At 41.2% G+C, this 142,504-nt stretch overlaps 4 protein-coding genes across 5 annotated transcripts; 2 read left to right on the forward strand and 2 right to left on the reverse strand.

The window, feature by feature from the left end:
• Window positions 1-1,947: 1,947 nt before the first annotated feature.
• CDO1 (cysteine dioxygenase type 1) lies at window positions 1,948-13,693 on the reverse strand. Its single transcript, XM_009562928.2, has 5 exons — window positions 13,489-13,693; window positions 9,495-9,572; window positions 7,449-7,606; window positions 4,809-4,978; window positions 1,948-2,705 (listed from the first exon to the last, which is right to left on the reverse strand). Exons 1-5 carry the CDS (start codon window positions 13,665-13,667, stop codon window positions 2,676-2,678), a joined length of 615 nt encoding a protein of 204 aa, XP_009561223.1. The 5' UTR covers window positions 13,668-13,693; the 3' UTR covers window positions 1,948-2,675.
• A 13,855-nt stretch (window positions 13,694-27,548) lies between these two features.
• Window positions 27,549-31,365, reverse strand: ATG12 (autophagy related 12). Its single transcript, XM_054053723.1, has 4 exons — window positions 31,131-31,365; window positions 30,279-30,415; window positions 28,385-28,447; window positions 27,549-28,011 (listed from the first exon to the last, which is right to left on the reverse strand). The coding sequence occupies exons 1-4, from the start codon at window positions 31,291-31,293 to the stop codon at window positions 27,952-27,954; spliced, it is 423 nt and encodes a 140-aa protein (XP_053909698.1). The 5' UTR covers window positions 31,294-31,365; the 3' UTR covers window positions 27,549-27,951.
• Window positions 31,366-31,669: 304 nt separating this feature from the next.
• On the forward strand, window positions 31,670-61,012 carry AP3S1 (adaptor related protein complex 3 subunit sigma 1). Of its 2 annotated transcripts, XM_054053722.1 has the most exons (7): window positions 31,670-31,897; window positions 37,456-37,547; window positions 40,010-40,121; window positions 44,959-45,030; window positions 49,462-49,569; window positions 52,547-52,588; window positions 58,819-58,957. In XM_054053722.1, the coding sequence occupies exons 1-6, from the start codon at window positions 31,829-31,831 to the stop codon at window positions 52,580-52,582; spliced, it is 489 nt and encodes a 162-aa protein (XP_053909697.1). In that variant the 5' UTR covers window positions 31,670-31,828; the 3' UTR covers window positions 52,583-52,588; window positions 58,819-58,957. The 2 variants fall into 2 exon arrangements, with proteins under 2 accessions (XP_053909697.1, XP_009561221.1); XM_009562926.2 differs by lacking the exon at window positions 52,547-52,588 and having other exon boundaries at window positions 31,693-31,897; window positions 58,819-61,012.
• Window positions 61,013-94,362: 33,350 nt separating this feature from the next.
• On the forward strand, window positions 94,363-136,940 carry LVRN (laeverin). The gene is made up of 20 exons (XM_054055443.1): window positions 94,363-94,952; window positions 104,964-105,106; window positions 106,311-106,450; window positions 109,275-109,401; window positions 111,584-111,738; window positions 114,212-114,325; window positions 116,642-116,785; window positions 117,087-117,152; window positions 117,289-117,354; window positions 118,391-118,560; window positions 120,268-120,344; window positions 122,466-122,605; window positions 124,104-124,159; window positions 126,089-126,242; window positions 127,098-127,192; window positions 127,708-127,815; window positions 131,375-131,545; window positions 133,852-133,992; window positions 135,188-135,263; window positions 136,717-136,940. Exons 1-20 carry the CDS (start codon window positions 94,363-94,365, stop codon window positions 136,861-136,863), a joined length of 2,880 nt encoding a protein of 959 aa, XP_053911418.1. The 3' UTR covers window positions 136,864-136,940.
• The last annotated feature ends 5,564 nt before the right edge of the window (window positions 136,941-142,504 follow it).

Raw genomic sequence — 142,504 nt, forward strand, 5'->3', positions numbered from 1 at the left:
CTAATAATGCATCACTTGTGCTTAGGAAGTAGCAAAAGTGCTGGTTGTGGCATGTGTTCAAAGGACTCTGCACCCAATTAATGATTTCTCTTGAGTTTTCCTGTATGTTTGAAAGGGTACCCCCTTATGTTTCTGGTATGGTAGGCATTAAGTACCTTGTTCTGAAACACTGAAATTCCTGTATTATTCTATGCAATGTAAGATATCATGTTTACCGTGGCCAAACAGTGTTTGGGACAACTTGGGTAGGTAATTTTTACCTTTTTCCTCCACCTCACTTGCTAGGCATGTGTGTGGCTTGCTGGAGCACTGCCTAAACTTCTGTATCAATGGATCGTGGTACAGCTGACTGCTGTTATTGCTGCTGTGCTTCTTGGCTGCCTGTCTGACATTTCCAACTAACCTGACTGAACCTGTGATTTACAAACTGTTGGGTTTGTCCTTTAATTTCACCTGGTAAGCAAAAGAGTGATAAATATGCTATATTTGAAGTTAGTTAAGTAAAGCTGCTCACGTCCTATGAGATGGGGAGGAAGACAAGAGGCAGTGAGTGTAAACTAAAACATAAGACATTTTCTTTAAACATAAGGCTTTTTTACTGTTAGGATGGTCAAACCCAAACCATTCTCTGATTCTATGAAACACTGGAAGACTTCGCCCAGATGGTCAAACCCAAACCATTCTCTGATTCTATGAAACACTGGAAGACTTCGCCCAGAGAGGCTGTGGTGCCTCCATCTTTGGAGATACTCAAAACCCCACTGGGCATGGCCCTGAGCTACCTGCTCTAGGTGCTCCTCCAAGAGCACGGTGGCTGGAGTGCCAGCCTTTGCTCATCTCTGATGCTGTGACACTTTCACCACTTGAGCCATACCAAATGAAGATGTTCAAGCCCAACATCTTGCTTGCCAAGAACTTTTCGGAAATTTGTTCACAGTAAATGAGAAAGAAACATTAAACTCTGGAGCATGCTGGAGTCCAGGAAAAGCACAGGAGATTCTTTATGCCTTTGCTGACTGTCATTGCTCCTCGTGCTTCTTCCAGTTTTAGCATGTTTCCTTGACCCCTCTTTGGCACAGCCTCCAGGTTCACCTTATGCAGACAATCCTCACCGATAATGCTTCTTCCCACTTTTTTACCTTTAGGTCTCCTTTATCTTTTCATTGTTTTTCTTTACTTCCATGCCCCCTTTTTTTGACAGGCTGAGAGAGTTGGGGTTGTTCAGCATGGAGAAAAGAAGGCTCCAGAGAGATGTTATAATGGCCTTCCAGTACTGAAAGGGGCTCCAGGAAAGCTGGGGAGGGACTTCATACAAGGGTTTGTGGTGACAGGATGAGGAGGAATGGCTTTAAACTGGAAGGAGGAAGATTTAGATTAGACATGAGGAAGAAAACCTTCATGATGAGGGCATTTGAACAGGTTGCCCAGGGAAGCTGTGGCTGCCCCATGCCTGGAGGTGTTCAAGGCCAGGTTGGATGGGGCCTTGGGCAGCTTAATCTAGTGGGAGGTGTCCCTGACCATGGCAGGGGTTTGGAGCTGGATGCTTTTGAAAGTCCTCATCTAAAAAGGATACCGTCATAACTTAAAGTTCTCCCTAAATAACAATCTCAACTTGTCTTACCTGTTAGCTTTATTAAATGACTGGGATAGCCTCAGTGTGGGCAGCTTTGCTGATTTTGTTATAATTAATTAGAGTTAAGATTTTCTGAGATGGTTCTCTCCTTGTAACCAAATCTGGGAGAAAAGCTAAGCATCAGTGAATGCAATGGCAGAATTCCCACCGACTTAATTGAGATCAGGATTCTTTGCATGTTTGAAATACTTTCAACTCTTTAAAGCCTTTCCTAATAGCATATGGGTTGGAAAAGACTTAGACGTTCAGGAGGAATGTGGATTTTTGTAAAGTGTGGTCAATACTTTAGTTACCAGTAGAAAAAGGCTGAAAACTTTGAAATCTGTGCACAAATCCAGTTTTATTTCAGTTACCTTCTTCAGTAGCTATACAGAATACTTTGGAAACTGGACATTAGCTGAATTAGTTATGATTAGTCCTATTAAAAACCCAAATCTGTGCCGAATCAGTTTAAAAAATCATTGTGCATGAAGCATTTCATTGCTCCTATTTAAAACAAGATCTGACAAAAGAAATTGTAAAAAATAAACAGTAAAAAATGCACAAAACTATTGAAATGGCCTACAGCATTAAAATAAAATAAAATAAAAAAGCTGCTGTTAATTGTATCTAGTGTACTACCCATAGGCACAAGTGACTGGAAGCTTAGAAATTTATATAATTATTAATTACATTGAGGGTATACATACATGTAGGCCTATTAAGTAGTATCAGATGATGTTTAAAACCCTTATTTCTGATATTCTTAGTGTTGTGTCAGAAGTGGAATTAAAAGGAGGCTAGAATCAGAAAACAAACTACTTAATTCTGATAGGAGCCTACGAAAAGGCATCTAACCTCTGAAGTAGTTTATGGCACTAGTTAGCTTAGTGTCTCATTATAGGCATTGGCTCGAGGAAACTGTGAGTGGCCTGGAAACTGCCCCAGGGTACTTTTATGTACAAAGTATAGAAATATAGAAGGCTGCTGGCCGTAGCCATACAGCTCTTCTGTCCCCATTTAAACATTCAGCAGGTCTTAGGCAAACGCGTGCTGGTGCTTCTCAGTTGTTCTCCTGTGGCACTGCAGTTGCCTGAAAGGGAAGAGGAAAGGTTGCTGTTTTAAGGAAAGAGACAGTCACCACTTACTCCATGTTCTCTGCATGGGATTTTATTCCTGATATAGCTCAGTATCTTAAAATACTTAGTGTATTTATATTCAGTACTCCTTGATAGAGTTTTATAGAGGGCACCGTGCAGCTGGCAAAATCACCTTGTCCGTTGGCTTTGCATGACCATGAGCAAGCCCCCGGGAAAAGGGGCGCTTTTTTTCTGCCCAATACTCTGCTCTGCTTCATTTTGGCAGAAACTGCTTGAAAGATGAACTTGAAAAGACAGGATGCAAAGTGAAACCACCTCCCCCAGCAAAATTCCTGGCAGCAGGAACTGATGTGCTGTGACATCCAAGACCAAATCAGTTTTCCCCTCAGAGAACTTTTCTATCGGAATTCTCATGATTTATACCAGAACTGTGAACTATGTAAACAGTTACTTCCACGGGCAAGTCTTTGGACATACTACATGGTATTTTAATTGTTAGACCTATGTAACTTATTATGTATTTATTGGAGATCTAATTAATTAAGACTTCATGGTGGCCAGAAGCCAGTAAAGATTTACCTGTAAGTTTTACCTGCACAAAAATTTAAAACAAAGAGGAAGCACTGCATGTGGTTTAGGTAGGCAGATCTTTCTCATGAGAGACACACAAGTATACTTTAAATAACTCTGTTGGTGTTTTTATCTTATATCTGTTTTCCAACATCATTTTGAGATCTAGTAAGCAGGAGAAATTTGATTTTCCAGTCAGCTTTCCAGAAACCTTCACTGAGACCAGAATGTTTTTGTAGCATGAAGTCATTTCAGGCAGCTGGATGGCCCAGACTTTCCACCACTTTCCCCCTTACTGGAATTCCATTTACAGGAATTCATGAAAGAGACTCAATGATTAAAATTTACTTCTCTCCTGTAAGCTAGATCCAGTTTCCCCACAAAAGGTACAAACATAGTTACAGATCAAGGATAGGAAAACAGTCCAAATCAAAACATCTAGTCTCGCTTGTTATCTTAGATACTTAAAACAGAAAGCAAGCAATTAAACACTGAATTCTTGCATGAATTTTGTTCAATATTTTTCTATGTTTATTTCCCTTTAAAATCTGGATTATGAATATGAGTTTACTTTCTCAAGGACTTTTCAGTCTCAGGAAGGTCAAAGTTTGTGTTTGAGCTGTTTAGTAAAGTAGTAATCACGTAATGTGACAAGCCTCAAAGAAATAATTTACGTAGTACATGTCAATAACATAACAAAAAAAACCCCTGACTGGATCTTACTAAAGGCTCACTCAGGAAGACTCATGGCCACTGAATTTTGACTCCAGCGAGAGGTTAAAATGTTCCATATCTAACAAAATCAGTCTTTGAAACTCTGCAGCTGAATATCAAGAATCTCTTTTCTCCCTTTATCAGTAGTTATGTTTCCCAGTGCATGGAAAAGTGCTCAAAGAAATCCTATTAAACTCTCACGCATGTCCTAGCTTGGTCTCCCGCAGCTGATCTTAAAATTCCTTTTCTATCCAAATAAAACCTCATGCCATTGCTCAAGAATGCAGACAACAGCCAATCAGCCTATTCTCACTCTCAGAGCAAATCTTTCTGTGTCAAAGTTTCAATTTTAAAGAATTAAATTAACTTCATTAAAGAATTCTTTACTTCACAGTAAGCTAGAAGTTTTAAAACAACTGACATGAAATGTGATGCTTTTTGGCAGAACAGTTTAGGCAGGAAATGTTACACATGACTGAAGTTGGCCAAATCAGTGTAGCTGCTCCACAGTTTTTCATTGACTGGGTTGTGTTTGCCATCATTTGCTGCCTAGACACACTTAGCTAGTAACAAAATTCTCATTAATTCTCTTCTCTTCTCAGAATGGATCTCCTGCTGATGAAGGGAAGGCAAGCTACGCCACACAAGGGAAGCGCAAATCAACAAACCGAGTAGTATTTGGAAACAGGCTTTAGCTGGTCCTTGATCAGGACGCTCAGGAAAAGCGGGGATGATGGATCTCCTGCCATCCTTGCAGGGGCTGAGGGCTCAGAGCCCAGAGGCAGGCAGGGAGCATGATCTCTTGTACTTACACAGGGAGTCCTTTCTCCAAACTGACTGTAGAAGGTCATTTTGACTTTGTGCTTGTGTCCAGTCCTCTGATCAAAGGTGTTACAGCTGTCGAAGGGTGGGCTGTACAAATGCAGGCTAACCGCAGACTCTGTGTGGCTTATGTTCTCCACACGGTGCAGGCCAATGGAGTCTACACCACCGAGGGCATGAAACAAGAGGTTGTGTTAGTGGGAAGATTTAATGAGATCTCAGACCCCTGACAAAATACTTCCTAAATGAAAACTCATGAGCAAACCAGTTAGGCATACCTGCACTTCTATGAGCAATAAGTGACTCAGCACAGGGAACTTGACTGCTGCTCTGTAGCTCAGATTCCTAAATGCACTGGGAATTCAAAATACCTTATTGCCTTCCACACTTCATGTAACTTCTGGATTATCTGCTGCAGGATAAAGGCCAATAGAAACCCAAAGAAACTTAAGGAAGGCCATGCTGTGAGTAATTTTCTAGCTATCATTCCCAAAGGACTTCAAGGTTATTTACTTTCCTAGAACATGCTGTTGTTACAGATGCTCCAGAAGTAGGAAAGTTTGCGTTTCTAAAAATTAGCAGGACATTTTACAGGAAAAAAGTTTTTGTATTGTTAATTCTCAGCCTGGTAACAAGGATATCAGTCACATTAAAGGTCAGCTACATGTATGTGTGGCATAGACTTATGGACAGAGATACAATTGTCTTACTGCAGGCATCTGTTTCCTAATTAATTCTTCCAATTTATTAGTTTGGAGAACAGGCTTTTCATTTGTCTGCTCTTTCAACTAACATGACAAATTAGTACTGACTGGCATACTTCCAAACTTAACTGAATAGTAAGCATAATTGAACACGTAATAAAACAAGGCGCTGTCTGTTGTGCGGTTACTAATGAAGTAATGGCACTTGCTGCAGTGGTGGAGTAGAAATCAAGAAGACAAATGGAGAAGAACCACATCCATGAAAAAAACCATTTCTGTTCTACACGAAAGTGAAGGTTTTTAGTTACTTAAAAGAGACCTTACGTTTAAATTTATGACCCTGCTGTAGAAACAACTCAGGCCTTTGTACTTGAATTCATGTATTCTATAATACCTAGACCTGTATTATGCAACATAGTCATGATATCCTATGAGAACCATGGGTACATTTTACTCTGACACATTTGGAATGTAAGCTGTCAGTGTTAATAACACGGTTCATGTAAATAGAGGACACGGGGAAAAACATCCTAGAATTGTGCTTATTTAATGGGAGACTCAAATAAACTCAGTTTAATGGTTTCTAACACTAAAAAAGCACGAGAGCAACCACGAAGCATGCAACAGAGACACAGTCACTCACTATTGAAGTAGTTAGGATAATCACCACACTGTCAGTGTTTTCATTCTATTTGTTTTGCCTGTTTCCTTTAAACCAAAGCATCTGTTATGAAACATGGCAGAGATCCAAACTGTCTCAGGGAGCTGGATACCAAATTTGTTTAAAACAACCAAGGAAGCTTTAGAGCAGAGGCACATAGGGTGTGATTGCTTGCATTGGAAAAAATCACATAGGTAGCAAAACCTGACTGGGTCTAAGAACTATTGTCCCTGGCATGGAAGCATCAGCAAGTGTGTCAAACTCCTCTTGCATTTCCCATCCTATGGATTTCTTGGTTTCACTCAGTGTGGCACATCTTCAACATAGGGCTGCAGAACACCAGCCTTTCTTCCCCAGTGCTCTCACCATGGCTTAGTCCATAACCCAACACGAAGCTCCCTCCAGCCGAGGAGCTCCCAAGCTCAGCCCCACAAGCTGTGCGCTCCAGTTTTCAACTCATGACATAAAAGGCAGATGGCCTCCTTCTCCGGCACTTTGTCTTCATTCGGCTGAACACTTTGCTGTTAAGCACGATGTGCAATGTATTTCATAGCATCGGAATACATTACACTCAGCTGTCCACTCCAGGATGGCCCCCAGTGTAGCACAAGATACTCATAGATACATGTAATGGCATTAATTTTGTTGTCTCTCAGCATCTACTCATTCCAGCCTTTTTTTTTGTGTAGATTGGGTAGACCTGAGCCTTTCAATTCTGCTGATGCTGCACTTCAGCCTTCTGTTGGACAAGAAGTGTTGCTGAGGATTGGGTTCTCTGCTCCTGGGTGGGCAATTTATTCCATAGACAGCTTTTACATTTTTGACCTAGGATTTCCGTGACTGAGCAAAAAGATTATTTCTTTGAAAAAAAAAAAAAAAAAACCAAACGAGGTGACTAAGCTATCTAAACTTTAGTTCCTTTATTTCTCATTAAACACTATTTAAGGTCTATGTTTAGAAGTAATTCCACATAGTCACTAGGGACACAGTGCTGAAGGCTGCTTGGTCTAGAGGAGACACCCAGCGTATTTAAGTATCGAGCAATTGCTGCAATGTCTTAAGTTTAAAAGGGCATGTTTTTGTTGTTTGCATTACTGAATCTAAATACAGGTTTGTGCAGAATCTAGAGAGATACATTCTTAAACTCTGCATAAAGCGGTTAGTATCATACTGTTAAAAGGTAGGAGACTAGAGAGCAGTTGAACTCTTCAGTTAGGAATAATACTCATGAATGGATAGTTGTCAAAACAGTCTTAATAGCTTACCGTTAATGTAGGCACACTGATTTTCCCTCAAAACGCGTTCCGATTTCTTAGTCATTTCACCATTCCCCTTTTTCTCAGGCCATTCAAACAGGGTCTCCTTTAGATTCCCCTGGAGGATCTTCATAAAGCAGTGTGAGTCAGTGTGATCATGGATGCTGCTATATATGTAAAAAGAAAAACCAAACTCAATGTGATGTACATATTTAATTTCAGGAGAGAAAATAGGACAGGTGCATTGCATCTGGACATAACCACTGCACAAAAGCCTTAGGAAAAAAAGATTCACAGAGAATAAGTAATGCCTACTGAAAACTGCTGCTTTAGAAATGTATTGGGATAAAGGTCCGGTACAGCGGGACCTGGAGAAGTTAGATATCGATTAACCTATGACTTTTCCATGGAGAAATAAAAAGGAAGTACGGCAGAGGGGGAGGACAGAAAAATTCTTCAGAACACAAGAACTCTTGTGGGCTAAGAAGCAAAACAATGCCTTCCACAGTGACTCCAGGCAGAAGCAGGTTTAAACGTGCAAGCATACCTGTTATTTGTAGGTACACCATGCTCACCCCCCCAAAAATGGGAGGAATGGGCTTCTGCTAAATTTCAATGGTTTCTTTACTGCTGTGGTGCATAGGCATTTGTAGAAGAAAAATGCCATACCTCTCCCTCTGATAGTACTAAGTACAACCATCTACAAGAAGCTGTTAATTTCGCTGATTTGGCAGAATGTGAACAAAGCAGTAAGATGTGATATGATTTGCTAAATCTGTCTCCTTTCTCCAACGCATTAATTTCCACATTTGGAGACACAAGAGTTAGCCGTGTAGCTTACTGTTACAGAAGTCAATGGGATTAGGACAATCGGAGAGTTCTCCACTCATTGGGTGTGAGGGAGAAGGGGGAATTTGACCCTCCTGGACGTCTTAATGAGATTCAATCAAACACTTGGCACTTGCACGTTACTCTCTTCAGTAAACAAATGTCAGCATTTCTTACTAACTGAGATGCCAGGATAACAGATCTTGCTTCAGGCACAGAGCAGTTCACAAATGCCACTTTGTCACGCTCCTTCCACAAGCCGTGAGAACAATCTGATCGTCCTCAAGTAGGAAGGAAAAGCAACTTGTGGTCTCAGTCTAGCTCTAGCAAATGCTTATCCAATTCAAACACAGTTTGACATAAATTACAGGCTTTGTAGAAATAGCCTGGAGTGAGTACAGGTGGTGGGCTTGGTTCCTATATCCCTCTGAGGATAGTGTCATGGAATCCCCTGGAGAATACAGTAAATGTTTGATTGCACGCTGCTAGAACAAAGAAAGAAACAGTTCTAACATCTCCTTACGTTTTCTATTTATAAATGAGAATTATCAGTCAAAACATGCATGTTTTGTTATTTCATATTTTTGTATTAGCCAACATTTTGTGAAAGGCCCTCCAAGGGACATATCCTGCCCTCACATTTCTGGGACTATACAACCCAGTGTACAGTCTGTGTACACAAGTCGAGGCCTCGTCAGCAGTGTGGTCCATTTTGAGCAAGGAGATGGGACGTGTGATCCTAAAGAAAGACAAATGCTCCTGGAAAGGGGCTCCCTCCTGGCAGCCTGCGGTGCTAACCCAAACTTACTTTTCTCATCTTGTCACAGAGGCAGGATTTAATCACTATGTGAGGACAAATACTATATAAACTTCACCAAGTTCTGCCCTCTGCAACCAGGAGTTGAGTGGGTCTGCTGTATGGGACAGGTTGGATAGAGTCTGTTCAATCTGTCCTGCCACCAGACCCGTTGTATCGCTGGGGCTAAAAACTTCCTCTGACAGAAGGGAAGCTTAGATTTGGTAGAAAACCAGCATTTTTAAAAGAATCTTGCGAAAGATAAAGCATATATTCAGGACCACTATGCCAACAAGAGCTCTACTCTGCTTAGTTCTCAGACATTTTCTGATAGCTCACCTATTACTGATTATCTGTGTCTTTTTATATGACAAAGAAAGATACAGCACCTTCATATCTGTTTGCTGAAACCATAGTCTTTGAATACAAACCTGCCATGACCTTCACCCCAGCACAAGATCATCAAGTTGAACTTTCCATTTCCACTGTCCACAAGATTTCTCGTATACCTGAAATATAAAGTATTTGCTTTATACTGTACTGATGTGCCTATAAGAGACAAAATTAAACAAACGAGTTTATGGAGGAAGGTTGTAACAGCGTGACCAGCAGGTCCATGGATGTTATTCTCCCCCTGTACCCGGCACTGGTGAGACCGCACCTCAAATCCTGTGTTCAGTTCTGGGGCCCTCACTACAAGAAGGATGTTGGGGCTCTGGAGTGTGTCCAGAGAAGAGCAACGAAGCTGGTGAGGGGGCTGGAGAACAAGCCTTACGAGGAGCGGCTGAAAGAGCTGGGGTTGTTTAGCCTGGAGAAGAGGAGGCTGAGGGGAGACCTTATTGCTCCCTGCAACTACCTGAAAGGAGGTTGTGGAGAGGAGGGAGCTGGCCTCTTCTCCCAAGTGACAGGGGACAGGACAAGGCCTCAAGCTGTGCCAGGGGAGGTTCAGGCTGGACATCAGAAAAACATTTTTCACAGGAAGGGTCACTGGGCACTGGCAGAGGCTGCCCAGGGAGGGGGTTGAGTCACTTTCCCCGCAGGTATTTAAAAGACGGGTGGATGAGATGCTCAGGGACATGGTTTACTGATTGATAGGAATGGTTGAACTCAATGATCCTGGAGGTCTTTTCCAACTTAGTGATTCTGTGATTCCACGATATAAAAATCTTTTCCCTTCTTTTTCTTGAAAGCCAAGTGTTACTTGGAAAAAAATAAAATTGTATTTAAGATTCATTTTGGTAAGATTGTATTAAATTGTATTTAAGATTCATTTCTTTTCCTGGGAAGAAAAAAATATGGACCTGTTTATATTTTATAATCATTTTGCTTTTGAATTACATAGATGCTAGGAGTTAGGGAACTGCGAGCCTGAGACTAATGGGGTAGACAGGATCAAATCAAAATAGTTACTGAATGAAGTCACTTCAGCAGCTGGCTTATAATTAGAAACAGAAGACTGCAATGAAACTAGAAAAATACATAGTTACATTCTTCTGCAGCTCCTTTTCAGTTATTCTTGGCTTTCCTTCTGTTACACACAGCTCATTCGTACAAAGCCAAAAAACCAAAGAAATAAGAAGTCAGGCTTTCCATACATGGTCCTACTCCTACTCTCTTCCTGAACATTCTATGTCTTGCACCGTAGCGTTCAGGTATGGATAAAACACCTGTGCTATAATTTCTGCCGTCATCTACTTCTAAACAAAGTTTATCAGAGCAAGATTTCTTAAAACAATTTTTCATGTGCTAACTTATTGGTGGTATAGAATAAACTTGTTCCTAGAGGCTTTCTATTGATACATGTGTTCTAGACTGTGATTTGTTCTCAGGGCTTGAAAACATCTTTAGTAGCAACAGCTTATGCTTGTTTCCCTGTACACTAGCTGCAAACAACTCATCTCATCCTATAGAAAAGTAGAGAGAAGGGAAAGGGACTGGGATTTTGCTCTATACTTTACTTTCCATAGTGGAGCTCTTCTGATCTGGGACTGATGCTTCTAGCTGTTACCGTGCCAGTAACACAGCTTTAGCTTTAGTCATGACTATTCACACTTTGCCAAATAAAGCAAATACTTATGTCGATGACAGGATGCCTCTCACCTAAGAGATGTCAGCAGAGGCACACAAAGTGCACTGATGTCAGCTGAAAGTTTTTAATTCATTTCCTCATAAGACCACTCTATGTAATCAAGATAGGATGCTAGTAACTAATTACTTCCAAAGCATAATGTGTATATCTCTATGGTGCTCCCCAGTGCTTCCACACTTTGTGTGTATATTAGGTAGACATATTTCTCCTGTGATGTCAGAATATAAGTGATCAATGCTGGCATTTGACTGAATTTTTCAAGTGCTGTTATTTCTGCACAGCAGATCTGACTCGCCAAAACAAAAAAACCAAAAAGGCTGCCATGCATAGTTCTAACCTTAGCACACTTTGTTTTTCTGATTCTTAGTTTCCTATGTTCTGTTACACAAATGCTGTGATTTGTTCTGAATGAAGGATAGTCAAGGCAAGGTAAAAGGAGGCTAAAACAAAATGCCAGGCTGGAGTGATTCTTTCACAATAGCAAGATAAAAAGTAAAAGTTTTGGAGTTTGGGTTGGTTTGTTTTTTTTTGTTTGGAAAGACCCAACATTATCTTTACTTTTTTTAAAAAAAAAAAAATAGTTGTACATACGTGTGCAAGAACGGTGATGATTTCAAGCAGACTTTTTAAGGTCTGAAAGAAGCTAAGACCAAGTACTCAAATAAAAAGTATTTATATTGAAATTTAAGACAGGGAAGCCACCAACGGCAGGAAAATATGAGTTGTTAGCAAAGCAGAAGTGGCTCAAAACCCTAACAGGCTTTTTCCTTCCTCCCTCCAAGAAGCAAAAAGCCTCGACCTGTAAGGAGTTGGAAGGGACTGAAGCAGGGGGGGGGGTCAGGTGTCTCTCGACCTATTGGGAAAGCCTTGACCCTGCACTACCCCAGAAGAGGATGGGCCTGATGAGTTGGAGTCAGATGGCTTCTGACCGACTGGGAAAGTCATGACCTGCACTGCTTGGATGGGACTGAAGCTTTGTGGGCAGACAGCTCCCAGCCTATTGGAAAAGCCTCAACCTGGATGGAATTGGATGGAATTGAAGCGTTGGTAGGTCAGATGTCTCCCAACCAACCAGGAAAGCCTGGACCTGCATGAGTTGGATGGAACTTAGGCAGACGGTTCCTGACCCACTGGGAAAGCCTCAACCTTGCATTACTCCAGAGGTGGATGAGGACGGTAAGTGGGAGTCAGGCGTCTCCCAGCTTACCAGGAAAGCCTCAGCCCATACAGAACTGTATAAGACTGAAGCGGTTCTCAATCCACCAGGAAAGCCTCAACCTGCATGAGCTGGACAGGACCAAAGCATGAGGGGCAGACGATTCCCAACCCACTGGGAATAACATGCATGGACTCCTCTAAAGACACCAAATCTGGTGGTCCTCCAGCTGCCAGTCCTGCATGTTGGTATCACCAAGGAGGGGAAGGGGGACACAGAATGGGTGGTGTCGGGCACCAGCCCGTAGGATGGCAGATGGAGAATCACTGTTACTGGATGCAGGGCATCCGCCTGCCCGTGCCGCCACTGGCATCACAGTCTGTGTATCCCCCCTTCTGCTCCACATCCCCCCATCATGGGGGAGGCTTTGCCCTTGGCCCCCCTTGTTTTGCTGTGCAGGGAGAGGGGTGAGGAGGTCCCTCCCTGCATCCCGGTGGTCCCCAGTCCCCATGCATAGTGATGGAGGGAGACTCCCCGTGATACAAGAAGTAGTTACTATTACAAAAAAAAAAAAAGTGGAACATTTTTTATTTAAGCTACAGTAGAGTTCAGTTTCATCTAAGTAATTGTGTTCTTTGAAAATTAGGCAGAATGTCCCTCTAATGTAATGGTGGTTTGTGGTTTTTTTTCAAATTGTGTTTTTGCAGGCACTGTTCATTCTGGGAGATAACATCTTGTGTTCGCTATAATCTGTACGGAACAGATGTCTTTTTCTATAATCACCTCTGTGTGCAGTGTGTCCCTGTCTGAAATGCAAGGTCAGGCAGAGCTGGAGCCAGCTCCAAATTAGCAAGAGATTTCACTGTTGTGGAGTTCATACACATTAACGTGGATTCAATTAAAATTAATATTAACATGTTACCGAATAACATTAAAATTAGTCCTTGGAAAGGAATGGAATATACATAAGGTTTCCCAGAAAATGCATACAGATGCCTGTAAGTGGGAAATAGATTCTGTCCCCAGCTCGGTCTCTCTGCACATGACCGATGGAAATCACTCTTTTGTGTTGCCCAGGACGGATAAAGGATGCTCGCTTCCTAAATCTCCGATATGAGTCTTAGGGAGAGTTTATTGGCTGTCATTTTCCGTCTCCCCCGCTCCCCGCGCTGCTCTGTACCTGTACTGGTCGAACTGGGCGTACTGCATCCACTCCTCGGGGTTGCTCTCGTACGACTCCATCAGCTCCTGGACCTCTTCCACGCTGACTTTCTCCTCGGAGAAGAGGCCGTGGAGGATGCGGATCAGCTCCTCCAGGCTGCGAGCCTTCCACGTCTCCGTCTGCACCGGCTGCTCCATCGCCGCTGCCCACCAAGTCGCCTCCTCCCCCTCCTCCGCCTTTTTATGCTCCAGAGGGAAAGCCTACCCACCGCCTGCGGGCGGTCCCTGCCGTCCCGCAGCCCCAGCCCCTCGCAGGGACCGGGCGGTGCGGGGAGAGGCACCGCGAGCCGGGGGAGGAGAGGGGAGCAGGGAAAGGGGGGATGCTGGGGAGAAGGGGGGCATGGGCAAAGAGGAGATGCCCGGGAGAAAATGGGGATACTGGGGGAGAAGGGGACCTGCTGAAAGTGGGGATGCTGTGGGGAAAGTGAGGATGCTGGGGGAAAGGGGGACATGGGGGAAAGTGGAGATGCTGGGAGAAAGGGGGGATGCTGGGGAAAAGGAGACATGGGGAAAGTGGGGGTGCTGGGGGAAAGGAGGGCGGGGAAAGGGGGGATGCTGGGGAGAAAGGGGGCGTTGGAAAAGGGGGCTGCTAAGGGGAAAAGGGGGGGTACTAATGGGAAAAGGGGGATGGGGAAAGGGGGGATGCTAGAGGGAAAGGGGACATGGTGGAAGTGAGGATGGTGGGGAAAAGGAGGCATGGGGGAAAGTGGGGATGCTGGGGAGAAATGGGACTTGGGGAAAGTAGGACATGGGGAAAGTGGGGATGCTAGGGGAAAGGGGCATGGGGAAAGTGGGGATGCTGCGGGGTAAAGGGGACAAGAGGGACAGTGGAGGTGTCGGGGGGAAAGAGGAAAATGAGGATGCTGGGGGAAAAGGGGACATGGGGTAAAGTGGGGATGCTGGGGAAAAGGGACATGAGGAAACGGGATGCTGGGGGAAAGGGGACATGGGGGACAGCAGTGGTGAGAGGGGAAAGGAGGGAAGTAGGGATGCTGGGGGAAAAGGGGACATGGGGTAAAGTGGGGATGCTGGAGGAAAGGGGACATGGGGGACAGTAGGGATGCTGGGGCAGGGAAGGAATAGAGGGGAAAAGAGCAAGTAGGATGCTGGAGTGGGAAAGGGGACATGGGGAAAGTGGGGATGCTGGTGGGGGAAATTGGGGACACATGGCAAAGTGGGGATGCTGGTAGGGGACATTGGGGATGTGGCAAAGTGGGCATGCTGGGCTACAGAGCTGGGAAAATGGGGGAATGGAGCAAGTGGTGCTGCTGGAAGGAAAAGCAGACATGCGGGAACGTGGGGATGCTGGGCAAAAAGGGGGCATGGGTAGAGTGGGGATGCTGGGGAAAAAGGGGACATTGGGTAAAGTGGAGATGCTGGGGGGCAGAGAGGGGAAAGGAGGGGCATTTAGCAAGTGGGGATGCTGAGTGGAGAAGGGAACATGGGGGAAAGTGGGGATGCAGGGGGGGCAGTAGGGGAAATGAGGTCATGGGGCACGTGAGGATTCAGGGACGAAAAGGGGGAAATGGGGACCCAGGGGGAAGTGGGGATTCTGGGAGGCAGAGGTCAGAATAGGGAAGACATGGCAGAAGGGGGAGCAGGGTGGGACAAAGGGCAAGGGTGTGGGGGGACACAGAGGGAAAGGAGGGATATGAGAGAGACATGAGAGACAGAAGACCATTTAGGGGGACAAGGGGGCACGGGGGGGGCATGAGGGACATGGGGATATTGGGGGGCACAGAGGAAGTACATGGGGGGACATGGGTCAGGGCTGTTGGGAGATACAGAGGGAAAGGGGGGACATGGGTAGGAAAGAAGGTCATGGAAAGGATGGAGGAAGGTGTGGGATATGGGGGAGAGGAGAAGGACATTTTGAGGGCACAAAGGGACACAAGGGAGCATGGAGAAAGTGGGGATACTGGGGGCACAGTGTGGGACGGGAAGGTTGCAGAGGGAAAGGGGGAGCATTGTGGTGGACATAGAGCAGCACTTGCTTTAAACCCACTGGGAGGCATGGAGGGAAAAGGGGAGGCATAGGGTAAAGTAGGGATGCTGGGGGACACAGAGGGAGAAAATGGGGAGGACATTGCAGGGACATGGGAGACAGGAGTAGGACATTAGAGGGGACAAGGGGACACAGTGGGGACATGGAGGCAAGTGGGGATACTGTGGGGCACAGAAGACGTACATGGGGGGACATGGGGCAGGGGTGTAGGGGGACAAAGAGGGAAAGGAGTGGGCATGGTGGGAAAGGAAGGCATGGGGAAGGACGGTGGATGTGAGGGGGAAGGGAAGCATGGGCAGTACACAGAGGGGACATGGGAGACAGGAGAAGGACATTTGAAGGGGACAAAGGTACAGAGGGAGGGCATGGAGGAAAGTGGGGATGCTGGGGGCACAAAGGGGGATAATGGGTAGGACACGGGAAGGGGGAACAGAGGGGAAGGGAGGGACTCAGAGGGAAAGAGCGGGATGTTGGCCAGAAGAGGACCATGGGAAATAAATGTGGGACATCGAGGGGACATAGGAGACAGAAGAAGGACATTTGGAGGGACACAGGGGATGCTCAGGGCAAGGGGCTTGTGGGGCTGGAGGCACGTGAGGAGAAGGGAATGGGGAACAGGGGGACAAGTGGAAGGAGTTTGCAGGGCTGGGGAGCTAGGGGAGGACATGGGGACACAGGGACAGGGGGACAGAGAGGATGTGGAGACAAGAGCATTTAGTTCTCCTGTATCCCCACAGGAAGGAAGGCAAAGCCAAAAAGTGGCTGTTCCACATCTCTCCCACAGCAGCCTCCATGCAGCTGTCCTCCCAGGCAAGCATCTCCTGTGTGCGCATCTCCATCCGTTAAGAGACTGATTCTTTTTGGCTGCCTTAAATCACCCGGTTTGGCTGCCTTAAATCCTGGTTGAGACTGCAGCACAGGCAGTGTCCTTCAATACCTTATCTCACTCTCGCAAGCAGTCCAGCTCTGCTTGCTGCCCAGAGAGGTCATGTTGCGATTTCACCAGTACAGAAAGCAGAGGTGGAATGATACCTTGGACCCCAGAGCCCTCCTAAGCCCCCAAACTCAGTTCCAGAATTTTCCGGGAAGAAGCACTACACAGCCCCACCAAAAGCTATAAACAGTAATGTGGAAGAGGGGCATTTGCGCAGCTTTGTAGAATAGCAACTTTGCTATTTTTCTTTTATTTCCTCTTTATCTCCCTATTTTCCTTCCTTTTTCCTCCCCCTCATTGTTTTTACCAGGGTTCTGTAAACCGACACTTTTCCTATTCCCTAGGATTTTGCCTGCGAGAATAAGTATCTTTTAGATCAATCATTAGTGTTATTTTATACCTCAAACAGCGGAATGGGGGGGGGGGGGGAAGGGGGGGCGTCCCTACATTTGCAGGGGGGACCCAGGGCTCAGATTGGGCTGCAACAATCTCCTTTGATGAGGTCTGTGGCTTACAAAGCATGGCCCACCACTGCCTCCATGGATGGAAGATGATTCCAGGCAGAAAACGTGCAGTAAAGATCTACTAATTTAAGGCTGGTCTTAAAAAAAAAAAAAAAAATCTATATGCTCTATTTAAAAGAGAAAAAACACACTGGTATTTAATCCACGTGGAAAATTACATCAATGCAGCCCACCCTTTGAAAGTGCTGTTCCTTGAAAATCAAGTGCTCTGCAGTCACATTTAGGGCTGCTGTGACCATTCGCACTTATGTAATGCCTAGAAATGTAGTGAATGGTACAAAGGAGAGCAGGTTAAGATGACAGAGTATTCCTCGCTCTGTTGAATCTATTTACTGGCTGCAGAGCAAGTAGATGTCATGCCAACTGTCTTCATTTCCAGTTCAGCTGTGGACAGGACGCTTATTAGTCATGAATTCTGGCAATGGAATTCACTATAGGTCACAGAATTGTTTAAAAAAATTCATTTGCTAATAGATTTGTTGAGACTGGAAAACACCTCCGAGCTCATCCAGTCTGATCATCAATACAACAGTATCGTGCCTACTAAACCATGTTCTAAAATGCCATATCTACACATTTTTTTAACACCTCTAGGGACGGTGACTCTACCACTTTCCCAGGCAGCCTCTTCCAACGTTTCACCTCTCTTTCAGTAAAGAATTCTTTCCTAATATCCAATCTAAGCCTCCCCTGGAAGAACTTGAGGCCATTTCCTCTCATCCTATCACTTGTTGCTTGGTACAATTAACATTTTTCTTCATAAAGCCTTCAGCTGTTTATGTCTTCTTCACGACTGTGGGGCTGGAAGTAAGCAGACTGGTAGTGTGGTATGTTGTAGCTCTGAAGATAAAAAGTGTTCAAAGTACTGCCAGTTTGCTCTTTCCCTTAGAGACAGTTATGTTGAGGGATTTTTATCGTGTCTGCTTCTTCATTCTTCCTGACCTGTGCATCAAGTAGGTGGGAGAAAAAGAAGCACCATTAATATAGTAGCTACGATTTGAGGGGCTGGATGAACTTCTGGCTGAACTGCTGTCAGGAATACATTCCTATAGATTTAAACGAGGCTGGGATCTAGCTCATTGGATCGAACTACAAAGGAATGCACTGGACAGGTACATTGTCAGGCTTCAGTTCAGAACCTGTCCTGGCACATGGAAAGGAGATCCAACCTTATCTCTACTTCTTTAAAAAAGTTGTACTTGTGTGTGTGAGAGAGAAAACTGTGATGATTTCAAGTGGACTTTTTAAAGTCCAAAAGAACCTAAGACCATCATGAATCTCTGTAATGCAATACGGATACCCTGGCACTGGTGTCAACAGCTGTGGTGGGGTGGTTGTTCAAAATGTGCATCCATTACCCAGTGTGCAACAAGGCAATAACTACAACACAGAGAGACATTGTTTTATTCGGGTTTGTACGAATTCTGGGTGCTTGGAGGTTTTCCTCAAATCAAAGCACACCCCAAGAGGTTTGTCACCTTAATTTATACACAAAGTTACACAAATACATATATCATTCATCAAGCATGTAATCACAGATTTACATGTAATTACAATAAATTCCAAGACATTCCTTGCAACTTCTGCACATGCTCCAAGGGAGTCTTTAGGAGTGCTGGGTGGTCATCAGACCAGAAATTACCTGCGAAGTTCACCCATAGGTCAACTCCTCTCAATCTCCTCCCAGTTATTGGTAGTATCTCTAAACTATTGGTTTGGAACTTCTTAATTTAATTAAGTTCCCAGTCCCCTATTCAAAAGTCATGCTAATAAATTGCACTTCTATTTAACATACAGCTGAGCAAACTTCAGTGCGTGCCACGAAAATCCCAAAAGATAATCATTAACTGGGACCCATCTTGTGCAAGTGTCCTGTATGATGATCTTAAGATATTAAAAATACCATGGGCTTTTACCAGCATGGTAAAATCCGGTCTTCCTGGGAGGAACACAGGTAGTGAACAAACACTTCACTTCCCTTGGCAAGTGAAGAATAAGGCACAGTTAAGAACAAGTGCCTTATTGCTTAATGAAATTTCCCTCAGGTCCGTTCTACCTATTGGTTGGTGTCAAAAGATTATATGGGCAAGTAACGTTTATATTAGTATTTTCTTAAGTATTCCCACATGGGCAGCATTAAAACTGCTGTAGGGTGCACAAAGTTAAAAATTGTCACCCTATGCCATTTATTTCAAAGGCAGAATTCACATTATTATAGAGGTTATCAGAAACTCTGCCCAAAGGAATAAAATATCTGACAAGAGTAAGTTGTTGTAAGGATCACCAAAATGGGTTGTGAAATGAACAGTGAGAAAAGCTTTCAATTTTTTTTTTAGTCTGATATTTCCAGGATCTAATTGAAATTATTTTTCAGCACTTGGAATCTCTCTCTTATTTTTACACCTATATGTGTGGTGATATTCTCCTATTTCAAGCCAGAATAAAATTGAACTATGCTTCTACTGTTAAACCCAGAAATCTCAGAACTTTTGGTCCATTGCCACAATGTTGATAGGATCATTAATGATACCATTAAATACTGCTAGTAAAAGCAAAAGGACATTTTATACTTTGCTCTGCTACAACTAAGGGATCAGGCTGAATCTACTTATTGCACTCTCAAACTGCTGTTGTTTATTATAGTTCACCTTTATTGCTGTACCCATTTGACAAAGTTTCCATCTTGATTACCAAAAACTTAAATTTCTCTACCCGCAATATGAGATTTAATATTTTTATTTGCTCCTACTCAAAAGTGTTCACACAGTTTCTCATTTTGAACCTTTAAACATTACTTGTTGATCCTGAAAACTTTATAGAAGTTGGTCACTTGATTGCATGAAAATCACCAGGAACAATATCTACATCTCTCCACCTTGTGTTTTTGCTAACGCCCCGTTGACAGACATGTCACAAGGATTTGAGCACATACAGCAGCGAAATTATTGTAGCCTCAGCCACTGAGGATATCTGTCACTGAGAATTTAAAAATAAGAAGAGAGCACTGTAATTCTTACAGCATGGAACAGTCTTCACATTCTCAGTTGTGTTTTGTATAAAGCAATGTCAAGCATCTTCTCAAATTTCTTTTTATTTCTGAAAATCATATTTTTATACCCCTGCAGAAATTAAGTATTGCTCATAGTTCTCAGTTATTCTATTAGTTTAGACTAATACTCAGTGTGTGGGAGGCTTTACTCGAACAAGTGTTAAGGGATGTTGTAACTTTCAATTTTATAGCAAAAAGCTTAGGTCCCTTTGAAGACTGATTACCTAAAGCTTGTTTGAAAAATAAACCCGAAGTTGAGGCAATGGCACAGAGATTTACATCTAGGTATCTTACAAAGCTGGATGCAACACTGCAGCTGGTGTTCTGTTCCTCAGGAGCCAGACTGCACATCAGTAATGGTAACATAGACAGTCACACATCAATAAAGTTTAAAAAAATACATAAACAGTCATTTTTTTCATTTGCTATACCAACATGCCTCACAAATTAGTTCTCATCTTGACTTTGGGTAGCATGAGTTTGGTCAGTCCTTGGCTTTTCCTGATTAGCAAGTACGTAGTGCTATATTCCCATTAACTGCAATTCTGGAAGAATTATATTTGCTAGTTCCTGTAATTAGGGTCTCATATCTTGTATTTCTGATAAATGGGCTATTGAGCTTTGATTAATGATGACACACCTTGGTGTTTCTTGGAGGAAATACATAACCACATTTGGTTCTCTTGAATCTGTACCATGCTGTGACAACTGTAGGGTGACACATGGGTACTTCATACTTACGTGTTCCAATACCACTGTCCCTACAGTGAATATATATTCTTGGGACTACAGAGAAAGAGCAAGCACATAGCTTTGGGGACAAACCATAAAGGTCTACGGTCTTTTCATATATTTCACATTATGCAGCCCTTGTGAAAAACACAGCACGTCAGAGGATTCATACAGAAAGTGAATCATTTTTGCATTCTTCATGACACACCTTCCTTGAAAGGCAGAGGGAAAAACCAATAAACCATTCCTGCTGATACCCTGACAGTTAAAACCTTGTCTTGGAAAACAGGAGTTTGGGCTTTAACTACAGAAACACTGCTTTACAGACAAAACCACCCAATTATTATCCAAATGACAGGTGTAAGCACTTCAAGCAATCATTGGACCTGAGGTCTAACTCCAAGAAAGTCATAACAGCTGAAGCTCCTAAGCAGGTATTGGCACCACATCTCCTCTGGGGGTGCAGCTCACAGGGTTACCACCTGACTTATTGAGGAAAATCTTTGATTAAGATTGATAGAGCTAATGAACTCTACTATTAGACAAAATGCACCATGTATTCACCCTGAGTATGTAGCTTGGGACTGAAGGTTTTGTGATGTTTCTTGTCATTCCAAATAAAAATTGTGTGCAAGTTAAAAATGGGATGGATCCAAGCTGTCTGAATCTTCAGACTGCTGCAGCAAACAACTACACCGTGTCTCTTGGGTCTGTTACCCCAGAGAAATAATAGCACTTAACCACACTGATGTGCTTATATCTCCTCTTCCAGATACGATGACTTTCAGCCCCTTACCCAATGGTATTAAGCCTCCGTTCACCTAAGCCTCTTATGCTTGCAGACAGGACCTTTCTAAGACAAAATCTGGATCTGAAGGAATAGAGCAAGTTGTGGGGCTATATGACTCAATGGCAATAACTCTTAAGAGAAGAAAATATTTCGATTCAGATGAAAGGTTAGTAATCTGCACTAAGGAGAGTCACCTCACTGAAATACAATATTGGGTTGTGTAATCCCAAAGCATTACAGAAGGGTTACTGCCTCTTCCTTTGAAATTTGTATGGTTTAAGGACTGCATTCTGCACCTGAAAGTCAGACGTGCCTCAGTCTATGGTGCCTAGAGTTCTGCCCTTTTTCCCATGAAGATCTTTGAACTCTTGGAAGGATACCAACAGCACAGAAGAGAGCTTTCGGGTTATAATCAGGAGGAGACATAAGCAAATGTTTGTTGCCAACGTCATTCAGATTGCTATTTGCAAGCAATGAACCATCTGAAGCAGCAGTTCCCAATCTCTGATCTGGAAGACGAAGCTAAATGATTATGGAGTTCGACACCCAAGTGGCATGGCTCCTTCTGGGGCTGTGGAACTGCACTGCAGCTACTCCTCAGTCATAGAGCCTGGGAAGTGACATTGATTCCTCAGCACACAACAGATTTTGCATGAGAATCTCCCGCTTGCATAGTGATTCACAGAAAAAAGGCCTGAGAACAAACAGTGTTAAACATAGAATCATAGAATGATTTGGGTTGGAAGGGACCTTAAAGTCCATCCAGTTCCAACCTGCCTACCATGGGCAGGGACACCTCCCACCAGACCAGGATGCTCAAAGCCCCATCCAGCCTGGCCTTGTACACCTCCAGGGAGGTGGCATCCCCTGGGCAACCTGGGCCAGTGTCTCACCACTCTCATCGTGAAGAATTTCTTCCTAATGTCTAACCTAAATCTTTCCCCTTCCAATTTAAGGCCATTCCCTCTTACCCCATCACTCCATGCCCTTGTAAAAAGCCCCTCCCCAGTTTTCCCATAGTCCCTTCAGGCACTGGAAGGCTCCTCTAAGGTCTCCCCAGAACCTTCTTTGCAGTGAAACATCATCAGACTGTATAACACAGTAATCAGAGTGAAATGAGGCCATCACATACTAAGTCATACTACACACTGAAAACACTAACTGCTAAACAGTGTTTGTGGAAGAAAATAAACTGCACTGGAAAGCTGTGAGGCACTGAATGACACAGCACAGAAAGGACTCTTAGTTTGATTCACTTTTGGTGGTGGTTAGTACACTATGCATGTGCTCTAATATAAAATATTGACATTCTGTGAGAAAAAACACCTTAAAATAAGCTTACATTTCTTGCAATTCATGCTATTTACATAAGAAAACTGAAGTGCTGGCTAGTCTTCTCTGCACTGACAATATTTACTGTGCAGTTTTCTGTTTGGAGTCCTTCTCTTCTTTGCAGTTTCCCGTCTCAGAGCTGAAGAGCTCTTAATGTGTTCTAGTTCCCAAGAGCTACTACGGTTATTAGTTCTGCTACCAAACTGGGTTTAAGGGTGAGACATATTTGCCTGCTTTAACGTGATGTATTGATTTTTGCAATTGGAAAATGTAACCTGAATCTCTCCTCTTCTTTAATGCTAAAGCCTTCCATGCAATTATATTTTAACACTACATTTGCTTAGTCCAATTTATATATGCGTTTCAAAATACATACATAAAAATAAATAATTTTCATGTGGAAATAACCTGTGAGAAGATACAAAGCAACGGCATCTGAAACTCCTGAACTTTTTCCTAAATCTTACTAATTAATGTCTCTCGTCTACTTCTAACAAGAAAAGGTACAAATGAATTGAGATGTATAGGTCATACTTCCTCGTCAAATGTAATATCCTTCCTTAACAAAAAATGTTGCAGAATGTAGCTATTCGTAGGCATTTAGAGCAAGCACATGTGTGATGATTGCAAGAGGGAAAGCTGAAGAACCATTTAAAAGAAGTTCTGAGATTGCTTCTTAAGTTCAGAGGGAGACAGCGTTTGATTCTTCTCCATGTGCATACAAGTGATCAAATCTCATCTGAAGCTGGGGCTGTATTTAGTACCAACTAAATATCTCAAGGACTGTCCTTTAGCACAGACATCAACCTGCAACGAACAGTTTGCAAACACATTATTTACCTTTTAAACTCCAGAACAGGCTAGTCACATCTGAGGTGCCCACCAGAAATGTAGCTTGGTAAGTCCTGAACTACGGACAGACCAAAATCTGTGCTAGCAACTGTTCCACCAACTGTACAGATGAATAAGCTAAACTGCCCCAGGGAATTTTCAGGTATTACTGAGCCTGTTGACACAGATGTAGCTTTCAACATACTTATTTTGGACTCTCTTTAGTCAACAGCGTGATTCATTCAACCCTTCTTAATCACCAGTTTTATGATGAAACAACCTCTAAATGGGTTTTTGTATCCCTAGGTGTTTTAGCATCAAGTCAAAAGTTTTCTGACTAAAATATAGTGAGGTGCACCTGATGTGTCATGGCTATTGAAGCAAGTGCAAAGCAGGGAAAATAAAAATATGTAGAACTTTATGATGTTTAGCGCTGGAAGCCTATTAAATATTTTTTTTCCTCTATTTTGTCCCATCTCCAAAAGCCTGTGCCACTAAGTGCAGAATTTGATCCGCAAAATGAACACAAACAGCAGCAATGGATAAACAGAAGCTGGTCTAGAACTGACATGTTTTTAGAATGGATGTGTCATTCCACCCCACCACCTTAATTTTCCTGTAGATCAGTACATTCAGGATTATGTTGCGGGGATAATACTAACGCATCTTTTGTTAATATCTTAGCAGTAATTCTTCAAGACTTTAAAGTACAATGACGTTTGCTTAATATGCGCATAGGCAACACGACCATGGATTTTATCATTTCACTCTCAAGGTAACTTCAGTTTCACTTATCTCCTTCAAGTTTTCCAAGCACTTTTAAGACTAGTTCAAGCTACAAATTAGAATTTTATCATTAATGCTGGTCTCTACAGCATTATCTGAATAATAATTCAGATAAATAATGCCTTCCAGTTTAAAGGGTTTGAACATGGTGATTGTTACTCGGAGATAGGATAACTGAATTTTGCATAGCATTATGTTTTAGTATCAGGATGTGATGAAGTACTAAATCTTTCAAAACATATTTAAATAATTTTCCTTTAAAATACTTCTCTTTATTTCTCAATCTTTAAAAAATTGTTTATCCACTGATATTTGCCAATTTGCCTACTCTGTTAATTCAATTACATAAAATCAAGTGAATGAAACAATATTACAAATATTGGTAGCTTAATACCTAGCAGCTTTGGGTGGAACACGATACTGTTCTAAGTAAGTATTCGCTTTGTTTTGTACTACTCTCACAGGCTCACTCAGAAGATCCACCCTTACTTTCCTTATCCTTTTTCCTCTCACTATGGCAACTGAAGGCACTTAGACAGTGAACACTTTTGCTCAAGGCACACTGAATACAGAGAACATACTTCATATTCTACTTAAGCTTCTAATGCTTACACTTGACTGGAAGTAATCTTTTTAAAATGATAAATACATTTTGAAGCATTTCGGAATCACCTATATAAGATTTTAGGCGCTGTAACTGTCACTTTTTGTGATATCTTTTGCAAGCTTTCTTTCGCAAATTCTAACCAATGTGCTGATGATAATTTATTTGTTCACCTGATAGATCATCTGCTTGGCATGTTTGCAGTCTAGTCTGTTATTTAAAAATAAGCTCAAGGAAAATATTCCGCCACTTCAAACTGTCACACCCCCACTCAAGATAGAGAGAGGGCCCATGGTCTTTAAGGAGCTACAACAGACAAACAAGCACCAACTACCTCCTTGATGCAAAAAGATAGGAAACTACAGGGAAAAGTGGCAAAAGAGAGGGCTCTTTCTGTGAAAAAGCATGGAAGCTACGAAGGGAAATTAGTAAAATTGGAACTGGCAGCCATTAAAAGGAAAGAAACAGAATGAAGGCAGACACTTAGTGCATTGGGGAAAAACAGAAAGCAAGAGCAGGATCAGGTGAGTAGTCACTGGACACTGGTAAACTAGAGGCCAAGAAACAATTAGTTGGGTTTGGAGAAAAGAGAAGAGCAGGAAAATGCTCAAGCAGACAGTAATAAATAAACATTGTCCAAGGAACAAGCTGAGTAAGGCAGTGAAGCTCAAAAATGCATGTGATGAATAGAAGAAACCCGAATCATTACTGTAGGTTTTACCTTACTGGACTATTGCCTTTGAAGGGATTGAGGCAAACCGTTTCTACTTTGATTTGGTTTTTATCCGCTCCAGAGGATAAAAGTTACCTATAGATTCAACATGTAGGACAACCTTCCATCATGAGCTGGCAATACACGACCTACAGTCCTCCTTCACCTCAAGACTTTAGTGGATTTTTATTTGTTCTTTTTCAAAAAAAAACCAAACCAACCCAAAATACAACCCCACAAAAAACACACACAGAGACCAACCTTCTTGCATCAGTTTTGAAGAGCACATTTGGAGTGTATCGACAGTTTCATTTGTCAAGATCAAATAAGGTGAGAGGCACCAGTAGAACATTCTTTGAAAAGAGTCAGACTACTAGCTTATCTTAGGTAAACACACTGCCACACGGGAGAACAAACTATTTATATTTGTAAGCCTGGCAATAGGACACTATGAAGACTGAAAAAAAAAAAATAGGAAAAACTATGCAAATACTTTTGCCCTTGTGTACCCTCTAGTGGCTGCACGAGGCCATCCCGGCATCACAGCAGCGCACAGGCAACTTCCTCGAGAAGATAGAATCAGAACACTTAACTCTGCAATGGTTTTCTTTAACAGGCAAAGATTCACAAGATCAGAGATCTGAGCAGGCAGAAGTATGGATCATTTGAAGCGTTTAAGCTTACCAATTCTGCCTTGCTAGCTTAATCCAGTGAGTTCAGGTTTTTCACATGAAAAAGGTGTAAAATATATAAAGCTCTTCACCTAGCAAGCATTCAGGGCATGTGCCTGTGCAATATACGATAAGCAGGCTGTATGCAAACTGCAGCAACATCAATAAGTTAAGCTGAGTATTAGTTCTACAGAAGCTCTCCAAGGGTGGAAACTATCCGAGACACAGGTTGTGGAGACCACATAAGAGCTATTTATACACAGAACAGCAATAAATGGCTCAAGTATTGTACAAGTGTGCTTTAAACTAGAACAGGTTGTTTTGCCTGTGTACACTTAAGAAGTGGATTACGTCAGGGATCAAAACTGTCATCCAGCATAAAAACACTCTGCAGGCAAACAGCTAACGTTTAATTTAGTTCAGCTTAAATAAACAGAAAAGATTGTACAACAGATATGGAAAATAAACCCCCCTCCAATCAAATAAATAAAAGCAAAGGTCCGTACCCTCATGAAGGCAGCAAGTCCCCCCAAGATGAAAAAAAAATATCCCCATTACATTATGACTCGGCAAAATGACATAAACTGCAGTCTATTTTCCTGATGGAACATGCAGCTGGAGAACACATACAGTAGGCTTTTAGCACTTCATGCCTACTTCTTCAGTCACTGAAGATGCAACAGCCACCTGTATCATTCATCTGATGATGTCAGTCATTAAACAGTGCCAGGAGAAATACCTTGGCAACTGCTAAAGCATCCAGCCTCCAGCAAATCACTACACAATTTGGGACAGAGGAAAGTATTTCTGAGGCCTATCATTCTGCTGAGCCATATAAATGAGGGACTTGGACTATAAATACGATGAAGGCACAGAGTGAAGTAATTAGATTAAACATCAATATCTACATATGAATTATAAGGAAAAAAAAAATCAAAACACTGTCTTGAAATGCCATGAGATAACGCAGGTTCAAAATGAAGACTTCACAAAGAACAGAATGCACGAAAGAGAAGTATAACATGTAAGAAGTAAGCTGAATCCCAGGCTACATGTACAATAAACACTTCTTTTAATATATGGGAACTTTTATCTCCAGTACAGCATGTAGAGCAACAGAGCTGTCCAGTCCTCTAGACAACTACGAAATGGTTTCCCCTCATATACAGTGATTGAGACCACAGCAGTAAAAAAAATCTCGTTCTGCTGTACAGATGGCAGATACTGATTTTTTTTTTCTGTACCTCAGCTGCACATCATGAAAAAGCTACATCACCAGATAGCCTAGGTAGCTCTTCTTTTATGCTATTCATCTGGGTAATTTTAACAAATGTACAGTTATAAGCAGAAATGCAAAAATCCTTCTTTTTGTGTGTTTGCAGGTTAATTTTAAGAAAGTTAGACCCTTTCCATTTTTGAAGACAACACCTAAACAACTGTATTGCTTCTCATTCATCCCCACGCCTGGGTTTTGCAATAATGCAATACCAGCTTGCCATCGCTTCCAAAACACTGCAAGAAAAAACAAACAAAACAATAACTGGGAGATTATTCATGGGCTAACATATACACGAAGCAAAACAAATAAGAAAGCCCCCCAAGAGATAACTGTATTATCAAACACTGTTAATGATAACAAAGCTCTCCATCACAATGGGAGGAATGACAATATACTGGAATTAAAGAAGGAATGCACTTCCACAAGTTGTATGAAGCCATGCCTCTTCAAATCACATTCATACAGATCTGTGAATAACAATTATGTCACATTAAATACAAAACAATAGCAGCACCACTAGGGGCAGTAACAGACTTCAAAAGCCAGAACTGTACTGACAAATTCTGCTTTAGGACATTTGAAAACGCTATTTAAGACTGAAGTCACCTCATAGAGGGTTCCAACTTCTTGGTCTGGAGATGGAGCAAAAGACTGGTTTACATATATGAACTGCAAGAAAAGAAAACAGAAGATGGAGTTCTCACATATACCTCACAGAATAAACATTCTGCAGCCAGAGGTGAGTAAATCTGTCCTCTGTTCACCATTTGTTTCATAACTTTACAGTGCACACCAAAATACCACAAATCAGTATTTTCATTTCAGTGTGGAGGGGCAACGCAATTCAGGCATCATCTTTGACTGGCCAGCCAGACCAAGCCAAAGCAAGCCTGCTGACTGCCTTCTCCTGCAACTTGACCCATTAGTCTCCCACACAGCAGCACAAAGTGAACTCACTTGCTTAGTTCTTGTTCTTATTTCAAGCATCCAAACCATCTCTACTATTCAAATTTGCTGAATCAGGATAGCAGTCACAGGAATTAGAATTATTTTTGTTCTTTTTTAGTCACCCTTCTCACTTCCCGCTCCAAACAAATATACGCATATAGCAGCTAGTCCATAACATCAAAGAAGGCCTGGGGATCAACAGTGTGAGATGGCAAGGTGTAGCAGGATATTATGTGCTACTTCCAAAGAAAAGTTATAAAATTCCTAGGGCTTTGTTCATCAGGTACAGGCTTAAGCTTAAACCACACTGGAAGACACCACGATCCTATAATTGTTTCCAGAGACAATGAGATGGCAGTTGATGAATTAAACTGATGAGCATATTCATTAACAATAAATAGCTGAACTACTGCTTTTCTTTGAGATATTAAGCCTCAGGGAAAAGAAATCATCCATGACTTCCAGGTGAAAGAGACAGTTAGTGAAACAGTTTATACCTATATGCTTAAATAAGAGCCTGCAGACCAAGAACAGTGACTTCGGCTACATTTCAGCTACTCATCTTGCTGTTTTAAGGACTCTAGCTTTAACTTTGTATCTCAAATGAAAACTTTGAAGCGTACTGATGTCAAGAATTCAATGCTAAAGGCAAAATTAGTGCAATTGTATTTCTGAATGTTCCAGCTCTTCCAGTGTTGTCAGGTAGCCACTTGGGCTTCAAAAGAAAGAACATAAAACAGTACTGGTAACATGCTACCAAACCACAAACAATTCTAAGCCACCAATTTTAAAATGGGAATCCCTCCTATGATCGTAACTGAACTGTACTAGAAATTCCGACAGAAACAGACACCAGTATACAGAAAGTCAAACCCAAACACTTCAGTATTTCTCCCAATTACTCCTGTATACTTGACTTTTACAGTTACACTGTGCACGTGGTGAACCTTTCACTGAAACACATCGCTGCACAAAATGCACACAAGCTCTGTATATCATCATCGGAGTAAAAAAACAGAATGATCAGAGGCCTGGACACCTCTCTTCTAGAGAGAGGCTGAGAAAGCTGGAGTTACTCAGCTCGGAGAAGACTCCAAGGAGACCTTATTGCAGTGTTTCAATACTTAAAAGGGGCTTACAAGACAGATGGGAAAAGCTTTTAAGCAGGGCCTGCAGCAATAGGACAAAGGGTAAAGGTTTTAAAGTAAAAGAGGAGTTTAGTCCAGATACCAGGAAGAGTTTTTTTGTTCTGAAAGCGGTGAAACACTGGCACAGGTTGCCCAGAGAGGCAGTGGAGGCCCCATTCAAGGTCAGGTTGGATGGGGCTCTGAGCAAGCTGGTCCAGCTGAAGGTGTCCCTGCTCACTGCAGGTAGATTGGACTAGATGACCCTCATGGTCCCTTCAACCCTAACCAATGATTCTCTACGCCAAATTTTCTGCTAAAAGCCACAGCCTGGCCTCAAGCAGCCTCCCTTGTGTGGAAAATGTGACAGCTTGGACCTAGGCAAGTAGGCTGCTCCCTGCCATGGCTGGTTCCCAGCCAGCCCCTACCAGCTGTTCAGAGGCCATGAGCTTCAGGAACTTCTTGATGAAGTCCACAAGGCCCTGGATAGTCCGAGTCCGCTCCACAGCCCACTTCTTGGTCTTCATGATGGGGGTGTCACCCACAGCCTTCAGCAGGATATCAACTGCAGGGAATGGTGAACGTTAGCACCGGCTACCAAGCCCACCCAAGCCTCCTTACTGGCCCTCAATACCCAATACCTCAATTCCCACTGCTAGCCCACCAGCCCCACACCACACCAACCTAGGCCTTCCCCACGCCTATCAGTCCCTTGGCCTCTACCACTCCCCACACCCCTCCCTGACTCAACCAGCTCCTCTCTGCACCCCCCAGGCCTCTCAACACTCCCAGCACCTCCCCTAACCTCTCAGCACCAACTCAGACCCTCCTCCTACCTGTCTCTCACCCCTAGCACCCTTCCTCTTGGCAACCCCTAGCCCCTCCCTACACAACCCAGTCTCTTCCCAGACTGCTGGACCCGCACTAGGCCCTCTCATTGACTCAACATCTCTCCACACACCTCAGCTCCTTCATCACCCACCCCGTTCCTCCTCACACCGCCCCAAGACCCCCCTGCACCTCCAGCCCTCCCCTCCCCACTCCGGCACCCTGAGCCCCTCCGAGCCCCGTCCTCATCCCCTCTTATACCCTTCCCTGCACCCGTCCTTCCCTGTCCCTCCTCGCTTGGGACTTGGATCCCCCCAGCCCCTCCCAGAACCCTCTCCCTGCCTGTTCCTCCTGGTCTTGTCCTAGCTCCTTCCCGCGGCCCCCAGACCCTTCCAGGACCGCCCGCACCACATCCCTCTGTGCCCTCAGTCACTCCCCACCCCCGACATTACTTTTCCTCTTCGCGTCCCCCGCGGACTCCTCAGTGTTTGGCGATCCGGCCGGAGGCGGTGTGGGCTCGGCGCCCCCCGCCGTAGCTCCGCCTGCCGGGGCTTCCTCGCCGCCCTCGCTCTGCGGCGACGACGCCGGCGGCGGCACCTCCTCTGCTTCCGCCATGCTGCCGCGCGCGCCGGAAGTGACGCCACCGCTTCCAGCTCCTCCCTGGGAGCGGCCTTCCCTGTCACGTGATCGTGTGGGATGGGGGGCTTTCTAGTCATGTGACGGCACAATGTGCCGTGGTGCCGCTTTCTCCCGTCACGTGATCTGGCTGTGGGGGGTCATATCACGTGACCAGAAGTGAGTGAAATTTTACGTCACGAGACCGCGCACGGCGGAGGCGGTTTGCCGCGGCGGTAAATTTTTTGTCACGTCACAGCGAGGGACTGGGCGTTCCATGTCACGTGACCGTGTGGGCGGGGGCCGTTCCTCCGTGGCGGTGGGTTTTATGTCACGTGAGTGCGCGGGCGCCTTTCCTTTTCACGTGATGTGCCGGGGCGGCCCCCACCACGCCACGTGACCGGGAGGGGCGGTGCCGTCCCACGGCGGGGCGTGCGTGTGTTTCCTGTCACGTGACTGCGCGGGACCGCGGCGCCGCAGGAGGAGGAGGAGGAGGAGGAGGAAGGCGCGGAGCATAGTCACCCCTTCCCCCACCATGATCAAAGCCATCCTTATCTTCAACAACCACGGGAAGCCGCGGCTCTCCAAGTTCTACCAGCGCTACGTACGGACGTGGGCGGGCATGGGAACGGGGAGGGGATGGGATGGGATCCGCGGGGAGTGGAGCCTGCAGCGGGTCCGGCCACACTGTGCTGCCCCACACAGGACAGGAGTGGTGGTAAATGGAATGAAATCCAGCTGGAGGCTGGTCACAAGTGGTGTCCCCAGGGCTCGGTGCTGGGTCCAGTCCTGTTCAATGTCGTTATCAATGACCTGGATTGGGGGGTCGGATTCACCCTTCACAAGTTCTTTGATGACACTGAACTGTGAGGAAGTGTTGATCTTTTGGAGGGTAGGGAGGCTCTACAGAGGGATCTGGACAGGCTGGATCTATGGGCAGAGACCAGCGGAATGACGTTTAACAAGGTCAAGTGCAGAGTCTTGCATTTGGGACACAAAAGCCCCATGCAGCGCTACAGATCTGGGGAAGAGTGGCTCTAAAGCTGGCGGGTGGAAAAGGGGCTTGGGGTATTTTTTGATAGTGGCTGAATACAAGTCAGCCACGAGGCCAAGGAGACAAATGGTATCCTGATCTATATCAGGACCAGCAGGACCAGGAAAATTATTCTGTCCCTGCACTCAACATTGATGAGGCTGCACCTCAGATCTTTCTGTAAAGCCTCAATCTCTTTACCGTCATCTCTTATGAAACCTTAGCACTCCCCATTTTCATAGGACAATAGAATTACTTGGTTGGAAAAGACCTTTGAGATCATTGTGTCCAACGATACTTGCCCCTTACTAAATCATATCCATAAACAGAAAGGTGTTTTCCCATGGAGCGTAATTTTTGCTGGAAATTGTTAGGAGTGCTGGAGGTGAAAGGAGATGCACCTGGTAGGGCTTGAAGGGTCTGCAAACCAAGTACCTGCAGCTGAGTCAGGGCAATCCATGGTTTCAATAGAGACTGGGAGACAACCTGATTGAGAGCCGCCCTGTGGAGAAAGACTTGGGGGTGGTGGTGGATGAAAAGTTTGACATGAGCTGGCAGTGGGCACTTACAGCCCAGGCAGCCAACCATATCCGTATTCAAAAGAAGCGTGGCCGGCAGGGTGAGCTGGGGGATTCTCCCCCTCAGCTCTGCTCTTCTGAGACCCCACCTAGAGTTCTGTGTCCAGTTCTGGAATCCCCAGTGTGAGAAGGATATGGAATTGTTGGGTCCAGCAGAGGCCACAAAGATGGTTAGAGGAATGGAGCCACCTCTGCTGTGAAGACACACTGAGAGAGTTGGGATTGTTCAGCCTGGAAAAGAGAAGGTTCCAGGGAGACCTTGTAGTGGTTTTACAGTACCTGAGGGTGGCCTGCAAGAAAGCTGGAGAGGGACTTTTTGCAAGACCATGTAGTGATAGGATGCAGGGGAATGGCTTTCAGCTGGAGAGGAGAAGATTTAGACTAGACATTAGGAAGAAATTCTTCACTGTGAGGGTGGTGAGGCATTGGCCCAGGTGGCCCAGGAAAGCTGTGGATGCTCCCTCCCTGGAAGTGTTCAAGGCCAGGGTGGACGGGGCTTTGAGTAGTCTGGTCTGATGGGAGGTGTCCCATAGCACGTGGTAGAACTGGAGGGCCTTAATGTCACTTCCAACCCAAACCATTCTGTGATTCAGGTTTGCTGCTGATGCAGAACTGGAAGGAGCTGTTGACACTCTTGAGGGTAGAGAGACCTAAGGGCAGTGTTGGGTTGATGGTTGGACTGGATGAGCTTAGAGATCTTTTCACACCTCCATAATTCTATGATTGTTCTCTCTCGGCTCAGCCACTTTGAGAGTGATGAGTAGGACATGGCAGTGAAGCCCAGTCCCAATCCTGCACTCAGCCAGGGACTCTGGGATGGTGCTCCCATGGTGTCCTGCATCTGCCTCCTGCAGGATGTGACCCATCTTAGGGCCAGAAATCTTTAATGTCTTGATAAATGACCTGGATGCAGAACTTGAATGTTTAATAACTAGAGTTTGTGGATGACAGAATTAGAGGGAGCTGTTGACACTCTTGAGGGCAGAGTGGCCTTGCAGAGGGATCTGGACAAACTGGATAGCTGGACAATCGCCGGCTGCATAGAGTTTAACAATGGCACCTTGAGTACTGGGTGCGGTTTTGGGGACCACAGTATAAAAAGGATCTCAAGCTACTGGAGAGTGTCCAGAAGAGGCCACAGAGTTGGTGAAGGGTTTAGAGGGGCAGATGCATGAGGAGACGCTAAAGTCACTTGGTCTCTTCAACCTGGAAGACACCTCATCGCAATTTACAGGTTCCTCACAAGGGGAGGAGGAGGAGCAGGAGCAGGTGCTGATCTCTTCTTTCTGCTGACCAGTGATAGAACCTGATGGAATGACAGGAAAGTGTGCCAGGGGAGGGTTAGGTTGGACGTTAGGAAAAGCTTCCTCCCCTAGAGGGTGGTGAAGCGCTGTAACAGTGCCCCAGGGAAGTAGTCAAGCCACTAAGCCTGACAGTATTCCAGAAGCATTTTGGCAAGCTCTCAGACACATCGTGTGAGTGTTGGAGTTGTCCTGTGCAGAGACAGGAGCTGGATTGGATGATCTTTGGGGGTGCCTTCCAACTCAGGACATTTTACAATTCTATGCTTTTTAGCCCAACACTTGGCATCTCTGATGTAGTGTTGTGTGTTTCCATGCTGTGGCAGAGGTGTTGAAACTGGAGTTTCGTGGGACTCACTGGTTCAATAAGCAGAGCCTTTTCCATTGGAAACTTTCAGGGTGCTATAGAAATGGCATGAAAAAGAAATAAATAGAAAAGTATATTCTTTTACATGGAAGAAGGCCAGTAGCAAAGCTTCTGTGAAAAGAAAGCGTGGTCATAGGCAACAAATAAACAATATGGAAGCAGTTGATTTAATTCCAGCATTAGAGATTTTCAGGGAATGTCTTGATGGTGTACTGTATTTCCTAGCAAACAGGCTAAGCTCTGCTTACACTGACCTTAACGTTAAAACACAAGAAGACGACTGATGCTTCTCAGTATTATATAAACAAAATATTCTTTTTCAGAAGGGCTGTTATGTACTTGGATTTGTGGCCATTTGCTTGCAATTCTGACTATTATGGAAGTCACATTTAACTTTATTGGAAGGGATGTATCTTTTATGTCTCAGAGCAGCAATGATGACTATGATGCTTCAGTTTATCAGGTTTTTAATTAAACGAGTGTAACTGATACGTGTCATTGCCATGGGTGACTGAATTTGATCCCTTTTCCTTAGAAAGGCAATATTGAGAAATTCTGCTCTGTGTTTATGAAGCTGTTTTCTTCTTTCTCATTAGTTCTGGGTTACCAAGCAGCTGTATTTCATTTGTCATTTGCAGTTTATAAATTGAAATGGAGTATTCTCACCTACACATATTGATAAGCATTCCCCTTGTGTGCATTCTCACTCTGTTCTTGTTAACTTCCATTGAAGACCTATAGTAAGGTTTTTATTACTAAGTAAGGTCTTATTTCTAAGGAAAGTTTTGTTATTTCCTTTTCTCTTTTTTTATCCCCTTCATTATGGAGATAGTAGTTAAATAGATGACAGACTTTGGAAAGGTATATAAAAATTGTGTTCATGTGAAACAGTTAACTTCCTTACTCATTTTGCATTCCAATACAGTTATCTTGTGTCTTCTGTTTCTGTTGTGTAATCAAAGTCCTGGGAGGGTGAAAAAGAGGAGTGAATGGTAGGAGGATACCAGATTTTTCCTGTCAATGTCACTCTGATCCACTCCTTTCATAACTGAAATTAGATCAAATCCTGAATGCTTAAAATAGGGTGATAGAGTCTGTATAAGCAGAACACCTTGGAACTATGGAAACATGAATAGCAAGCAAAACCAAAAAATGTGATTTGACTGTTATCCTAAAGCTTTGGGATAACAAAGTGTGCAGTTGTATTGATGATCGCTTGGTACGTGGCTCAGTAAGAAAGGTTTATTTATGGGGTTTTTTTAAGCTTATGAATGCTTTAATGTAGATTGAACCAGCACTGGAGGCAATTCTGGTTTTTTTCCTACAAGTGGAAGTATCTCCTGCTTTGTAGAGAGATTAATTTGGTCAGATATTTGAAAGAAGTTTTCATTTGACTTCATGATCCTAAAACTCGTAGTATGTAGCTTGCTTTTCCCTGACATATATGAGAATGGGAAGAGTTTCTACTGCATGAAATGAAATTAATAATCTTTTGCAGTTAGGTAGAAAAATGATAATTCATGGCAATTAAATAGGAAGACAAGTGTGCTATAGTTTTATGTGACCTGTGGCCATAATTTCAAAATTAACAATGTTTCTGAATGACTTTGTGACTTAGGGCAGATTATAAAAACAAGAGTTATTTTAAACGCTCAGTATCTTAGTTTCTTAGGGAAAAAAAGTTACATTTTCATTTCCTGCTAGCATTGAAAATATTTGGGAGGTAACTAAGGTGAGTGCAGCAGAGTAAGACAGGCACGGTTTAAGGAACGGAAACTGTAGAAGCAGAGGAACCTGCACTTTCTTGTTCTATGCGTTATTGAGCAATTTCCTTCTGGTGGAGCTTTTTGTTGATGTCTTTGTGGATTCTAGGGATTGTTTGTAAAATGACACATGAATTTAAGGTAACAAATGCAAGCCACACCAATACCAGGCTTTGCTTAGCAGTCATGCAGGGTGGTGCACTGTTCTAGCCGAAATCCCTTTTAAGGTACAGGCATCAGTTTTTCTTACGGTGTTTGTTTATACAGTTGTTTAAAATGCTGCCTTACCTCCTTGGACAGGGATAGGGGCTGTCTGGGCTTGATAACTTTAAGGTTCTGTACTGTAAAACCATTTCAGGTATTGTATCTAAATTTTTCGACTGTGTCAGTAGAGATTTGTTAAAAATGATTTCACCTTGCAGAAGGGTAGCAAAACAAAATGTGCAGGAATGAGGGAATCACAGTGGGGACGAAAGTCAAATGAATTTAATCTCTTAAGTGATGTTTCTGATCTGCTAGAAGGAAATTCGGTGGCTTTAGAGAACCTGTTGCTCATGATGCCGTTGTATTTGAAGCTGTTTCTGAAGGAGTTACGTTTTATGGGGTTTTAGCTTCCTCAACCCCCTCAAGCTTTTGAGACTTTGTTTTCCCCTATGTTCATGGATGAAAGTAGTTTCAAAGCATGTCTTCAGCTGTTCAGGCTGTGATGGAGGTATGAAAAATTCAGAATACTCGAGAAGACTTTCTGTTTACTTGAAAAAACTACTTTAAGATGGGAATTTTTTTTAAGTTAATAAAAGTAAATTTTTTACAGTAATTTCTCATGCATTCTTCTATAACTTAACTTGTAAGACTGTCTTTTTGTGCTAAAATGACAAAAACAATGTGCATCATGATCTAGTGGGATATGTCCCTGACCATGCAGGGGGGTTGGAACTGAATGATCTTTAAGGTCCCTTCCAATCCAAATATTCTATGATTCTATGTTAATTGGCAGGCTTAGGGCTCCAGAAGTAGATAGTTCAAGGGTGCTGATATACTCTGTATTCTATTTATTAGCTGTATGTGCTGTGCATTGTCAATCTATTTTAGCTTGATAGCAAAATATGTTTTCTTTCAGAGTGAAGATACGCAACAACAAATTATCAGAGAAACTTTCCATTTAGTATCAAAACGTGATGAAAATGTCTGTAATTTCCTAGAAGGAGGATTGTAAGTATAAAATTTGAAATACCCAGTATTTATTGGCTAGCGAATATTATTTCTGCTGATTGTACTGTAACTGTTTTTACAGTTGTAATGTAAATGCCATGTTACTTGAGATATATTAATACACCATAATATCATGTTGCACCATATACGTACTCTTTACTAACTGAAGCACATGTATATGTATGCATCAAAATGAGTTGGGCAATAAAACTTTTTTTTTCTAGTGCTGTAACTGTCACAGTGCCACATCTGGTACTATAATTGTTGTAGGCACAGGATGGGTAAGAAACAGTCAGATGATACTTAACCCGTTTCCGTATAATCAAGCTGAAGATTTCTGATCTCAGCATTGACATTCGCTGTACCCGTTCAGAAAATTAAAATATTTTGTAGCTGGTGCTTTGGCTTGAGCTCCTGACATTTGAGTGGACAGCCTCCGATATAGGATTCCTTGGTCTTTTTGTCAGGGTTCAGGCATGCTGTATGAAATAGTGAGCGAAAAATAGGTTTTAAATGTGCAACTAATGTAGCTGCAGCCAAGTTTTATTAATATAGGTAGAGCAAGGTAGGAGGTAAGCCACCCTTATGTCTTCTGTCTGTAGAAGGCACACACAAAATATTGCTTCTTGGATCATCCTGGTTGGTTTTTTTTTTCAATCTGGTCTGACTTTAGTTGAAGAGAAGAAACTCTGAAATGGAGAAGTGTTTTATGTTGAGGTATTAGTCATCAAGAATAAATTCTTTCAAAATCCCCTCCTGGGAAAGGGGGTCATATCTGATGTATTGAACTCAGGATTCCCAGTCTAAAAATAGAGATTGTCATAGCTTGTTTAATATTGTGCTTATAGGCCTTTCTGATTACTGAAAATAAGTATGTTAATGCCTGCATTTTCTGTGTGCAGATAGTTAAATGCTTAGCTGTACCGTGTCAACCACGAGATCTTTTTCCTGATGAAGGCGATTCCTTATTGTTTTATTTTATTATTTTTTTAACTAAAATAATTCTCTTCCAACAACTCAACTGGCGACTCAGTCATTAGGTTCTTGGAGGTAGTTTCAAACTGAGAACATTCTGGCTTGAATTCTGTAAGTGAAAGACAGAAGCCCTTTGAAGCCTTAAAAAAAAAAATCACAGCTGTGCAAAAAACAACTAAAACATGACCCAATTTTGACTTTTCTGCTACTGCTCAATTCTGGAGTTAACCATTTTAATATATCTTTTTTGTATTTTTTTTTTTCTTCGGGACAGGGATCACTTTGTAGTTTGCAGTTTAGCTAGGGCCCTCAACGTTTTATATGACTCTACTAACGCTGTGTACTAAAGTATTGGAAAAAAATGTATAGACAGAGCACAGGAAGATGAAACTTAAATTGCTATTTCCTTGCTTTCATATTTATTTTTTATATTTTTGACTGATCCTTCTTAAATGTAGTTCCTGCTCTTCGGGAACAAAGGGTTCCTCTCCCTTCCCAAGCATTAATGCAAAGCAATGTGCTTAAGCAAAAGTGGCCTTTAAGATTTCTTGTTCTTTTTGTTTATTTATGTGTTCTCTACCTATGATACAGGCAGGAACTAAAAGCACAAGTTATGATACACCAAACAGCTGATTCAGTTCTGTTATAGAAGGGGAAATTGGGGTGTAGATAGTTGTGGGATTTCAGTCTGCACGATATTTTCAATTCAGTTTGACTGGCCTCCCTACTGCTCAAAGCAAATGTCAGTGATCTGGAGAACATGTCCTCTTATGATTTATGTACCTTCTTTGGAAAGACTGTAGCAGAAGAGAGGAAGAAAATGGCTATTTATACCTCTTCTCCTCTTATTCAGTAACTTGGTCATTATTGAGTCCATAAAATATTAATTGCTTTTTTGACTTTAACATTGCATCATAAGGTATTGTTTGTAGTACAGTCTTATTCTCAGGAATCAAACATTTTGTAGCACAAGCATTACATGTTCTTGTTTATTAAGCACACTGTAAGCCCATCTAAGACTTTTTCTGTAATCCAAATGCCATTCTGTGTCCCAGCTTTCTGTTGCTGCTCTTCTGAGAAGGGCAGGGAAGGATTCATAGGCGTATGCTCTGTTAATCTGTAAAGCAGATTAATTCCTGTGCGGTGCCCGGTAGTGTGTAATGGAAATACATTTAATATCCCTTTTTTGATGAAATTGCATGAGCTGTTTTAATTAATTTTAGTAAAAAAGTGTGTATGTTGATGTAATTATTATCCATATGGATAACAGTAACTGTGCTGTGTGGTATATGTAACTCAGCCTGTCTCGGTACTTAGTATTCTTCCATTGTAATTATACCATAAAATAAAAGTAGTGTTATAGTTGGATTTGGGAAAGCTCCAGACAGCCATTAACATTAGCCCTGTATTAACTGCAACAGCTGTGAGGATTTGCCTAGCTTATCCTAGGATGCTAACTGAGCTTTCCTGTGTTCTTTCCTGTTTAGATTAATAGGTGGATCTGATAACAAACTAATTTACCGACACTATGCCACCTTGTATTTTGTCTTCTGTGTGGATTCTTCAGAAAGTGAGCTTGGCATTTTAGACCTCATACAGGTAAGTTGTTTAGATTTTTTTCCATGAGTGGAATTATACTTCTGAGTACCTTAGAACTTTAGCTGTGTCTTTTTCTGTAATATTGGGAATATTGATATCTAGCTGTGTCTTTTCCTGTAATATTGGGAAGTGAAAGTGGCTTTCATACCATGAACACATCCAAGGGCTGAGTATTGCTTTTAGATTGATTGCAGTTCTCTGGGCCATCTTGATTTTGTTGAGAAAATAAGGAAACAGTTTGTTTGGAACCTACTGAACTACTATTGTGCAGGCCTATGCCTTGCTTGAATGTAGCATTTTTAAAGAGCCATGTCCTTGTTCTTCGAGCCATTCTCCAACAGCAGCCCAGGACACAGTTGATCTTCTGGGCTGCAAGTGCACATTGCTGGCTCATACTGAGCTTCTCATCAACTGGCAGCCCAAAGTCCTCTTCCACAGGGCAGCTCTCAATCACATAATCCCCCATCCTGTATTGAAACTGCCTTACAGAAGTAGAGATAGATCACATCCATTGGTTTTCCCATGTCCACTGCTGTGGTTACCCCATTGTAGAAAGCCACTAGGTTGGTCATACAGCACTTGCCCCTGGTAAAGCTGTGCTGGCTGTCTTTAATTACCTCCCTGTCCTCCATGTTCTTTAGCATATCTTCTAGGAGGATCTGTTCCATGATCTTCCCGTAAGGACTTATGTAGAGGGCCAGGTTATGAGTTCATGAAAATTAACTGGAGAAATGAACCTAGAACTCAGTCTAACACTTCAGAGTTTTCTGTTTTGTAAACTGAAAAAATCTACAGTATGTTAGATTACATATGGCAGCCTGCAGTTCCTTTCAGCTTGAAGTTTTTGTTGTGATACGTAAGATACTTCTGTGAAGGCCACTTGTATCACCATTACATCAGAGCCACATCTTCTTGGCTCAGGCTTAATCAGAGAATCCTAAAATTATTTGGATTGGAAAAGACCTGAACAATCATCTAGTTAAAATGCATTCTGTGTCTTGCACGTCATAGATTCTGCCTCAGATTTTATACTGTGTTCAAACTAGATCTGTTCGAACACCTAAGGCAAATTCATACTGTTAATTTGTCCATTTTCTTTCTTTCCTTTTTCAATATAAACACAAGATTCTGTTTATTGGTTTTGATTAATTGCATGGGAGTTAAGTCAGCATCTCTGCTATGTTTGGTAGGTTATGCAGTCTTTTGGATTCGGTGTGAATTAGGTTATGATTTGTAGCTATTTCGGACGGTTCTTGTTAGCCTGTAAAGTCTAAGAGTATAGCACATGGAAACAGAAGTATGTAAGAAAATATAACTAGCCTTAGACTGCCACAAGGAAAAATTGCATGACATTTATAATAGTATGTAACTATCTTATGGACCTAAAAGCCTGTGCCAGCGCTAAGCATCATTGAGGATTTTGGCCCGTTTCTGTACTTCTAGTACATGTTTACTCAATAAGCAGCTAAATCAGTGAGATTGGGTTTTCCATGAGAAGTTGTTTATAGTTGTTGAACAACACTTGCATGATAGTGTTGTTCAGTAAGATTCACGTAGGAAATGCAGTGCAGTTCATGAAAGATGTCTTTCTCAGATCTTAAAGATAAACAATTCTGACCAGAGATGCTTTTATTCTAATTAAATAAAAAGGGGAGAGGCATAGGACAAGGGCACTTATTGTGGCAGAAAAATCACTAACTAGTTAACACTCTGTTAACATTATTAGTTTATTTTAGAGTTGAGTGGAAGGTGAAGAGCAGGAATTGAGAACATTTTGACCTAAAAAGCATCACTGGTAAAGCGTTAAGTCCGTTGGTATGCTTGAAATATCTAACATGCTTTTGGTTTGACTTCTCAGCAGGATGTGTACAGTGTTTCCCTTACAGTGTAGTCTGGGCAATCTCTGTATAATCTAGGAGTATCTAAAAAAATGTATTGAAGGAAAAGTGGGATATCAGTCTAAATGTGGGAAAACAGCAGCTGCTGCAATGGTTTCCCATTTAGGAAGGCTGTGGAAGCACTGCTGTTAATTTCATATGCTTGCAATGATAGATGCAATGACTTATTAACGGTCACTCTTAAAAAGAAGACCAACCAGTCTTGTGTGTGGAGAACTGGCTGTGTGTTCAGACTATTGTTACGTTCTAAACTAGTTGGAGTCTCGCCTAGCAATTTGAACAGTGAAAAGCAGTGAAGGAGAGGACGCTTTATCAGCAGATGGCATTAATTCTGTCTTCAAGTATACCATTGATGTTTAGGCTAGAGAGAAGCATTGAATATTCTTTGTGTGAGGTACTCCTTTTGCTTTTACTTCATTTTTAATATCTGCTTTTGTAAGGATTTATGCATTTAATTGGCTAGATGTTCAGGGTTTTCTGCTAGCTGTTTTATCTTTCTAATAAGAATGTATGGGTTTTTTCTTTTGTTGTCTTATTTACCTAATTAAAAAAATGAGTCCTTCTTGGTAGAGGTGGTGGTTTGTGTGTGGAGTATAGAGAGCCTCTGGCTTGGATATATGCAATAATAATTTGATAATTTGATTCATATAATTTACTCTCTAGGTATGCATCTTGCTGCCTTAAAGTGTATTTACTACTAAAGAAAGGTGTGGGCGTTTTCCTTTCTTGATTTGCCTGGAGATGTGCATGAGTTTTTCTTTGAACTGTAAAGATTATGATTTCAAAGATGAAGCACAAGGGGGAGCTGATAACTCATTGTGCATGCATCCTTATTTTCCAGCTATTTAACTGATTTATTTATAGTCATTTTCCAATTATATCACAAGGTCCATTTGAACTGATGTGAGGAGGGGGCTTGTGTCCTTAAACATTCCATGTGTTTTCTTGCCTAGTTATTTTGATCTACAAGTCTGCAGCACCTGAGGTTGTTTCGGAAGTACAGAAATTCTAGCACTGCTTACCATGGCATGCAATTCATTTAACTCTCAACTAAAATTATGATGGAAGTGTCTCTAATTTTATTTACCGTATTGATTATTTGAAAGTGTCTTAAAATAGGTCAAGGAATATTAGTGTAAAAAAATCTAGTTGCCCTTGTGACTGATGGTTTTAAAGACCAATTATTTGTAATAGACATTACTATGTCAGTGCTGGTGGTAACTGTGAACTCTCCATCATGAATGGAAGATTAAAAAGTTTCCAGAGTTTCCATGAGAAATTCTTGGCTGGTGAAAAATGTCTCTGAAGAATGTTCAGTGTCAGCTGATTTCCCATAGATTTATAATGTTTCAGTGATGAGCAGAGACACCTCCCACTGGATCAGCCCATAACCTCACCCAGCCTAGCCTTGAATGCCTCCAGCGTTGGGGCATCCACAACTTCTCTGGGCAATCTGTGCCAGTGCCTTACCACCCACACCAGAAAGAAATTCTTCCTAATATCTAATCTAAATCTCTACTCTTTCAGCTTAAAACCTTTCCCCCTTGTCCTATCCCTGCACTCCCTGATGAAGTGTGCCACCCCCCAGCTTTTTTGTAGACCCCCTTCAAGTACTGGAAGGCTGCTATGAGGTGTTCCTAGAGCCTTCTCTTCTCCAGGCTGAACAAACCCAACTCACTCAGTCTGCCCTCATAGCAGAGGTTCTCCAGCCCTCTGATCATCTTTGTGGCTTCCTCTGGACCCATTCCGTCAGTTCCATATCCTTCTTATATTGGGGTTTCTAGAACTGGACACAGAACTCCAGGTATGATCTCACAAGGCCAGAGCAGAGGGGCGGAATCCCCTCCCTCAACCTGCTGGCCATGTTTTTTTTGATGCAGTCCAGGATTCAGTCGGTCTTCTGGGCTGTGAGCACACATTGCCGGCTCATGTTGAGCCTCTCATCCACCACTACCCCCAAGTCCTTCTCTGCAGGGCTGCTCTCAATTAAGTTGTTCCCCAGCCTGTATTGCAACCATAGATTGCCCTGAGCCAGATGTAGGACCTTGCACTGGGCCTTGTTGAATCTCATGATGTCCAACAGGGAACTCTGCTTACAGGTCTCTCTGACTGGAGTCCTTGTTAGCATTCACTGCCCGGAGCAGGGTAAAGTACAGCCTGTGCCTGGCAGAGATCATCAGTGGCTGAACTCAGCAGCTGCTTGGGCTTTTCTACTTTGTGCACTTAAATTCTAGATGCAGGGAGTGGCTACTTGCTTGAGTACAAACTGCTGGACTTCATTTATAAGTTATATTATTATTTATATATGAATTTATGTGGTGCTATTCCTGACAGGATCAGCAGGTGTGACACTAAGAGAGCTACCTTTTTCCTTGGTCCATCCTGAATTCAGCAGGTCTAAGCCAGGTGAAAGATGCTGTACTGTTGCTGGAAGCTGTTAACGCTGATGAATTTGCATGATGCTGACAGTTTGCATTGCGCATTTATCTCCATGTGGCAAAGTTAACAGTAGCCTGGTTAACTGGGAGATTCCTGCAATGTAGTAATTGTTAATAATAAAAATAATAATTAAATAAACTAGCTGATTTTTGCTTAATAATTGGTTTCTAGTGAAATAAGAAGGAACACTGAGTCACAGCTAAGATAATTGTACCATAGATGGTGTTACTGTTTTTTAAAAGATGCAGCTAATTGTTTAAAACTGTTTAAATTTTAGCAGGGTTATAACATAAACTGATTTGTGCATAGATTTTTGCCCACTACAGATTGCGTACTGTTGACATAATAATGTTAACTACATGGTTTCTATAGATGCTTTTAATGCCTTAAAATCTGCTAAGTGTTTATTTTCTGTATTGGCTTTTGTTAGACCCCGCACTGAGTTGAACTATTGAGTTTCTTTTAAAGCCTGACCTCTGGCTTTTTTCTCTTCTTTGCAGGTATTTGTGGAAACACTAGACAAATGTTTTGAGAACGTCTGTGAACTGGATTTAATTTTCCATGTAGACAAGGTACTGTAATGAGCTCCTGTAATATTTCTCGTCGAGTAAAATGTTTGGTTCAGCTGATACTTGGTATGAAAGCGATTCTACTTTTATTATCAGTGAAATCTAGACAGTTTCTGTCAATGTGTTTTTAAGACTTCAAAGTTTTGGTGAAACATCTTTTTGATGAAAAATAAAATAGTGTGGGGGATTTGCATAGTGTTATTGCACACATAGTTGTCAAATCAGAGACATCAGAATATTATCAAAGTAGGACTTAGTTTCAAGAAATAATTTGTTCTGGCTTGCTAATGGTTAGATGTTATATTGCTCAGAATTGAAATTGTTACAGGATTTTGCAATTAAGGCTAACAGTTGCCTTTCAAGTGCTATGATAGTGTAATTTAAAAGCTGTGTGGATCTTTCTCTTCTAAACAGACATTATGTCTTTTTCAGAGGTATAGAAACAATTTTGTTTGAATATTCCCAGCTACCAGGAGCAAGTGTTTTGTTTATTAATCTAGCTTTGAGAAATGTTATTACTATTTTAATCTTTCATTTAAAAGGACATTGGCACCTCACAGAATTTATTCCATCAGTTGCATTTTGTGCCTACTACTGCTTTTTGTGCAGTTGCATTTCTCCTCTGTGAACATCTTTTTGCACAACAAAAGACACAAAACACAAAATTCACCAAAAGTTAGATATCTGAAATAACCATTTGGAGCTGACTCAGTTTGTTTCAAAATCAGTAAGCTCTTTTGGAAAAAAATACTTGCATTTTGACGAGACAGTGAAATGCAGATGACCTTAAGTAGGTGTTTCAACTGATACTCTGCTCATGACAAGTCTTTAGAATTTCTAGCCTGGCTGGAACACGTTGATTGCTTCCAAGATGTCAGATTAAAGGTGCAGAAGAATTTGAGTGGTTTATGTATTGGCATCTGAGCTTGAAGAACCCAAATACTGCAGTTGTTTTGTAGCAAGGAATTTGATCTTTATTTTTAGCTGCAGAATACTTTGGCTACTGTGCAGACCAAGCTCCTGCTTTGTAGCGTGTTTTATTCAGTGGCATTCCTCAACATAAGTAGTCTTTTATGCTTTATGGGAGAAATATCTTTCTAATAAAATGTAGGTAACTTAAGTGCTTCAAAAAAATAAATGTCTTGAGAAATATTTTACTCTGTGTTGGGTATGAGATGATATTTTCCTAATGAAAACTATTTGTCAAAAGGAAGATAACGTTTAAGTGTTTCATTTGATTTACTAAAAATCAGAATAAGAATCTCTTTGAATGTTCAGGCTAGAATTTTCAAACTGAGGAAAATGGGAACCCTAAATGCTAATTAAGTATTTTAGCAAAAGTAACCCATTGACCAGTGAAACCTTGAGTTAAAATTTTTTTGAACATGTCAGTAGCCAGTACAGTAATTTTTTTACTTGAGTTGACGGAAGAATACAATACAGAGAACTTCTGCAGTAATGCAAGGCTACTACCAACAGTATGATAGCATTAGTTGGGCAGTTGTGCTAATTTCCATTCTTTCTCATTTTTTTCCTCCAGAGTAATAGGTTTGTAAGACTTAATGCACAAGATAGGATCAAAACATTTGATACAGTACAGTTTTAGTTTCTTAGTATTCTTGTAGATCTGCAAGAAAAAGAAAGGAAGATTTATCTGCGAGAATGAAATTACAGCATTGAATTATCTTCAAACAGCTGATAAATTAAACTTATCAAGAAGGAAAACGTGTTGTCTTCTGAGTTACATGTTGACTTTCTCTTGGCAGATATTTGTGGCCTGGGTTTTTAACAGATTTCAAGAGTGTGACAGGGAAAAATAGTAACCGCTGCTGGATGTTTGGGTCTAGACAAAGTCTTAGTTATAGTGGATATTGATATGTGGGGAATGTTTGGGGTGAATAAAACATTTCAGATATTTGTATGTTAGTGGTCTGTTGTTAAGGAAAGTGAGGATTAACTCATTGATTTGCAGGAGACTTGATCTGTGTCTGCAGTTCTTGATGGAGTTGTGGAAGGTGACTTTCTTCCAGTCCTCTTGCTAAAACTGCCTAAAACCCAAGAAATACTTGTAAAAAGTGATGTAGCATGTAGAAGAGTTAAACCATCTAACCTCAACAGCTGTCGCCTATTTAGTAGCATTTTATGTGGTAGTTCAATAAGGAAACGTTTACTTTCATTAGGCAGCCATAGTTATACAGGACCCTGCAATGCCTTATAGTAACCTGGGCCAAGAGAGATGCGTTTTCAAGAAGAATATGGATATACTAGAAATCCATTTGGAGAATGGAACGTAGGTGGGAATGAGAGAGTGTTTCTTATGTGCTAGTGTAGATTAGGGCTTGGGTTATCAGGGATTGTAGTTTGTATAGGAGAGAATTGAGCTTCTCTTTTACAGATCAGCTGTATTAAAAACGAACAAAACCACTAACTTTGCCATATCTAGAGCAAAAGGTTTTCCAGAGGAGGAGATTTGTTTCTGTCCTGTAGCGATTCCTACACTGAGTCCAGGACTATAGTACTTTTCATGGAAAAGATGTCACAAAAAGCAATCATAAGCATCTTTTACAAATAAAATTCTAGAATACATTCAGCTAGCAGTGTAAGGAAATACTTCTATTTTTCTGCAAGTTTTTGGCACCTATTGAAATATCCTTGGGAGTATCATGATCTCTTCCAAGAGTTTATTATGTGACCAGAACAGTGAACCCTCCATAATCAGGTTGCAGCTTGAAGACAAAAAAAAAGTGTTTGCCAGATTTTCCTGGGAGAGACTTTTTCTTGATGCATTCATCTTCCACATTTGTTAAAGCATGAACTCATGGAGCATGGATCAGAAATAGAAAGCACTCCTGACTTTTGTAAAAGCACCTCAATTATTACTACAAAATGGTAATTTCAGATTTTGAAAAGTTGATGTTCTCAACAGCTGGATCTCTCTTAGAATATAAATGTAAGAAGTGTATTCCACATACCTGTAGTCTCAGTAAGGATTGTTAATGTTTCTCACAAGCATTTGATTCTTCAAGCTCTACTCAACAGGAGTAGGCAGAGAGGAAGAGCTGTTTTCAGCCTCTCTAAACACATTCATTGTAAGTTTCTACTGAAATAGACTGTACAGCAGCCTCCCAGTGCAGGAAGGGAGCCTACAGGAAAGCTGGGAATGGTCTCGTTGTCAGGGAGTGCGGGGATAGGTCGAATGCTAATGGTTTTAAGCTGAAAGGGGGGAGATTAGATGAGATATTAGGAATAAATGTTTCCCTGTGATGAGGCAGTGGCACAGGTTGCCCCATTCCTGAAGGTGTTCAGGGCCAGAGTGGATGGGGATTTGGGCAACCTGATTTAGTGGGAAGTCCCTGCCCATGGCAGTGGGGTGGAACTGGATGATCTTTAAGGTCCCTTCAGATCCAGACCATTCTGTGAATCTGTGATTAAATATACTAATGATTTATCAGAGGAGCAACCCTTTAGTTTTGTTTTTGAGGTATGACACAAAAAAAGGGTAGCTTGGTGGGTTTTGATGTACTACTTGCAACTTATCTTTAAAATTATTTGACTTGGAGATTTACTTCTACCTTTGATCCATAGCGAAATTGCTAGAATTGCCAAAATAATAGCAGAATTATGCTTTGAAGTATCAGATTGTACAGAAAAGTAATAAACTATTCCTTGTCTTCAGAATTATAAAGGGGTTAAAATATTATACTTTACATATGAACTCTGGATTTTTACTAGCGAGTATGTGGAAGCATAGATTTTTAAAATGAAACTAGTCTTTAGATAAAGTTCAAGTACTGACCCTGAAGCAGAGATTGTGAACCAGGGCTCCTATTGGGTTTGCAGGGAATACAAATTAGTAAAATGCATTAACGTCCCCAGCTGCTCTGTGTAGTCCTTCAGGCTGAGTTCTAGCTGCCACTTTTGGTCCTAGATGCTGATGACTCTTTGTTTATGATGTAGCTCAGGCACGTTAATTTTGATCTTGGTACCCATGGTGGGTGACCATCCCTGTGTCTCTCTCCTTCATAGGTGTAACCTGTGTAGTTTTTACATGTCTGTGAGTAATAAGTTTAACCTTGTACACTACAGTCTTTAGAAGCATTCCTACTGTCAGTGCTAATCAGACTCTTGTCCACAGTCCTTGGATAGAAAAACAGGTACTGAAAGAAAGGTGACTGTGGAGGTTTGTTCCAACGTTGGTAAGCGAAGTGGTATTGTAGCTCATGAGTTTGTGGCAGAACTATGACCAAAGAGGGTACTGGAGAAACCAACACTGAGTTGCAAGTTTTGTTCCCAAACAGTTTTAAAATAAATTGCTAGCATTAAGTAAATGACTTAGAAAATACATGTGTCCCTGTACTGATGAATCTAGTTTTCATTTGTCCAGATAGACGTAGGATGTTTTGCATATTTGATTTTTCCTTTTGTCTTTTTTAGGTACATAATATATTGGCAGAAATGGTCATGGGTGGAATGGTTTTGGAGACCAACATGAATGAAATTGTCACTCAGATTGATGCTCAAAATAAACTGGAGAAATCTGAGGTAAGAGTGAAGCACCGTGTAGTTTCTAAACTAAAAGTGTGGTTGTAGTAAATGCATGCTGTATAATGCTGTTTGTCCTTTAGTAGCAAACTACACAGCCGCTTGCTTATGCTAAAAATAGACAACGTATCGTTAGGTCAGGACGTCGTACCTTTCATCATAAGGAATAATTCCTTAGAGTCACTGCTGATTAAATTTTGCTGTTTGTATCTAACAGCATTGTGCACCATTGCTATTGAGATAGTTTGGTAGTTCTCTTAAGTTTCTCTTGCAGAAAGCATTATTTCCAGTGTATTTATTAAGCTGGACTAGTGACTGTAACACTTAAATGAAATTAGATAAAGAACCAAAGTATGTATGCAAAGACTACCTATTCCCGTCTGCTAGTAAATTTCTAGCACTTGAAATAAATGGCAGCATATTTAGTGTCCCAATAATACTGCAACACGAAATAATAAGTTCAGTTGAAATGCACTGGGTAGAATTTAGAGTCCAGTTTGGGGCCCTTTAAAGTAAATTTGATTTTTGCTGTTCAGGTAATCTGAACATTTGGTCTCCAGGTGAGCATATTCGAGTGAGAATATTATATTCTGTATATACCCATGACAGTCCGAGCGAAGGACTCTCATAAGTTGTAAGAATCCCTTTTCAATTCAGCAGTTGTTGATTTTGTGTTTAGGAAAGAAATAGAAAGAGGTTTAGAATGATTGTAGTGGTGACACAGCATATTACTGTCCTTTAACATCACCAGACATGCCTTGTAGGCCAAAATACTACTAGGACATCTTAGCCAAGTCTCTCATTGATTATTTATGATGAATGTAATTCCACAGAAGAAAACATTATCTCATTTTTCAAAGTGTAACATTCAAATTTCTAAACAAACTTTTGCTTGAATTGGAGACTATATCTAAAGATGAAGTCAGCTGAGTAGATTGAAATATTGCAGGTGGCATAAATGACATTTCAGAAGCAACAGAGAACTTCCTAGTTCTAACTTATACGCAACAAAGAAAGAAATGAATTTTTGGGCTGCTTTTGTGGTACAATGTATACCCTTCTCCTAATTCTGCAGTCTCTCACTGCACTACTTAAGTCTTTTAATGCATTTAATTACCTCTTTTGCACAAGTCCCAAACTGCATCCAAGAACAGGACTTTGTGTGAAAACCAGGGAAGAGCTAGGTGTGATGTTAAACATCCAGAAGGATTTTATTGTAGATTATATAGATGTCAAAAAAAGATCGTTTTAACATTTTTCTCTAACTTTAATTGAGCCGTTGATCACAGAGATGAATATTTGGAGTTATAGTGGATAAATTTTTACTATATTTGAGTAACGTCTGTATACATGTATTTTGCTTTATTTGATGGAAAAGTAACTTTGTTTCCCAAAAGCTGAACTTCCTGAGCAGATATGTTCTGCTCTGTATTAGTTTTATCTAAAAGCATGTTAGTTTTACCTAAAAACATTTAATTAATGTATTTATTCTTATTTATGTGAACTTTGTTAACAAATCAACTGCAGACCAGTCGCTGACTAGTCATCTGAAACACATCTATTCAGTGCAGGCAGCTACAATACTTGTTTTCCATTATTCATCAGTAAGTCCTTCTTTCGTTTAAGATGATTTTAGTAGAAGAATAGATGGTAGAAGCTATAAAAATCCAGGGAGAGCTCCGAGCATAAGCAAGGCAAATAGCAACTTGTTCCTTTACATTCAGCAATGAATTATAGAAGGCAAAGAAGTAGCAGTGATAAATTAAAACACTTGGTGACTAGGATGGAGTAGAACATTTCACAGTCTGCTCACCATAAAAGCATTTTTTTTTGTTAGTTCAGTGACTGTTTCTTTTCAAATTTAACAGTTACTGTAATGCTGAGATACTTCACAATACCTGGTAACTATTTCCTCTGATCATTAATCATTTGTTTCATGTATATCTGCAGAAGTTTCCTGATTGCTATTTCTTTTCCTTTTTTTCTTTGTATTCAAGATTGTAAAAATTTCAATGTCTTTTGTGAACGTGTATTCTCAAGATACAAGCAAATCCAGTTCATGTAAATCAAAATCAGTAATAGCATAATAGTATGTTTGAATGCTGGTCACTGAGAAATCAAAACTAGTGGATCTTCTTCATTTTCTTTACTTTTTAAAAAATAAATCATTTTTCAAAATTTAGAAATCATTATTTATATAATCTGTAGTTCTTAGGACTGCCGTCTATGCCACAGCACTTTTGCTTTAGTCTGTTTGGCTTGTTAGACCTCCATCATAGTTCTTGCATCCGTAAATTAGCTGCTTTCAGGTTAAATTACTGTTTCTTTTATAGCTGAACTGATGAAGCCAATAAAATTGTAATAGAGCTATGCTTTCAGAAATATTTTAATCTTTGTATTGTGCCCACCCAGCATCCCTTAACATACAAAATTTAGCCATTTGACATTATTTGTTTAGTTATGTATTAGGTTTCTAAACACACTTTCAGTTAGAATATAGTGAAGATCAAATGCATTTATTACATTCGCAAATATTAAGCAAAGTTATTAACTCAAAGAATTTGTCAATGCTTTCAGCAGAGATAATTGTTTAAACCATTATGAGAGAGTCCCTAGCTTTGATTTCTGATTCAGCTCTTACATTGCTTGGATGGGCTACAAAGGAAGTTCTATTTCTGTCCTGAGAAATGTTGTCTTTAATGCATTTCCCTACCTTTCAATTTAGTGTTTATCTGTGAATGGAATTCTGGTCAATCCTCTTAAAGCCAAAGGATCATTGTGATTAAGGGAGGGAATTTTTGGGAGAGGGGTCACTGGGGTTTTATTCAGAGCCTCTTGAACTATTGTAGGTAAAGCTGGGCTGCCTCTTCTCTATTTGGAGTGTTCAGCTGCGTGTGGTTTAGACTTTTAATTTGGACCTCATTTTTTCCGAACCTCCTGATCTTTTCTAGCTCTTTCCATTCTTCTCTCTTTACAGACTTTTATCTTTCAGTCTCCCAGACAGGACAGGTAGACAAAGGTATTGCTGACTTTTAGAAAAAATGTACTTTTAACAAAAAGGGAAAGCAAAATGATGTCAAAGGCAATAAATTATGTAGGCCAGACTCAAAAATTATGTGTAAAAATACCCATACTAGTCCTTGTAGCCTACCTTTTGTGCTAGTTTCTTCTTGTAGTTCCCTCATCTTTTTTATTGGCTATAGTGTATTTTAGCTTTCCATTGACATCATATTTTTTATTTCATTTCTCTTCCTGCATTTTAGAATTTAACTTTTCTTTGTATCATTGTTTAAAAAATAAAGGAGTATGAACTCATATAAATATTAACAAAAAATGTAAAACTAGCCTGAGTGAAAATTGAACACACAGATATTAAAATATGATATGAGGACACAATAGAAATAACTTCCTTACTGGGAGAGTTTTGTACGTGATGATAATCTAAAAAAGGTAGTATAAACTCTTTTGCTTCACCGTTTAGCAATTCCAAATGAAGACAAAGAACTTTGACCTGCTTGCAGAGAGAAGTTTCAAAATAAGTTTCAGGAAAATGAAACTTAAAAAAAACCCCGTAACACCAAAACCAACAAACTCAAATGGTTTTATATGCGCAGAATGAAATTATCAATGCAATTTGTAAAGAATATGTAAAAATGCTGAAGTTGATCTTTCAACGTTAATTATATCAAGCATAAAATGAGGACTATCAGCATGTACTCGACTTCAGCTGTACATTTGCTGCCCTTGCAGTCTGAGTCACTGGATTTTGCTCTAAGATATCTTGGTAACTTCGGTCACTGAATATGAATATCAGTAAGGAACTGAAAAAGGAGGAGGAAAATGCATGTTTGAAGTTCAGTTTATGGTTATTGTACCTTGTCATTTGCTGTTGGAAATATTTAGTTGAGCTCAACAGTTTGAATGTCACTCAGTGTTAATTGCAGCACTTCAAAATTAATTTTCACTCATTTTAAGTATCTGTGTATTCAAACTGCAGGTATTTTAAATAGCTGAAATCTTAAGCAGATGAAGTTTATTTAATTTATGAATAGCTTTGCTCTTTACTTTTTACATGATTTACCTAGGATAAAGTAATGTAATACCTTTAAGATTTAACAAATGCAATTCTGTATTTGGATTTAGTAGCACTAAGTTGTAAAGCTAAAAATATTTTTGGGTAGTATGGACAGTTTTACTGAAATATGAAGCCTGCTCTACCATGTGAAGAAAATGAGGCAAATGACCTCCCTCTGCCTAATATATTAACACTTGTAATATATAATCTGTACTTCATTGTAACAGTAGGGAGTTTGATTTCAGGTTTGATTTTTGGTTTTTTTTTTTATTTTTGCAAAGCTACTTTTATTTTTCTCTGGTCTGCTCACACATATTCTGTTTTTATTTTTGGGTCTGGCAATGAAAAAGAAACAAACAAACAATTAATCATTCCCATCCATTACTCTCTTTGTGATTCAAGTGCTTAAAATTTCTAAGAGTATGTCTTAAGTCTTCTTATCTGTTTGGCCTCATTTTGATATACTTGCAGACTTCATTTTGTTTTTTCTCTAATTATGTTCATTTATTTAACTTCATAAGCAGGGGACATGATCATTCCTTTATATTATGTATTGCATCCTTTCATGATTTCATAACCCTGCTGCTTTGAAGTCATACTTGTTCTTGAAAGGAGTCATTGATATGAAACACCAGCAGCAGAGAGGCCTTAGTGCCTCTGAAATATCTGGAAAAGGGTGGCTTATTTTGCAAAGCATTAGCCTTCATTATTTTGTTTTCCAGTAGGTGGTATATTTTTATATGTTTATTTTAGTGATAACTAGCTCTTGTGTAGAGTTGTTTGGGGTGGTGTTTGACTCTTTTTGGATATATTTGTATATGCATATTTAACTGCATTTGTGATGTGCAATATTTTTTCCAAATGATCTGAATTTCTTTTTAAAGAGTAAAACAGTGTTTCTGAATTGCTTTCATAGAAAGTTATCAATGGGGTATTATAAGAAAAGATTACTATAAGAATGAAGAAAATTTATTCCTATAGTGATAAATAATGACCTAAGTAAGCTAACAACAGCGTGTATTTGTCAGTTGATAGACTAGGACTGGTAGAATAAAATTCCTGTTATTAAATATGTCTAATTCAATCCTTAAAACAGCATTATTGTTTCACTTATGTGGCATTGCTCTTTCACTCTAAAAGTATATGAACATGGTTTCAAGCATTTTTTTCAGTTACTGAACCTAAGATTTTGATACACAGTGTTTCTACATTAAAATACAACCTTCAGTAACAAATGAAATTGAGAATACGAAGCAGCTCTGGCAAAAATATGGTGTAGCATATTGTAGTATTGTAGTACCAACTGTATGCAATTTGTACTGTATTTCTGAAATTCCATTAATATGTCTTAAGAAGTTTCATTTTCACTTGCTTAAGTCATTTGCTCACTGTGACAGACAATTCGTCATTCACTGCATGTTTAAAGCTTGCTATGTGTTTTGTTTTGTTTTGCTTTGAAGTGAAACAGGTTTTTTTCTTTGCACTTCACCAACTTACCTGCTGAATTATTTGGTAAAAAAAGGCAGTTGAAACTTGGCCAGTTCAATGTTACAGTGATGGCTCTTTTAATTAGGTACCTCTACAAAACTGCTTAAATGCACACTGGGCTGGAAATACTTGTTGTAGTACCATCGTGTTTGTAAACAGCCACTTTCCGTAAAAGAAATCATAAATGAATGAAGGGACTGCATACAAGTTTGCCATTTGACCTGCTAAAAAGAATTGTCAACACATTTGGATGTAATAACGTTTGAAATACTTTATCAGTTATCTAGTTTGGGAGTTCATGTACTTTTCAGTCATTTTATCCGTTAGACCTTTTTTATGAAATGTTTGCTCTCTCTTAGAAATGTATGACTGTTTTGTGCTGGACAGGGATGGCATTAATTGTGATAAATAGCATTCTGCTATGCATATTATGTACACACAGAATTACAAACCCATTTAATATAGAGAATTACAAAAGAAAATGTGATAGTTTGAAAATCTCTGCTCCAGCGTATGGTAGTGAAAGACAATCTTACTGGCAAAAAAAAGAGGTAATCTGAAATTCATAGTATTTTTTTCAAGGATCTTTGCTGATCCTGATCCAGAATGGTCCTCACAAATGTGACTGCTGGAAGTTGTAACTGTATAGGGGGGTGGAAGGGCAATGGTCATGTCAATTGTGGTTATTTTAAATAATTCTCAATTATGTCTCCATTGTATCCTATGCCATTGGGGCGGGAGGCAGGGACTGTAAGTCTGTGTAAAGAGGATAGCTGCAGGTAGGTAAAAATAATGACCAGTTATACTAAAAATTCTATTTGTCCATTAAGAATAATTAACTTTCATTAAATTAGGGTAAGGAATCTCCATCCTAGTCACCTAGAAGGCATCTCTCTTTTGAATTGCCAGCCATGCCTGTTTGTGTGGACCATGTCCATCACTTACAATATTTTTCTGGTTTCCCATTGTTTCAGTTACAAATTGTATAATTCATTGCTTTTGTTACTACTTTTACTAGTATTTTCATCTTCTCTATGGAAAACAGTTTACATCCCCCAGTTTTGGTTTTGCTTAAAGAATATATACCCAGTGACTTAATACAGAAATTGAAGAACAGAACAAAATAAAAAAGAAATGCATTTATTGTTCTATTGGATAAAACTTCACTGTTGCCTCTTGATTTCAGATTAGTATTTCCAGGTTCTCTAATACAAAAGGATAATTTTGAGCACTCCATATCTTCTACACCGTCTTCTAGTAAATAGCAAGAAATTGTGTTTAGTACTGTTCCTTTTAGGCTAGTGCAGATTCAGGGATGCAGATTTTGGATATTTGCACTTTAAGCACTACTAATGTTAGGTCCAGATTTTCTCTGTCGTGAAAGTATTGGAATTGAAACAGCCTCTGAGGTGTATGACTTGGTGATAGGGGAAGGCAAGGAGAAAGAGGCTTTGAAAATACTTCTTCTGCACCTTTTTAGTTAAACTTAGTCTCTACTTCTGAGAACTTATAATTTGGATTATGTCAGGGCCAAAATGAGAGCAAATTATTTGGTTGCATTAAGATTTAAGATTTCCCGAACTTTCTCCTCTACCCCCACATGCCTTTTCCATCTTTGGCATGTCTCAATATATAAGTGTTTGGCAAGGGAGATGTTATAACAGATGACTTGTGGCTTTCTGGTCTCTGTTCCTGGTACTGGGAATCCTTGTGTGACTAAAATCCAGGGATTTATGATGCTTTAGCCTTTCCACATGACATAGAAGGGTTAGTTCAAAACTGGAAACTTTAATTGGTTTTATTTTGATTTGACTGTGTGTTACGTTCTCCTTCTCCCTTCAGAAGCAATAGGTAGGATTTTAAGTGGAGATCTTATGTTAGTTTGACCTTACATTTATTTCTTATAAGAGAATAGTGAAAGGGAGAAAATATAGTTTTGGACAGCCTTCAAGAGGTAGAATTGTTGTCAGAGGAATCTGTCTGACTCCTTTGGTGCAGCTGGACACTACAGAAGTCAGGTGTACTCCTCAGTCTAATTAAACCCTCTAATTGCAATGAATTTCGGTGAAATGCAAGAATCTGAAAAGATTCTACTTCGAGCAGTAGCCACCTACCAACACTATTTCATAACCAAACACAACGCAGACTTTTCTGGAAGTTTTTCTTCTTTTGTTGAGCTGTATTTCTTGCATGAAATTATTTTATTTGCAGATGCATTGATTATTTCAGTATTTGACACTCTGATAATGAAAGATCTTCAATTTCTACAGGTTTAGTCTTTTGTTTAAGCAGTTCTTGGCATGCTGCTTTGTTTCTTGTGAATTGCTCCTTTTTGTGGGACCTGCAAGATGCTACGCTCTAAAGCTGTAGTAGTTCTGAAAATCACTTTGTGGTCTTTATTATCTTTGAGTATTTTTAACCCTACTTTTAAAACATCATAATAAATAAGCTGGAGTTCTTGTTTACATGCTCACAGAATATGGAATATGATGTCTTTTTTTGCAAATTCAGCTCTGTTTTTGAAATCTTCCAGGTGTTCTTCCTATCCCCAGCAAGAATAAAAATGATCTTTACACTTCTGTGACAAGCCAGAAGTAAAACCGCACAGCTCATTATAATTACACATAGAGAATCTCAACATTGAGATATGTTAAATGAATAGTACCTTTTCTACATAGCATCAAATACAGTAATAACTTAATTACTGGCCTTTTTTTAATACTTCTTAAAATAATAAGCTTTGGAAGAGCTACTCTTCAGAAGCAGTAGGGAAGGGTCACGTTCTGTATATCTGCAGACCTCTGAGCTGTAAATATTCTTTGTCAGTGCTTCAGTAATATGCCTAGTTTGTAAACTTGGCAGTTATTTTATCTAAAATGCACAACTGAATGGAATTCAGTAATGAACTAATCTTTGTTGTGAAACTTGCATGCTCCTATAGAAAGGCTCTGGCTTTAAGTGAAGGGAGACTACATACAGTGCAGGACATTAATACAAAATAAGGTCTTCACTGTTTAATTTAGCATAACCAGGTTATTATGCTAATGTTTCAGTGTGCCTACAGGCTGCAGATAATTTAGCGTATAATTAGATACTCTGGGATAACAGATTACTCCAGTTGGTCTATAGAAGTGATCTCTGCATGTTCTTTATCACCCACAAATGCAAGATGTTCATCCGTTTCATTTTAGTCTAAGCCACCTTGGAAGACTTTATAGATATATTTGTTTAGATAAGGAATGTGGTTCAGATGACATCCAATAACTTGTTACTTCGAGGTTTCATATTCTGAACTTGTAACCAATGTTAGTCAACTACGAACCATGTGAACTCTTAGAATAGGTAAGAGACAAAGACAGCACATCGGATTTTAAATACCTGAGGACTGTCTGTTCTATAACCAACACATTACACACGCTTGGATAAGCCTCCTATTCTTCCCCACATACTCTCCATCAAGTTGACATTACATGTTTTACCATATGAAAAGGAATGTGTGAACTGTTTTCTCTTTCTGATTTAATATTTCCAAATAACTCATTTCATTCCAAACACAATTACCATCCGGTCTTTCTAATTGTGTAACCATGGAAATACTTGCAAAGTTAGTTGTCTGTGTATATTGCTAGTGAATCTTCTTGTGACCAGCTTTGCCTGACTTGCATTTTTCCTCACTTTATACACAGGCTGGTTTAGCAGGAGCTCCAGCCCGGGCTGTCTCAGCTGTAAAGAATATGAATCTTCCAGAGATCCCAAGAAATATTAATATTGGTGACATCAGTATAAAAGTGCCAAACCTGCCCTCTTTTAAATAACATGGCTACTCCAGGTAAAACCAAGGAAGAAATGTAATAGAGATTTACAGTATAATTGTTTACTAAATAAACAACGTGTAACTTTTACTGTTTGGGTAAAACTCAAGGTACTGTATAGACGTAATTTGAAAAATCAGTGTGTGGAGTTGAATGTTGCTTTTATCTTGTTTGTGAAATTAAAGGAAGTGGGTAGTTCCCATGTGATTTTTAAATTACATTCCTATGCCCTTGTAAGGCACATCACTGTCTATGGGCTGCTGCAGTATTTGGGGAAAGTATTTAAGATGTTCTTTACTTTGTATAACCTATCATGCTGAGTTTTTTGTATATTCACTAAGGTCTACAATTAGTGCATTCCTTAACTACTTCTGCTGTTTGTCATGATTATTTAAGACTTAAGTGCAGATGTTGCATGAAAACATTAAACTCTTGTTTTGTTTGAATAAAATCATAACAAGCTAGACTTCTAAATATCTGTTTGTCTGAAATCTAATCTTTGCAATAAATCATGGTATTTCCTATTCATGGAGCAAATTACCTATATATAAATACTGTTGTGGAAAGCATTAGTGTTGTAGTTTAATCTCTGGAGGAATTACATGGGGATACTGTGTTGAACATATTGTTCTTTACATTCCTTGCAAAAGCTGTATGTTATTATTCTGAAGGAAAACGACTACCTTTACTGAAGATCCGAAAACTTCTGTTTACATATAGGTGTTAAGAAGATACTTGCACAATGTGATACACTGTTCCTGGCTGTCTTACTTTATTTGGGGAAAAAAGGTCTATGCAGTTGCTCTATGTGTGTTGTGAGAAAGTACAGAATGGGCTGGGGAGATTGGGCAGCTTAGAACTGTAAATGTGAGTGTAGCAAGTATTGTGATAAAGAAAAGCACTCTGGAAAGATAAATGAGGATACTAGAGCCTCTGTGCCTGGTGACACTTGCGATTCTCCACTTCAAGGATTATATTTATGAGATATTCAGTATTGTCATGACCTCAGAAAATCTAAGTGCTCTCAACTCTGTGTAAGTCACTCAGCAGCTAAACTCTTCTGTGATGTAAAAAAAAAAATGGGGGAGGGTTGTGATCGGGTTTTGTAATCGCGTTGTTAAGCTCTGTGTGATGTACAAATCTCTGTTTAAATGAATAATAAAGGTATCATTGGGATATTTAAGAATTGCTGTAAAGTTTTTTTCTTCCAAAAAGTATGTAATTAATGCTATAGATGAAAACACAATGATATTGTATCAAGGATACATTTCAGGACTGGTCTGAGAGGTTCTGTGTTGCTTCAGGAATTTAGGTTTGATGGAAATCATGCATTCTTTTCCTTTGAGTTGAATGTTAAAACATACCCCATAGGATAAACTTGGAATCACATCACATTCTGTGCTTGATCCATAGTAACTGTGATTGATGCCTTTTGAGAGCACTTGAGAGAGAGAAAAAGAGGAAAAAGAAATTGCTTTTGAAAGAAAAAATTTGATACAACACAAAGAATTTTAATGCTTTAAGGGGAGGGGGCTTCATGTATACTGTTTGTGTTGCATTTAATCAGCATCAAGTAATGCTATTTTATAAATGCTATTAAAACAGAATTGCTCTCTCCACACCTCTTGAAAAGAATACCGATTCTTCCAAATTAGCTTTCTTAGTTTGCGCCTCCAGGAAATTTCACTTGGTGTTTAAGTAGCAAACTGCCACTTTCTAATTTCCACAGGAGAAATGAAGAGAATGAAACATGCAGCATTTTTTTCCCCTAGGAAGTCGAGTACTCTTTATTATTCCCAAGTTAGACAGCTTAGCTAGAACAAATGTAGAACGGTTATAATTTCACCTCTGTGTGCCAACTTTTGGATTTCTGCTTGATGCATAGACCATATGACATTCAAAGTAAAGATGTTGAAGATGTTCTGCACGGTTCCCACGTGAGGATTTAGTTACTGCCACTGCTGCAGAATAAGTAGGAGATATTGAAACATTTGCTACTCTGACCTATAGAGAATTCTTCTGGCTGTTTGTGAAAGGAGCTCACAATTTTAGAAATGCTTCCAAGTACTCTATTTTTCACCTCACATTTTTCCGTCTGTTTAGTTTTCAGATTTGTAAGCTTATGCTGTTAAAGCTTATAAATATAAATGAGTATATTTATAAATATAAATAAAGCTTTTTCATTCCTCAGAGAAATCTCTTCTGGGTTTATTTGAACAAAATTTTTTTTTTAAGTCTTTAGAGAGAATATGTCTGGGATATATCTTGACATGAAGCATATTTCAGGTTCATTTTTCACCTCTTATCTGTCAATAGCGAGGCGTTCATTCATTTTAGTGAAGTAAATTGTGGCTCTTCACAATTTTATGACTTATTTCACAGCTTGGGTTTTTATAAATTTATGTTTTGAATTACTGTTGTTGATGCTACCTTTGTCTTACCTGACAACACAACTTCTGCCAGAAGGGATTCTTCTCTGGCCAGCACTTCCATAGATGCCAGCTTTTCAAGAAGCTTCTTTGTTTGTGACTGGCCAGTAAAGTAATTAATGCAAGACTGTGACTAGCAACTGGAACTTTCTTACTCAGAAAATCCTGAATGGGAAGAAATTCTTTATCAGATTTTCACAGTAAAATTGCACTCCTTTCAAAGATAAATTCTCTCTCACACACAGAAAAGATACGTACAATCATTAAGATAGGAGCCTCGAAGATCGTAAGATCCATCCACCAACACAACACTGCAATGTCCTAAAGTGCCGCATCTACAGGTTTTTTTAATACCTCCAGGGAAGGAGACTCCACCACTTCCCAAGGCAGCCAGTTCCAATGCTTCACCACTATTTTAGTAAGACATTTTTCCTAATACCCAATCTAAACCTGCCAAGGCACAACTTGAAACCATTCTCTTTTGTGCTATCACTTGGGAGGAGAGACAAGCCCTGACCTCACTACAACCTCCCTGTAAATAGATGTAGAGAGCGATAAGGTCTCCCCTCAGCCTCCTTTTCTCCAGGCTAAACAACCCCAGTTCCCTCAGCCGCTCCTCATGAGACTTGTTCTCCAGTTCCTTTACCAGCCTTGTACCTCTCCTCTGGATACTCTCTAGCAGTTCAATATCTTGTCCTCCTTGTACTGAGGAGCCCAAAGCTGAACATAGTGTTGAAGGTACGACCTCACCAGAGCCATGCCACATACAAACAGCCTGAATGGTAGTACTTTTTTGTTAAATAAAAACAGATGGTGTGACAATATGGGCTTTCAGGGTAGCTGAACCTGTCTATTTGCCACCCTTTTGCCAGCAGGGGTCTTCAGGTTGTCTTTAGTTTACCAGGAGAGAGATTGTCTTCTTACTATGCCATTATAACATGCCTTAAACTAAAACTAGTCAGAAGAAAATGGGATATTTGATAGATAGAAATGATGGACTTGTGCAAAGCATTTGGCACTGTCCCACAAGACATCCTTGTCTCTAAATTGGACAGACATGGATTTGGTGGATGGACCACTTGGTGGATGAGGAATGATCACACTCAAAGAGTTTGTCAATGGATCAGTGTCCAAGTAGAGAACAGTGACAAGTGGTGTTTCTCAGGGCTTGGTATTGGGGCCAATGTTTAACATTTTCTTGGCAACAAAATCGACAGTGGGATCGAGAGCACCCTCAGCAAGTTTGAAGATGACACCAAGCTTAGTGTTGTGATTGACATGCTGGAGGGAATGGATGCCATCCAGAGGGACCTTGGCAGGCTTGAGAAGTGGGCCTGTGCGAACGTGTTCAAGTTCAAGTGCAAGGTCCCGCTCCTGTCTCAGGGCAATTCCAAGCAGAAATCCAAGCTGGGCAGAGAATAGGTTGAGAGCAGCCCTGAAGAAAAGGACTTGGGGGTGCTGGTGGATGGGAAGCTCAGCACGATCTGGCAATGTGTACTTGCAGCCCAGAAGGCCAGTCATATCCTGGGCTGCATCAAAAGAAGCGTGTTTGGCACGGTGAAGAAGGGGATTTTGCCCCTCTATCCTGCTCTTGTGTGACCCCACCTCGAGTCCTCTGTTTGGTTCCGGAGTCCTCAGTGCAGGATGGACATAGATCTGTTATAGCGAGTCCAGAGGAAGGCTACGGTAATGATCCAAGGGCCGGAGCACTTCTCCCATGAAGACAGGCTGAGAGAGTTGAGGTCGTTCAGCCTGGGGAAGAGATGGCTCCAGGCAGACCTTATGCCGGCCTTCCAGTACCTAAAGGGAGCCTTAAAGAAAGCTGGGGAGGGACTTTTTATAAGGGCATGTAGTGATAGGACAAGGAGTAATGGCTTTAAGCTGAAAGAAGGTAGATTTAGATCAGACATAAGGAAGAAATTCAACACATTGAGAGTGGTGAGGCACTGGCCCAGGTCGCTCTGAGTAGCTGTGGCTGCCTCATCCCTGGAGGTGTTCAAGACAAGGTTGGATGAGGCTTTGAGCAGCCTGATCCAGTGTGAGGTGTCCCTGCCCATGGTAGGAGGGTGGAATTGGATGATCTTTAAGGCTCCTTCCAACCCAAATATTCTATGATTCTGTGGAAATGGAATTCCAACTGTTGACCTTCTAGGGCTTGCCTTCTGTTGCAGGTATTCAAAAGTTTTCCATGATGCTGATCTGCTTGTATTCATCACCTTCACAAGAGTGATGTGACACTTCCCTGACCTCCCTGAATAGTGAAGCACTGTTTTCAGTATGTTTTGGGAAGAAGGAATAGTTTACAAAATTCCTTCTCTTAAACGGAGATTGCTGTTCAGATTTATTCTGCTTGGCTGGGATGGGTGTAGGGAAGTGCCTCCTGTTGGAAGGAAAAAACAGGTTCAAGCCAGAAACTCAAACTGGCACTACCTTCCTGTGAGTACATTTTACCTTTCTTTTCTTTCTAGTAGCACATTCCAATTAAACGCTAAAATTAGTCCTGAGTTTTACTTAGGCCTGTGCTGACAGCCGAATGGGAACTTGCTAATGTTCTAAGGTTTACCTCATAAAGCTCTTTGATACTGAATTATAGTGGATGCAGGGCATAAAATACTGAAGGAATTGGAAATAAAAATATGTCACACAACAAACAATTTTCTGTTTATACCTGTTAAAGAAAAGCAGAGCCTAAGCCTTGCACAAAATATATTTCTCACCTTCCACAGGGAGTATTTGTAGTTTTACCAGGCCAAAACTGACTAAAGATGAACAGTTAATTTCACCAGAAAAAATAGTCTTTTGTTATTTACTTTTATGATTATCATAATAAGTTGTAAATCTTTCTTTATATAAGGAAATGATCTGTCCTTCAATTTTTGGTGTTCATGTTTACCCCAAAATACTCAGTGAGCTTGGGTAATGGCACCTTCATTCCATAGGAGGAAACACAAAGGTAGTCACACTGCAATATCAACCTGACAGCCAGATTTCTCATCTGCAGAAGTTTTGGCCTTGTGGTGCATTAGGAACACTGTGACAGTTTAGTCTGACCGAGGAGAAACTGGAGATTGAGTCATCTCTTCTTTGCACAGACTGAGTACACCTGTGGCTGGAGTGCTAGGTGTATTTAAGTTGATCCATTATCCATCCCACAAGGCAGAGTGATAGCCACACTTGTGCTGTATTCCACTGCTTTCCTGCCCATTTTGGCTCTTCTGAAGCTCAGCAGCACACACAGGCTCCACGTGTTCCTTTCCAGGCTGGCTCTGCTCTCTGGCAAGCTGACACGGCTGCACCAAGAGTGGAGCAAATTCCCCTCCAGATTAGAATCATAGAATCATAGAATGCTTTGGGTTGAAAGGCACTGCAAAGGTCATGAAGTCCACCCCCCAGCAGGAGCAGGGACATCTTTAACTCGATCAGGTTGCTCAGAGTTCCATCCAACCTGACCTTCCAGAGATGGGACTGCCATTACTTCCCAGGGCAACCTGTTTCAGTGTTCAGATCATCTTTGTGGGCTCCTCTGGACTTGCTCCAACAGATCTATGTCCTTCCTCTGCTGAGGACTCCAGAAATGAAGACAAGACTCCAGGTGGGGTCTCGCTAGAGCAGAGATGCAAAATCCCCTTGCTTACCCTCATCCTCCTGGTCATACTTCTTCTGGTGCAGTTCAGGATACGGTGTACATTGTTGGCTTATGTCCATCTTTTCATCTCACAACTCCTTCTCTGCTGGGCTGCTCTCAGTCAGGTTATCCCCCATCCTGTAATGAAACCACAGATTGACCTGACCCAAGGGTGAGAGCAAGGTGTAGGACCTTGCACTTGCCCTTGTTGAACCTCATGAGGTTCACACAGATCCACTTCTCTGGTTTATCGAAGTCCCTCTGGATTAAATGCCATCTTTCAGGAGTGTCAGCTGCACCAGTCAGCTTGGTGTCATCTGCAAACTTGCTGATTCTCTCTGAACAGCACTCTGAAACATGTCACCAGAGCTGGTGCTGAAAGCACGCCTGTGGTCGTGACTGTGAGCTGCTTATTTGGATGAATGCATGATCTCCCTGTTTCCTTTCACAGTCCAATCCATAGACCCTCTTCTGGTACAATTTCAGCATGCTGTTGGTGTGGGACACAAGCTGAATTTCACAGCTTCAGGTGTTTGCACTTTACCTGCATGACCCATGTGTGTGGCTGAATACCTGCACGAGGAGTACTGTGGTGTGCACCTAAGAAACTTTTGCCTTTGTGTAGCCATGATAAGTGGCGCCCACATCTTCTCCACCAGAGGCACATCTCAACAAATTTGACAAAGCAGTCTGCAAAAGTGCATAGAGAGAAGCAAAACTGGAATGGACTCTGCATTCAAAATACTCTTAACAACAATTTGTTGTGCTCATCTTTGTCAGGACAGCAAAGATCTTTCATGATTTGAACAGCCAGAGCATTTTTTTTCACTTGGCATCAGAAATTGTTTTGATCATCCTAGGCCAAAACCCATGGTTCTGCTCCTCCCTGAGACACCCTGGTGTCTCGTGTGTTGTAGACAAGCCTGCCTGCGTGCAGAGTCTGCTTCACCAGGGAGAGCTGGTTGGCTGTCATTCTCTTGTGTCTTTTCAAGACAAATATCATAAATTATGAATGTGTTGGATTAGAAGGAACCTTTACAGGTCTTTTAGCCCAGCACCCCTGCAGGATCAGGGAAGTGTTCCCCTAGATCGGATTGCTCAGAGCCCCATCCAACCTGACCTCGAGTGTTTCCAGGGATGGGGCCTCCCCTGGGCAACCTGTGCCAGTGCCTCACCACCCTCAGTGTAAAACATTTCTTCTTTATATTCAGTCTAAATCTCTCCTCTTTCTGCTTAAAACCATTACCCCATCCCTGCACTCCCTGATCAAGAGTCCCTCCCCAGCTTTCCTGTAACCCCTTTCAGTACTGGAAGGTTGTGCTAAGGTCTCCTTGGAGCCATCTCTTCTCCAGGCTGAGCAACCCCAGCCCTCTCATGAGCACCCACCTCGTGGGTGAGGTGCTCCATCACAGGAAACACCCACACACAGATACCTTCAGCAAAGTCCACTAGGGTGCTCCCTGGCTGCCGTACCTCAGCAAGGTGTTGTGTGCTCACTCAAGATGCGATTTCCCATGCAATATAGAGATGTTGCTGTGTAGAAAGAGGTTAACACAGGCATCTGCATCCTGGCTCAGGTTTCCCCAATTCATTTAACCATAAAGATAGGTAAATGTTGGTTAGGGACAAGCCCTTCCATAGGCCTGAATGCCCAGAGTCATGCTACAGGCGAAGGAGGGATGAAGATAATAGGAGAGCTTCTTGCCAGAGGGTAGCACAAGGGTTTGTAGTATAGCACTGGTTGTCTACGGAAGCCTCATGAGGTACTACTGTTCTCCTGGGTGGTATGAGACTTGAATTGCAGGTCTCTGGCAAGAGGCACCATCAGTGAAATCTTCAGGAAGGAAACAGGAGCAGGTAGGAACAGCCAGAGCATTTTACAATTCAGAGTCACCCAGGAAATCTGTAGCGGAGTAAGAAATAGCTAGTGCTCATCCTCTTCCTCCTGGTGTCAGTGGAACAGATTCCACAAGCTTAAAAGTATCGCCTCATTAAATGAGCCCCTTTTGGCTCAGGAAATTTCAGTCCTTAGGAATCTGTTATAAGCCATTTTGAGTAGTTCAGTGCCACCACAGGATCTTTATCATTTAAGTTAGATTGTAGTTTACTAACGCTCATATCGAAGCATTGTGTCTTAGCACAGCACACCTTATGGCTGTCCCAGCTGTGTCCCCTCCCAGTTTCTTGTGCAGTCCTCAGCCCGCTCGCTGACAGGGCAGAGCGAGAAAAGACATTGATGTTCTGTGAGAACTGCTCAGCAGGAGCTGAAACATGGGTGTGCCGTCAACACTGCTTCGGTTGCAAATTTGAAACGTAGCACCGTATGAATTAGAGTGAAGAGAATTAACTCTATCATAACAAAACCCAAGAAAATAGTAAGACAGGTAGCAGAATGACGGAAGAGAAGGTGTTAGGGTAGTAAATCATTAGGGCTTTTCAACATGCTTGAAGTCATTATTTTATAGAATCATAGAATCATTAAGATTGGAAAAGACCTCTAAGCTCACCTGGTCCAACCACCAGCCCAACACCACCGCGCTTAGTGAGACACATCCTGAAGTGCCACATCTACACATTTTTTAACACCTGCAGGGAAGGAGACTTCACCACTTCTCTTGGCAGCCTGTTCCAATGCTTCACCACTATTTCAGTAAAGGAATTTTCCTTAATATCCAATTCAAACTTCCCCTGGCACAACTTGAGGCCATTTCTTCTTGTCCTATCACCTGGTACTTAGGAGAAGTTCTTTCATAAGTATCTATGATGAAGGGCTTCCTGTTGTAATAAATCTCACTTAGGTTTCCCAGGAGAGGGCCCAAGTGAAAAGAGAACTGATCGTTTGCAGAGCAGCTTAAAGAGAATGCTGACCAAAAGAAAAGCCAGAAGGAAAACAAAGGATAAGGCAGGTTGCTAAAGAAGAAGGAGCTAAACAAGTTATTTTATAGTCTAGGGATGGAAGTGTGATGGAGGAGTGAAATAATTTATTAGGTTTACTGATATATAGGAAAATGGAAAAGTCTTTGCAAAACCAAGTCCTCCTCAGGTAAAGACAAAGGCAGCAAGCTTTAAACTGCTTCTAGAGTACGTGTGTTTTTTCTGGCTGTTGCTGATTCAACTAATTTTACTTTCCTGACAAACATTTATCTAAAGCTGGCAGGAATGATGAGAAAGCAGTAACAGAAGAAGGACACAAGAAGTGACCACACAGGTATGAATATGAGAAAAGAGAAAACTTGCTGCTTCATAGTAAGCTCTACATAGTATTAAAAGTGTAAACATAAGAAATTACTTACATACTGTTTGTGTGCTTTCTGACACAAAACGGGTGATAGGGCTGCTGGTGGGGTCAATATTCAAGGTGTGTGGTGGTAACAGATGAGTTCCTTAGACTTTCATTTCCCCAGTCCCCTGCTAGCAGTACTACTTGTTAAATAAATTACAGACTAAAAGGAGAGGAGGGTTGGATTCCTTCAGTATGTATGATAATATCAGTGCCAAGAACCTCAGATTTCCAACTGATATTTCCTTTTAAGAAAATTTCTCTTCTCTCCTGGCTTGCTTGGTATACATTTTTTTAAGTTTTTAGATATTATTTGGATTTCTAAGAACTGAAATATAAAAGCAGGTAAGCAACACAAAGTGTCTTAATAGAAAACAAGAGTGAACATAACAGGTCACTTCATACTTTAGATTTGTATGTAGCAATTCAGCTGTTATGCATTCCTCTTCCAAGTTTGACTGTAAGGATGCATAACGTCCACTCACTGTTTGATGTGTGCTGTGGCAGTCATACCCATTCTTAGGAGGAATTCTTGTGGAACTTCAAAAGCTTCTCTTCCCTTGTCATCCCTGCTGTCCTTCCTTATAATTGTCTAGCAATGAAATTCCAAATAGCATTTTTAATATGTTGGGAAGATCGCACCATTTGAAAGGGCTAGTTGTTAATGGAGATGAGGTGCCTATAAGCGAGTTTTCAAACCAACGGCATACACTTCCTCCCAGGCCGATCCTGTGGATTTTAGCTACATTAGCTGGAGATGGCACCATTGAAACCAAGCCTGGATTCATTAGAAGAGCTAAGGAAACTGAAGCCTCTGATAAGCCCTGCAATGCCCACTCTGTGTGTGTGTGTTTGCTTCTTGGGTTTCATTCATGCAATTGCCCATCCTTACCCTTTCTTTCCAGGTGGCATGGGGACTTCATGCAGCTCCACAATGCTGAGAGCCCTACAATGGCTGAGGATGTGCTACTGTGGCTTCAGGCTGCAAACCACCCCATAGAATCATTAGGTTAGAAAAGACCTTAGAGATCATCAACTCCAACTGTACCTACTACTAAATTGTGTCCCCAAGCACCTCATCTACCCACCTTTCAAACACCTCTAGGGACGGTGACTCAACCACCTCCCTGGGCAGCCTCTGCCAGTGCTTGAGAACCCTTTCTGTGAAGAAATTCTTCCTAATGTCCAATCTAAACTTCCCCTGATGCAGCTTGATGCCATTCCCTCTCATCCTATCACCTCTTGGGAGAAGAGACCAACACCCTCGTCTCTGCAACCTCCTTTCAGGTAGTTGTAGAGAGCAATAAGGTCTCTCCTCAGCCTCCTCTTCTCCAGGCTGAACAACCCCAGTTCCCTCAGCTGCTCCTGTTGCATGGCGAAAGCAGAGCAGTGTCTGGACAGCAGTGAGGAGGCTGCATGTGGGATGTTTCAAGTTAGGGAGAACAGCAAGAAGACACGCTGCCAGTGGCTTTCCACTATTTAGTCTTTTAATTAAGTTCAAACATTGTGCTAAATATTTGGGGTTTTCAATGACTAATGACTAAACAAAGACCTCTGTGGCTCACAGAGTTTCAGCAGTAAGCAAAAACATTATAATTATATTTTATGTTGTCCTCAATTTAATTATTATGCTACATATATCCTTTCCCTTAACAAAATTGTTCTTTTTTTCCCTCCCTAGAGTTTGCAAAGATTTAGTGTTTTGAGGAGGTAGTTCAAGTGAAATGATGGTTTATAGGTGGTCTGAAGGACAGCTAAGGCTCACTGTTTTAAGCAGAACCTCTAATATTTTGGCTCCCAGCCTGCACCAGGAGCTGCAGACCCTCGGTATGGCTGAAGTGGCAACTGTAACTCCAATTTTTCCAGTTTCCAGCTTCCTTGCTTGGAATCAGGCAACAGTCTGTTTTTGACAAAATCCATTAATTTAATGAGCTCAAAAACTTTGGGATGGAAGTAGAAACTGGAAAGGAGACTTTCTTGGCAAGGAGAGAATGGGAGTTGAAGCCAGTTTGTGAAAAACACTTTTAGAGAGAGGTGGTGGAGAATGTCATGGGAAGGAGGACGGGCACACATGAAGAAATTTCTGAAGAAAAACAGAAACGTGACTCAGAAGTGTAGGAAGGGAGAGTAAGAATCAAGGTTCTACTGGGAGACTCTGCTGCACAGGGTGAGGTTTGCTAGGGAACTGCCAGATGAGAAAACTTGGCATGACTTCCAGGTCCATGACTTCGCTGCACAACCATTTGACTGAATAAAAAATATGGATCCTATAAACCCACTGGAGAGGACTATGGGGGAAGTTTTCTCTTTAGACTGCTCTAGAACGTATTCTCCAAGAGATGAGATTTTTCCACCATAGATGAAATCTTTGTACCAAACCCACATTCATTCAAGTTTGTGAGCACAGTAATTGCTCCAGAATAAAGTCAATCTTATTCATGCTAGAGAATTTGCGTGAGATATATCAGCATATTTGCCAGTGTATGCTGGTCCAAATGAGAGCTATAAAGCTTCTTGGTCTTGGAGTGAATATGTAAAAGTCACCTTGTTTTTATTAGAGCATTGTTTTAGTGTAAACTTACAGTTAAATGGTTATGCATGTGCCTTTCTGATTATGGAATTGTTTGGCTGGAGGGACTAGCAGAGAAAGGAATGTGAAGCAAAGAAGGAGTCTAGGGGTAATTGCTGATGCTTGCGGAGGTGAACGGGATCAGAGATCTACTGGAAATCCATTAACTTCTGAAGTGTCCAAGCTAGTGGGCAGGAAAGAGCTTAGGAGGGAGATGAAATAAATTTTAAAAAAAGTACAATAATTTCTTTCCCTACTGCTTCTCTAAACTTTTCTAACCATGAAATGGTACTTTGTCCAAGCTGAATAAACCATAGCCTTGCTCACATGACAGTTTTGCCAAGATGACTGTGCAGCTTACACATGGTCTACTGTTGTGTGGCAACTGAGGAATAGTCACAACTGTCATAATTAAATCTAATTTGTCATGGTGTCTCCGCAGTCTAAAACAACATACACACAAGCACATATCCCAAGCAGATACCCACACAAAACTGCCCATTTACATAACCTCTGTTCTCTTTCCTGTGTTGTCTTAATGAGGAGGACCTTACAAAAGTCAAGCAATCAGGAATCTAGGGTTGGAGCTGCCTAAAGTACATTTCTAATCTGAAAAACCATATGCCTGTAATGTAGAAGTAATAGCCTGCAAAATGTTGATCCATAAGAGGGTGTGAAGACTGTCATATTTTAATCCCTGTTTTGAGGTTTGGGTTTGGTTTAAATATGATCTTTTTTTCTGTCACTTTTGTTATGAGGATAGCCTTCAAAAGTAGGTTTTTAAATATCTTTGAGCTTGAGGTAGTCTGAGTAGGTGTGACTGTAGTGTTTTCAGACCTGCTTATGAAGGAATACACTTTGTTTCACACACAGATAGCACACACACCACTTGGCACAACCAGCAAAGAGGCTGTGTCACTTCCTTCTGTAGGGCTTACGTAGTGGCAGCATAAGTGTCCTCGCAAAATGGAGATTAAGGATTGCGACCTAAACTGTGATGATGGACTGATGCTGCTTGGTGATTGGCTCTGCATGAGGAAAGGAAGAGTGACAAGCACACTGTTCTTTGAAGAGGTTGACTGGCTCCAGGTACACAAAAGAACCCTGTAATTCGCGCTCTACTGTGACTCACTGACATAATTAGAAACACATTGTGTTTATTTGTATCCCTAAAGCTAATGAGCTTAACTACTCCTCCGTTAGGAATATTGAAATCCATCTTATGTATCAGTGGATGGCAGAGGCTAGCGTTTTCATGCTCAACACCATTGTTTATTTAGAAATGTCGTAATTCCCTACCACACAGTAATTCCCAAATGCAACCACTCATAAAACAATACAGAACAGCTGGCTTGTTTATCTTGGGAGAGAGGCATCAATTCAGCAGGTTAGGAATTTCGTGAAATAAGGAGTTTGGAAAACGGTGATTAGTTGCAACCACAGCTGTTAATGAATCCATCAGGGTTACTAGGAATTTTTACTGAGGGTGTTCACTGCATGCAATTTTTGCTTAAAAACAAAGGAACTCACAAAGCAGCACCTGTGCCTGGACTGCTGATGCCCTGCAGTCAAATAGTACTTCCAATAACAAAATGTTATTGTCCACTCTGAGTGTCTCATTCTCTGTTTCTTTGCAGGAAATCTTGAAGGATCTTGGTTTTCTCCCTGGAGGGAATAGGAACAATTTTCAAAGTTTGAAAGGTTTCCAGACACTCCCCTTAACCACTTCTGAACTGTACTTGAGATACTATCTTTTTAAATGTTACTAGTAAAACATGAAGAATACCTGCCAACTCGTATTCAATAAGGATTATGTACTATGTTTATTTTTATCATACATTTTCCCAGTTAAACAGTATGGGAATTAAGGTACAACACAACACCATGAAGACTTGGATCATGAGGAAGTTAGAGCGATTTAGCAAGACAGGATGTTTCAAATGTATTTTGAATGGACAGTCTGAATTAGGCTTATGTAATAAAGAAATGCACGATGAACAGATTTTCACTATAAAATCTTAGTGGTATGCTCACATCAGCATTATGTGCAGGTATTTTTTCTCCTTTGTATGTTATCATTTAGAAAATAAAAGCGTGGTTTTTCAAGTTTTCATTTTTCAGAATTGTTTCCAGTGTTTGTGGTTGAGACTGATTATGTTGGATGTCAGTGCATTCCCTATTTTATACATGATTTTGAAATGCAATGATTTTGGAAAGCACAATTACTGTGCTTGCTTTAGTGTAATACAACTACACCATAAAAACACTTTATTCCCCCAAGATTCAAACAAACAAAATATGTCCTGTATTTATTTCATGGGGTCAACAACAAGAAACTTGGCCTTCACTTAATTTGCTTTTTTTTTTCTCTGTTTGCAAACATACAACGTCCAACACATTCATCTACCATGTATTAAAAACACCATAACAGATTATTGTTTCAGTAACATCTAAAACTAACTGAAGTAGATAATCTTTATTTTCTGTGTAATGAAATAGCAAAAATCTGAGCTTTTCAGAAGATGGAGAAGATTCTTCATTTCAGGGAGCAGCTGATGTTATACAAAGAGAAAGCTGCCTGTATTTATGGTTACCATTTTTTTGTTTACATAAAATATTATATCATTCTTCATATCCCTCCAACTTAATTTAGGCTATGAATATTGTGGGGAAAGATATAAGCCAGACTCTTTATTGATTTTGCCAGTTTATATAATCTACAGAATTTTCCTTCCTTAGTCTTTGGTACCAGGAAATGGTGGGATCAGGAAATCCAGAGCACTGACCATGAAGAATGTGGGTTTCAAAAAATTACCGCTAGTTTTAATGAAATGCAGAGTTGAACTTTTCAGCAGTGCCAACTGTTTGAGCCACAGACAGAATCAGTGGAAGCTATCATTGGGAAAGAAACAAATAAACCTGCAATTTACATTTCTTTGACTGATCAAACAATTTTTTTTGACATCCTTGGCCCTCAGTGCATAGGGCTGACAGGAGCCATGAAAAATGAAAACTAGATTTTGCTGTTGGGCTAGAGTTGCTTTATTTAACTGAGTATTTATTCAACTAGACCAAGGGGTTATGCAAGTTTCATAATGGGTCATGAAAGTAGGATGGGGAGCTGAACTCCATGATCAAATTTACTAGTGTTGCTCCATGCATTTTTGTGCTCTTTTGTATTCTTTTGGGACCTCTGTAACTCTGGAAGCCTCTGAGATGTAACAGTTTGCACAAATTCCTCTAAAGAACGCAAGGATTAGAAATGACTGGCAAAAAACAATCTAAACAAATCTGCCTGTTTCTCCAGGGTAACCTCAATGACAAACTCAGCATCATTTTGAAACCACAGGCCATATCAAACCACAAATCATGACATTCCTAAGTAGTTCAAAATATGGCTGTGTGCAATGACAAGAAGGTCCATAAGGCCATGTTTAAAAGGCATTTGTGCACCTAACTATTGCCATAAGCCTGGTTTCATAAAATAGCTTTGAGCCTTTGCTTTTGGTGTTCTTTTTTTCCTAGCTAGCAGTTTCTGCTTGTATACAGGAGAGCTAGGTTTCTGAGAGTCTATCCACCAAAGCAGGACAATGCATGGGACGGTAATCACTAGAGGTGCTGAGGAAAGCAATGAGGGTTAAGTGTTAAAAAAAGTCCAGCAGCTGATGTCTGGGTGGATGTGTCTTCCAGATTGTATCAATTGGTCAACTATGCCCTTCTTAACCACTCTATGACAATATCCATTACACCAAAACAGGTGATTCTGGAAGGTGCAACATACTATGAAACGTCCATTAAGCTGCTGATATTCAGAATTCACTAAGCACCATAGCATTCTGACTTGGGATTTGGTTCATGGGCAAGCGTTTTGGCAGTTGTGAAGGTAAATAAAACATGGGGTTGGTTGGAGTGTCAAACAGTACATCAGATTTTGAGAAGTGTAAAGGTGTACCAATATTTCTAGTCTTAAATTAGTCTGAATAAATCTAAAACATTTTATTCTAGCTACAAGGGGAATGCAGGCAGCTGCATGATATTCTCAGAATCCCAGTTTGGTAGAGGTAAATGAATAACTGCAAAACAGACAATCTGTCTGGGATTTTTTTAAGGGTGAGCAGGAAGTTGCATGTTGCAACAGGGATGTTTTTCCAGTTGAAGCCTTCCGTATTCAGAATTTGTAAATGTATTTGTCGCCTCCTTTCCACACAGCTGGACATGTGTGTTGTCTCCTGAAACTGGCGTGATCACCATTCTTGTCTGGACAGCTTTAGCTGAGCATTGCTTTTCAGCAGCAGTATCCCAGGACACCTTCATCTAATGCATAACTAGAAATAAAGAACCTATATTACAATACAGTTCTTCAATATTTACCCAGTTCAGAAGATGCCAATACAATAGTTATGTTCCATATGCTTGCTGTAACACAATAAGTAAGCCAGAACGGAGGACAACCTATTCCACAAGCAACAGAAACAATAAAACCTGATTTCCTCCCGCTCTGTATGCTCTGTCACCCAACACCTCTCCCTGCAATAAGCCAGTTTCCCTTACACTATCCCATGAGATCTACATCTCAGTAACTTGAGATCTTCCTGTGCTGGCTGTGTTTCCAGCTCAGCACTTGCCTCTGCGTTCTTGTCGTTTTCTTTTTTGTTCCCCTTGTGTTTCTGAGGTGAGGGGAGAAACACAGACTAGATCTAGGAATGAGTTAATGAGGCAGGCAGCGCTGCACGCTGAGGGGTCAGACAACGCACATGGGATGAATGGTCTGACACCCCTATGCCAAAGGGAATGAGAAATAGCTGTTCTTCCAGCTTTGCCCTTAGTAAGAATATCAGATTTTATTTCCTCTGTCTGTAGATATGTAATTACATAGGCTTGAGATGCCTAGTTTTGCCACAGGCTGGAAAGGATCAGTAATTTCAAAAGTGAGAAGGAGGAGCTGAAAAAGTTTTCTTCTTTGGAAAAGTATGCTGAAAAAATGATCGAGTATATCTTCACTCAGCATAGCAGAAGCTATTTGAGATATTTTGATGGCTTGTATGAGTGTAGTATAGAAACGCAGACAAATAAAAACATAGCGATCTACTAGAGTTGAATAATTCAATGGGTATGAAACAGCATAAAAGCCAACAGGCTGCCCTCTCATGCTGAGGAGCCGGAGGGTTAATTTGTAAGTTAGTAAATGAACTCAGTGTCTGCTTTGAGTTTCTTTGACTTAATTACGTGATGCATAAAGAACAAAATTCAAGCTCTGCAGAACCTATTCTTGATAATTTTTCCCTTCTTTAACGGAGTAGCAAAAACTATCTCTGACTTGCCAGATGAGTAATTATTTAGAATTGGATAAATGTATTTAGAGTTTGGAAAATTTTATTTGTTTTCCATACCCCAGCCATGCCAACTGTATTCTAATAAATAAGCATTGGTATAAAAACATTCTAATAGATGGTCTTCATGGGAGTTGTGATGTCATAATCACATTACATATGTCATTATCATGAGATCTTAATCTACAGAGTAGAAAGAGTGTTTTAACCCTTGCATGAATACTAATCCTGATTCTTCTTGCATGAATTTATTTCCTCCCATTCTCTGTAATTTTTGTCATCACTATGGATCTTCATATAAGAAAATGGTTTATTTGAAGTCCTATCTACGGTTTCTTGCTAGGATTTAAAAGTTTACTCCTGTGTTTTACATAATCCACACCACTGTAAGCGATGTAATTAGATTACAATGTAATGGAAATATAAAAACAACTTGAAAAATTTGAAATTATGTATGCATTTCTTAGAGATTAAAAAATAGCTTTTAAAAATTATTGTTACAGTAGTTACAGATAAAATGTATTTCTGAGTCAGTCACTTGTTTTACCACAATCTTACTTAATAGACAGCTGTTTATTATCAAAAGAGTTCGAAATAAGGGAGAATTAAATTATCTATCTATCTATGTATCTATGTATCTATGTATCTATCTATCTATCTATCTATCTATCTATCTATCTATCTCAACTAAATATTCAATTCATTCTTGGAGTAAGGCTAAGGCAAAATTACTACTCTGTGCAGATGAAAAATTCTGATTGCTTTTTCTAATGCTCAAAACCTCTATTTTCTGCCCTTCTCTTTCCTTTTGTACCAAATACTTTATGTCTGGCAAATGGATAGACCATCCATGTCCATTTTGCCATTTTAGTAGCCTTCAGTACAATAGTTGTTGCCTCTACTCATTATTACCTTGACTTACCTGCCCAGAGAGGGACAACCATTTGCTCTGTCTGCGTCATAAGATGCTCTTCAGAACCATTACATGTTCCTTTATAAGATCTCTTCCTAGGTTTGTCATTCATGCATGATGGATTGCCAGATTCCTCATCAGCCTGAGGATCTGTGCTGCCTGGCTGTGCCAGAGTTTTTCCTGCCTCTCCTTTCAAGTCATGGAAGGATTCAGGTTTAGCAATCCATTAAAAAGTGCAAGGGTGAGATAAGCCACAGGAAAAAGTGGAAATGAAAAGGGGCTGCTGAGAGGACATGCAGAGACAGGTGCAGCAGAGGAAGTGTGAAAGGGTAATTCAAGACAACAGCCTTGCGCTGCTCCTCAGTTTTCAATAGGACCTGTTGCACAGCAATATATCTTCAAGCAGTAGCTTTGTTTTTCCATGACCTCAGAGTATAGAAAAGAGTGTCTGGCCGGTGAAATGCAGCATGCCCTATAACCGCACATCTTAGCTATGTTTTTAGGGTGTTGACTTAATTGTTTACTGAGTAACAACAACAGAACACAAATCGGACTGAGTTTTCTCCATAAGACTCTGTTCCTGTGATTTCCCATCTGCAGGACAGATGAGAGAATTCAGCTTCAACACCTTTTTAGTGATGAAGTGAAAGGATTTTTAATGTGAGGGCAGCGAGGCCCTGGAAGTGTTCAAGGCCAGGTTGGATGGGGCTTTGAGCAGACTTGGTCCAGTGGGAGGTGTCCCTGCCCATGGCAGGGGCAATGGAACTGGATGGGCTTTAAGGTCCCTTCCAACCCCAACCATTCTATAGTTCTCTGATTCTAGGATTACTTCAGCCATTTTACCAGAGCAACTTTTATGTGTTTTTTTGAATCTGGACATCTTTCCTGTGACATCCATTGTAAGCAACACCAAGTTAATCCACAGCGACCTAAACTGTATACCTTCTTCAGTATGTGCTGAATAATCATTCTGAGAAGTTTGGGCGTGCAGCTGTTTTGTTTAAATATATCTTAAGAGTAGGGTAAAGTGCTCTCTGTTAAACAGCCTAAGATGATTTATACTAAAGTTATAAAAGAGTAAAGTGAATCAGTCCAGGAGTAAGTGTCTCCAAAAACGTAGTAAAGTCAGAACCATGTCTCCACTGACTGCTGGTTTTTTTCTTACGAATTGTTGGCAAATACTTCGTGTCTGTTTCAGCATATCCTGCCTCTTGATCAAAAGCAAAAGCTTGCTATGGTCTATACATTGTGCAGAAGCCTTCCCAATCATTCCATAAATCCTTTACATTTTTTCATAGGCAGATGGTTTACATTTTCTTTTCTCCATAACATCTGCATTAGCATAAACCTTGTATCTTACAGTGGCTTCAACTGAAAAATAAACATCCATCTATTACACTATTTTTCTTCAGTAAAGCAAGATTCTGCAAAATGCTCTGTTAGCTTATTGCCTTTCCCTTAACAACCGTAGGAGTATAGAAACATTTTTGACATGAAGTACTCATTGTTGGCTCTATGCCACCATACAATAAATTAAGAATCAATGATAATTCATTTGGGATTCCTACAGTTCTTCCCAGACAAAGCCTCAAAGTTGGAGGACAGTGTTTTTTCTTGACTTTTCTGGGCTCAAGGGAAACAGCAATGCTGATGTGGCTGAGAAAAAGGTGATTCGATTCCTTTCCCATCTGGTTCTCTGAGAATGCTTTCTTTGTTTTAATGTTAATGCAACTGACAAGTGTTGTCTTCAGCCAATGCTGCCTAGAAGAAGTGAATATAACCCTTTGGCAAATCATTAATTCAACAGAGTCTAAACACAAAGTTTAAGAGGCAACGTTATATGACTTGCACTAATTTGGATTTATCCTAATATTCTTGATAAGAATTCCGTTTTGGTATGCTAACTCAGGTTCTGGTCTGGCTTGTCAGCTCTCAGATGTCTAGATTTTAAGTGGAAGAGTATAATTGTACCATGTAGTCACTCAGAATGTGATACTGCACAAGCATGGACAATATTTACTTGGACCAAATTATTCATTAAATATGAGTGGAAAGAGCAACAATCAATACTTCTTCCTCTCTCTAGATCTCCTCTTTAACGGTATGGGGAGGGGTTCGTAGTCTTTCCCATTGCTCTCACAGACCATAACATTGTCTCAGCACACGAGGGGGTGAACAGCTGTGTGGGGGCAGGAATAAATAGCCAAGACTGAAGAAGGACGGGAAACTTTAAAGCCAGTGTTGCTATTAAAGACACGTAAGATGAAATTGAACCTTCCTTAGTTCCATAGATCTGAAGATTTACTAATGTACCAAAAGTCATGCGGTGACATTAGTGCCTGTATCACATGTCACGTTCCCAGAAAATACAAAGTTGGCTGCAGCAGTAAACCCATTTTTTTTTAAAGTTACAGCATTTCTACATATTTTTCATATCACTTTAGTTGAAGCATTTTTGCTGAACTTTAAGTGCTTCAAGTTCAAATACAGATCTTTGTAGATATGTTCTTATTCCTTATTTTTATATTTTAAGTTATACTTCTATTACATATTTTCCATAATTATTTTTTAAGTTAGAATTACTATCGGTATGTTGGCAATAAGTCTATTAAACTTTACTGAATGAATTAATTATGGAATTCAGGAAATTATATTCAGCTATTTCATTGTTTATTGTTTCATAACTGACAGGAAAAAATACAAAGAAAATTACTGTAAAATTTAAATGTGAACAATTTGAAACACACTTCAAAGTGACAATAATTTTGAAATTATACAGTCTAATAGTTTTGAAACGTGTTACTTCATATTAACTGTTTTTCATATTTTTTCACTGAAGGTTTCCTGTTTGCTGTGGAAGATACACATATTCTACCACAGCTATGTAGAAACATTTGCCCCATCAGGTCTGCTAACAATCGGCTGTACCTGTGAACTTCTGTCTAATGTTGGCAAGACAAAAGCTAAGGATTTGACCTTAAGCATGCTACCTCAGTTTGGAAAGGCTCTTGAGGAGTAAACAAAGAAACTATAGAATAAGTATTATTTTGCTACTTACAGCTTGTCTCATTGAGCTATTTGATACTTACCTGTTTTGCTGGAAGCTAGCAATCTTTCCACTTGCACAACTTTTCTTCATTTCACCAGATGGTCCCAGTGGATTGCACGGTCAAGATCTGATTTCTCAGGCTGCTGGGGGGCTGTGAGCTCTTCTGTGTGATCAGATGCTTAGTTACCTCTATATGTGCATTCTCCAATACTGTCGCAATTTTACACAAACAAGAAAAAGTCAGAAACTTTCAGAAGCAACCACAAAGACTCTCGAGGTTACCTAGAAAGCAGTGTGTTTGCATGAAGTTTTTAGCATAAAAGATGTATCATTTACTAATTTCTCTTTAGGCTTTTAGGCAATGATCCTTTTACATATGCTTTCTGGTTTGAGCTAAAGCAGGATTAGTTTCTAACTTCAACTAAGCCTTGTGTTAGTGACTTCATTTTCTGAAAGTTAAATGCCTGTTTTTCAGCCAGTGTTTCCCTCCAGATGCGATAACACAAGGCACTGGTGTATAGAAAGGCCATTGCTTACAATTATTCGTATAGAAACCAAGGCCATTTTCGAGCTGGTGGAGTGTCATCAGTGAAAGAAGCAAAAAAGAGTGGCACCTGCAGGGAGGGGCAGGCAGAACAGGTGATCCCAAACTGACCAACAGAATATTCCATCCCATATACATCATACTGAGGATAAAACTGAGGGATAATGAGGGCCAAGCTCTCTTCTTCTTTGATAGCTCATGTTCAGTGAGGATCTCGTCTGTCTTTTAGCCCCTGATCCTGGATTTGTGTGTTCCTGAATCCAGCTCCATCCTAGCCTGGGACCCTTTTCCTGTGCCTGCTCTGCAGCATCTGCAGTGATATATGATCATGAGGAGGGACTGGGAGGATGGCACAATTTCATATATGTCTATATGTTTTACTATTTTCTCATTATCAAGATTTTCGTGATCATCATCATTATTTTTAGTATTTAACTAAAGCTGTTTCAGTTTTAGTTTCCAACTCACGAGACTTTTCCTCTCATTTCCTTTTCCCCTTTCCCTGGGGTTGGGGGAGAAGGGAATTGAGAGCTCAGCTGCTTGGTTTTCGCCGCCAAATTGGTCTGGTCTGGGGCTAAACTGTGGCAACATATTAATAACATGTAATGTAAATAAATGAGCAGATGTTCAGAATTCATGTCAGGCATTTGCACATGATTAGATACCGTTTCTGTGCCAGGTTTGATGGTAGGTGAGGGAATAAGCTCAGTTTGATTCATGAGTCCTGCTGGTTGCCTCAGACCACAAGTGATGATCATTATTTCACAACTACTGGACAGATAGTTGGATGATCAAGATTTTGAGCTGCTTTTTGGTGCTGGATGTACAAGTAACACTCCTGTGAGAATTCAGACAAGGAAAACTGATGGCTGTGCAAATGGAAGATGTCTCCTAGATGAACTTCTATCTTGACACTATCTTCCCTGTGCTGTGGTAGCAACTGGTCCATTGAGCTGTGAAGAGCAGGGCTAATGGGGAAGCTACCTTATACAACCCTGCCTGATGGTAGTAAGGGATAAAACATGGCAACAGAGATGGCTATAACAATAACCAGAGTTGTTGGGCAACAGTCAGCTTGGTTGCTGTTGTCATAATTTTAAAATGAAGTCACTGTTCCCCATGTAAAAGGGTAAAAGGCTGCACTTGGGGTGCTTAATATTTTGCAGTAAGCCATCCCAGGAGCTGAAGGAACACCTGTAATAGCTACTCCAAATTGTATGATGAGAGTAAACAAACCCAGAGAAAAGGAACTGGAGTTTTTCAGATTATGGTTTGTGGATCGTGTTATCATCATTCAATGACTCTCCATAGAGTTTTGTGAATCCCAAAGATCTCGCACAAACACAAAGCAGATGATGCCTTTGAAGAGTTCCTATTGAGCTGTATGCCTAAAAGAGTTCTCAGGGCCTAACCCCTGAGTTGACAATACACTGGAGTGAGCAGAGGGAAAAGAGTGGTGGACAAAACGGGTGAATGAAGCACAAAGTGATTATTCTTAACCAGTGCTGTTTCATCCTTTCAGAATCCATACTGTTCTTGCATATTAAAGAAATTAATCTGACGGAGTCAGTGGTGTCTAAATGAATATGATACAAGAAAGGTGATATCCTTTGTTTAATGTAGGTGAGCTGTTCCCAGCCTTTACCTGTGCGATGTTTGGGGAACATGCTTGACGAATATTCTTTTATTTAATCCTTGCAAAACGGCAGTGTACCAACTACATGCTGAGAATCATCTTTACTTTGAAATATCTTATCTTTTGTTTGACCAAGATGCAGAGAAAGCAAATGAGAGTATCAGCAATCTGTAAGTGATATTCCTCCGAACAGCGTCTCCAAAAACTTGCTGCAGTAGAAGGCTAGTATTGGTATTCCTTTTCACCAGCCCTGGAATTGCTTTCTTGTCTTCCATGATTCAAACCAAAATCATTCTGTTTTTATACTTTCACTTTCCTGTTACTTATTCTTCTGCATTTTGAAACTGATCTTTCTGCATCTGATTTATGGAAAACTGATTTATGGAAACTGATTTATGGAAACTGATCTTTCTGCATCTGATTTATGGAAAAACACCCAGGGCTCGAGGTAGCTATAAAACTCAAGATGTTGCTGAGATGTGAAGCCATGTACCCTCTATTCATTTTTGTGTATCAGCCACAGTGGGAAAAAAACATTTGCTGTGAAGTATCTGTTTATAAGCCCTGAAATGCCACCAGCTAAAGTAGAGTACAGAACAGTAGCCATTGAAAGGGAAAGAGAACACTGTTATATTACAAAAATAAACACTTCAGAGTTCACATTTTATTGGCACAGGCACTAATTTGAGCACATGTTGAGGGAAGAATCATGTGATGAGGGACTGAGGGAATACTAAATGAGTAGATGGATTGAGGGGGCATTTGAAAGAGGTAATCAAAACCAGGAGGGTTAGATAATTCAGAAAACGAAACACTACAAAGCACAAAATGTTCATCCTGGACATCATTTGGAATGTCAATAAAATGGGTGTGGGGTTGGTAATAAAAGCTGCGCTTGCATCAAAAGCTTCCAATAGCTTCCCATGAGGTTCCCAGAACAAAAGTTATTCTAAAATTCCTTATTGTAAGTGAGCCCATCCTTGTATAGTTATGCTGGACATCTGCTTGGGCTTTGAGGTTTATATCTTCCTCAGGGTCAGCTTCAGGGGGTAGGGTGTAGGTCTTGCAGGGTCCAGGTTTTAAGTTCTAGTTTAAATTACAGTTTGGATCATAGGGTTACTTAATTCCCATCAGGAGTGACCTCAGAGAAGAAAATAAGACCCATTCTGCATAAAGAGCCTCTGCCTAAACAAGACAGGGCCAGGAACTGAAAACATGTGCATCTGTCTGATTGCAGTCCACTGTTTGTCTTATGTAAGGGGTCTTGCTTTTGTCACAGCACTGGGACCTCCCCTGGAATGGTCTCTATCCATTTTCTTTATCTTGCCATGAACTTCTCTAGATCTAGGCATTACAATGATGCTGTTGAGATAGAAGTGATCCTCTCCTTTCCTCAAGCCATACGGAAATACATGATCTGTGCAGCGGTCTCACCAGAACCAGATGTGACTGATTCAAGAGCAAGAGTGACGTATGACACTAGCAAAACACCCTGGAAAAGAGGGAGATGTGGTAGCATGGTGATGTTTAGAGATGGACATGACACTGAGTCAGTATGATACCAGAGCATAGTGAAGTATAGTGAACCAAAGAAATCCTTCAAAATGCTAATGAAACTAATGTGAGACAGCTGCAGAAGTGCCTTAAGGAGTAAAGTTCATAAAAATCACACCAAACATTTTTCTCTCCAAGTGACTGAGTGTATTATACAATTTCCCAGCAGTCACTGGCTGACAATTTAAGAAAAATAGACTGGTGCATGATATAGACAATACGTAGGAGAAGGAGAGGTAGCTTATGCAGTTTGTCACTGGACAACTTCTCTTTCTCCATGCTGACTCCAAGAACTCAGGCTTCTAAAACCTGTCTGACTGGTGCACTGTGTAAGGTCCAGTTACCACAACAGATCATCCCAAAGGCTTGCCAGCTGGTGGGGTGGAAAGAATTCTGGGGCCATCCTTCTTCCAAGCAGCTAGCGCTACAAAACCATGCTCCACCACAATGTCAGCATCAAGCTCCTCACAGCCTGAAGCTTTGAATGCTTTCCCAGAATGTACTTGCTTTCTCCTTGTTTTTTTGTTTGGGTTTATCTGCCTGCTAGGCTTTTCTCTCTTTTTGTCTCACAGCTAGATTTGCTGATTTCAGAGTGAAGATTGTGGCTAGCAGCCCACTTATGTACTTCACTGACATAATTCCTTCTGCTTTACAAACAAACTAATAACATCTGTTGCAGGCATCTAGACTTTCTCAGGTGAACTTATCTTAGTCTTTGGTGACTTCTCTTTTTCTTTTGGTGGGGGAACTTCCATCACCCCTAGAGCACACACAAAGAATTTGGAATCCTTCTTTTTGTGGCATGTCTCAGAAGTGACAGCATATGCACAGAAGTGGGTTTTTTTATTAACAGAAGGAGCCACCCAAAGGCTGATCCACATACATCATTCTATTATGATTTTTTCTGCATCAAAGATAGGGTCTAGTAGCCAGCAGCAGTATTGTTTTACACACATTAATTTTAGGTGAAGACTTTATTCATATCCTGTTGTGATTAAGGACATCTCATTTATGTCTCCTATTCTATGTCATGTTCTCTGCAGGAAAAAAATTTGTACAACAGCACAGGGTAAATCCCCTACCTAGGTTTATCCACACAAAAGATTAATGAATTCTATTTTGTAATTCATAAATTTTGGAACACTTCAATGACTTCTGTCACATACAGGTTTTCTGGTGCCCTGTTGCATGCCTCTAAGAACAGAGATTTGCCAAAAATACTGAAACTATTTGCCAGACAACCAAACAGACCTCAGAAGAGATCTTCCTCTTTTTTGTATGAATGGATCAGAACATCTAGAGATCACATGAGACCAGATTTTGGGTTTACAAGAGCACACCTGGCAAGCAGGGAGGGAGAACTGCAATAGGATTGCAGGCTGCAACAAGATAAGAATGCTAATCAGGCATGGTGCTCTGAGACGCAAGAACAACATGCTAAGTGGTTGAACTGGAGACCTGTTTTATCCCACTTATAAATCAGGCTTAAACCGTAGTATGTTTCCGCCAAAGGTCTGCCAGAAAGAGGCCCTGGAAAAACACGCTTTATAGAGTCTATAGGGATACACAGAGGCCAGGCCAATTTGATCACAAGTTGACACACAGCCACATTCTCCAGTGAAACACAGGTTTGTTGGACTGATAAAGATTTGGCAGGGGTTTCAAGAACGTCTCTAATAAGTATATCTTGCAAAATATAGCACCTAGATTCTGAGGATAAAGATTACTTGTAACCTTTAAAGCTGCTGAAGGCTTGGGTATTTAGTTTTCTGCTAGGGTGTGAATTCACACCAGTGATGTTCAGATGTTCTGTAGTCTGACTGGTTTAATGAAGATTTTAATAGGAAAAACCTGTCTATTGTTTTGTCTATTGAAGCAATTGTCTTCACTTCTCAGTAACTTTGGAAAACTGCACATGACAAAATGCAGCAAACTTTGTTTATCATCTATGAGAACAGATTTAAAAACAATCTTTCAGTACCTGAAGTTTTTATATATATATATATATATATATATATATGTTTATGTATATATATATTTGACAAAGGTCATGAGCCAGTGTTGCTTGCTGCAAATCATAAAATCATAGAATGGTTTGAGTTGGAAGGGACCTTAAAGATCATCTATTTCCTACCCCACTTCCATGGGCAGGGACACGTCCCACTAGACCAGGCTGCTCAAAGCCCCATCCAACCTGGCCTTGAACACCTCCAGGGATGGGGCAGCCACAGCTTCCCTGGGCAACCTGTGCCAATGCCTCACCACTCTCATCATGTGCAATAATAATGCTGTGCTGCAGAGCTAAGTCGCAGCACTGAAAAAGGAGGCATCTTCTTTGGACAGTGAGGCAAGAGAAGTCCAGTTGAGATATACAGATGGGGTGGCCCAGAAGGACTGGATCTGTAGAGCAAAACAGTTGATACAGAGGATCCAGTCCTCTAGGTGTGTGCATTTGCAGAGAATTAACTTCAGATTAGCTTCAGCATCCTGGATCTCACTCTTCTGGGGCCCTGGACTGAATGTTCCTCAGTAGCTGGAGCTCATGAGGTGCGCCAGGAGACTGGTTTCAAACATCCTGACAAAGACTGAGCATTGCTCACTGTTCTGGACAGCAAAACTGGGTTGTACTTGCCTAGTGTGGATAGAGAAGTTATTTCCAATGGTAACCTCCATTGCTGCCCTTTTGCTTATTTCCTTTTCAGATCCCTGTGCAGTTCTACGGCTGAAGTAAGCTTTGTGAAGAATTTCCTGTACTTGGCTGTTGCAATCTCAGGCTTGCATACCATCCAAGAGCTGTGCTTCTAAAGAAAGCAGATGAAACAAAAGGAAACACATATGTCCTTGCTCTAACTCTGTTGATCCAACTCCATTGGTGAGAAATATTTTACAGTATCTCAATACGTCAGTTCTTTAAACTTTAATTTGCTATTCCTCCTAGAGAGCTGATAAATCTCAGTATGACTAGCACTCAAGGGACAAATACCACATTCCTCATGCATTTCAGCGAAGCTGCCAGAAAAACATCGGGCATCTGAAAGCTTGTAGAACACTTAATAAGCACGGCCAACAACCTTGAAAACACCATCATTCGTGATATTAAGCAGTATCAGTCTACAGACATTTAATGCCATTTCTAAAAAATACGCTTTCAAGTTATTTCTGGTCAAACATTTGTTTGCTTACTTTCATAGAGTCTCACCAGGCAAAAGCCTAAAAATATCAGCATATTCGGACAAAAGCTGATATCTATTCAAGTTGTTTTTGAGTGCAGTAACAATCAGAAAGCATTAAACTTCACAAAAGAAGAAGTTAAATGCCATCTAGAATGAAGTTTCATGTCCTGCAAATGATTCATGCATTCACTCAACCTTTCCTTGTTAAATCTTTATTTTTTTCCCCAAAACTTCATTCTAATTATAAGTTCTTTCCCATGTACCCTCAGTTGCGAAACTTGGTTTATCAATCCTATTGATCAGCTATCACAGCCTAGAAGCCAACTGATACAGTTACCAGATATATAAAGAAATTACTGATATAACTGCAGCTCCATTACGGAGTAATTTTCATCTCCTGCTTATACTCTTGATGGTGGTTTTCATGTCTGTTTTGGTTATTTCTTGGTTACTTTCCATTCTGTTCTGTGGATCTCCTCCTGTGCCCTGGAGATGTTTTCCTTCCCCTCTAAAGAGGTGACTCGACTCTCCCAGGTATCACCTTGAAACAGGGCTGCAAGCTTGTCTTGCTCCTTTGAGCACCATAAGCTGTTTGGAAGGAGTCTTCTCCAGCTTTGAGTGCAACTCTGCTCACTGGACAAGTTGATTTTGTTAACACCAGGTTTTGTGGTTCATCATTACCTCATTTTACCTATACCATTTAGGGATTACTCTGTCGTCCTCTACAAGCAGAAGAACCCAAAGAAATCTTTTGGGTTTGCCCCAGCTGCTATCTTTTCTCCACTGGTGAGAATGGTTGCCACTACCCTCTAATTGGTGTGTAGATCCAAAGCACTGCGTTGCTACATAGCTCCAAAGACACAGTCAGCAAGGCCCTAGTAAAAAATTCACAACTGGTCCAATGAACAAGAACAGAATTTACAAACAAATTCTTGCATGATTTGGTAATCTGTGAAACAAAGCATTATCAGTGGCCTGTTGGTCCGAAACACCAAGGAATATCTTTTACTTAAAGCACGAAAACACTTCAATAACAGTATCCGACATCATAACCAATAATGGCAACATTTCAAGCATGCTTCCCTACATACAATTTTTTTAACTAGATGCACGACTTTCTATTTCCTTCCTCACATAGTGACCACCACATGACACCTCACTCCAAACTGTTAATCCGAGTTTCCAGTATAGTGATTTTTGATGATACTACAAAGCTTGGTCAAACTGGAAGACTTATCCACAATACCTTTCTGTACTGGCCTGCACTGACCAGCTAAGTCAATCTTGTCAATACAAATACAGATCCATGGTCAGTTGTTATTCTACCATCTTGTAAAACCTACATACCACTGACAGATCTATACAGGGAGTTTATACAATCTCTCTAGGACAGAAATATTGAAACAGAGGTTTTGGTCATTTTTTTATTATTATTAGGGAAAGGAAACTTTGTCCTCTCCAGTTGAACTCCAGTTACTTGGTTACTAGTATCACCTGTGTTGACTTTGATATTGAAAATACACACACTATCATAAAGGACAACATAAAGCATTTATCTTCTACCTGCAGGAAAGCTAAGGACTTCTTTGATATGTCCAGTGAGAGATGGTCCTGAGCTGCTCATGCTTGGCTACAGGTATTTCACTCATTTGCAGCTATGCTAACTGTGTGTGTTCACCTATAGCTCACAATTCTTGCTTCAGATGTCTGGGAAACTTGAAATATCCACTAAATCGGAGCTTCAGAGCAATTGCAGAAGTCTGCAAAATCAGTATCTGCTATGGAATAACTCCTGCCAGATACCTATAGGCGTTATATTTTCAGCTCTGATATATTATTGACTCAGTTAAAGAAGGAAAACAAATGCTGTGAAGCTAACTACGGTGCATAGAATGAGCAGACCAAGTTAAAAAAATTACAGGGATTTCATGGGCATAGCTGAAGCACATGGATCCCTTATGCCTAGAAGGAACATTGCTCTGACTTTGTAAACACAGAAAAAATCAGGTTTCAGGAGTGTTGATCAGCCCCAGCTCCCACTGCTGGAATTGCCATATATGCCATCACTCAGAACCTCTCAAATTACATTTGGCAAATCACTAATAATGTGATATAGGGAATCATCTTTCAGCATTATTATTTCACATTGTTTAAATGTGTGATTATAATTTTTCTTAGCATTCAGTATGTATGATTTATGATTATATCATGGTATTTTTTATGAAAGCAATACAATTAAACTGAAAATCTTGATGAACTTTAAGGATGGATCATTGTAACATTTTACTACCAGAAATTTCATGGCATGTTTCCTGGCTGGCTGCCATGTGAAGTGTTGTTTGCCTTACGGCACCTTAATGGACAGCAAAAACCATGTTGTCAAATGTGATCATTTCCTGTTGTTTAAAATTCAGTGGACATAGAAAGGACTTTCAACAGTTAGTGAGCATGGCACAGACCCCTTCGTCTTGAACAAGATAGTAAAGTTTGTCAGATGCTTTGGCATCTTTCTCAGAGAAACAGGGCTGTCTAACTTCTTTTATATCAGGTGATTTGCTTCTACCTTCAGATGTGTAATAGAGTCTTCCGCTGACTTAAATACAAGGTTCCTGTTTCCATCCAAAGTCAGGATTTGGGCTGAACTACAGCCTGAACAAAAGACTGTGCCCAACATGCGGTGGCCAGAGTGCCTGTCCTGGCCCAGGACCTCCTGCAGCTTCAGCCTCAGGAAGATGTTGTTCAGACATCTTAACTCCACAAATAAGTTCAGTAGGATGCTGAACTGTAATACTTGCAGCAGAAAATGCTTACGAGTTGTGTACTGCATGCAAAGTGTTTTCCCATTTGAAACACGTGAATGCATGTGTTCCCACTAGTGGGGAACCCACAGCTGTGGGTTGGTAAAAGCCTTTACCCACCAGTCACTTTACAAATTATCTGTTATAAATTACTTGGAAGCAAAAGGTAGTTAAACCTAAAAATATTTATTGTAAGTCTTAGCCATTGTGCTGTTATTACATGTTGACTGAGGAAAGGAGCAGGTTTGAATTCTCTGCTGCAAACAGGAGAATATAAAGTACTTCTTATGGATATGGACCATAAAGTTTAAAACACGTTCTGCAGAATCAACAAGGGCAAGCTTCCATGGGGTTTGCACTGCTTATGGGCTTATTACTGAGCAGTACTGCTTGTTTTCATAGATGCGGAATGAAATGTCCTCACAGTTTTGATTTTGCCTGTGCCTGGTTTTAAGGGGGTGAGTGGATGAGCTTGGTTTTAATGAATAATGCTGAGGGTGTATAAAAAACATTTGAAAAGCAGGTATTGAAATCCTCCATAATTTTCTAAAATGCCTGGCCTCTTGCCTTAGAATACTTTTGTATTTCTTGTCACTTTTGTCATTTCTTCTTTATGTTACCTCTTCTTTATGTTACCTCCTTCTCTGCAGCATGGTCTTTTCTTTCTTGATCTTTCTGGGAGCTCTTATCACTCATGTTACCCAGTGTCCACAGTGCACAGGCACTCCTGTGGGATGGAGCAGCTCTGTGGAATGGGACAACCAACTGCTTCCCACACTAATGGCGACAAGAGGGAAAAGATACTTTCCTAAACATGGAAAATATTTTCTGTGAAGTCTTTTAACTGACGTGAGCTGGTCATACTTATTTGAGAGCAATATGCCACGTGGCTGCATGTCCAGTGACCTCCAAGATGTGTGTTGGAGATTGCTCTAAAATCTTAATACACGAGCAATATAATGGATGTTGCAAAACACGCCAAGAGGAAAGGGAAAAGCTGCTGATGTGCAAGATGAGATAGTAAAGGTATGTGAGCCATGCACAAGGACAAAAGGGCAAAAATATGATGTTTTTAGTGGAAAGATTTCAAGAGGCCTGAACTGGACAAACAATAACAGGTCCCAGGGCACGGTTGGGGAAGACTGGGGTAAATGAGAACAAAATGAGAAAAAAAGCACAGAAAAAGAAATGTACAAGTCAAACTGTGTGAAAGAAAACAGCAGAAGATGGACCAGTGCCAGAAAACAGCCTGTTAGGAATATAACGGGTAACAGCAGCAAAGGCACTGGAGCAGGTGACAAAAGAGGCAAGAAGAGTAGGAGAGACTGCAAGTAGTGGGACAAACAGATAGAGGACATCTCTGCCATCCCTCAAGTGACAGGAAAGCAACAGATTATGCTTTTCTGCTGGAAGCAGAAAATTCCTTTGTTCAGCGGCTCAATACTGTTCCCGAGACCTGTAGCAGCCAGCCCTGCTCTGCCAGCATGAGGAAAGCAATCACTGTATTCTGTACAGGACCACATAAAAGGTATCTTTCTCAATTAACAAATAAACTAGCAAAGGGATAACCTTTACCTGTAGGTCATTGAGGTGAATTTACTCTAGTTGGCTTAGCTTTAATTCTGTGAATAAAACAGACTGTAATACCTAACCCAATGGCTTGATTTTGCAGACAGATCTACTTGATGTTGTGTGAACTTCAAGCCCAAGGGTGCTGACCTGGGTTCAAAGCAATGGTTGGGAGGTGGAGGGGAAGCGAATCAAAAAAAAAAAAAAAAGCAGGACTAAAACCTGCTTGTAATTCAGATTAAAAGGCCTTTGGAGGCAATGACACACAAGGGTCACAGTTCCTGACTACTGTCTCTGTTAATTCATGGCACATTGTGATTTAGAAAAGAAGCTGCAACTGAGCAAAACCAACAGGCACATTTTACAAGGTGACAAAATTTAATTTTTCAATCTCACTAGCAATCCAGCTTCAACTTGGCAGACCCTTTAAGTATGTGTTTAACTGGAACATGGGATTAATCCCATTGATTGTCATAGGGTTAACTACATTTGTACAGTGTCGTGAAGTTTATAACCTCAGCTGCACTATGCAGCGAAGTGAGGCTCTAAACGAGGATGGTCTATCAGAAACCCACTTTGGTCATTCTTTTTTTATGTACCAAAGATTTTTCAGAATCTGTGTCTTTCTTCCAGATGTTTTCACATGCAGATCTCCCTCAAGAGCCAATCTGCCCTACCCACAGAACTCTGCGCACTTCAAGCAGCAAACCCCTATTTTCTCATCCTCTACCTTGCTATTCCTTACAGCGGTTCAAGAAGTATGAAAGCTGAGAAGGGACTATTTATTAGGGACTGCAGGGATAGACAAGAGGAACAGTTTTAGGCTGAAAATGGGAGATTCAGATATCAGGAAGAAGTTTTCCTGCGATGGTGGTGAGGCACTGGCCCAGGTTGCCCAGAGCCGTGGTGGCTGCCCCCTCCCTGGAGGTGTTTAAGACCAGGCTGGATGAGGTTTTGAGCAAACTGATCCAGTGAGAGGTGTCCCTGCCCATGGCAGTGGTGTGGAACTGGATGGGCTTTAAGGTCTCTTCCAGCCCAAACCATTCTCATACCTATGAATATTTCTGTGCTTGTTTGTTCCCTTTTTCTGACCCACTGGCACGCAAGGACACCCCAGCTTCAGCCCATTGGCTGCCCTGGAGTACTGGGGCTTTTGGTAGCCCTGAGCCACCACTCTGTGCACAGTGCCAGCCATGGTGTGTGAGCAACACTGTCTGTCCGAGCAGTGCTGTCTGCCCAAGCGGTGCTGTCTGTCCAAGCGATGCTGTCTGTCCCAGTGGTGCCATCTTTCTAAGCAGGACATCTGTTCAGGTGGTTCCATCCGTCTGAGCAGTGCCGTCTTTCAGAGGAGTGTCGTCTGTCCAGACAGGTGCTGTCTGTCCGAGTGGTGCTGTTTGTCCAGGCAGTGCCGTCTGTGCAGGTGGTGCTGTCTGTCCAAGCAGTGCCATCTGTCTGAGTTGTGCCTGCACAGGCAGTGCCATCTGTCCCAGCAGAGCCGTTTTCACTCATTCTCGGGGTACCTCGGGCAGGGAGCCTCCCAGCATCATTGCTCACCCCTCCTTGTTTTTGGAGCCACTGCCCTTGCGTCACCATGGGGGTTGAAGCTGAAGGGAAAGCGCTGCCTGTGGGGCACTCCTGCCTAAGGCTGCTCGCCACACTGCCCACCCTGCCAGAGCAGCTTCTCTGGGAGGTGTTGATACCCCAAATGCCAGCAAATAAAACTCTCTAGGACTCGTTTCAGAGTTTCAGCAAGCGAGCATTCTTTATCAGTCCTGGGCAACATGTGGGAGTGATCTCCATCAGTCATGTGCAGTGAGACAAGAGCTGGGCACAGAATGTATTTCCCACTCACAGGCATTTGTATGCATTTTTACAGAGACCTTATGCATATTCTATTCCTTTGCAAGAACTAATTTTAATGTTATTATGAACTGCACAACAGTCAGATCTCTTGCGAATTTGGAGGTGTCTCCACCTCTGCCTGACCTTACATTTGAGATGGTGACAGGCTTCACAAAGAGGTCATTACAGAAGAGGCATGGGCTGTATCAAAAGCAGCGTGGCCAGCAGGGCGAGGGAGGGGATTCTGCCCCTCTGTTCCTCTCTTGTGAGACCTCATCTGGAGTTCTGTGTCCAGTTCTGCAATCCTCAATGTAAGAAGGATATGGAGCTGTTGGAACAGGTCCAGAGGAGGCTACAAAGATGATCAGAGGGCTGGAGCACCTTCCATATGAGGACAGGCTGAGAGAGTTGGGGTTGTTCAGCATGGAGAAGAGAAGGCTCAGAGGAGATCTTACAGCGACCTTCCAGTACCTGATGGGGCCTACAGGAAAGCTGGAGAGGGGCTGTTCACAAAGGCTTGTAATGATAGGATGAGGGGGAATGGGTATAAACTGGAGAGGGGCAGATTTAGGCTTGACATAAGGAAGAATTTCTTCACCATGAGAGCAGTGAGACACTGTCCCAGGTTGCCCAGGGAAGCTGTGGCTGCCCCATCCCTGGAGGTGTTCAAGGCCAGGTTGGATGGGGTCTTGGGCAGCCTGATCCAGTGGGATATCCCTGCCCATGGAAGGGGGGGTGGAACTGGATGGGCTTTAAGGTTCCTTCCCATGCAAACTAGTCTATGATTCTATGATTCTATGATTCTATGATCCGTTCAGCACAGATCACAGTGAACACAAGGCATTATCATCTCTAAAGAAGACATTATCATGTCCAAAGAACGAACAGCGTCTGGAAAAACACTTTGCAAGAAAACGGCCTCATTGGGACATTCTTCCAAGTCCCATAAACCCACAACCTCTTAGACCAATACTTTAGCTTGAACCGAAACATCCCACTTCTCGCAGCAGCCTCTGCCCGGTCTCCCCGTGGAAGGACCCCCCGTGCCTGCCCCCGCCCCGCCCCGCTCCCTCCCCGCCGCGGATCGCAGCGCCGGGCACAGCGGGGATGGGCGCCCGCGGGCTCTACGTGGGGCGAAGAGCTGCCGCCCTGCTGGCCACGCTGCTGCTGGCCCTGCTGGCCGCCCTGCTGGCCCTCGCCGCCCTCTACGGGCGCTGCCGGCAGGAGGCACCCCCCTCCCCTCCCGCACCCCCGCCCGCATCCCGCATCCCCGCCGCCCCGCTGGGTCCCGCCGCCGCCAGCTCCGGTTCCCGCCTGCCTCGACACCTCCAGCCGCTGCACTACGACCTGGAGCTGTGGCCGAGGGCGCGGCGGGAGCAGGGGGGACCCCTCTGGTTCAGCGGGCAGGTGAACATCACGGTGCGGAGCCGGCGGGAGGCGGCGGCGGTGACGCTGCACAGCGCCGGGCTGCGCCCCCGCGGGCATCCCGAGGTGCGGGGACCCTTATCCCGGCCGGGAGCCGCCCTGCGGGTGGCAGCGGTGCGGCAGGACGAGGAGGGAGAGGTGCTGGTGCTGGAGATGCGGGAGCGGCTGCAGGCGGGGCAGCGGTACGTGCTGCAGCTCGGCTTCCAGGGGTGGCTGCACGAGGACCTCTACGGACTCTTCTTCAGCCGCTACAGCCACCAGGGACGGAGCAGGTAGGCGTGGGATGCAGCCCCGGGACCCTGAGCCCACGGCATCGGGGTCATTCGCGATGTGGGAGCTGCTGGATGCAGCCCTGGGAACCCCATATGCCTTCCACCCACAGCACTGGGATCACTCGTGATGTGAAAGGTGTTGGATGAAGCCTTAGGAACCTCACATCCCCTCCACTCATGGCACCAGGGTCACTCGTGGTGTGGGAGATGTAGGATGAAGCCCTGGGAACCCCACACACCTCCACCCGCTGGTGTCACCTGTGGCATGGGATATACTGGACACAGCTCTAGGAATCCTGCACCCCCTCTGCCCATGGCCCTACGGTCACCGAGGTGTGGGAGGTGTTGGATGCAGCTCCAGGTACCCCACGTCCCTTGGCTCACAGCACTGGGAACACTGTGCAGCTTCGGGAACCCCGCATCTGTCTGCCTGCAGCCCCAGGGTCACTCATGGCCTGGGAGGTGTTGGACACAGCTCCAGAACATGCTGCATGTCCATGGCAGGGAGGTGTTGGATGCCTCTGGGAACCCCACACCCCTCCACCCATGGCACTGGGGTCACTCGAGGTGTAGGAGGTGTTGGGCATGGCTCTGGGAACCCTGCATCCCTCTGCTGATGGCACTGGGATCACTTGTGCAGCTCCAGGAACCCTGCAACCCGTCTGCCCATAGCACCGGGGTCACCCAAGGTGTGGTTGGTGTTTAATGTAGCACCAGGAGGTGCTGCATCTCCATGCCTTGGAGATGTTGGATGCAGCTCTGGGAATCCTGCATTCCTCCGCTCACAGCACCTAGGTCTCCCGTGGTGTGGAAGGTGTCAGATGCAGCCTCAGGAACCCCGCACCCCCTCTGCTCAGGGGAGGCATTGGACGCAGCCCTCGTAGCCTGACATCTCCTCCGGTCATGGCACTGGGGTCATCCACGGCTTGGGAGGCATCAGGTGCAGCTCTGGAAACCCCATATCCCCTCTGCCAATAGCACAAGAGTGGTCATCAGTGGTGTGGGAGGCATCAGATGCAGCTCTAGGAGATGATGCATCTCTGCACCTCTCTCTCCTTTATGTGGTATCGTGGTCAGACAACACTTGCTGGAACAGCTCATTGCTTCAGGTGGCAAGAGGCATTGCTGCTGTGTGCTTTGCGCAGTGTGCACCCTTTTTCCAGGTGTACATCATGGACTGCAAAAGTAACGTGTCAGGAACTTGGGTTTCTGCTCTATAACAGTCACTGTCCTCTCCAGAGAGCGTGAGGTAGGTTGCCCTGGCTTTCCTTCAGCTGCTGACTTGATCTGCAATGCTAGCTTGCAAAGATCACGCTGAGATGGTTTGCCAAGGCATCCTCTTTTGTGGAGGCTGGTGAAGAACTGCAGCTCTGGAGTCAGTCTGGAAGGGCTTCTTGAGGGGACACAAAGACAATGTGTCAGGAACTCAGGTTTCTAAACCATGACAGTTGCTCTGCTCTCCAGAGAGCACGAGATAGGTTGCCCTAAGCAACTAACCTGATCATCAGTACCATCTCTGGAGTTTGTCTAAGAGGGCTTCTTGAGGGTCTGTCAGACAGGGGTCTGCCAAAGGCAGACAGAGCTTGCAGGCTATATCCCTCAAAACATACCTTAAAAACTCCTCCAGTCTAACAGTCTATCTCAGCTGGTCATGCAACGTTTTCTTGGACAATTTTGAGTCTCTCTGTGCCTGTGACTGGCATTAAGGCATCGGACGATTCCTCTACCGAGTTTCTGAGGTGTAGGCGAGCCACAGTCCGGCTCGGTCTTTGTCCTGGCCTCACAGATTTCCGTGTAGCACTGGCAGCTCCTCAGCTGCTCTGCCTGTGTCTGTAGGGAGCATATATTCATCTAGAACCCAAGAGTTCAGATGCGTGTTTAGGCTTGAGTTTAGAGACAGTGACCACTTGCACTTTCATCGTGGAGTAGGGTAGGTGACTGCTTTAGACACCTGGACTTTGTAGTTACCATTGTACATGAAATTGTTTGGCTGTCGTCAAACAATTATTTCCTTAGTGAGAGCTATTAGGATGCTTTCCTTTTAATTTCCTTTTGAAATGTGGAGTCAGTACTGGAGTAGTATGAGCTTATCGAGCAGTTGACCATCTAAAACACATTTTCACCCTCAAAATAATGCTTTGTTTATTCTTTTTTTTTATTGGGAATCCTCTCAAGGTGAATTGCATTATAAACTTCTGGATGTGAAACTTTCTGAATAAAAGTAAAGCTTAAGATTATGATTCAAATAGTTCCAGTGAGAGACTAGTTTCTCAAAACAGATATTTAAAGGAGAGGCAGAAAAAACACTTAAAGTTATTTCACTTTTAATAAAAGACAAATTGCTGAGGATCAGCAATCAGTGAGTCACAAGGAAAACTAGAGTAAAATTCTAATGTTCTTGGCTCTCAGCCTATCAATGACTCCACTAAACTGTATTGCAGCTGTTCATAGGCTTCTTGCTCAAGCAGGTAATATTCAGTTACCTATGAGATCCATACATGCAAGTCCTTGTATAAGTAGGAATAGTAAGAAACCACAAAATAAAATCAATAGTTTTTATTGAAATGGAGAAAGTTTCTGTGTTTTTTCCACAAGTTGACTTTTCAGCTGCCTCTTTGCATAAATCTTTAGTGATGGCATTGTCTGCTGCATCTGGAAAATTTAATTTACACAGACTATTTTTTTTAAGAGAAAGGAGATAAGTTGGTTAGCCTTAGACAAGAATGCAGAATGGTAATAAATACTTTTAGCAAATATATTCTTTTTTTTCAGTTTCTTAATTCACTGATTGTGATTCACAGGATTATTTGCGCAACTTTTGAGTTAAGGAAAACATAGGACACTTGGCTTAATTTACATAATTTTAAAAAAATCCAAATAAATAGGAATGCAACAAGCATTTAATTGCTTAATACTGTATCAGTGTTTTCTCTGATGCAGTGTTAATCAAATCCTGTATGAGAAACACTGAATTAGACTATGACATTTTTTGATTCAAGCTGTGTAAAAAACTATTGTCAGCTGTGCTGCCACAGTTTAAAATAGGAGAAATGGTTCTAAATCATTAAATTAATGTGTGTAGTTCAATTTCCAGTTGTTTAAAAGATTTATAACAATTGTTCAAATTCATCCTTAGCTTATCATGAAGCAGTAATGAAATGTGAGACTGCAGTTTAGTTAAAGAGATGCCAGTGGTGTTCAGACACTGAAATAAATCAGAGGAAATCCACTGATTACAAATATAACTTATTGTTTTGGTTACATGATCCTGCCCACACTCCTGTTATTCTTGAGTGGATTTTGCATATCTTTTCTGTTCTAAAAAGACTTTCTCTGAATCCAGAATATGCAACTGTATTTTGTTATTTTTGCCTGCACTAAGAATTAAGTCATCACTTTACCATCTGTCTCCTGAGAGCACTGGGGCTGTTTAGCCTGGAGAAGAGGAGGCTGAGGGGAGACCTTATTGCTCTCTACAACTACCTAAAAGGAGGTTGTGGAGAGGAGGGAGCTGGCCTCTTCTCCCAAGTGGCAGGGGACAGGACAAGGGGGAATGGCCTCAAGCTCCGCCAGGGGAGGTTCAGGCTGGACATCAGGAAAAATATTTTCATGGAAAGGGTCACTGGGCACTGGCAGAGACTGCCCAGGGAGGTGGTGGAGTCGCCTTCCCTGGAGGTGTTTAAGGAATTGGTGGACGAGGTGCTGAGGGGCATGGTTTAGGAATTGTTAGGAATGGTTGGACTAGATGATCCAGTGGGTCCTTTCCAACCTATTGGGTGATTCTATGATTCTATGAAAGTTGTTTGCAGAGACATATGTTTTCAGAAATGCTAACATAATCTCTGTGGAAAGCAGAATAAACCAAAGCCCAAACTTCACTTAATTTTTAGCACAGAAATAGTTAGCAGCTTTGATGACTGCCAATGTTTTTACTGGTATTGGCGATGTGCACTGCCCACCTCATCCTATCTTACCTACAAAAGAAAACTCTGAAAAAATCATGGAATCGTGGAATCACCAGGTTGAAAAAGACCTCTGAGATCACTGAGTCCAACCATACCTATCTGCCACTAAGTACCTCATCTATCTGTCATTTAAATACAGATGGTGACTCAATCACCTCCCTGGGCAGCCTGTTCCAGTGCCCTTTTGGTGAAAAATCTTTTCCTGATGTCCAGCCTGAACCTCCCCTGGCAGAGCTTGAGGACATTCCCCCTTGTCCTGTCCTCTGTCACTAGGGAGAAGAGCCCAGCACCCTCTTCTGTACAACCTCCTTTCAGGTAGTTGTAGAGAGCAATAAGATCTCCTCTTCGCTGCCTCTTCTCAAGGCTAAACAACCCCAGTTTTATCTTATTTTTTTATCATAGAATAGTTAGGGTTGGAAGAGACTTTAAAGATCGTCTTATTCCAACTCCCCTGCCATGGGCAGGGACATCCCACTAGATCAGGCTGCCCAAGGCCCCATCCAACCTGGCCTTGAACACCTCCAGGGATGGGGCAGCCATAACTCCCATGGGCAAGCTCTTCCAGTGTCTCACCATTCGCATAGTGAAGAAATTCTTCCTAATGTCTAGTCTAAATCTGCCCCTCTCCGGTTTATACCCGTTCCCCCTTGTCCTATCACCACAAGCCTTTATGAACAGCCCCTTCCCAGCTCTCCTATAGGCCCTATCAGGTACTGGAAGGTCTCTGTAAGATCTCCTCAGAGCCTTCTCCTGGCTGAACAACACCCACTCTCTCAGCTTGTCCTCGTATGAAAGGTGCTCTAGCCCTTGGATCATCCATGTAGCCTCCTCTGGACCTGTTCCAACAGTTCAATATCCTTCTTACGTTGAGGATTCCAGAACTGGACACAGGACTCCAGATGAGGTCTCACAAGAAAGGAATAGAGGGGCAGAATCCCCTCCCTCGCCCTGCTGACCACGCTTCTTTTGATGCAGCCCAGGATACCGTTGGCCTTCTGGGCTGTGAGCACCCATTGCCGGCTCATGTGGAGCTTCTCACAGCACCCCCGAGTCCTTCTCTGCAGGGCTGCTCTCAAGCACATCATCCGCCATCGTGTACTGAAAATGGGGATTGCCCCGACTGAGGTGCAGGACCTTACACTTGGCCTTGTTGAACCTCATGATGTTCTCAGAGGCCCACTTCTCCAGCCTGTCCAGCTCCCTCTGGATAACATTCCATCCTTCTGGTGTGTCAACTACGCCACTCAGCTTGGTGTCATCCGCAAACTTGCTGGGGATGCACTCAATCTCGCTGTCAATATCATTGATAAAGATATTGAAGAGCACCGGTCCCAGTACGGACCCCTGAGGGACACCACTTGTCACGGATCTCTCTCTGGACTTTGAGCCATTGACCACTACTCTTTGAGTATGACCATCCAACCTGTTTCTTATCCACCTTATTGTCCACCCATCAAATCCATATCTCTCCAATTTAGAGAGAAGGATGATGTTGTGGAGACTGCGTCAAAGGCTTTACAGAAGTCCAGATAGATCACATCCGTCGGTTTACCCATGTCCACTGCTGCAGTTACCCATCATAGAAAGCCACGAAGTTGGTCAGACAGGACTTGCCCTTGGTCTCACCAGTGCTGAGTACAGAGGGAGAAGAATCTCCCTGGACCTGCTGGTCGCGCTGTTTCTGATACAAGCCAAGATGCCATTGGCCTTCTTGGCCACCTGGGCACACTGCTGGCTCATCTCTTTATAGATAGAGCGCAGCTTACATCTGCACTGCTTGCAGGAGCAAAGGACGTGAGAAAGAAGGACGCTTCCCTTTCACCAGCACTAAGCTTCACCGGCACTTGGCTTTCCTGTTGAAGCAGGGAATCTGTATTCTGCATATAGCTGGGACAGTCCATGCCACCATCTGTGTAGGCTGAAAGACACAAAACCCACCTCTGCCCTTGTTCTGTACCTGTGCTGGCTCAAACACATGCAATGCAGGAGGTTTCTTTAGCATTGTTTTGCATACAGATGTGGCACTGCTGTGGGTGAGCTCATGTTCACTATTCCAGGGTCAGAGGATCCCTGCGGAGTGCACCGTGAGGTGTAAGCTGCACGTCACTGTTCACATCAGTGTTTTAAAATAGTCATGAGAATTTTACTTGATAGTGATTCTGCACTTGTCCTGTGCAACCTCTATAAAATATTTTACCAGACAGGGCTGGCATTAGCAGGCATCCCAAAATGTAATTGAGCATAATATTTGTGCTGATTTAATCGGTTGTTTCAGCACCGTTTACTAGAATGAAGGCAAAGGGGATTAGAGCAGCATCAGTAAAGTTCATTGTGCCTGAGAGCAAGGGGTCTGAAATTCTTATTGACTCTGTTTTGTATAAACCTGTGAGTAAGACCATCAAAGGCATGGGACAGAAATTGGAGCAGATAGCAGGGGTTTTCTGTTTTTTTGGGCTTTGTGTTAGTATTGAGCACTGTTCACCTGATGTACAGGGCAGCTGCTGCACGGAATGGGATTCTGCTCACTGTAAAAATCCCTTACTTTGAGCCACTTCAGGGTTTGTTTTACAGTGTAATTGTTATATATTTTTAAAGTTGAAGAAATTGGATATAAAAGATGTTAACACAAAAACCCATTATGCCATCGGTATTACAAATAACACTATTTTAATGAGAAAGCATTTTTAGAAGAATAACTCTTTTTTGCATCAACATAAAACATTTCTTCTACAATTATGCTGGTTTTTTATCAGGTGAAACAGCATCCACTAGTGTTTATGTACTATACAGGATGCATTCCTCATTTTCTCTTCCTTGTTTTTAGACACTAATTGAAAAAAAGAACTTGTGTATTATAAATTGTCAAAGATTGAAGTTAAGATATACTGTTATCTGTTTATTTCTCATTATTTAAAAGTATTGTGGCCTTGATTTTGTTTAACTAGGGGAAGGAGTCATATGATACTTACGAGGAAAGAAAATGAAATCTATGCACAAAAACATAGGCTTAAGAAAAGAATTTATTTGTCTGCTTCAGCAATGTTAGGTTTTCCTAGAAATTAGTTTACTTTTGGATAATTTCTTTCATTATAATACTGCACTGTGAAAAAAAAACCAATCTGCTAGTAATTCATTTTATAGGAATACCTTCACCTTAAAAAAAACCAACAAAACAACCAAGAAAAGAGCCCCAACAATGACTCATTCTGACAAAAGAATGCATTCCTCATTTTCTCTATTACCTCTAAGATGAGGTAATGTGTGTTTGAAACACCAGTTATTTGTGTAATGTGCATAAAATATTCCCATTTTTCTTTTTTATTTGGAGACCTGCTGAAAAATAACATTTAATCTATCCTCATATAACTTTTTTGTCATGATGTGTTTCCCCAATATTATGCTCTTTTGTTTTCTTGAACAGTAATTTCTTCTGGGTACATTTGCTAACATCACTGCTGCAAACAGAGGCTCCTGAGGCAGCAATTGCTCTGGTGCTGGCGAATTTGCAGTTGTGAGGTTGCTCAGTGGTTCCTAGAACCAAGCTGCCATTGATGACACAACTGAATGTGCAAAAGCATACTTCGCTGCATGGGAAGAAGGAGATAGAGTGTTTTCAGTGATTTATTCCTTTGATGAAGTGGCTTGTCACTTTTGCTGCTCCTGTGCAACCCTGGCAGAAGTTTAAATTACTTTTGACATTCAACAGGCTAAAAGAGGATATGAGGTGATACTTCTGTCTCAGGTGGAGCTTCAGCTATATTCAGCAAGGCAGCTGGTGGCTGGCATGGCTGATGCTTGGTTCTGTGGGGAATCAGGTCCATAAAGAAAATCTTCCTGCACTAAGAGGCAAGAAGTCAAATACACCGTGCTTCTCTCTCTTGAGCCATTCCTCACTTCAAAATCAATGTTGTGGTACCAGTAGTCAGCATGCAGCAACATATGTTCAAAATATGGGTTCTTTAAAACGTCATAAATTGTGTTATGGTACAGCGTCAGATATATCTGTTAAATGCAAGATGTACTATGTTTTGAGGTTACAGTGCTTTTACACAGTCATCTGGTTAGTATTAACGCAGTTCCCCAACATTAGCAACGAGGATGACATGGTGTAGATGAGCTGCTGATGCTTGCAGCACTGGGTTTGTTAGATAGGCTTTGAGCAGGGTTAGATAGCACAGCTAATAAAACTGTGACAGCCAAATATCGTCCAAAAGAAAAGGGATCCTGGAGGGCTGGCCTCGGGAACTGTGTGGAAAGCGTGGATGACTTTTATCAATGGAAGCAGGAATCTAATGACTCTGTTCTTTGGGTCGAATTGCACACAATGCAGTATGTGTTCTGTGAAGTAACGTAAATATTAATAGAAAGCTAATCCATTCACTTCAAGTACCAAGAGAAGGGAATAATAAAACATGATCCTTGGGTTTTGGACATGGTTCAGTGCTACAGATCACAATCAGGTGCAGTCATGCTGCACCTGTATGGTAGATCTGACTTGTTACTCCACTGTGTGGTGCAAATCTGACTCATTACACACTGTTACTTAATATATTGTTGCTGTCCTTGTGGCTTTGGATTCATTTGCAATATCTCTGAGCTAAGTGTAAGACTTTCTGAACCTGGTGTGAACATATTGTTACAGAACATCTCAACTACAGCTGAAAAATATTAGTCCTGTGACTAACATTGAGGACCCTAAAGCAAGAACTTGTGCCATTCTTTTATAGCCTGCCAAGTATGGAGCTTTGAGAACCATTGCATGCATATTTTTTTTTCAATTTCCGGTAAAGATGCCCTAACGTGAATTCTTTGAAATGCTGGTCATGGGATGTGGTGGTTTGTCTTTTGTTTCTCAGCAGCATACGCTGCAGAAGAGTCAGAGATCACTCAGACAGATCTGATCAGTGGTTTATTGACTCTAATCACTATGTTTAGGTATGTGAAGTATTTAGTAACTACAGATGGATTGGCAGTCAATACTCTACTATTGATTGCACTTAAAGTTAGCATTGGAGACAGAGATTACTGCATAAGCTTACTATCCATATCTTAAGTGTTATAGGCGTGCAAAAGATGTCTCTATCCAACCCATCAATATCTGGTGTCAGGTAAGGGATCTCTCAGCCTCAAGGGGTGACATTCAGAGGCACCCCTACTCAAGGAGAGATCATCATCATGCAGCCAGCACTTATGGAGAGAGACCTCAACAGACCCTGATGGATGCAGATATTTATAGTGTAAAGTGGTTGATTTGCAGTCAGATTTTCTGCTGTTAATGCAGTTTCGGTTCAGCCTCCAGCCAGACCTGTTTTTTGGAGTTTGGTGCTGAGGTCTTGCTGATAGCCTCACACAAGAGGATTAACTTTGGTTAAGTCTGTTTGCTGAGCATCTGCCTGGACCAAAGCTCAGTTAGTTGAAACGGGAGGAGTGCATCTTTCACAGCGTGTCACAGAGCTCTCCCCGAAGTGCGGTAAGGCTCCATAGCATAAAGCAGGAAAGGATCCTCCTGAATATTTTCCTAGCCTTGCCAGTGCACTGGGACAACACTGGTTTACTGGGTTTCTTCTCTATGTGATTTAGCAGATGTATGCAAGTGCATGCATACACAGTTAACCATTAAAATAAGGGCACATGCATTAGAGAGAGGAGCAAGTGTACAGAACGATTCTAATTATGAAGTTAAAGTTGGGAATTGTATCACTTTGGAGCACTGGCCTGCTGCATGCAAACTTTTAATCAACTCTGTCTTAATAAACAAAGTAGAAATGCTCAAATATTTGAAATATGACATGTGGAAAAGATCTGTGAGGAAAATAAAGGAGACCTAATTAAAAAAGACTGCTTTTCTCTATAAGCATCAAAGCTCAACTGTCTGCTGGGTATGGTGATTTAATCATGGCTTTAAATAATAACCAAACCTCTTCCATGCCTGGGTGTCTATGTGATTCACTTCGTGCTTTTTCTGATCTGGTGTTTTTATGTGCTGTCTATTGATTTTGATCAGCTGTAGCATGCTGGATTAATCTTACTTGTATTTTTAATACAGCATGCTGATTGCCTCCCAGCTGGAACCAACATATGCCAGGAGAGTTTACCCATGTTTTGATGAACCTGCCATGAAGGCCACATTTAATATCAGAATTGTCCATGACCCAAGCTATGTGGCTCTTTCCAACATGCCTGCTATTGGTAGGTAAACAGCAAGACTTAGGGTTTTTTTTTTTTCCCCCTAAATTACTTTTTATAAAAGGTATAATTTATCTGAACAGGCTCTATTATCCAGTACAGCAGTGTTGTGTTGTCCACGTGCTAATGTCTTGAAAATGCACAGAAAACCTATGCTCATGAACTTAAATATTTGGAGACTGCTGTTCATAATTAATGTCTCTGATGGCAATAATTCCACAGTTTTGTCAGTGGCAATGTGCTCTTCTCTGGTTGCTGGGGGCTGCGTAGGGCTCAGTTGCCGGCATTTACTGCTTAGTCAGTGCATCTGTGTTACTGCTTGAGATCCACTTAAAACAAAACAGCAGCCTCAGTATGCAAAACCTGTAATTGTGGTGTTAAAGGATTCCTTTCATTCTAAGACGATTTTAAGACGTATGTACAACACAGAAAAAGTTGTTTTACTAGACAGAGACACTATAACCCCCTGTGTATGTGCAGAATAAGAGTGACAGGATTATAAGGCTCTGGAGGTGTTCCTCCAGTCCCTTGCTGGGATCATATGTGGGATGCATGCAGAATATAAGATTCCAAACAAATTCCTTAAATTAGTATTCCTGCAGAAATCGGCTGGATCTTTTGCCTCCTTATAATGTGTTTTTTTTTCTGCAGATCAGTGCCATGAATCTTTATTTTTCACTTAAATAGTTTTCAGCCATAAAAAAAAAAGTTTGATGACATTTGCATGGAAGCTAAGTAACTTAGCAGTTATAGTAGACAAGATCTCTGTGAGAATCACTTCAGATATTTTTTCCCCCTGGCAGTCTTGTCCATGTCTCTTATCGGGAAGGAAGGTATCTGATTAAGCAATCCTTAATTCTCGGGCACATGTGAATTATGTTTGACTCACAATAGGTCATACGTTTTAGAGATACACAGCCTGGGATAAATCATCCGCCGTTTGCCCTCGTGCTAAAATGGAGGCAGTTTGAAATCCTCAATGAAAAAACTCTCAAGAGGATTTTTGGTAATTGCATGGAATGTCACAACACTGATACGTGGCAGTAGCAAAAAGTCTGGCTGCTTGCCTTCTACCAGCAGAATATGCAGTTAGTGCAGAAATACAGCATATCGAAGAGAGGTGTAAAAAAACATGCAGAAAACACAAGATTCCCTGTTTGTTACAGACAGTGATGGCTTGAATATTTCTTTGATTTTTTTTTTCTAGATGTATCTGAAATGAAGGATGAAAATGGAAGCCTATGGGCTGTTACCACTTTTAACACTTCACTGAAAATGTCAACTTACTTGACTGCTTTTGTGATTTGTGATTTTGATTATGTCACCAGAACCGAGCGGGGAAATGAGGTAAATATGAGGCTGTATAACGCATTATGACAGTTTACAACAGGAGCTGTGGCTGTGGTGTCTCATGTGCTTTAGAAGATATCACAGATGTTAACTGTGCTTTCCATCCTGAAACAATTTGCTTATGTGGCCAAACTGCTAACATTTATCCTGCAGATATTTTTGCAGAAAGCGTTCCTTTAGGACAATTGGTTTATGTCCTGTCCCAATCATTTCATGCAATCCACAAGTAGGTATGGGCTCTGTATGTTAAAACTTTAGAGGTAACTACTCCGCAGAAAGTACTGGTCATAATTCAGGGTCATCTTAATTGGAAAAAAACCCAACATTTCCACTGCTCTGACAAATATCTCAGGGGAAGACAAAAAATTCAGTGCCTTGTTCTTCAGGGCCCTTTAAGGAGCAGCATCATGACATCAGCAGGAGCGATACTTTGCTCCAACTAGTATTTTAACCTTTTGTTTTGTAGTGTACACATCTTTTAACCTCAAAAAGTGACAGTTTTGTGTTTAAAGCTTCTTCAGTTTTGCTCTGATGGTACAATGGCCAAAGCGTCCTGAGGGAATCTTTAAAAAATAGACTGTTGGCACCAGTTGTTTCACTTTCCTTCTTTTGCTGAAAGTCAACAGGGGAAAGATGTATAAAGTTGTTCCAAAATCAATAGTAAACTCAAGCATAAAGCTACTGAGGGTAGTATATATGTGTTATCCCTAATAAACGATGGCACAGTGTTAGCTTCATGGTTAGTTCGTTATCATTCTACTGGGGAAAGGTGGGACAAGGTGAGAGCAAAGTTCAGAGGTGGTCTTGAAAGCATAGTATTAGCTCGTTTTTGAAGTGAAGATTGGACTTGGTATGGCTCTACTGGGTTTGTGTGACAAGGTTTTGGTAGCAGGGGGCCACAGGGATGGCTTCTGTAAGCAGCCACTAGAGGCTTTCCCTGTGCCCAACAGAGCCCTTGCCAGCTGGCTCCAAGATGAACCCACTGCTGGCCAAGGCTGAGCCCATCAGTGGCAGTGGTAGCACCTCTGAGATAACATATTTAAGAAAAGGGGGAAAACCCATGAAAGAGCAGCAGCAGTCAGGAGGAAGAAGTGGTAATGTGAGACATTACCTGCAGACACCAAGGTAAGTGAGGAAGGAGGAGGAGGAGGAGGTGCTCCAGGCACCAGAGAAGTTCAAGTTCATGAAGGACTACTTCCCATCGGAGGGACTCCACACTGGAGCAGGGAAAGAGTGTGAGGATTTGTCCTCCAGAGCAGGAAGGAGTAGCAGAGACAGCACGTGCTGAACTGATCTCAAGTTCTATTCCCTGTCCGCCTGTGCCACTTGGGTGGAAGAAGGTAATGAAGTTGGGAGCAAAGTTGAGCCTGGGAAGAAGATTCAATTTTATTTCGTGTTTTCCTACTCCGATTTGATTCATAATAAATTAAATTAATTTTCCCCAAGGCAAGTCTGTTTTGTCCTTGACGGTAATTTGTGGGATCTCTCACTGTCCTTACCCCAACCCATGAGCATTTCGTTATATTTTTCTCTCGTCTGTCCAGCTGATGATGATGAGTTATAGAGCAGCTTGGTGAGCACTTGGCTGCCATCCAGGGTCAGCCCACCACAATGTCATACCTGCTGTCCCCTCTATAGAATATGCTGGATGCTTATGGCTCTGACAGTGGTGCCTTTCCCTTGGGCTGATGTGTACTGAAAGGAGTCTGCAAAGCAAAGTGTTCAAATGAGCATTTTTTCAGAGGGAAGAGGCACAGCCCATGTTCTGTGAGATAAGAAGGGAGAGGGTTTCAGACAGAGATGCTCCATTTATGTCTCCACAGTGTTTGTGTGAGCATATTTGTTGTGTCTGATTTGTCATCTCTTGGAAGTAATTGACAACATGAAACATCAGTTTTTATAACTCAATGCTCATACTAGGATTAGGATTTTAAGTCTGCCCATTGTGTTTATGTTTTGCAAAATGAAACAGTCTGTTCTTTGAATCTCCTCTGAAGCCTTGGCTGAAAAGAGGGGCTCAGAGGCTGAGGATACTCTGTTGATTGAATATGCTTTATTTTTCTCTCTTGTATATTAATTCCTGATGCTTCCTAACTGTGTGGCTCTTTGTGAGACCATGTATTGCATTTAGATGCAGGTTGGGTGGGGGTTTTGAGGTGTGGGGGCACCTGGGGACTGTTGCATCCAGAGATACATGGTGGAGACTTAAACCTTTTCTCAGTCCACTCCATCGCCTTGGGCAAGCAGCTGCCCTTTTCAGTTATGTGACAAAGCAAATGAGCATGGGAGGGGCAAGCTTTGCTTGCTTCTGCTGTCTCCATTACTCATAAGTATACTCTGAATTATCTGTTACTCCTGTGGTCAGATGCCGTCACTCTGTTCGAGAGGAGAGATTTGTATATTTGGACCGCAAATGCTCTCTGAACATCCATTTCTCTCCCTTCAGGGAAAAAGTAGTGAACTGAAGGGAAGTCTGTCACCCAGACCCACTGGCTGAAACACATTGCCTTAAGATGTGTCATTCTACTTTTACAGCATTTCCCATACAATAAAAGAAAAATCAGGAGTCTGTTTGTTCCAGCAATGTATAAAAGGATTTAAATCTTGGGCTCTGGAAGTGCTGGAAGTCTCCTAGATTTTAGAAGGATTAGGCTCTGTGCCACATTCTATTAGGTCCAGCAAAACTTGAATTGGTATTTTTTTAATTAAAACGTTCATTGCGTGGTCTGATTTGGATAGACAGCATTTTCAAACAATAATTCAGCAGCAAATAAAATGAAAACATGAGGGTTATCTAAAATAACTTCTTTTTTCATTGCAGATACGTATTTGGGCTCGGAAAGAGGCAGTTAAAAATGGGCATCTTGACTATGCTTTAAATATCACTGGTGCAATATTTTCATTTCTGGAAGACTTACTTAATGTCAGCTACCCTCTGCCAAAGACAGGTGCGATTGCTTGTTTTCTTAAGTAGATCAGAAATGACTGCTGATGGTGTGACATTCACAGAAACAACAGGTTCTTCTTGTGCAACTTAGTGTGTTCATGAAATAAAATCCCTAAGCTTTAACTCACTGGGTTCTCCTTTCTGTATCTTGGCTCTTAATAACCCATCACCTGGCACTCTTACCTTCACATCTCACTCATTCTTCTCACTCATTCTTTTTAAATGTCGTATCCTAATAGAGGAGCGGATAGACCTACAGAGTGGATAGAAGGGTATTGTTCACTCACATGGCACTTTCTGGGATGCATAGACCATACCAGGCAAGGATGTGGTAGTCTCCACATCCTCCTAGTAAATCCCTGCTTGCTGTAACCCTTGTCTTCCCAAAACACTCCTTGCTTTCTTCAATATTTCCCTGTTTTACCTGTGAGTTCGCTATATGTTCCTGCACATTACTCCCTAGAAAAAAAATATTCCTACAGCAAAATATTGTTTCTACTTAAAATGGACATCAGGTAAGTCAATTAAGTCAATCTTCAGTCAAGAAGAAAGGATGCCATTGTGTAGTTCACCTGTACAATTTGTTTGTTACTTGTACTTGCACTCCCGGGGATGTCAGAATTAATATTACGGGGAAACGTCCTCCTTTATACAAATTTGTAGAATATTGATTGCACAGAAGGCAGTTCTTAATTACAATGGGTTTTGGACCTGCCTGTGATCTTAGCAGACTGCAGGACTGTGGGGTAGAAATTCCCTCCTTTCTTGACTAGATAATCTGTCGATGTGTTAAATCTGTATTTGGGCACTTGAAATAAATACATTTTCATTTGTGTAAATGTATTATCTGCCACTCGCAGAATCACTCTTATGGAAAATGGAACATGCGAAGTCTTCACTGACTGCATTTTGTTGTCTTAGTAATCATACAAGCTGCTCAAGGGCTGTAGACAGTTCTGTTTCACACTTGTATTCTTGTGTTTAGCAGCAGTGTCAATGCATTAATTCATTAGTATAAGAATACTACAAAACTGAAGTAGAAGAACAGTATTGTAGGCCTCCAGTTAGGAAAGATCTCAGTTTCACAGAGTGTTGTAACACCACTGCGATCCGTAATGCCATGCAATACTGACTGCATTTCCCATTGACTTCCTTTGAAGTTTGGCTGTAAAATCAATAAGATTAGATCAACCAAGAAGAGGTCCTTGTAAATGCTAGAAATTTCTGTTGCAAAATGTGAAATCAAGAATAAATACATTTAAAATCAGGGATATTTAAGGGTTTGTCTTCACCTGATTTTAATGGAGTTATAATTGAGCTCTCTTGCCCCAGGCTGGCTAGAGGACTGCGTCACAGAAAGCGAGATACTTCTGCTGTAAGCCTGTGGCATAAGCCCTGCTGAGGTGTAGTCCAGCTTTGCCTGGGTTCAGCACTTTGTTTACGTTAACTACTTAGCTTTCAGACCGGAACTGACTCATGGTCATCTGGTTAGGAGTACAAGCTCCTGTCTTCTTCCAAAATGATCTGTATCCCTTTCCTAAATTTTGCTCTCGGCTGCTGAGTTTAAACAGTACATCTTTCTATGACATCCCTGGTGTTTCATCCAGCTCCCACATTTGCACTGGAAAAATTGTTCCCTGTGCATAAGGCAGAAGAATATTACAGAGGTAACAGCCCTACCGTGGAAACAAAGATGACATTTCTAAGGCACCTTTCAAATAAGAGTGGAAAGGATCCCTCTACTCACAGAGCTGTCAGAGCAAGTAAGAGCAAGATTTTTTTATCAGTAGCTGGGCTGAAGAAAGACGTAAGTATGATCTTTCCTAAACACATGAGAAACTCATACAGAGAAAGATTTCTGAGATCCAGAGATAAATATATTCTCTCCTAGCAGTAGAAAGATACGGTCATTTTTGTGCAGAACCTTTGTGTGCAAGATGTGTACAGATCTGGGCTTCATGATAATTTATGATGTGGGTCCCTGAATGACTGTCAATCGCAGATGAAAAGTAGGATGAGAAGAAATGTCATAGACCATTTGCAAGCTCATTGTCATAATACTGTAAAGATTCATTAAACTGTAGTAGCTAACTGCACGCTGAAGCAGGAGCATTAAAATCATGTAAGCATTTTTGCTTCTGAACATTTTAAAGATACTTTTTCCTCTCTTTGAATCAATTTAGATCTGGTTGCACTGCCTGAATTTGGAGCAGGTGCTATGGAAAACTGGGGGCTAGTAACATTCCAGGAATCGTCGCTGATGTACCTCCCAAGTCATAAATTCACATGCAGAAAGGCAATGATTGCCATAATTGTGTCGCATGAGCTAGGACACCAGGCATGTGGTAAAAAATTCTGTACCTTTATTTGTCTATGAGGTTGTTTCCTTCTCGTTGCTGGTGATGCAGTCACTGATGATGCAGTCACTCAGTAGAAGAAAAAAATAAGTTGTCCTTGGCGGGGTGGGAGGGAGCACTAGAGAAAGACTGTTTGATCATATGTTCCACTGATAAGTGAATATTAAGGCAGATTCTGCCATATTACAGACTGCATACTGACTGCCAGGACTCATTGATCCAAAACTGTTAATGGGCTACTTATTTTTTTCTTACGCAGTAGCTGAATGCCATACTGCAGAATACTGTAGGGATGACACAGTGCAATGTATATATGGTATACTTAGTAATTTGTGCTAGAATTAATGGACTTCATAAGTATTCTTTTGTAGTGGCAGTGCATGTACATATTGCAAAAGATATTGTTTTTCTATAAGAAACAGTCTATGGTGCAATAGAACAAAATTAATGTGAACGCATTTTGCAGTGTAGCTGGGCCTTTGTCCAATCTTCACAGAGATTCAAAAAAACTTTCTTATCTGGTTTGGAATGATAATGCAGTTTCACTTTTTTATTGACTATAATTCACTGTTGTTTGCCAGAGCAACAACTGTTTGCACTTAGTCAACAAGGTTAGTAAAACAGTTTAACTTGGCTAGTGCACTTGTATGCCTTTCCGACAAGGTCTGTAACTTTTCAGACCTTCAGATGAGCAGAGTGTTTTTATTGCAGCCCAATGTCAGTAATGTCATTAAATAAATGTCAGTACTTCATTGAACAATTTCAAAACACAGTCATCATTCAAATTTTTAAGAGTTAACAAATAAAATATAAATCTGCAAGTGATCAGATTTTTCTCCAATGTGAACTGCCAAATATGAGTGCGTAGAGCTGTTGTGGAAGTTTTATTGCTTGCCGGGATAGAGATTTGCTGATTTTGGAAGTGATTATTTCCCCAGTTCTGTTTGTCATACCCCTGGCAATTTCCTTTCGTTAAGAACACGGAAAAAATGTTTTTATAAATGCTTGATAAATCACAGAATCATAGAATGGTTTGGGTTGGAAGAGACCTCGAGGCCCATGCAGTTTCACCCCCCCCTACCATGGGCAGGGATACCTCCCACCAGATCAGGCTGCTCACGGCCCCATCCAACCTGGTCTTGAACACCTCCAGGGATGGGGCAGCCACGACTTACCTGGGCAACCTGTGCCAGTGCCTCACCACCCTCTTAGTGAAGAATTTTTTCCTAATGTCTAGTCTAAATCCTTCTCTCCAATGTAATGCTATTCCCTCTCATCCTATCACTATAGGCCTTTGTAAAAAGTGCCTCTCCAGCTTTCCTGTAGCCCCTTACAATACTGGAAGCTGCTCTAAGGTCTCCCCAGAGCCTTCTCTCCTCGAGGCTGAACAACCCCAACTCTCTCAGCCTGTCCTCATAGCAGAGGTGCTCCAGCCCTGTGGTCATCCTCATGGCTTCCTCTGGACCCATTCCAACACTTCCATGTCCTTCTTGTGTTGAGGATTCCAGAACTGGACACTTGACTCCAGGTGGGGTCTCACAAGGGAGGAATAGAGGTGGAGAAATCCCTCCCTTGAACTGCTGGACAAACTTCCTTTGATGCAGCCCAGGACACAGATGGCCTTCTGGGCTGTGAGTGCCCATTGCTGGCTCACATGAAGCTTCTCATCAATGAACATCCCCAAGCTGTTTTCTGCAGGCTGCTCTCAATCACACCATCCCCCATCCTGTACTGAAATCAGGAATTGCCCTGACCGAGGTGCAGGACCTTGCACTTGACCTTGTTGAACCTCATGAGGTTCTCAGAGCCGCACTTCTCCAGCCTGTCCAGGTCCCTCTGGATAACATCCCATCCTTCTGGTGTGACAACTACACCACTCAGCTTGGTGTCATATGCTAACTTGCTGAGGGTGCACTCAATCTCACTGTCTATACCACTGATGAAAGTATTAAACCACACTGGTCCCAATACAGACCCCTGAGGGATGGATCTCCATCTAGACATTGACCACTACTCTCTGAATACAGCCTTCCAACCAATTCCTTATCCACTGAACACTCCACCCTCCAAATCCATCTATCCTATTGAGAGAGATATCCTATTTTAATCATACCCTGATATGAACTTCTGTATATTTAAATATAAACATTTAGATATTTACTGGGAACTGTTTATAATTGAACAAAGTGAAAGAATGGTGTAAAGCAGTGATAGTCTTAGAGTATGGAATAGTAGATTAAACAATTAAAAAATATTTGCCTTGAACCTCTGGCTTCTTCCAAGGTGCATATTTTTCTACTGAATTCTCATTATCTGATGGAATATCCAGCATTTTACTCAATTGATGTGTACACATTAAATAAAGTTACTTCAGTGTAGGCGATTGTGCTTAATCTGCAAAACTGAAAATAGCAGTCCAAAGAGATTTTGAGACATTTTTTCTTTCTATCTAAGTGGTTTGGAAACCTGGTTACAATGAAATGGTGGAATGATCTGTGGCTTAATGAGGGTCTGGCATCTTACTTTGAGTACCTGGGAGCTACCTTTGTTGAACCCAAGCTTTCACTGGTAAGTACTAATGCTTACTGAGGTACGCTAAAGTAGCAAAGTTCCAGCATGTATGAAGAAAAGAAAGGTGCAGAAGATGGGATTTAATTAAGCCATGGCATTAGTAATTGAATTCCCTTGGGAAAGATGATCACGTCTTGATTCTTCGTAGGAGGGGTTCTGTCTACAGGGGCTGTGATCATACTCAGCTCTTCTACAGCTAGCACAGAGGGTAGCCAGGCAGCTGAGATTCTGCAGTGACAAAAAGTTGGTGTTTTACCCTAGATTTGATATGTGGCAAACCCAGTTTTCCCTCCTGGATCCTGTAGCAGATGGTTTGCCTCCCTGCCTGTCCGAGCTCTTTTCCAAGCACTCCCCATACCTCGGGTATCTTTACCAGGCAGTGACTTAAGCTGAACATTTTGGAGTCTGTTTACACCACTGGGTCCAGGGCTGCCGGTTGTAGATAAGGCAAATGTAGTGCCTGATAAGGCAAATGTGCTGATATGACAGCAGGGTAAAATTCCTTCCCATTCTGCACAAAATGGGAAAAAGCATAAATTCCATAGTGTATTTGAAAAATCCATCCATCATTAAATTCTGAGATGGGAGGGTAGGTGCTGCAACTTGTAGCTGTGAGATGAGCCATGAGATTGCCTGCACAATCACAAGTGTCTGTGCACAGTGCCCTCAGCTTCTGAAGAAAAGAGAAGCCGTTAGCCTGGGCAGGCCCGAGACTGCAGTCTATCCAGTTCACTTTTTATTTGGCTCAGATGAAATACCATTTGTTGCTTTCCTTTTGTAACTCATCTAAGTACTTAATTACATGTTTAATTGGAAAATAATACAGGCATGTCAAATTCTGTCAGGAGGATTTTTAGGTCATGAGAGATGCTAATCTTTGAACCTCAAAACCAGCTCACTTTATTCTCTGTGATGCGTAATCTAATATCATTGAAAAGTGTAAAGGGCATTAAATTTTAAAATGAGAATAAATCCTTATCTCCTTTTTAATGTTAATCTTTTGATTTTAGAAGTTTGCCTTTCTGAAAGTCAGCAACTGCCTTTTTAATTATATCCATGGTGTAAATTTTAATAGTGAGCAGTAATTCCATCTGATAAATTACAGTTATGTGATGTGCCTTGGAAAGCTACAGTAAATTACTGTAGAGATGTGAGAACACAGGCCTTTCTTGTGTGGTTTTGTGGATCACACACATTCACAACTTGATAGAATGGCTGATGTTAGAAAGATCCTCTGGAGATCAGCTGCTTGAACTCCCTGCTCATGCAGGGCCACCCAGAGCCAGTTGCCAGTTGAACTTCATGATGTTCCTGTCAGCCCATTTCTCCAGCCTCTCCACGACTGTCTGGATGGCAGCACAAGCCTCTGGTGTGTCAGACACTCCTCCCAGCTTTGTGTCATCTGCGAACTTGCTGAGGGTGCAGTGTTCCCTATCATCCAGATCATTAATGAAGATGTTGAACAGGGTTGGACACAAAATTTGCCCCTGGGGTTCCCTGCTAGTTGCTGGCCCCCAACTAGACTTTGTGCCACTGATCATCGCCTAATTACAAGTTGAATTCTGGCAACTGAATTTACTGGCTGTTTACAAGAAGAAAAATGGGTCAACAAGTTTGATCCCATTGACTGGAGGCCTGTGTTCTTCTTGAGATGCAGAAGTGCTCAAAATGTCCTGCAGTTGTTTAAGAATTTAGGTGCGTTTTTCTTAACTTTGTAATTACATCATTTTCAATCCCATCCTAGCACGGATACTCATCTGAGGGAAATGAAATCATCATTTGACAAAAAGAAAACTTAACTGATTTACACCAAAGGAGCCAGATTCTCTCTTTATTTCTCGCCGAGTGGCAGCAAAAATGCTGCGTAGTTAAGCCTCGCTACCCTCAGTAGTCTAGTTTTTAGTTAATTTCTCAGGGTTGCAGTGGGAGAAACAAGGAATTTAGGAAGAAAATGCTCCCATATTAATGACATACAGATGTAAATGAGATACAGGTTTTCAGTAATTGTTCATTTGTTATTTAATGTAGTTGACTTATTTTTTGCAGAGGATTATACTCTTGTCTTTGTCAGGCCTAAGACCATAGTTTTCTCTGATGTAAAATTTTCACTGATTACTAATGTTGCATGTGGAAAATGTTAGGATTGTGTGCACGGTCCATTTTACTTCATGGGAAAGTTAGCGAAGGGAGAAAGGTATCTTTCCTTGTTTATTGACAGACTATTCCTATTAGTACTAATCCTACAGTCTACATTCTCTCCTGAGAATAGATATTTTCTGTTCAGATCACTTAGATTTGTCTTTTTTCTTGCAGGATAAAATTTTTTATGATCATGTTGTACAGCCAGTCTTGAGAGACGACAATGAAATAGGATTTCGATCACTGTCAGAGAGGGAAGACAGGATCAATGGATCATTTTCTTTAATGTCTCTGTTTGACAGCATCACATACAACAAGGTTGAAAAATATAAAATTCTTACTGTTTGTTCTAAACTAATGGTACAAGGTAGATTTGAGAGAAACTGTTGAATTACAATGCGTTTTGAGTGTTGTTTTGTCATTTGAAGTTTGCTTCTGCTGCACACACTAATTTATTGGATGTTGCAAATCTATTAGACTATGAAAGAAATGGTGAAAACATTTTTTAAACTACATGAATAGGAAGCATAGGAATAGCCTGACTAACTTCTCAGGATTATAGTTTGAAAAACTATTGCAATAGTAATTAATGTTTTCTCATAGATTTTTTGTACTTTAGGGGGCTGCGATTACCTGGATGCTTTCTGGTTTCCTGACTGAGAAGTTGTTTATCAGAGCACTTACTGTAAGTTGGGAAAACTATCACCTTCATTTTGATTTATAAGCTTGAAAATGACAATTGCACAAAATTGCTGTTTGCATTGTGGATGTTTTTGGTTGAATCCTCATGATTTCTGATGCTTCTGTTTGTTTCCACACAGTCATATTTGAAAGAATTTTCCTTCTCTAATGCTAACCAAGATGATCTCTGGACCCACATACAGATGGTACTCATTTTATCTCTAATATTGCTGCTCTGGTCTTTGGCACAATCTCAGTTTAGGGTATATAGTATTTGTAGAAGACTGCTCTTGAATTTGGCTATCACTAATGCAGTCATTAGTCTGATGAAATTTACTTTGCTGGCTTTTTTTGGATAATGTCTTCACAAGTGTTTATTTGGCTGCTTTACTGCACCTGATATCAGTGGAGCTGAGTGAAAGGAGTAGAGAAATGACATGGGAAATCAGGGCCAGATGGAGTTTTGGGTTTCACGGAGACTGCCTGAGCCTACATGAAATTGCATAGCCTATTCTTCAGGAGCTTATGTTTTGTGAGATCAGAGTGTGTGATGCTCTGGGCTTAATGATCAAAGATGCTGATATGTCATAGACCCAGAAAAGTCTATACCAAGGGCGGTAGCTCAGCATTTGACTGTTTGCTGGTATTGGCAGAAATCTGGAAAAGAAATCAGGTGCTAATAATAGGTTTATGTTTTAAAATTCCACTTTCCTCTTCCTCCAAATAAGGCTTCCATTGCACTGCAGACTCAGTCTTAGGTTAAGAATGACATTTGCCACAATTTCAGAGGCAAGGCTGTCACATTTTTTAAGCACAGTTAGGGCTTTAGCTTAGTATCTTCTTTACAGCTTGTCTTTACTGTTCAGTTTTTTCATTAGGTAGTCACTTAAAAATATTTGAGTTCTGTCAGCTTTATTTGTGCAAAATTAACAAATTAAGCCATAAAGCGATGTAATTATATTAACACTAAAAAGAGAAAGGTTAGCAGTTGTGTTACAGGAATCAGGAATGTCATCTCAATATTTCCTAACTCCTAGAAAAGGCTTGTACTCTCTTTAGAATAATGTCAGTAATGTCCTTTGGACTTCGTTTACATTGATTTTTTGCATGTATCAAAGACAGCAAACTGCCAAGCAGTCATGTTTTCTCTAATATGTTAGAAGGACCCCTAGAGTGTTGCTGAAGAAATATCAGTAGGTACCTGTTTATCATAAGTATTTCTAACTCCTGTTTGTCTTGCAGGTCGTAGATGCACAGGATGAAGTTCAGTTGCCAGCATCTGTGAAACAAATAATGGATACCTGGACATGCCAAAATGGGTTTCCAGTTTTAACATTAAATCTAACCACTGGCACAATCAGTCAGGAACAGTTTCTTAATAAAAAGAATGAAAGCAGTACTGATTCTTACAAGTATGTTTAACTTGTATTTTTGTAATATGTCTATATCTTATTTTTAAAACTCCTCAGTTAGAATCATCTGAATTTTTAACTCTATGTTTTTTCTTGTCATGAGCTGTCAACTAAAATCCTTTTGAGACTGGTGTTTGCAATAGTTCTGCAAGCTACTTGTTTTGCTAAAAGTTTGTTTTCCTCTGAAGTAGTGAATTTTCCAGCCAAATAGCAGGGGTTTTTAGGGCAGACGTGAGCCGTGGCAAGGTTGCAGCTCAGGATTTTTGCCTGACATTTTCTACTCTCCTCTTCTTTGTATGGACCAGCAATCTTGATGAACCATGCTGTAGTTTTTTTCCGGTGCCACATAGTCCCGGTCTCTCCTGGGACAGAGTTTGCATTTGAGTATTTTTATAAATGACCCCTTTCTTAGAAAGTGCCAAGTACCTGATGGCCAGCTCTAACTTTTCTGTCAGTGAGCATTGCTACTTGCTTGGTGCTTTTGAAAGCTGTGTTGCTTACTTAGATACCTAAAAGCAGTGATAGAAAGACCTGCCTTCGGTCACCACTTTGAAAACTCATGGCTAAGGTTTGCACTTATCTGAAATTTGCCAGTTGTCATAAGTGCTGTAATGTATGGATAAGGCCCACGAGATGAGTTCTGACATGGCTAGAAAGTACAAAAGAGAGCAAAATCCAAAGCATTTTTCCTCTGTCTGCTATTGCTGTGCATATGAAAAGCAAAGAGAAATTTTGATGGACCACAGAAGTTTTTACAGAGTTTTTTTTGATCTCAGGTTTCAGGAGTCACAAAGCATTTGTCCATCTATCTTCTTTGGTTAACTCACATAAGGAGTTCCAAGTTACAAATGTTAGTCCTTTACTGTAGTCTCAGGAAGAGACATGTGGATGTAAGCAAATCCAGGACATGTATTATGTGATTTTTCAGTTTTGTGGGCAACGTCAGTTTTTTTAATCTTTCAGCTGTTTTCTCTGGGAGTTTTGCAGTCCTCCAGAAAGGAAGTTACAGTCATCTGAGCTACAGTTGTATTGCTTGCCTGGACTTTTTAACTAGATACCCTTCTGAAAAGGAGTTTTATGTTCTCCAGAAACAGGGTGAATTGTAATAAGTCTTCTCCCACGTAACAAGTGATAGGATGAGAGGAGATGGCCTCAAGTTGTGCCAGAGGAGCTTTAGGTTGGATATTAGGAAAAATTTCTTTACCAAAAAGTGGTGAAGTATTAGCAGAGGCTGCCCAGGGCAGTGGTGGCATCTCCATCCCTGGAGGGGTTCAAAAAGTATGTAGACGTGGAAATCTAGGACATGGTTTAGTAGGCACAGTGGTGGTGGGCTGGCAGTTGGACTGCATGAGCTTAGAGGTATTTTCCAACGTTAATGATTCTATGATTCTGAGTGAGGAGAATAAAATTATTGCCTGACGAAGGAGTCCTAGAACACAGATACATTATTAAAATACCTAGCATCGAATGATATTCTGTATATGAGTGCCTGTTTGAAGCCATGCTTAAATTCCCTTATCTTTGGTAAGCCTAAGTGCTGATGCAGCATAAGCACCTCCACCTAATGAGTTTTTGTGCAATAGAGAGGAGAGAAAGTAGATGGAGATTCTTGTAAGAAAGAACTCATCTGCAATCTAGTTTAGCACCAGCTCAGAGGGTTTTTTAAGTGTAAGTATTAATTACATTATTTCTTTTATTTTTGTTAAGTAACACATGGATTATTCCTATTTCTTGGATGAGAAATGGATCTTCACAACCCTTAATGTGGCTAGATAAAAGCAGCAGTAAGTAATGCGTTTGTTTACATATGCTAAAACCAAGCTGATAAAAAACACACCTAACTCTTCTATAAACAGAAGATATATTTGACTTGAACAGGGGGATAAAAACTTTGTTATGGAAATGTCTGTGTTTATCTGTTCTGTTAATGTTATGTTACAATAGCAGTAAATTTTCAAGTAAATTAATTTCCTGGGATTTTTCTATGTTGCATTAAACTTTAGGATACGTTTTTAATAATAAGGTAGAACGCAGATTGTGAGCAGAGATTTCCACAGTAGTTTTGGTTTTTTTTCATTCTGTACACAAATCCAAAATCCTAGTCCCTCATACTGCTGTATTATTCTCACCCTAGCGGGTCCGATTCATGTTAATGACAGCTTTTGAGTACAGGTAGGATCTCTGCTGTGATGTATCAAAAAATGAGCAGCCCAAGTAATGGATGCAAGACTGAAAAAATTAAAAACAGCTATGAAGGGACCCAATATTGTCATTCATGCATATCTGTAAAAACTGCTAGTGAATATTTTCAACACTGTGTAATATAATTTGTTTATGCAAAATAGATGCAAATACTCATAAAAAGAGTAGAATTTTTAAAAGTTTTAAAGACTATCATAAATTTCTAAATTTCTGTTAGAAAATTGAGTTTATGGCCACCTCCAGTCAAATAAAAAGGTCATTTCTTTCTCATCTTGGTGCTTTCCAATAAACAGCTATATATTTTGAAAAATAACATTAGAATGGTGTAATTATTTCTCTTTGGCAAGTCAGCCCTGAACTCTGTCAGGTTTTGAATCAGTTAAAGGGAAATACAGAGACTGATGTGTTTGTAGAATGCTTAAGACAGAAACTAAAATGTGATCTATGCATATTACAGCTCTCCACTCTCTGTTTGCAGTGGTTAAAAGCTACTTTCCCCTTTTTTTCAGGCAATAAGATAGCTTGAGTGATCATTTCACAGTATGTGAACAAGTAGATAAACTAAGTGTGGATGTTTATTCCTCTGAATACTTTGAAGTTAAATAAACCAATGACTGATAAGATGAAAAGTCAGAAAATTTGCAGAAAGGAATAGTTTGGCAGTACTTGTTTGGAGGGGTTACTGTCATGTGCTAAGTTTGTCCTATTGAAGTGATTAACAATTCCACTTCCTCTCTCATCATGTGACTTAAAAGATGCAGAAGTTATGGAAACAACCCACACTGTTTTTTAATAGTTAAGCCAGCATCTGTCGTGTGCCACTTCTCCCTCTCATTTAACTCGTGAAGATGACTGAAGATGAACCCTGTAGTTTTTGCTCTTTCAGAACACATCAAAGTCTCAGTCTTCTGTTCAGAGGGCAGCAGTGCTGCATCTAGGCTACTCACCAATACTGATTTATTGTCTTCTTAAATCAGGATGATCGTAGCCACTTAAAGCAGCATTTGAATCCTCTTGTGCTGAGGCAGCTTAGAGCATTCAAGGCTGCACTGGTTCCTTCAGGTGCACTGTAAGCTATCCCAAGCAAATAATCAGACAAGCACAGATAAAGTAGGTAGTAGTGAGATGAAATGAGACTGCAGAAGGAGGCTTTTACTGAGTCCTAAAAAGGACTATGGGACACTTATTTAAAATAAAAATTTGGATTAGTTGGTTTTTTGGTTTTTTTTTTTTGCATAAATTTAGCTGGTTTGCTTTCCTTAATCTCCATTCATATAGATACTGGTAGATGGTCAGTCCCTTTGTAAGGTACTGAATGTTGTGTTTTGGAGCAGCACTAGGAGCAGCTGGTGGGCTGGTCATGCTCTGCAACAGGCATGTGCAGAATTTGCTCCTCATCCAGTCTGATTAGCCTTGAGTGACCATTCTGAGCCCTCCCAGCTGCCTACAAGCTAAAGAGTAGGAGTAAAGTGGGTCTTCAGTCTCCCTTCTGCCACCTCAAGGTGCTCAGTACCTGAGCGGTCAGTTGCTTGTTGAAGTTCTGCTGCGCAGAGCAGAGATCACAAGTGTGCTGAACTTTTTTTATTCCAACCTCAAATCTGTGTCTCAGATCTCAGAGGAGGACCTAGTGCAGTGTTTAGAAATGCAACAGAATTTAGCAGTGCACAGAAAATAAAATCCTACATTTCAATATCACTTTACAGAAGTGTTTCCTGAAATGCAAGTATCGGAGTCAGAATATGACTGGATCCTGCTAAATGTAAATTTAAGTGGATTCTACAGAGTAAACTATGATCAATTAAACTTAAAAAGATTAGCACGCTTGCTTGAAAATGATCCAAAGGTAAGATCATACTTGTTTTCCCAGGCTTATAAACAGGCTTTCCATGTATTTCTTCTTGCAGTTCTTGCCAGTAATCATTTTGGTGAAAACCTGGAATAATGAGAAACTCATGTATCATGTAATAAAAAATGACCCACTGTTGCACCACTTAAGCCCCTGGCAGCCTTCCATAGCAGCAGAGGAACAGGCCCAGACAGTTTAACATAAGCATGAAAAAGAACTTATTATGAGATGGCATTCTGTCTTCAAACTTGTCTTAACAGCTTGTGATTCTTCCACTCCCTTAAATTTGTCTCATAGGGTTTATTGATACAGATGTATGACTGAGATATGTCTTCTACTAGATATCCATGAAGAAGGAAAGCTGGGAGAAAGCTTTTTATTTCCACATTTCCTCAAAGCACAATAATTCTAACAGTGAAATTTAAAAAAAAAAAAAAAAAAAAAAAGAAAATCATCAGACTTGGGTTTTTTGCTTGGGTGGTGGGTTCTTCTTGGTCAAGATGTTTCTTAGAAGTTCTAGGCAGTTCTGCTTGGGCCTTTTCAGTCCCCTGTAGACGCTGATTTCATCCCACCTCAGACGAGCTACAGCTTGGGTTGTAGGTGAACATGATGCAGAATAGTGTGTCAATGTAGATGAGGTTGTACTGTGTTTAATGTTGCCCAACCCTAGAGTGAACCAGAGGCTCTGTTTGTAATGTCAGCGCATTGGTTTTGCTAACAACAATGAGAAAGTTTAAGCTTTCAGCATGAGAGTGATCGGTGCAGTTGGATGAATTCTCCAGAAGGTCTGGACACGAGGCTAATCAGACCACGCAGTGTGGTTAAACCTTTCTACAGCACAGTGGATTCCTTTCTTCTAGGCTTTTTTCTTTCACAGAAAACCTAAGTCGGCAGGGAACAAAGTGTGTGCTGGCTTGGGGCTGGTTTTGGGCACTGATCAGTGGGGAGGTTCGCTTGAGCAGTGGCTGAGCTGAAGGAGCATACAAGCAGGGAAGAGATGAGGAGGGACCAGCAGTCCTCATGAGAGCATGAACTGTAAGCAGAGATTCACATACCGCTCTGCCACGGTCATTTAATTCATTAGAGTGACAGGCACTGTGCTCTGGACTTATCTGAGTATGTATTCTGAACTGAAGCCTCAACAGGAAAATTGTACCAAAATGATATAAGTAGGATATTTTTAGGAAACGTAGCTTTTCTACATTTTAAGTAAGAGGGATCTTGAAATACTGTGGTTAATATACTATAGCTGTATGTTTATATCTAAAAATACATTATGCAGCTGTATATTTATATATTTATGTATATAATCATCCCAATAAACACACACATAACTTCAGCTTAAAGTGCAGGATCTATATTATGATGTTTTGTAGAAGATTTAGTCTTAGAAAAAGTGCTAGTGACTTGTCCTATCCTTCTGAAGCACAGAAAGCTTTTTTAAACTATTGACAACATATTTAATCTATTAACGCCACATGAATGCTTTCTGCAGGCTATTCCCGCTGTTAGCAGGTTCCAGCTGATAGATGATATCTTTGCATTGACACAGTAAGTATGTGTTGAATATGTCGTAGAAAGTTATTAAACTATGTGAGTGTGTTCAACATTGCTTTGTTCATTCCTATCCATACGTGCCTCATAACAGCTGTTTTGGCAAAATGGGGGCAGAAGTATTTTATGCATTCTTCTGTCAGTGCTGAGTGATGGAACAGGCTGCCCAGGGAGGTGGTTGAGTCGCCTTCCCTGGAGGTGTTTAAGGAACGGGTTGATGAAGTGCTTAGGGGGCATGGTTCAGGGAGCGTTAGGAATGGTTGGACTCGATGATCCGGTGGGTCTTTCCAACCTGGCGATTCTATGATTCTATGATTTCTTTCAGAGTTTCTTTTAACTTTTGTTCTGCCACTTAGGAAATATTTTAAATAGTTGCACTGCCATGAGTCTTTTAGGGACTAATCTATATTTGTAAGAGATTCTGGATGAAAATTCTAAGTTTTCCTTAATTTGTTCTGGGCTACCTCAGCTCTGCTGACCTGCATCACTTTTAATACCTCTTTCATTTCCCTTGCTGATGGATGACATGGTGGTTCAAGTCTGTGGTGCTAGAGAGGTCAGCAGTACTGTAGGGAGCCGAACGAACCTGGGTCAGGACAATCTGCAGTTTCAATACAGGATGGGAGATGATTTGATTGAGAGCTGCCCTGAGGGACAAGGGGTGTTGAGTGATGACAAGCTTGATGTGATCTGCCAATGCATGCTCACAGCCCAGAAGGCCACCCGTATCCTGGGCTGCATCAAAAGAAGCATGGCCAGCAGGGCGAGGGAGGGGATTCTGCCCCTCTATTCCTCTCCTGTGAGACCCAACCTGGAGTATTGTGTCCAGTTCTGGAATCCTCAATTTAAGAAGGACATGGAGCTGTTGAACTACAAGGATGATCAGAGGGCTGGAGCACCTCCCAGTGTGAGGACAGGCTGAGAGAGTTGGGGTTGTTCAGCCTGGAGAAGAAAAGGCTGTTGGTAAACTTTATAGTGACCTTCCAGTACCTGAAATGGGCTACAAGAAAGCTGAGGAGGGACTTTTTACAAAGGCCTGTAGTGACAGGACTAGGGGCAATGCATATAAACTGGAGAGAGGTGGATTTAGACTAGACATAATGAGGAACTGCTTCACCATGAGGGTGGTGAGGCACTGGCACAGGTTGCCCAGGGAAGCTGTAGATGCCCCATCCCTGGAGATGTTCAAGGCCAGGTTGGATCGAGCCTTGGGCAGCCTGGTGTAGTGGGATGTGTTTGAACTGGATGATCTTTAAGGTCCCTTCCAACCCAAACCATTCTACTATTCAATGATTCTCAAACCTAGTACATAATAAGGAATGTAACTGCAAATAGAACTGTGCTCCTATGTAAGCACATTAGAAATGTTTCTCTTCTGGAAGAGAGCAGCTTGGTTTTGAATTCTATTGGGAAAGAACGAATTCATTGCTAACTGCACACTGAGGTACAGAAATGCCATGCCGAACTTGTTAATTCCAAGAACAGCATGCATGTCCATCAAATAGTTTGATTTTACAATAATATATATTCCACAAAAGAACTCATAATGATAATATGCAATAACTCAAGGCAGAACTCTTTTCCTTCATTTTGTTCTAGTGAGACTGACACATGCTGTAAATATGCCTATACTGTATCCTGCAGACACAAGCATAATACAGTGTGCTTATGCCATGCTTACTGCTATGATTCTCCTATTACTTTGATAGTAGTGGCTCTGTGCTCTGTAATAAATGTTTGGAGAGTTCAGCTCATAAAGGCATCATTGTTTTATATTTATTTTATTTTTCCAACATCTTTGATAGGCCACTCTCCATGTAGTATACCTGGTGTTTTATTGTTGTTGTCATAAATAAATAGAAATTCATGCTAGGTAATTAATGTAAACAGGCAAGCCCAAGTATGAGGGGTTTTATCTTCAAATAGGTTTGGATACATTCAGATTGAAACAGCACTTGAACTGACCAAGTACCTTGCCAGAGAAGATGAACTCTTCATATGGAATACAGTATTGTTACACTTAATACCAGACGATTTGGAAAGTACTTTGAAGAACTATGAAGTATATCCCCTTTTAAAGGTATCATCTTTTTTCTAAGATAGCAAAGGTACTAGAACATTTAAATAAATCAGACTAAAATGAATGCAATGGTAACTATTATGGGTCATAATTCTTGTCATTCTCTTTGCATGATTTTGTCAATTTTTTTTAAATAGGAGAAGGTACTTATTTGTACACACTAATCAATGATAAATACCACCAAATCATGAGCAATTCTTATTGGAAAGCAGAACTCTATTTACATTCTTTATGTTAGGCTTGATCCTAGTTTTTTTTAAAACTGAAGATCTGGAAAATGCGGTCACCAATCAGTAAGTCGTAAGAAATTAGAGTAACACTGCAATGTATAAAGGGAATACAGAATGCATATGTTCCGTGGTTTGTACTGCCTTCCAGTTCATATTCATGGAGAGAAGGAAGGAATTGGGTTTGGATATTAAATGAGATGGTTCTCTCCCATATTTCAGCCACTTGAGATAATATTGTCTTATTTATGTCCTTGACATCTGTTTGAAGATTTCACTTTTGTTTAAAGTGCAATCCCACAACAGTAGTTCTCTTAAGTCCTAAGATAGATATATGTTTAAATTATACAAGAACTTATTTTTCTGTCTTTTTTTTCTTGGAGAATGAGCATTTACATTCTTTCATAATGAGTTCAAAGGCCCTAGTGATGTGAAATGGTAACTTCTCAGTTGGAATGGATGTACAGGTGTATTGAATTTTGGACCCATTTTATGTACTTTATTTTAATATTCTGTGCTCTCAAGAAATTGACAGTGGTCAACTTTAGGATAAATCTGAGTAAGTGAAAAAAAAAACCCACACTTAACGTCTTAATTAACATAATTTTTCTTTCCCTTCTTTTAAAAGAAATACCTTTTAAAGCGAATGTCGCCAATATACAATTATTATGCAGGTTTTATTCGTCAAAATGTTGATGCTTTAGAAGATGACTATTTTGCTCAGTAAGTATTCTGCTTTAATTTGAATGCAATTGATTCTACTTAGTGAGCATAAAAGATGACAGTTTAATGATCTCAGCGGTAGTTTTTGTTTATAGGAGAATGGGCTCAACAGGCTACTGGTAGTTGAGGGAAAATGGGCAGCAATGAACTTCAGATGTGATTTATGGGTCAGTCGATAGAACTTTAAAACAGTTCATTTTGCAAGGCTCTTGAAGGCACAGTCTTGAATGTTAGAATTATTTGGACTATATGCAACTAGTCTCTTAAAACCACCAAGAACAACATGAAAAACACACAAAAAAATTAGTACATTGGTAGTCTCACTAATGTCCATGAATATTGGTGTCAGGAACCCATTATTGGTAGCTTAATTTTTAATTTTTAATAAACCTCTAGCAGAGCTTCTCCTGGGTTAACAGCATCATGTGTTGACACGGTGCTGGTCAAACACAGTTCAAGTGCTCCAAATGTGGAATACAAATCTTTTATTCTTGCTATTTTGGCTTCCCTTCAAGAGTGTATTTGGAAAAACTTTTCACTACAGCGTGCTGGCTGGGCCTCCAAGATTGTTTGAACCTGTCATCTGAACTCTATGCTAGATGGATGGACAACCCTGAGGTCAAGTAAGAATAATAATGTACTCTTAAAGGTGTGCATGCGTAAATGAGGTGGAATGTTAATGGTCTCCTGCATGAGGGAAGCAAAATGAGAAATACTCCTGTACACTGCTGATCTTTCTCAACCAAATGACAGAATTTAAGCTTAGCTGTGCTCCCCCCCCAACCTCTTCTCTTCCCAAATCCCAACTTTTTATTTATTCCATAAATATTGATTTTATATAGACTTTACAGGCTGAAGGATGCAGATTTTTGCCATAAAGACCAAAATTTTTTGAGCCACATGATAAATAAACCTCAGAGTAGGGGTAATATTTCATATTGTCCAGTCACTTTCCTGCAGTACAGCCTTAGGGTTAGTTTCTAAGCTTTTAACAATGCTGATTAAAATGATGTTTGTATGATACAGGCATCTGCCTGTGGTGAGCCAATGAAATTGTCTAGCATGTTCTATATTCACATAAAGAGGTGCTGGGAACAGCTGTCAGTTCTTATGCTGATATTGGAACCTAATGGTCAGGTTTCTGGCCCGAGGATGGAGCCTGGGCTCTACCAGGATCAGACTTGCTGTATCTGAGTATTGCATTGTTCAAGAAAATTTATGATGTACTGAAATTCTTATTCTCTCTTCCTCCTTCTTTCTTTTGATTTTTTTCCATGCAATAGGCAAATAGTATTGGCCCTGGTGAGTGAATAATAAAGCTTATTACTATTTTTATTTGTTGTAGTTGTAGTAAGTGCTTTGTTATTACTGGTATCTCTATTGATATATATAGTTGGCTGAGCAAACTGCACTTGTATTTTTATGTTTGTGTTTTTTTAAATAGCTTCATAGTAATCATCCTCATAAAAAATCCCAAATTGTGCTTTGCAGTTAAACTGAAAAGTTGAAATAGCCTAAATAACCTAAGTGCGTTCTCTTATGTTCCAGGGAGAATATTCTTACTATCCCACAGTAAAAGCAATGCTATTTTCAAAGTAGAACTCTATCTTCCCCCTATATTTGAAATATTTGGTGGTTTTGGTTTTTTTTTTCCTGGTGGAATACTACACACCTTATTTGAGTTGAAGAGCTGAAAAGTCTGAAATATATTAGTTGATCTGGTTGTGAATTAGACAGAGAAAATTTATTTCACTGTCCTTCCTGGAACTGACATAAGTTCAAAGGGCCTGTACAGCCTCTCACTTCACATGGCTATAAATGTGAATGAAATGCAACTGTGAATTTTACTAAGTGAAAAAATGACCATGTTTTAAGGAAAAAAAAACTTACAGAAGATAGGACATTTCTTAGGTTTCAAATGACAGATCAGATGTTCATTTAATGGATTTCATTTAAAAAGGAGGCTTTTCAAACGCTGGATAGAAAAAGGGACAGTAAACATTTGACTTGTATTTCACAGAGAGGTCCTTTTAGATGCTCTTATGTTCACAGTTCTGAGAGTGGCGTTTATAGCAGCGCCCTGTAGCTGTTCTGCCACAGGTAGGACCCAGTAGTGTTTTCACCTCTGTGGAAGGAAGTAATGCTTTTCCCTTTCAGATAAGGTGATCAATTTTCAGCTGAATATTTCCAAACACTTCCTGGCAGACCTGAACGGAACATGATGCGGTGCACTTTTACGTGTTCCGTGGAAATGACAATCCAAGAGCCCTGATTCCCAGAGAGTTTCTCAGTTCTTTTTTTTTTTTTTTTCTTTTTGCTTATATGAGTGAAGTGAAGCTACCTAAATTAATATATTCTCTTCTTTGTGGTGTTCTTACTGGGTTGTCTTCTTCTGAATGAAGGATATGAGTCTAGAGGGAGAGACAATGTTGCTGTGCATTTTATTATTTTACTAAAGGTAACCACGTACCGCTTTTGCCCTCAGAAGTGGTGAAATACCTATGCCATTTCTGCATTGGCTCCAGGAAAAGGATGTAAAGTAACCCACCCTTCTTCTCAGCAGATTTTTACTTTTTCCTAAGATAAAGAAATAAGAGAATACTGGCAGGCCAGTAATATCAAACCACACAACCACTCCCAGAAAAAATATCAATATTCCTAATCCTCACCCTTCATCTAATACAACTTCAACCTAAAGTCTCTCTGGACCACAGAAACAAAATAAGTAGCTGTATTTTAGCCAATCCAGTTTCACCCTGTTATCACCCTACCGTGGCCTCTTTCTACAACATTATGAAATTATTGTTAATTTACTAGATCCTGTAACTCAAATAAGATATGTCATAAAAGAATCTCTTACAGCACTATTCTTTATCTTGACATAACCACTCAATCTCAGTAAACATCATTCTGTGTGGAAAATCCCTTATGTTCTAGCACATATCCAGATAAATTAATCCGAACTATTTTTTGCAGTAAATAAAAAATGCTTACCCTTGCTGTTGTTATGCCAATGAAATCCCCCACCCACAACAGAACTATCAAAATCCCTACATCTTGCATTTTCACTTCTTAACAAGTGATGTCTGTCATGCAAAACACTGCACTCTCTCCTTCATTCCCACGAGTCTAGTTTCCAGAGTTTTATAACTTTCTTGTCTCTACTTTTGCTTTGAAGATCGCTGTCATATAGCCCTCCTTACGAGTAATATTGTCTCTCTTTCTGCTAGTATCATCCCCATTTTCTCTAGGATGGTCTACAAAAACTTAGAGGACTTTTCCTCGAATTATATTTAGATTTGAATTTGCTGCCTCTGGTTTGGGGCCTGGAGAATGGCTTTTGTGGCCAGAAACCTGTTTCTCCAGTCTATCTCCTGATTTAATGGCAAATAGTTTTTACACCCCTGCTTACAAACTTGATCTTGTGTAATACTGAGCATATGCCACTGGGAAGTTAAATGTTACATTTTTAGGAATGGGACCCATTCTCTAACACAGAATTAATCCAAAATACCAATAATTTAAACTGGTTTTAGAAAACCTGCATAGTAGAATATATTGCTATCACTAGAAAGCATTGTCAATGTCTTAATGTCAGGAACAATTCATTGCCACGAGAGGATTTTTCTGTTCAGCCTTTGCATGTGGAGTATAATACTGATAAGGTTTGCATCTAGTGTCTGTGACAAAATTCATCACCAGGCTGAGGATACTCTCTTGGGGTGGGCGTAACAGGAGGCTGTCTGTTGTGCAGGCTGTCTGTCCCGTCTGTTTCCATTTGTGCTTCACATTGCTTTTCCTAGTTGGTGTATTCACTGAAAAAACTTTGAAAAGGCTTGTCTGACATGATGCTTGTATGCAGCCACATGCTTTTTAATGGTGTGATCCATGTCCTAGACTATGATGTGAAAGAAAGTGGCATTGATGCTGTATTTATGCAAAATATCTTGGTCCAACTGTTCCAAAATATGTTTTTGGTTTCCGTTTAAATCACATGCCTTTTATGTGTTTAAACCATGAATAAAGCAATCAAATTTCCTAGCTTTATTTAGATAGCTGTTTTATATTTCCTTTCTTGTTTAACTTTTAACTGTAGATAAATATTTGGTTTTGGTTATGCGTTAACTGCTGATTTTGGCATTACAACAATACAGTACCTTTTAATCATATTTTGCTTTGCAGAATTCCCTTTTTAATTAGAAGAACAGTCTGCTGCTACGGTGTTGCGATGGGAAGTGATAAAGAATGGAATTTTGCATGGGAAATGTATAACCATAATGAGTCCACAGAGGAAGATAAAGATATGCTTCTTTTTGCCATGAGCTGTGCCAAAGAGTCATGGTTAATTTACAGGTGACTTTGATTATTAATCAAAATATATCTTTGTGTATATAGAAGTAAATCGTAAGAACACAAATGCTGTACTGTGCAGACCGTAGGGAGGTTTGCCTGCTCCAGAAGCGTGTGTCTTGTAGACAACCAGAATAATCTGAAGAGCTTCTAACTAAGAGAGTATGATAAACAGGGCAAACATAAATGGTCCTTCTGCTGGTATAACACCCCAGGTGCTGGTAATCCCTGAGAAAGAGTTTCCCAAGTGGGTAACTAGTGTGTCATGTCTAACACTGGACCTTCTGTCAATATGTCTAGTGACCTTTTTGAACTAAAATCATACCCTCAGGCTTTAAAGCAGACTGTGGCAACACCTTGTACATGTTGTATGGAAACATGCTTCCTTTTGTTTTTTTTTTTAAATTTATTGTGTATTGGTTTACAACTTGGAACACATTGGCTGCCCTTATTTTCTGTTTTGTAAGAAACAGTATTTATTATAATTCACTTTGACATTTTTCCCCACCATAGACTTTTCCCATACTCTTTCTCCCCTGCTTATTTTGTTTCCAAACTAATGTATCGTGGTATAATGTATCATATTTAGCCTCTGTGTGAAAGCCAAATCACCCATGTGAAGGGCAAAAATGAAAATCATAGAATCACAGAATAGAATAATGGGATGGTTTGCATTGGAAAGGACCTTAAAGCTCATCCACTCCCACACCCCCTGCCATGGGCAGGGACATCTCTCACCAGACCAGGCTACTCAAAGCCCCATCCAACCTGGCCTTGAATACCTCCAGGGAGGGGGCGTCCTCAACTTCTCTGGACAACCTAGGCCAGTGCCTCACCATCATCTTAGTGAAGAATTTTTTCTTAATATCTATTCTAAATCTCCCCTCTTTTCAGTTTAAAATTTTTATCCCTTGTCCTGTCCTCACACTGCCTGACAAAGAGCCTCTCCTCAGCTTTCCTGTGGGCAGAATAGCCTTACTAGCAAGCTGTTCACCCTTTGAAGTGCAGACTCATGCTGAAAACTATACTTTTTTAAATTTCCATCTTCATAGAATCATAGAATAACCTATGTTGGAAGGTATCCATGAACTTCATCAAGTGTTAACTCCTGACTCTGTGTGGGGCAACCTAAAAGTTAAACCATGTATCTAAGACATGTTGTCCAAATGCTTCCTAAACACGGTTTGGAGTACTGTATTTATTGTCTTGTCACTGGCATCCATGTAAAATCCTTCCACTTCATCACTAAAAAGATGCTGAAGCTGGATTCTCTGATGTTTCTCCTGCCAGCCACCTGCTCTTGTGGTGGCAGTCATCTGAGAAGACAGAACAAATATGCCTGATGAGAATGCAAGATGGGTTGCTAAGAGATATCCAATCAGCTATGTAGATTTTTCCATCTAACCTATGATGCTTTATTGAGTTTGTCAGGGGCACAGGCTAGCACTGATCTCTGACGAGCTAAAGGAGTTGCAAGGACCTCATTCTTCCCCATTCCTTAGTAGTCCATTAACCAACCTGTTTTTCTAAATGCCACCCTGAAAATCTTTTGAGATGAGGAATTTTAAGCTGGACTTTTCCTGACCGGCAGTGTATTTTGTCTGTTTTGTTAAGCATGATGATGCATGGCATGCACATGGGACAAACCAAGCACATTTAGTCTAGCCATAATGCAGTTGCCTGCCAGACCCTCTGAGAAGATCACTCTTTAACAGTTCTCCCTGAAAGCAGGAGCTTGCAAGCTGATACACTGAGGCAACGAAGAGAACAGTTACTTAATTTTTCAAGATATTCAGGCACTCACTGCCACTTGCATCCTTGCTAGGTAGTTACTTAAATACTTCTGAAATCATGCATTAGACTCCAAGACCCGTTGTTATTTTGTCTCGCTATAGGGGACCCAATAAACAGGTCCTGTTTGCATAACAGAATGTCTCAGTGCTGGCTTATTCTCTAGGCTCCATCTGTGTCACAGCAAAGTGAGTCTCCAGAAACAGAGCAGCAGTTTGCCCTTCCACAGGGTTGTCTGGTAGGAGTGGTTTTCTTTCTGTAACACAGATAAGGAAAGCACATATTTCTAACTGATGTTCTACAACCTCGTCTTACTAAGAAGTGGAGAGTCAGTGTGCAGGAACAATGGATTTCACCAGCATAAGGACAAAACCCAACCTGGATAAACCAACTTTGGTATAACATACCTCATTCTGGTATTTGTTGAGACAGAGTTTTTCCCAAACTGGATGATATTTCCAGATTATTGCTATTAAACAACAAGTGCTAGGTGCAATTATTACCTTCTTTTCTAACAGATACCTGCAATATGGACTCAGCCATACATTATCTTCCTCCAATTGTACTTCAGTCATCATCCACTATGTGGTGACTAAGGATACTGGGCACCGTATAGCCTGGGAATTTGTTACAGAAAATTGGCCACTTTTAAGCGAAAGGTACAGTAAACAATGAGCTTTGCGTTCACTTTGTTTCTGCTGCTCTTTGGCTTCTTCATCTTTATGTTTGAGCTGCAAAATACAGGGGCAGATTTTCCTTCCAGAAATGGCTTTTCTGTAATGATTGATGCAATTCCTTAAGTATGCAGAGCAGAGTTTTCAGAGGTTTCAACTCTGGTCAGGGCTTAAAGTCAAAGAAGAGTGCATGTCAACACTGAACACTTTAAAAATTAGTCTGTTCATGACGGTTTTTGGTACTCAAAACTGAACTCCAGAAATGGGTTTAGACTCCAGTATTTCACAGGTGTGGGTGTAAAATTCTGGAGTAAGTTTGTAACCTATTTTCCAAAGAGAGTTGGTAGAGATGGGCGATTGGACCATACACGTTTATAAATACTGCAAGACCAACTACAGTGTTATTCCCTGGCTTAAGACCTAATCCATCTCCAGCTTAACTGTGCTGATGCAGGTAAACTGCAGGTGAGTTTGGGCAACCTATTGCAAGCAAAATATAAAGTATTTTGATTTGTGTTCAAAGGCTCCCTCTTTCCTCCGTAACTGTGAAAAGCGGTAGGGCCGTGACAGTGTACATTTCCTGCTGCCTTTGGTAGCAGAGGAGTCCATTGGGAGCCATTAGTGGCAGCAGAACCAAGACTAGACATCTGGGACTGTTCAAATGTCTATCTATCTGTATTGCTAACACTAGAAAAGGAAAGTTGTAACGGGTTTGTGTCACACCAACCTACCACCCCCCCCCGAGCTTTTGTGTGTTCCTTACTGAGGGAAATTTAATCAGAAACTGACCCATTATTTTCAGACTAAAAGAATAGTGTGAACGTTAATTTATACACCACGAAGTTGTCAGAATCATTACTGGTTAGCCTTTTTATCTTAAGTTTGGCTGTGTGGGCTCATGAAGATTGTATTTCAAGCATTCATGTTAAACAGGCAGAAATACCAGATCTTACTAGGAAATGAAAATGAAGGGTAATTAGTGTGCTTCATCCTGCTCAAATGTCTAATTTGAATGGTTTTGATATATCTTTAAAAGGGCAAAAATAGCACACAATTTCAAACTTAGTTGGTATTTCAGCATGGTAAATAATAACTAAATACTGGAAACATTTTCACATCAGCTTAAATTTAGTGAATTTGCTAACATATTATATAAAGGACATTTATCTCAATTTTATAGGTACGGAAAGGAATTATTACATGATGTATTAAGAGTCATGGAAAGGTTTGTCAATACAGATGTACAGATCCAAGAGGTAAGTCAGAGAAGCTTTTAGCTTCAACTTTATTGCCAATTTGTAAATACACGTTTATAAATCTCTTGGTTTTTAAAGAAATCATAGGATGTATTGCATAATTGCTGTGTTGAGACATTGAGAAAAATGGTATATTCTCATCTGAGAAGTAAACATGTGAACATGCACGAACAGCCCGGTAGTCTATGTGCAGCTGGTTGTTAAGCACGGCATGAAAATGAGCTTTTGTGCAGGGATGGATATTGTCCTGCTGTCTGTTGTTACGTTTTAAGAAGTTGCCTGCCTTGTGTGTAACAAATGGCCTGCAGGTGTGATACAGTTCTTTCCTTTTGACAGTGTGGCAGCTCTGATGAGCATAGGAACAATACTTTCTAATTGTGCTGCTGTACATCTGGAAAAAGGAGATGGGTTTGGGGAAACTGCCAGAGGGTCAAAATCTGTGGGAAGTAGCTGTAGGTTGCCTTATTTAATTACCTACAATAATCCATGTTAATGCCTGTGAAAAATTAATAAATATCACTGCTTGTGACAGACTCTTGTTCTTTTGCCTCCAGTCTAAGTATCCCCAGATTCTTTCCCAAAATATTATTTTCCTCTTCTCAACAGCACAGCTTTTGTGCTTTTTGCATGTGATCTACATCCCTGTGCCAGCCCTGAGCTGCAAGTATCTGTCAGTAAAACAAAAAAAATTTGCTTTTCTTGCTGTTGACTGATGCATGCGTACAGCAAGTAACTCAGAAGGGACACTTAATGTAAAGAGCAATTCAGAGAGCTCCTAAAATCAAAGAAATTTCTATTGATCATTCATGAATTATAAGTTTTTCACCTTCTGTTCTTTAGGCACAAATTCACTCCCTGGGATGGCCAAATATCCCAGTGAGAACCTTTAAATCAACCTTCAAGTTTGGAACTGAGTCCCAATGGATATTATCAAAGCTGTCTCATTTTCCTCTTTAAAATCTGTCAAGATCACCTTTACCATGATGCCTACAGGAAACATATCAAAAGTTCGGCTGCTGGCATGTCACGTTGCTGGTTGTTGTGCTGACATCTATCTTATTTATCTTCTTATTTCCTACTCGCCCCATACATTTCTTCGCTGTTCTTCAGTCCTCTCTTGCCTTCTGCTCATTCGACTGACAGCCAAGACTTCTTATACTGTGACTGTAGAATAGGCAGCACAAGAAGATTCTGCTCTCCAACTAGCCCTAGGCACTGTGTGGTACCACCAGTTCTAGTGAAGTTGGCTGCATTTGAAAGGATTTTTCAGAGGGATGGCAAAAGGATGTATTCCTAATGTACAAGAAGCTTCTTACCTTCAAGTTGATCAGTAAACTTGCCCCAGCCCCGTGCTTAAGTCCCTGTTTAGTCTCCCTTAGTGTCCCTTTTCTATGCACACAGCTGCTGGCTGCAAGTGAAGTTATGTGAACTGAACTCGTGTTTAATTCTTCAGTTGCAGGTTTTTTATAATACTACATTGGAAGAGTATGAGAGACTGGCTGCTACTCAGTTGTTGGAGTCTGCAAGGTCTGAAAATATGGAAAGGAGAGAAATACTAACCAAACTTGCCAACTGGTTACAGAAAAATGTAGAAGATTGACTTGAAAACAATTTCAAGTGTATTTTAGAGTATGATTCGCTATCCTTTTGATATTCATTTTAATATGTAATTAAAGATAAAGCACATTTTTATGAGTGTCGTGGTTGTCCTCCCAACTGGAAAGTCAGGCTAATATAATCCCCAGAGAAAAGAAAGATCCAGTGAGAGAAATACTTCATGTTAGCTTGAAATTAATTGCTTACAGGATCAGTTGTTAGCAGGGATGTGTTGCTAATAATAATCTAACATACAGATATACAGTCCTAAATCCATTTTTTTCCTACATATCTTTCTACGTGCTTTTGAATAGACCTTTCCTGTTGTCTCTGTTTAGCATGTGTCAACCCCCAGGACAGTTTTTATCTAGGAGATGCTAAGCTGCTGGTGTGCAACTGATAGACACCACTATCTGATGGTCATTCTGTCCATGGCACTAGAGTGCAACTAATTGGGTTAGTTTAAACTTCACCAAGAGTTACCATCCTTACTGAGCTACTTGCTAATGTGGACATAGGGTTAATCATCTTGCTTACACAGCGTTTTGGAGGCAACAGACAGAATTCATTAGTAAACCATATTAGCTTGTGGGATCCTCAGTCCCTGCAATTTATTTATTTGTGGTGTAACAGTTTTATTACAAAATTCCTGTACTGTGCTCAGGATAGCATAGAAAACAATGTTATGTGGGAATGCAAAAAACACAGGAACTTAGAATACTGCACCATGAGGAGACAAAAAATAAAATTTAGACTTGTTGATACAAAAAATTTTTCACTGGCACCCTCCAAATACATTTAATGAAAACATTGCCATGCTGGCCGCAATGAATCTCCTCTGCTCCCACTGCTGCAAAGAAAAAGTATAACTATTTTGATATTATCTGCTTTAGTATATGGGAATTACCAGCTGGTGCAGCAAGGTCTGTGTTGGAATCGTTTGGCCTCTTCCGCATTTAATCCTGTTAAGGGTAGCACCAAAGAAAATTATGTGCAGTCTTTACAGTTTTCTTGAAGCCACTTCTGAAAGCAGAGGAAGTCATCAAGGCTAGGATGAGTTAGAGGAGTTCCTGACCCACTGCTATACCCTGACAGTGCTAATCAACACAGCCCCACAGTCTCCACTGCAGCTGCCCCAAAGCACAAAACTTCCAGCTTTCCTCCGAAGGCCAGGGCTGGCACTAAGAAATCGTGTGTTGCTGCTTTTCTACCTGCTGCCGTTCACTCTCCCTGCCAGTTTCTCCGTGGCTGCAAGCCAAGCCGTTTGTAGTAGGAAGAAAGACTTCAGAGCTGTTTAGGTCATGATCTAAGAGCACCTGCCATCTGTTTCCCTGCACCTCCTGGCACAGCTACCCTGCCACTCCTCTTTCCTTCTTGTCATTCCAAGGAGCCTCCCGGGCAGATGAGACAAAAGTAATTCGTTGCGGAGCCTGAGTGGTCAAGATGTGAGACCCATGCCACTCGGCTGCACTGATGGCACACACACAGATGAGACAGGTAGAGCAGCCTGTTCCTTTCAGAGTTGTCACAAGTCCCAGAATACTGAGTATGGGGTCGGGAAAAGGGAAGAGGGGCCTAAGTGCCATAAAAGAACACTGATGTGGTCTCGCCACATTCCTGTTGTGCAGTGACTCACAGAGGACAAGAATCATAGAATCATAGAATCATAGAATCATAGAATGGTTTGGGTTGGAAAGGGTCTTAAAGATCACCGAGTTCCAACCCTCCTGCCATGGGCAGGAACACCTCCCACCAGATGAGGCTGCCCAAGGCCCCATCCAACCTGGCCTTGAACACCTCAAGGGATGGGGCAGCCACAACTTCTCTGGGCAACCTGCGCCAGTGTCTCACCACTCTCATTGTGAAGAAATTCCTCCTTATGTCAAGCCTAAATCTGCCCCTCTCCAGTTTATACCCGTTGCCCAGGTCCTGTCACCACAAAGCCTGTGTGAACAGTCCCTCCCCAGCTTTCTTGTAACCCCTTCAGGTACTGGAAGGTCACTATAAGGTCTCCCCGGAGCCTTCTCTTACTCCAGGCTGAATAAGCTCAACTCTCTCAGCCTGTCCTCGTATGGAGGGTGCTCCAGCCCTCTGATCATCTCTGTAGCCTCCTCCGAATCCATTCCAACAGTTCCATATCCATCTTATGCTGAGGATGGATTCCAGAACTGGACAAAATACTCCAGGTGAGGTCTCACAAGAGAGGAATAGAGGGGCAGAATCGCTTGCCCTGCTGGCCACGCTTCTTTTGATGCAGCCCACGATACAGTTGGCCTTCTGGGCTGCAAGCGCACATTGACAGCTCATGTCAAGCTTCTCGTCAATCAGCACCTCCAAGTCCTTCTCTGCGGGGCTGCTCTCAATCACATCATCCCCCACCTGTATTGAAACCGCAGATTGCCCTGACCCAGGTGTAGCACCTTGCATTTGGCCTTGTTGAACCTCATGATGTTCTCACAGACCCACTTCTCCAATTTGTCCAGGTACCTCTGTAAGAGTTGTTTTCTCTGCATCCCTTGGCACAGAGGTGCAGGGCTCCTCTGGAGTGGGATCATAGATCCGACCCCTTGACCAGACAAGTGCCAGTTTAGTTCAGGGTTCAAAGGCACTAAAAACCTAGGCCATAACCAGACCAAGAACTTCTCTGCATTCAACCTGTTTCTCTGAAAGCCCATACAGGAACAGGGTGACATGGTGAGCATTGATGCATGTAAGCTCAGAAACTGGAACGCTGATCATGCGATTAATAACATAATAGCAGGTGTTTCTTCCAAGACTCATTTGTCAAGGAACAAAGGAAGTTGTGTGTACAAGGAGTCTGGTGCTTACATCTTCCATCGCATGAAACTTGACTGCAAGCCAACCACTTTATCCCATAAGTACGACAGCCTAAGTGAGCCTTCTTTCAGCTCTCACTGCTAAGCAGCTGGCTGCATGGCAATGATCTCCCCTCACACTGGGACTCTTCTAAGGGTTACTCCTTGAGGCTGAGACCTTCTTACCAACAGCAGATCTTTGGTAAGTAACCAATACCATGAATAACCTTGTATGCACGAAGTGCACTGAGATTTTGTATTGGTAACTTTGAATCATTATTATATCCTCCATGCCATCTGTTAAGTTTCACATTTACAGTATTGCTCTTCAATTAACTACCTTTGGTAGTGGTTATTTAAGTGGTTAAAATCTCACTTGTGACAGAGGGACAATAGGTTTATTCTTTGAGGTGGGATGTTCTTTGACAGAAGAACATGAATAAGGATGGTGGACCTTGGCTGGTTGTAGGATGCCTATCCTAATGTTCTCCTGCTCCTCAACAGGATGCAGGGAGAAAATTAAATGAAAAAGACTTTGGGTTGAGATAAAGACAAGGAAATCACTTACCAGTTACAGTCATGGGCAAGCTGGACTTAACTTGGGGAAAATAATTTGATTTACTGCCAATTAAAATACACTTGGACAGTGAGAAACAAACCTAAAAATTAGAACACCACCTTCCCTCCACCCTCTCTCTTTCCCAGGCTCATCTCCACTCCCAGTTCTTCCACCTCCTCCCCTAGGGCATCTGAGTGGGAAGGAGGAATGGGGCATCAGGTCAGTCCATAACCACTCCTCTCTGCTGCTCCTCACACTCTTTCCCTGTCACAGAGGTAGAAACACCTGATAAACCTGGCAGTTTATACAGAAAGGGATGGGGGGAGGGATGAATTTTAGAATGGAAGGAATACCACAAAGACCTCATTCGATGTTAACATTTAACAATGGAATCAAAGGGACTGTTTCCCAATGGGATAAGAACATTACAGATTCATTTTTAACACTGAGTATGTTTTTCTCTCTTCAGCTGCCCTGTTTGTACTGGCTGCAAAGATGCTACTGAGCACACTGCATGGCAGACTGCACTAACGAGAAGCAATCAGCTTAACATTGGATAATGGACAGGAGTTGTAAAAGAAATTTAACAAAACTGTAACCATGTATGTACTTTTCTCTGTTTCTCTCCCCACTTCCAACAGTAGGGACATTTGTGTTGCATCTTCTGCAACACACTTGCAATAACCTGCTCATGGTGGAGAAGACTTGCCCCCGTAGGAACAATTGGAGTTTCACCACCAGAATCAATCTCTCTGAATATCACCTAAGATTTTAATCTCTCTGTACATCCTCACTTACTTGCAGCCTAATGCAAACTCAGTAAAAACAGTTTCACTTCTCTCTACCTCCCCTTCCTCCTCATGCTGTTTCCTTGCCCCAGCATGGGCTGCCTTCACCAGGCTGGTGTTTCTTCAGGGAACATCCACCTGCTCCACTGTGGCTGCCATGGAGTCCTGGCTCTGGCTCCCCAGCATCCATCCTCACCTGCCTCATTGACTTCGATGCTCACACAGCTGTTTCTTACTTTGTGAGGGTGTTTTTTCCCTGCCTCACTCTTCTGCTCGCCTGGCGTTTTTGCCTTTTCTAAATTAGACTTTCCCAGAGGTGCCTCCAGCTTGGCTCAGGGGCTCAGGCTGAGCCGTGCCCCACTGCCAGCTCCTGGACTAGAGTGGGGGATAGTGACTGGAGAGAGGATGTGTTTATAACCAACAGCAGGGACAGAGAGGGAAGAATGACAAGGAGGGTGAGCGTGGGGGTAGTGGGGCAAGCAGCCACTCATGACTGGAAGAGAAGAGGGGAGATGGGGACCTGTTTTGCAGGATGCTTGGTTCCCAGCAGGAGCACTGAGAGTGTGGGGCAGTGGGATCAAATCCCACTGCCTAGGCAGCCCTCCAAGAAATTCTTTGATTTTGGAATGGGTAACAAAGGGGTGGGAGGAGGAAGTGCCTGGTTTTGCTGCCTCTCCACTGCCCGTGATGAAGCTAGGGCACGCAGAAAGCTGGCAGCAGCAGGACAGACTCCCCATGCCAGGCTGGTCACCAGGCAGGATTCATAGCCTTCTCTGGAGGCAGGTGTCCTGCTCTCCCCTTGTGCCTCACACAAGCCTTCCACAGCCTCTTCAACTTGCCATCACACAAGCCTTCCACAGCCTCTTCTCCTTGCCATCACACAATCCTTCCACTGCCTCTCCTCCTTGCCATCACACAAGCTTTCCAAAGCCTCTTCTCCTCAGCATCACACAAGCCTTCCAAAACTTTTTCTCCTTGCATCTCACACACTCAAACAATCTCCCAGCCTCTCATGTGCTTTCTCCCTGCAATTCTCCAGTCCCTCACCCTCCTCACCCCTCATTGTTGCTGGTTTGGAAATCCCAAAAGGAGAATTAAAAAAGGTAGAAACACCTGATAAATCTGGCAGCTTAGACAAAAGGAGGGGGAGAGTAGGAATCCCAAGGGACTGTTTCCCAACAGGATAAGAACATCATAGATTCATTTTTAAGACTGAAAAATATGTTGGTTTTTTTTCTCTTCAGCTGCCTGGTTTGTACTGGCTGCAGGGATGCTACTGAGCACGCCGAACAGCAGAGTGCACTAAGACGTACAAGGAGCAATCAGCTTAGCATTGGATAATGGCCAGGAAGCAAAAAAGAAATTTAATGAAACTGTAACCATTTATTTGCTTTTCTCCCCATCTCCTCTCACCCTCAACAGTAGGAACATTTGTGTCATATGTCCCACAGCATATTCACAATCAGCTGCTCATAATGGGGA

This window comes from Cuculus canorus, chromosome Z (genome assembly GCF_017976375.1).
Source record: "Cuculus canorus isolate bCucCan1 chromosome Z, bCucCan1.pri, whole genome shotgun sequence".
NCBI lineage: Eukaryota > Metazoa > Chordata > Aves > Cuculiformes > Cuculidae > Cuculus > Cuculus canorus.

Excerpts from the sequence above, each read along its gene's own strand:
- CDO1 (XM_009562928.2), bottom strand. The coding sequence starts at position 13,667 with ATGGAGCAGCCGGTGCAGACGGAGACGTGGAAGGCTCGCAGCCTGGAG. Across the intron at positions 9,573-13,488 it reads GCCCAGTTCGACCAGTACAG|GTATACGAGAAATCTTGTGG; the intron begins GTACAGAGCAGC and ends TTTATATTTCAG. Across the intron at positions 7,607-9,494 it reads TGGGGTGAAGGTCATGGCAG|CAGCATCCATGATCACACTG; the intron begins GTTTGTATTCAA and ends TTACATATATAG.
- ATG12 (XM_054053723.1), bottom strand. The coding sequence starts at position 31,293 with ATGGCGGAAGCAGAGGAGGTGCCGCCGCCGGCGTCGTCGCCGCAGAGC. Across the intron at positions 28,448-30,278 it reads TCATGGCCTCTGAACAGCTG|TTCATATATGTAAACCAGTC; the intron begins GTAGGGGCTGGC and ends CTTTTCTTGCAG. Across the intron at positions 28,012-28,384 it reads AAGTTGGAACCCTCTATGAG|TGTTTTGGAAGCGATGGCAA; the intron begins GTGACTTCAGTC and ends TTTTTCTTGCAG.
- AP3S1 (XM_009562926.2), top strand. The coding sequence starts at position 31,829 with ATGATCAAAGCCATCCTTATCTTCAACAACCACGGGAAGCCGCGGCTC. Across the intron at positions 31,898-37,455 it reads CCAAGTTCTACCAGCGCTAC|AGTGAAGATACGCAACAACA; the intron begins GTACGGACGTGG and ends GTTTTCTTTCAG. Across the intron at positions 40,122-44,958 it reads GCATTTTAGACCTCATACAG|GTATTTGTGGAAACACTAGA; the intron begins GTAAGTTGTTTA and ends TCTTCTTTGCAG.
- LVRN (XM_054055443.1), top strand. The coding sequence starts at position 94,363 with ATGGGCGCCCGCGGGCTCTACGTGGGGCGAAGAGCTGCCGCCCTGCTG. Across the intron at positions 116,786-117,086 it reads ACAGCATCACATACAACAAG|GGGGCTGCGATTACCTGGAT; the intron begins GTTGAAAAATAT and ends TTTGTACTTTAG. Across the intron at positions 124,160-126,088 it reads GATATCTTTGCATTGACACA|GTTTGGATACATTCAGATTG; the intron begins GTAAGTATGTGT and ends ATCTTCAAATAG.